Source organism: Peromyscus californicus, unplaced genomic scaffold (genome assembly GCF_007827085.1).
Source record: "Peromyscus californicus insignis strain IS unplaced genomic scaffold, ASM782708v3 Scaffold_8__1_contigs__length_139910024, whole genome shotgun sequence".
In the NCBI taxonomy this organism is placed as follows: Eukaryota; Metazoa; Chordata; class Mammalia; order Rodentia; family Cricetidae; genus Peromyscus; species Peromyscus californicus.
The window spans coordinates 9598876-9739123 of NW_026294606.1; the positions used below are offsets into that span (position 1 = coordinate 9598876).

Sequence of the window (140248 nt, forward strand, 5' to 3'; positions counted from 1 at the left end):
AAGTCAGCCTGGACAGCTAATGCCCACACAGCACAACTGCTGCAGCAAGACCCAGGCATACAGATGTGCCCAAGCCTCCAGAACCTAAGGAAGCCACCAGTGACAATGGGCCACAGCGTAGGTCCCTCTGCATGCAGGGTAGTGATGTCCCCATCTCTGTATATCTACAAAGGAGACAGGAGACACTGTTGTGGCGATGGCCTTTGGGTTAACTGTATGGCTTATGTACATTCTTCAGATGCAGATCTAGTAATGTGGGGTAGATGTCAGAGAGAAGCAGAAATGAGACCGTAGCTGGTCCTCGCCGGAATCACCTCTGCCATCAGCAAAGACTTAGGGCCACCTCTGTCCCCTGTCCCTTATCCTCCTACCCAGTGAGGTAGTACTTGCTCCAGGCATGGGCCCAGATGAGAAGGTTTGGCCACACCTCCCTCCAGACTAACCTGTGGAAAGAGGCCAGGCTGGAAGAGCCCAATGCTGCCATTTGCTGAGAGGCAAAGCCTGCAGACAAGCCACCAACGGCCTGCCACACACCATGTGGTGAGGGCTTGGGACAGAAAGCAGGTGGCAGTGAGTTGGGGACAGCGTCCTGGCGTTCATAACACATGGGGAGTGATATTACACATTCTCTATGGATGCATAAAATGAAAATTTTATGTGTGTGAAAGTTTAAACTGTGTGAAAGGTCCGGCAGAGCAACAGCTAGCCCTGTGCACCTGTACCCTTAGGTCCTGCATTCAAGGATTCAGCCAATCACAGGTGAAAATGCTGAAGGATGATTACTACCCTGCTGCCAACATGTGCTCCAAAATCAGGCCTGTGGTGGCTGGGTCTACCCTAAAGTCACTCTTCCCTCTTTTTAAAAATGTTTATTTATTCGGGTGGGAGAGGGGCCGTGTGCACTTGTGTGGAGGTCAGAGTACGATCTGCGGGAACCGATTTGCTCCATTCACCATGTGAGCTCCAGGAATTGAACTCAGGTCATCATTGAGCCATTTTGCATTTTTCCTTCTTACAATTCCCCAAGCAAAGCAACCATCTGCATAGCATCTGCATCTATTTTATATCATAAGAAATGTAGAGATGGTGGTTTAAAATGTAAGAGAGGAACTGGAGAGATGGCTCAGCTGTTAAGAGCACTTGCTGCTCTTGCAGAGGACCTAGGTTCAATTCCCAGCACCCACAGGGTAACTCCAGTTCCAGGGAATCCGGTACCCTCTTCTGGCCTCTATGGGCACTGCATGCACACAGTGCACATACATACATACATACATACATACATACATACATACATACAGGCAAAACACCAATACATATTTTTAAAAGTAAACAAATCATTTAAAAGAATGAAATTTAGACTATTTACCAATCTAGCAGGGGAAAAGAGAATGAAACCTTTTTGTTTGCAGCAACATGGGTGTTAAGTGAAATACGTTAGAATCAGAAAGACAAGCACCACACGATCTTACTCCTATGTGGAAATTTAAAAAGTCCATTTCCTGGGTGTTGAGAGTGGATAGGTGATTCCCAGAGCCTGGGAGAGTCAGAAGCAGATGATGGGAAAAGCTGCTCAATGGTGCTAAGTTACAGTTACATAGGAACAGGGAGTTCTCCCCAGCAAGGTCATAAGGCTGATGATGATGTACATTTCAAAAGCCTTAGTAGGAGCTGGAGAGACTGCTTAGTGGTTTAGAGTGCTTGCTGTTTATGCTGGTTAGGGTTTTTTGTTTGTTTGTTTTAAAGATTTATTTATTATGTATATATATACAGTGTTCCAGCATGTATGCCTACATGCCAGAAGAGGGCACCAAATCTCATCCTAGATGGTTGTGAGCCACCATGTGGTTACTGGGAATTAAACTCAGGACCTCTGGAACAGCAGCCGGTGTTCTTAACCTCTGAACCATGTCTCCAGCCCCACCAGTTAGTTTTTGTCATCTTGACACAACCTGAACATTCTTGGGAAGGAGGGAACCTCAACTGAGAAAATGCCTGCATTAGATTGGCCTATGGGCATATCTGTGGGGCATTTTCCTGATTACTGATTGATCTGGGAGGGCCCAACTCATTGTGGGGCATGACACCCCTGGACAGGTGGTCCTGGGCTGTATAATAAAATAAGCTATTGCCAGCACTTAGGAGGCAGAGCTCAGTGAGTTCAAAGCCAACCTGGTTTTCAGAGTGAGTTCCAGGACAGCCAGGGCTACACAGAGAAATCCTGTCCCTAAAAAAAACAGAAGAAGAAGAAGAAGAAGAAGAAGAAGAAGAAGAAGAAGAAGAAGAAGAAGAAGAAGAAGAAGAAGAAGAAGAAGAAGAAGAAAGGAAAGGAAAAGAACGGAAAGGAAAAGAAAAGAAGAGAAGAGAAAAGAAAAAAGAAAAGAAAAGAAAAGCTATCCCAGAACTCGGGAGGCAGAAGCCAGCCTGGTCTACAGAGCAAGTTCCAGGACAGCCAGGGCTACAAAGAGAAACCCTGTCTTAAAAAAGAAAGAAGGAAAGAAAAGGAATAAAGGAAGGAGGGAGGGAAAGGAAAGAGAAGAAAACAGGCTGAGCACTCCACAGCTATGAAACCAGGAAGTAGCGCTCCTCTGAGGTTGCTGCTTCAGTTCTGCCTCCAGGTTCCTGCCTTGAGTTCCTGCCCTGACTTCCCTCAGCGATGGACTGTAACCTGTAAGCCAAAGAAGCCTTTTCTTCCCCCAAGATGTTTTGTTCATAGTTTTATGTCAACAACAGAAACCTCACTAGGACTCTGCTCAGAGGACCTGAGTTCAGTTCCCAGTTTCTACTCTGGGTAGCTCACCACCTATAACTCCAACTTCACAGAATCTGCTACTCTCTTTTGGCCATTGTGGATACTCAGAGGCATGTGTGCACACACAAACACACACACACACACACACACACACACACACACACACATTAAAATAATAAATCTTTTTTAAACTTAGAAAAAGGGATTTTGAAATTTTCCATCATAAAGAAATGGCAAATACTTGAAGAAATAAGTATGTCAATCCTCAAACATTCAATGTAGTGTACACATGAATCAAAGCACTGTGGGTGTTGGAGAGATGGCTGGGTTAAGAGCACTTGTTGGTTTTGCAGAGGACCTGGGTTCAATTCATAGCACCCACACGGTGGCTCACAACCATCCATAACTCCAGTTCCTGGGGATCAAACACTCTTCTGACTGCCACAGGCACCAAGCACACACATGGTGTACATACATACACACAGGCAAAATACTCACACATAAAATTAGAAATCTAATAAAAATTTAAATATTACATAGCACTCCACTAATGTATGCAATTTTATGCCTTTACGTGTTAGTTAAAATAAACTGTGTTAGAGAGGTGGGTCAGCAGCTAAGAACAACTGGGTACTCTTGTAGGATACCTGGGTTCAATTCCCAACACTCATGTGGTGGCTCACAACCATCTGTAACTCCAGTCCCAGGGAAATCTTCTGGCCTCTGCAGGCACCAGGAATGCACATGGTACACATACATACACACACACACACACACACACATTTAAAAAGAAGAGAAAGCACTGGAGGACATGTGTAGGCTCTGTGCAGATACTGCCATATACAGGGCCTTGAGCACCGTAGATATTGCGCAGACACTGAGGGGTGACTGTACAGCCTCAGGGGGCTGGAGAACAGAGGGGACCTAAAGAGACTTTAGTTCCATCTGTTTGCTTGTTGTAGCTAAAATGAGTCCTGTTTTACCTGTGCAATCAAAAATACCTTAGAATTAAAAGTCTTTACTACACCTTGCCTTCACAGAGAGGCCCACTCTGACCACTCCATTTCTTTATCGGTGCTGGGGAGGGAACCCAAGGCCTCATGCATGCTGCACAATTGATTAATCACCAACCACACTCCCCCTGACACCCCATTCAACACTGAGGCTAGCCCCCCATACTTCCTGACACCCCATTCAACACTGAGGCTAGCCCCCCACACTCCCCCGACACCCCATTTGACACTGAGGCTAGCCCCCCCACACTCCCTCGACACCCCATTTGACACTAAGGCTAGCCCCGACACTCCCCCTGACACCCCATTCAACACTGAGGCTAGCCCCGACACTCCCACCCACCAGTTGCATCTGTAACCCCCACAGTTTGATTCTGGTGGTGATGCTTTGTCCCCGTCCTCGGACCAGGGAACAGAAAACTCCAGCCTGTGAGGCAAATCCAATCTGCAGCCTGTTTTAACCCAGCTCCAGAGCTAAAGATAAACTTTTCCATGTTTTAATGGCAGAGAAATCAAAAGGAAGCAAAGATTTATGACAGCTGAAAATTAGATCACATCTCAGCTTCTGCATCCGCAGATCATGTCCCTGGAACCCGGCCATGGATACTTGTTTACATCCTGTCTCGGGCTGCGTTCTGCCATGAAGGCAGAACTGAGTGGCTACGTGGCTATGTCGCTCTGGCTCAGAATATTTGGCTCCTTGCAGACCAAGTCCGCTGACCCCCGAGGTCTGGACATCTCCATGGGAGTGTAGGAGATCGCTTCCCTTTTGTATTCTAAGTACTGAGAACACTGGCAGCACACAGTAGGTGCTTAGCAAACCTACCTGAATGAATGGAGGTGCATGTGGAGCCTGTTGCTTCAGCTTCCTAAAGAATGTGAACAATGACCCCACCACCACCACCATTACCATCCCATTCTCCAACTCTGTCTGGTATATGGCACTACACAGTCTCCTTGAGCACCAGGAGAGGCATCCCTGGGGGTGTCACTTACTCAAAGTCCCTGGAGGAGATAATGAAGAGAGTGGCAAGACCTGAACTTGGCACCAGTAGGGTGGGCCTCTGTCTCTGGGACAGTGGCCTAGCTGGCTGATTCTAAGGGATCATTGTCACCTGCTGTTGGCCAGGGTTGACGGGCTGTGCTGTGTGGGTTACACTTTGCTGCTCTCTGGTGGTCATTTGGAGAGGCTGTCACCAAGAAACATGATTTAGTTCCCCAGGATGCCTTCCTTCAAATCCATCTGACCGACTTACCAGAAATGCAGGAACTTGTCAGCCTAGGCTGTCCCTCGCTGCCACTCCCCATGCGCATCCTCCCCTGGGGGAATAGGGAGTCACAGCAAGTCCTCTGGCTAATCTGAGATCCCAGCTACCTCTCCCAGGGCTCTGGCACTACCAGTGTGCACTCCGTCCTAACAGAGTTGGAAGGTGGCCTTGCTCCCTACTGACCGGGGCCCATCTAGAGGCATGCACAATGGGAGCCTTGTCTGTTCCTGTGTTTTCTGCATATCTGGAAAGGCCCCTCTGTGGGTGAGGACCACTTGGTACAGAGAACTGCTCCATGAACTGCTGTGGGAGTGGGGAGTGGGTCTCTAATCAACCCCAAAATGCACTGAGAAGTGGCTTATGCTTTGTATCTGAAATATCCTCCCAAAGGCATTGAAGGCTTGCATTTGAAGGCTTGGTTCTTACACAGCAGTGTATAGAGGCAAGACCTTTGGGAATGACAGGCTCATGAGAACTCCAGCTTCATTGATGGATTAACCCATTGATGGCTTCATAACTTGAGGAGAGGTGATAGGAGGGGCTAGCTGGAGGGAGGGGGGTCCTGGCGCATATCCTTGGGAGTTATGCCTTGTCCCAGGCCCCTCCCCTAGTGCTTTCTGGCTGTCCTGGGTGGAGCAGCTCTGTTCTACCATGCCCTCCCTAACACTATGTTCCACCTCACCACAGGCCCATAGGATGGGACCAAGCAACAATGGACCAGATTCTCTGAACCTGTGAGCCAAAAGAAACCGTTCTTCCTTTGCTTTTTCTGAGGCATCTTGTCAGAGCAAGAAGTTGACTCAGTGACAGTCACATGCTTCTCAGCACATCCTCACACCACCAGCGACTGCTCCCTGCCTGCCTCTGCCGCAGAAGCCCCAGTCTCTGGCTAGGGCCTCCTGTGTGGGTGATGGTGTGTTTAGGATAAGCAGTGGAGGGTGTATGGAAGGATGGATAGCCAGATGAGTGGATGGAGAACTGGAGACATTGTAACAGGATGAGCTCTGGAGAACTCTGGGTCTGGCCCAGGTCCCCACTCCTATACCATCTCGTCAGTTTGGTTGCCATACCCTGGCACCTTCGTTTCCTGTGCCTGTGTTCCTGCTCTTCACCCAGTCCCACCTCCTACCATCCCAGCCCCCTCACACCAAGCCCACCACGGCCTTATAGAAGCTGTCGCCAAAACCGAGATCACTGTTCCCCAGAGATGGCATCCTTCCCAACCCTCCACCCAGGCTCCCCAGCTGTCACTCATCTCCATAGCACACATTACCAACAAAAATGCTGCCTCCTCACCGTCTGTCTCCCCCATGAGGAGGCAGCACGGGGTAGGGACTTTGCCTCTCCCCCTCCTGTGCCACGAGTACCTAGGTAGATTCAGATCTCGCCTTTGGGGATAAAGATAACTTTACACCCTTCACTGGTTGCTAGTTCAGTGTACAAGTCTCACCAGACCCATCAAGAAGACACATGCAATGCCAAACTTCGGCACAAGGGGGCGGTAGGATCTGCGTGCCTTGTATGCTCTAGGCAGCCTCCCTCCCCTCTGAGTCTGTTTCCTCATCAGAAAAAGAAACTGCAATTCACAAGGGCGTTGCGAGCTTTGAGGGAGAAATGAAACCATCTGAAATGAGAAAAACAATGCTTTTTGAGCTGTATTTATTGCCGTGTACACACCACTATAGCCGGTGCCACCAAGAGCTCTGTGCAGCCCATGCCAGGGGACAAGGCAACCAGGGGCACACTGCCTGGTCAGCCTCCGTGGCTGCAGCTCCCAGCACCCTCACAGGGCTTAGTAGTCAGGGCCACTGTGCTTGATGCTGACACAGGAGCTGAGGCTGGGCTCCAGGATCTCAGTGATGCCTGCAGGTTTGAGTTAAAATCTGGCTATCTTAAAGAGCCGCAGATTCCCAGCTTCTCTGAGATTTCTGCTGTCAGCCCTACATTCCCACACCACAGCAATTTGCTACAACTGAACAGCAGTCAGCACCTGTGGGTGAGGACCTGTCTCGACACAGTGCCCACTGTATTCCCCTGTACTCCCAAGCAGGTCATTATCATCATCCAGATTGCACATAGATATTTCATCATCACAGAACCTCCGTCTCCCTCTGTCTGGTCTCCAGTGCTAATCAAGACCAAGGCAGATCAGATCCCACTACTCTGTTACACTCACTGTAACTCACCGAGGGAACAGAGGGCACCAGAGCTGCGACCTTTGAAACAGCACAGGGAAAGGGGAGAAAATGGTCATTTCACACATACTAGCCCTTTGGGCAGCCAGATCGCCTAAGCCTGAGCTGGTTTGCTTCTTTAGAAGTTTGCAAGCCACTCAGTGTAAGCAGGGTAGGTACTGAGGTGAGGGTGTGAGGAAAGCCAGATGCAGAGACTGTGGTGTTGATGTGCCCTCTGGTGGCCTCAAGGCACCACTGCAGGTCATGGAGAAGATTTTTAAACCAACAGCTGGTGGACCCCAAAATAGACTCACTTCACCCTCATAGATGCCAAGCTGTGGGCTTCCAGGCACTCCTTTTGCACGACCTTCTTGCCCTCCTCCCACTACTCAGCCACTCTTCTGGACCTTCTGCCACCCACCTCAGTGCCCAGCACAACTAGGAGCCACCAGGCTACACCCTCTCAGGGGTGAACTCCAGTACCCCACTCTTCAGATCCTTTTGCCTTTCTTGAGGCTGAAACACAGAAGCCCTGAGGTGTTTTCCAGGAGTAATCCACAGGGGTTGGAAAGGTCAACTCTCAGATGCTGGGGGTCAGGTACACAGAACAGGCCAGCTGAGGTGTCTCTATGTCCTGCTGTAGATGACGATGACACTGAGAAGCTGGTGTGGCCACACAGTCACTCTTCAGGAGAAGCAGGAGATGTGGGCTTTAAGGCAATACACCCACTTAAAAGGCTATCTCAGGTGCGTAAGTCACCCAGACCTGTGAGACCTTGTTAGGCGGTTGGGTGCAGGCCGGGGCCCTCACTGGAGAGCCCTGAGGCCGTGCTGCCAACAGAACCTTCGAAGATGGTGAGTATAAGCCACTGTTTTTCAAAGTGCTGTTTATTGAGTAGTTTGTAGCCATCACCATGGCTGATCCTGAGAGGCAAGGGAGAGAGAAAATTCTTGGACTCATTTCAGAGGCTGTGACATTGAGACCAAGGCGGGCTTCCTGGCAGGCTCAAGGTCACATCGACTAAGGGGAGGGTGGAAACAGCGGGCTCATAAGCCCACCCCACAGCCACACACAGATACACCCCACGGTAGACCAGGGGACAGAGGTACATTCCCTACCCGCCTACTACATCTTCCTGTAGAGCCCTGGAAGGGCCATTACCTCACAGCAGCAGGATGGCGACTCCGGGAGCACTTACGAGTATGCACGCGCACACACACATACACACACCCCACACACAGAGCTCTGTGGCAAACAGCCCCGTGGGCTCCCCAGTGGGCAACGCGCACCCTATCACAAAGCCTCGGGGCTCGGGTCATGGCAGATGCCCCACGGGCCTCGCCATTGTGAGCGAAGCAGAGCGTCCTAAGAGGCCCCCACCAGAGGCCCATCAGGCCAGATGTGTGGCCATCACCCCTGGCAGCCTCACCAGTTGGCCTTCACTGCCTTGATGTCACTCACGAGGTTCTGGGCCAAGCAGATGCCAAATATCTGTAAGACAGAGAGTGAGTAAGGAAGAGCAGAAGGCTCTGGGCAGGAGGAGGGCAAGCAAGCCAAGGCTGTACCTGGAGGAGGGCAATGCCCACCAAGACCCCGGCCACCACAATCAGGTTGTCTTGCAGCCACTTCTCAAACTGGCCCACACAGCCTTTGGTGTAGATGGAGCCCTGCTGTTCAAGCTCCTGAGGACACACAGGACCAAGACTCAGCCTTCCTGCTGCTGTGGGCCTCAGCTCAGATCTATACCTCTTCCCTCTTCCCTCTTCCCAAGCCCATCCCACTCCAGTGTCCTCCCCAACAATGTCTGTTCCCTGGAATTCTGCCACAGGGCCTTTGCACAGATGGCTGCTTCTCCTAGGGTCTTAGCCTGGCTCTCTGCTCTGAAGAGGCTTTCCCTGAGCACACAGACCCTGCCTTATCAACCTCCCAAGTTCTCATGACTGTCCATATTAATGTGTCTACACGTTTACTGTTTCCTCTCCTTTCCTTGAGTTCAGAGACAAGCCATTCGCACTGGATCACCAAGACAATCCATTCGCACTGGATCACCAAGACAAGCCATTAGCACTGGATCACCAAGACAAGCCATTAGCACTGGATCACCAAGACAATCCATTCGCACTAGATCACCAAGACAATCCATTCGCACTGGATCACCAAGACAAGCCATTAGCACTGGATCACCAAGACAAGCCATTAGCACTGGATCACCAAGACAAGCCATTAGCACTGGATCACCAAGACAAGCCATTAGCACTGGATCACCAAGACAAGCCATTAGCACTGGATCACCAAGACAATCCATTAGCACTGGATCACCAAGACAATCCATTAGCACTGGATCACCAAGACAATCCATTAGCACTGGCTGAGTGAGCAATGTCAACCACAGCAGGTGCACAGAGATGGGATGAACAATCCAAGACCTCAGACCCACCGGGGCCAGTTCTACCCCACAGAAGCCCTGAGACCTACCAAAAGAGCTTATGAGAGGCCCTCATGCCACCCCTGTATCCAAGGTACCCTCAACCCTGTCCCCGCCCCTCTTACCAGTTTGAGTCGGATGTCATAGCCACACTGGGTATTGAGGACATCTTCCTGAGGGGGAGACAGGCCATTAGCAATATGCTAAGGGAACACCCATGGTCTCGCTGGATCCTGAACTAAAATGCTCCTCTTTCACAGAAAAGCAAGTGGAAGCTTGGGTTGTGCCATGCCCACTCATCTGCAGCAACACTCCAGACTTCTTAGCTCTCCCATGGACACCAGAGCACACTGACATGCACCTCCTACTGCTTAGGGATCCTGCCTCCTCCCAGGGCCCCACTTACCGCAGGATCCCTAACACAGCAGGAAAAGGGCACCCCACAGCGCTCGCGGCTTGGGTTCAAGTCAGTGCAGTTGAAGTAGATATTGAGGTTCCAGTCATTGGGCCCTCGGGCACCACAGCAAGACCACTAGGGAGAGAGAAGAGCCTGCGGTTTAGGGGTACACAGCTGGCAACCAGGCCAAACTCGAGAGCCTCACCCTCCCTGTTTGGGCAAACCCAAAGGAGAGCGCGGGCTGGCTGGAAGGGGCAACTCCAGTCCCTCCCAGCAGACAGGCCTGAGGCCCCAGGAATCCGAGTGGGTAGGTGACTGAGAAGTGAGACACTGCTTGAAGGCTGTGGCCTCCTCGTGGACTGAGGGGCAGGAGCAAGACCAAACCCTGAGGGGACAGAGGCACCACAGATCCTCATATCTGCACGGGGTCTGCACACTTGCTCGGATTTTGCAAAACCTTCACTGCAGGGACAGGAGAGGAGCCCGGCCAGCTTTCCCATCCCAATCCACTCTGCAAATGCCTGCTGGCATCATGCTGAAGTCACAGCGCCCCTCCCCAGATGTTGCCATGGCAAGGCCAAGTTCGCAGTGCAGGGGCATAATGTGTGACAGTGCAGAGCCCTGGGCGGACTGTCCCAGCCCCGGAAAAGATGGCTGTGAGGGCTGGGGAAGCTCCAGGATGAGCGTGAGATGGCTCCGGTGTCAGACACAGGCCCTGTGACAGAGCCAGGGGCAGGACGCCTGGCCATGCGCTGTGTGCAGGTCTCAGACGACACCACTGAGCCAGCATCTGCCCATCACCTGCTAAGAGTCTGCTGTCCCTGCTGGGGACAGTCCTGTTCTTCACACCGCCCACTGATTCCTTCCCCTCCTCAGGGAGGTGTCAAGGTCACCGTGCAGGGGCTCCCCCTCACTAGTTCTCCATTTCAGCCCTGGCCACGGTGTGCTCTCTTCTCCCCGCTTACCCTGACTCTCCCCCCCCCCCCCCCCCCCGCCCCATAGCCCCATTTTGTATGTGCATCACCGTCCCCCACGACATTGCCATCACGAAGAGAACAGGCTGCACATTTTAAAAACACTGAATCTCCCCGCACCTGGCTCAGGGCCTGTCCCAGTTCCATACTGAATAGAGAAAGAAAGCACAGGGAACTTCAGGCTACATGACTGCTTCTGCCCTGGGCAGCTCCAAAGCACCGCAGAATCCCAGTGCCAAACCTTGATAAGGTGACTGGGTGTGACAGGGTGTGGCCCTAAGGAATTGTCAGGATTGGAATGTACAGGTGGGAAGGGTTTCATGGCTTTAAGTGCAGAGCTTTTAATTATAGACAGTGCACAATACTTGATGAAAATAAGCAACTATGCTCCAGCTGGAGAGGCAGATCAGTGGTTAAGAACACTGGCTGCTTTTTTTGAGGACCCAGGTTCAATTCCCAGCACCAATATGGTGGCTCACAACTATCTGTAACTTCAGATCTAAGGATCCAATGCCCTCTCCTGGCCTCTTCAGGTACCAGACACACATGTGTCCAGGCAAAACACCCATACACACAAAATAAATAAAATTGAAAAAAGAAACTAAGCAACTATGTTGCTAGATTTTGCTCTGATGTCTGCACAAGGACAAAGTCATCCAGCAATGCATTTCTCAAAGAGTGCCTGTCACCAAACCTAAGTGGCTGAGCTGGAAGCTGTACTATTGTGCAAAATTTGAGGCACAGTACTGGGGCATCAGCAACACAGCCCCTGCAGACACTCTGGGCCCAGACTGAGGAGAAAGAGAAATATGCTTTGTACATGCCATTTCCTCCTCTGGCCACAGCTTCACACACCTGGGTCCCTAAGAAGCTAGGCATGAGGAAGCCTGGGTAATAAGCAGGAGCTGGCTTCTCCTGGCACAGGGCTCTCCTAAGTGCCTTCCCTGGCATTTGCTGGCCTGGGTGAGTGAGGAAGTGATGCATGCACACAGAAAATTTGCTGTTTCTCTCGAGTGCTCATAGGGGATTGCTTGCATGGGGCCCACGATGGATATCACACTCACATATTCCTGAGCAAAGTCGATAAGGTTCTGAAGGTCAATATCATCCCGGTAGGCTTTGACATTACTGTTGATGAAGAGATTGAGTTGGTCTCGAATCCAGTCCTTGAAGACAAAGGCCAGGATCCCTGTCGCCAGCTCCAGGAAGAAGATGAGGCCGAGGAACACAGAGAACTGGGTTGGAGGCATACAGATAGTAGGCAATGGAGAGGCAGAGCTCTGGGGGCTCCACAGGCAAGAGCTTCCTTTTTGGCAGCTACCTCTGCCAAGACCCAAGGGAGTTGCAGTCTCCAGTATCTACCCACTATTATTTGAGTGCTGCCCCCTCCCAGCCCTGCAGTATGGAACCCAGAGCCCTGTGCGTGCTAGGCAAGTGCTCTACCACTGAGCTTGCTCCCTGCTCTTTAACGCTGTCTTGTGTTGACAAAAGACAGCATGGTTTTACCTATTCCCTATCTGGTCACCAGACCTAGGCAAGAACTGACTGGAAAGAGGTTAGGGGTCTCCAGTGTATCTGGGGTAGAGAGACACTTACAAACTTCAGCAGGAAGGTGTTTTCCCGGAGGGCACCAATGCAGCCAGCGAAGCCCAGCACCGACATTACACCCCCAACCACCACAAACAGCCACACAGGATCTAGACCTCCTAGATCTGTCAGCGCCGAGATGTTGGAGAGAACACCCTGCAACAGGGGAGTGGACAGCATGAGGGAGTGACTGTGCTCCCACCTCACCCTTGGGCGACACTCTCTTACCTTCTCGCCCCAAGCCCAGAAGCCGATGGCCAGGAACAGGGCTCCCAGAACCTGCAAAAGCAGCAAGAGTTCCGAGCTGGACACCAGCACAGGGACTCTTCCTCACACCCCTTCCCTGAAGACCATTAGGAAGCTGAGGGGAAAGGGCCCAGGCTGTGAATGGGACCTGGTGGAGCACCTACCTAGGATACCTTTCAGGGAGTCTTTCCCCTAGGCTAGCTAGAGGAACTGAAGCTACCTCATGCCTCAGACTGGACATCAGCCCCTTCCTGGACTCTCCAAGGACTCTCCATATAGAGCAGAATCCTGCTGAAAGGCCCCCCAGACTCAGAAAGCATCTGGCCTCAGGTATACTTGTGCCTTTGTTTTGTTTTGTTTTGGTTTGGTTTAATTAAGACAGGGTCTCAGTGTAGCCAAGGCTGGCTAGCCTCTAACTCATGATGTAGCTGAAGATGACCATGGGATCTTAGCCTTTTCTGGGTGCTCTACCCAGAACTCTTCTCTCCCTCTCATGCCTCCTTGCCACTCAAACCCCAGCTGAAGCCCACCACCCTCTCCAGCCATCTGGATATCTGTTCAGTTGCTCAGTATTTCCTCTATGTATGGATAAGCAATATGGGGCCAAGAGTAGGTCTGGCCTGTTCTCTGGTGTGCCTAGGACACTGAGGTGTCTGAAACTGGAGAGGAGATGTAATGGTCTGGAGCCAGGGAGATGCCAGTGTCCCAACAAGCTGAAAATGACTGTGGAAAGGAAGGAGGCTATTAGGTTAAGGCTGGAACCCAGGATGAAGGGCAAAGATGGGGGAGAGGGGTCCGAGCAGGAGGCTGGGAAAGCGAGAAAAGGAGGAGGAGGAGGAGGAGGAGGAGGAGGAGGAGGAGGAGGAGGAGGAGGAGGAAGAGGAGAGGAAGAGGAGGAGGTGGGGGAATGGGGTTTGGGAAAAATAAAACATTAGCTGGTCTCTTGTCCAAAGATGAGATAGATCAGATGGGATGGGGCTGGAGAAGTGATGTTTGGTTGCATGCCCCCACCCCCAGCACAGGGAAGGCATTTCCAGGGAGAACCCAGGACCAGGGAAGGAAAGGGTAGGTGGAGGTAAAAAGTGGATAGTGTCTCTCTACTCCAATGGTGTGTCCCTCAAAGACTGCATGTCTAAGGAGCTGCCCGGGGTCAGGGATGAGAGGGTGGTTGGCCTTGACAATCATGGCTCTCCAAGCAAGGAACCGAGGCAAGATAATGAGAAAGACTGAGGTGATTTAGGGAACACAGGCTGCCCAGATAAGGAGTCTGTAGCTGGTGTCCAGATGGCATGGGTAGAGCCAGGAAGAGTGGTACAGACCTATAATCCCCACACTTGGGGGTGGAACATCAGGAGTTCAAGGTCCCAGACCCCTCCCCACTTCCAGATCCTCTGTCACCCTTCCATATACCTGCAGTCAGCTAGAGCTGACCTAGTTCTGCTCTGAAGCCCTGACTGCTCCATGCTGCCCAAGCTCAGGACCTCAATGTTCTGCCCACCTTCACACCCCTGCCCAGACCCTGGAACAAAGCCAGGACTATAAGATAGATCTGCCTTCCCCAACCCCCCACACACACTGAGTTACCTCAGCTTGCTCCTCTGCCTTACCTCCAGCCACTGATAAGCATCTGTCACTCTCAGCAAATGACTTAATCTCTTGGTGTCTATTCATTCAGTCCCCTATCTGTAAACTATAGATAATAATAAGGTAGTTGGGAGAATGTGCCTCATTAGAACTCCTTTAATAGGAAACTCGGTGTGGTGGCTCACACCTGTAATCCCAGCACTCAGGACGCTCAGACAGCAACTTCCAAGCCAAGAGGGTCTACAGAGTAGCCCTGTCTCCACAACAAAAACCATTATTTAATCCAACAACCAGGAAGGACAAACTCCAATACCCCCACTCCTAGGCTGGCAAGCTGAGGCCCAGAGAGTAAAGGTGGCTGGCCCAAAAGCCTCCGGACAAGGCCGGCTACACTTCCAGGGCAGGGCTCCCTGCAGCTGCCCATACCCTCCAGGGCAGAGGGCTGCTGAGATCCAAGGGCACCCACCACAAGGCAACCCCGGCAGCACGTGGGTGGAGAACAGAGTCCTTGAATCCTGCTGAGAACAAGTTGGAAAGGCCTGGCATGAAAGGGAGCATGCGGAGCCCGCTTTGGCGATAGGATGGGGGAGGAAGAAAAGAAAGATGACTTGGCAGGGCCAGGACACAGACGCCACCCTGGGAGGGAAGCCTCTCTTCTGTCAGCTATGGAATGCTGAATTCTGTTCCCGAGGGACAGCTCCCTGCTCTCAACCCGAGCTCTTTCTCCCTCGGCCACAGAGGCCTAGGCTTTTGTCACTTCCTGCCCTCCTGGCTCACAAGCTTCTCTTCCTTGGGGTAGACTAGGGCTAGGACCCAACCGCAGGAACCTTACGCACCATGCCGGGAGCTGGCGTGGCCAGGAGGTGGGGCGGGGCTCATCCCGCAACTACCGCGCCCCTGCAGTCTTCCGACAAACGCCGCCCCCTTTTTCGCCCAAACTTGGGGCTGCAACGCAAGACTCCCAAACCTACCCTGCTGGGACTGGGTCCCGCCCCCCCAGTAATCCCAGTAGCTCCCTCAGAGTAGTTCTTAAGGACTGGGAATGGGGTGGAAGGAGTCAGGAACAGTCCCCGGTCGCAAGTTCCTGGGGAGGGACTCCCCCCGCCCAGAAACAGAGGCTGTCTCGCCCCCCTCCCCAGCGCAGGGCACGAAGCGGACCCCGCGCTCACCCAGAAGACAATGTTGAAGCCAAACAGGAAATATTTCCCGCAGCAGCCGACTTCGGGGTCCTGGAAATGCTGGTGCTTGCCTGGCATGGTGAGTGGCCACCCGCCGCCCCGGGAACCGGAGCCGGGGACCGGCCCAGCCCTCTGCGGGCCGCCCAGGCCTGGAGCCGCCCCGGGCCTAGCCCGGTGGCTGCGGCTTCATGGCCAAGGCCACACAGCGCGCCGGCCGCCCCGCCCGCCGTGGCGCCGCCCCCGGCGCTCGGACCGCCACACCCGGAGTGCGGTGCCCTCACCCGACCCCGCCTCCCCACCGCGTTCCGGGCCCGCCCACGGAGTCCGCCCACGCCCCGCCCCAGCACGGCTCGGTCTTCACGGAGCTCCGCCCACGCCCCCGTCCCAGCCAGGGTCTGTCCTCCCGGAGCCCCGCCCATGCCCACGACTCCGCCCCCACAGCCGGGCTTGCGCTCCCAGGCTCTGTCCAGGCCTAGCCACGGTCCTCCCGAAACCCCGCCCATGCCCCGCCCAAGACTGCCCCTAGCCAGCCGCTGCTCTCCGAGCCCCGCCTCTAAACCGGGCCCCGCCTCTGATCCGCCCAGACTCCGCCCCCAATCGACCTCGGTCCTTCTGGAGCTCCACCCTAGTCAGCCTCAGTTCTGAGCCACGCTCCTCCTCCTTGGAGCCACGCCCCAGACTTCGTCCCCTCCCCGGTCCCCTCACTCCTCCCCAAGACTTTCTGGGCCAAGCTCTGGCTACACCTTCAGCCAGACCAACCCCACCTCTGAGGAGCCCTCACTCTTCATCTCCCTCCGACCTGCCATTGCAGCAAGCGCCCCCATTCCTCCAGAGGCTCCAGATGAGCCAGCCATCAGCGCTGGTGAGCCAAGTGTGAAGACCCTGGACCTCCAGTCTAAGGCTCAGAACAGTGGAGTCCATCTCCAGGGATGAGCGGTTGGGGATGGTGGGACCAATGGACATTGCCAAACATCTAAAACTGTGGAGTTGAATATAATCACATCAAGACCTGGGGCTGGAATGCCATGCCTGTTCCATTTTGCCTATTTCTATCATAGCCCCTTCCCATAGCAAGTAGGGCTTTCCCCGGTTTCCTTGGTACCTGGGACTCACTGGAGTCCTTTTGAAGCAGGACAGGACAGATCCAGATTTAGGGAAGCCTAGATCTTAAATATTTAAACTCCACGTTTATTCCAAAGTATTTTAGAACAGATACAAAAAGGGCCTAAGTGTCATTAGCCTCAAGTAGACCCCCTTCTAACAAAATCATGGTGAGGCACAAACGTCAGTAATTTCTTCATGGTGCTATGGTGTATCCACTGATGTACTTCAGCCCGCCCTAAGGCAGGAGACACAGAACCCACTGGACCCTCATCCTGTCTTGATAGGACTGTGCAGGCGTTCTCGGTCCCCAGAGCTCAACTCACCTGTCTTTACAAATCTCAATGTTTTCCCTCTAACTTACTCCAGTACTTGGGGTATAGTGGGTAGGGAGGGCAGTCGATTCTAGGACCAAGTCACAGCTGGTCTAGGGAAGGGACAGGGTTTAGGATGGGCACCCAAACTACAAACCCATAAGTTTGTGCTTACAAAGAACTGAACTACTCTTAACATCTCCCAAGACAGAAGAGCCTGCCTCGGGCCACCCAGTCCTCTTCCCAGGCAGGCACAGAGAAGTGTTGGCCACGGGATTCTCCTGTCCTCATTTGGCGGGGTTGAGCCAGGACTTTGCTTCACCCTGCCTTTGCCAAATGGCCACACACAGAGCTAGGGATCGAGCGTGGTTTATAAGTATTGGCCAGCTGCCACAAGGACTGGGCCCAACAAATGTTGAAGAACACTATTATGAATCCAGAGACAATGGTGAGCTCCTGTAATCCCAGTTATTTAGTCTGGAGCAGGAGGATGTCTTAAGGTAAAAAATACGAAGTTAACCTGGGCAACATAGTGAGACCTTATCTAAGGGGTGAGGGTGCTTATGTGTGTTCCAGGACAGGTAGAGAGCCAAGTTGTGGCCCCAGGGCCCACAGTTTAGTCTTCCCTGTGCACCAAACAGCAGTAAGAGGGCATCCCATGAGTGGTGGCTGAAGTCTGCCTCACACCACAAACTTGTTCTTGGCTAAGGAATTGCTCTTAGCAGCAGTGTCTGTGTGGGCCTGGTACCCAATGATAGTCTTCGTAGAGAGGCCCAGACGCTCCTTGTACACATGCCTGGAGTAGGAGACAGGGGAAAGATGGCAGATGTAATCTAGCCCCAGCTCTTTCATTCAGATGCCACAGTCTCACCTGTTTTACATGTCTTACTCACAGATAAGACCAGCACCCACAGAACCCTCCCGTGAAAATGAAAACTTCTTTAAAGTGGTTTGAATCTCCATTCCAACTCCTTTTATCCAAGTGGGTAAGGAATAAGGGAGAGCCAGTACGGAGGGTTCCGGAGGTCTCCTTTGCAGGCCAGGCCACCACCCACCCAGCCCCCAAAACCCATGCAGAGAGGCTCACCCGATGTGCATCACTCCCGCCTGGTTCTCCGCCTCACTGGTCCACAGGGCGATCTTGTCTCCCTTGGCGCGGATGTTGACGACAGCCCCACACACCTCCTTGCTGTACTCCTCAAAACTCTCCCCGAGCAGACACAGCAGCTGGGACCAGAAGGAATGGTAGGTGGTCCAGCCTGGATGCAGGGTCCACCCCACCAGCTTTGAGACCACCCCCTCCTGAAGGCCCACACCTGCGCCCTTCCCGCCGCTCACCGTCTCCAGCCACAGACGGTCCAGTTCAATGTGGCGCTGTTGTTTGGCAAGACTGAGCAGCCAGCGGCCACCTCGCTTGTTCCTGTTGTCCTCCCACATGGGCTGGATGCCGTCCTGTGAGGAGTGGCAGATCCACGGCCTCCTTTGGTTTAAAAGAAAGTGCGCACCAAGCCCCCCTGCACACAGCCTTGTCTGCTCTGTACCCAGGCCTTAACTAGGCCTGCTTCTTACCTACATGCCCTCTGCACAAGCAGCGGCTGCCTCCAGGCACTCAGCCTCCAACATGGCCCTTCCCAAACCCCACAAGAAACTGAGCCTCACTGTTGCCACCTTTTGCAAACTTATCTGTGGGCTTCTCACCTTTACTGAACAGGGTGCCTCTGGGTCAGAATTTCTGTGGGCTAGGGTAGACACCCCAGGCTTGGCTGTGTGGTCCCCAAACCTTACTGGGCAGAAGACACCCAGAAACCTCTAAATGCTGATGGTAGTACCTCCAAGATGAGACTGCACATAAGGAATGCTCCCCACACCCCCGGCACACACAACTTTGATGTTCATGCTAGTTTAGAAGGCAGGCCAAAAGAGCCTGGGCTCCATCCTTGAGACCCTCTTCCCTCCAGACTCAAGCATCCATAGCTGCCCACAACCCAGCCATCCATGAGGGGAAAGCCCTGGAATCAGTCCCTTGAGCAGAGCCTACCTTGAACAGAGCGTAGTCGCAGCCAGAGGAGAGCTTACTGGCCAACTTGATGTGGCTGTACGTCCTGGAAAGACCCCACCCAGAGCTCAAGGCTTTGCAGCCCATGGTTCACCTGACCCTGATTTGCCAAATCCTCACCAGACTTACCTTCCCACCACCTGCTTCCTTTCTCCCAGGGCCTCCCCACCCGCTCCACACACCACCTGGGCCCTGCTGCCTGGAATCTCTTCTCTGAGAACCTGACCCAACTAAGAAAGTCTGATCAAGTCCACACCAGTAGGGCATTCCAGCTGGGCCTCTTCCTTGGGTTTGTGTGGCCTTTCTCAGCTCTCTCTAGCACATAAATGCTAAAGCAGCAGCCTAATCCTTACTGTGGTTGAGCCAGCTTTCCAGAGAGAAAGGAACCCGGTCAGGGTCACAAAGGCATGGAGTAGTGGGGTTCGCCCCTGCCTCTCCCTGGCCTGAGGAGCTTTGCGGGAGAGGAAGGGTTGGGGGGTGTGTGGCCAGAAACTACCAACCCCCAGCTCCCAGCAAATGTTGACAAACCCCTGAGAAGGTGGCAGGTTATGATGCCTTTGACCCAAAGCTCAGAGCCCCTGAGGGCAGACACTCACGCCCAGAAGTCCTCCACAGTGTTCAACTTGGTGACTAGCTGCAGGTTGTCCTGCCAGGCTCGGCTTCGGTCATTCCTGAAGAACCACAGAGCCCACCTGGGGAATGAGGAGAGAGGAGGGTCAAGACCCACATAACGGACACCTCTGCACACCTGGTTAACATGCTTGTAAAGTAGGGGGTGAGATTTGAGACATAGCCCCCAAAGTATGGAAGCCAGTTAGCCCTGCAGGCTGGGTGAGAGGGTATTTAAGTCCACCGAGAGCTGGAGAGGCGGCTCAGTAGTTAAGAGCACTGGCTGCCCTTCCAGAGGTCCTGAGCTCGAGTCCCAGCAACCACATGGTGGCTCACAACCGTCTATAATGGGATCTGATGCCCTCTTCTGTCATGCAGACATACAGGAAGATAGAGCACTCATATTCATGCATACATACATTTTTTAAAAGTCCACTGAGTAGGAGGCAGGATCCGAGGGTCTCAGGCAGCTCAAGGGGCACAGACACTGGCCTCACACAGGGCTGTGTCTCTGTGGCCTTCCTACCTGTACTGCAGGGGATGCTGCTCTCTCAGGACCTCGAGTGGGCATTCTCCGTCAGCCTTCCTCCTCTGAGTCTGAAGGGGTGCAGGAAGGTCTCTGGCTTCTCCTCCCGGCAGGACCGCCGCAGCCGCTTCTGGTGAGTTTTCTTCCTCCACCTCCTTCCTCCAGTACTCTGCACCCTCAGCTTTGACTGTCTGACCAGAGAAAAGAATAAGACTGAGCCAGAGCTGGGGCGGCGGTGGCGCACCCCTTTCATCCCAGCACTGGGGAGGCAGAGACAGGCGGATCTCTGTGAGTTCCAGGACAGCCTGGTCTACAGAGTGAGTTCCAGGACAGCCAGGGCTGCATGGAGAAACCCTGCCTGGAAAATTAAACAAAAACGAAAAACAAACTGTGATCTGTAAGCCCTGGTTCTAGCTGACCCCTGTCCCCATTTTCTTCACCCCAGCTAGTCAATGGCTCTGGGACAGGCAGGCAGGCAGGTAGACTCACAGCGTCCGCAGTGGCCATGACAAGGCTCCACCAACAACTAAGAGGAGAGGCCCCCAGGGCCTTGCTTTTAACCCCCCAGAGAACCCAGTCCCACCTGGGCCGACAGGTGGGTGGAAGAGTTTGTGGGGTGGGGGTGGGGTGGGATGGGATAGGGACTTACCAGACTCCTTCAGTTAGAAGGTAAGTGCTCATCACCCTGCACAGCTGTGACGAGAAAAGCCCATCCCCAGGCAGTGGGGGGACTCAGAGAATTGAAAGTAAGAGTCAGCATTTGGGGTTTGCTCTTAGGGTATTTGAGACCTACTGAGGGAAACCTGACTTTGAAGCAGGTTGTTCTACGGATGACAGAGGAAGCAACACCACACACACACACACACACACACACACACACACACACGGTAGTGGGTATTCGCTCCAGTGTGGGTTCTTTTATGAATGTGGAGCTGACTCCATTGTGAAAAGGCTTTTCCACACTGATTACATTCATAGGGTTTCTCTCCAGTATGGATTCTTTTATGAATGTAGAGATGACTCTGATGTGAAAAGGCTTTACCACATTGACTACATTCATAGGGTTTGCCTTCAGTATGACTTCTCTTATGCCTATAGTAGTAAGGTTACTGTAGGTCTCCCACGTCACATCTTTGTAGAGACTCTTCTGGGTAGGATCCAGCAAAGCCCACTCCTCACACGTGAAGTTGATATGCGCAGCATCAATCATAGGTCTTGTATCTATGACAAGGCTGCTGAGCTTGCCCATGCTCTCTCTACAGTGGAACCCATGGCACCGCACAGGGCCAACCATACCACACACACACACACACACACACACACACACACCCTTCCATGTACACCTTCAGTTTCATCCAGTGGCATTTATCTGACTCCAGAAGCAGCTGAGGTTTTTAAAGTAGTCAGTCACTGAAGGAGGTAGCACATGCCTGTAATCTTATCACCTGGGTGGTAGAAGCAGGGGGATCAGCAGTTCAAGGCCAGTCTCTCAAGCACTGAGGGAGTTTGATGCTGCCTGAGTTATAAGAGAGCCCACCTCAACAAAACAAAAGGGTAGCCATCTGCTAATGTTTAAAGACTGGTAGGCTTTTGTTAAAAGCCACACTCGTGGTGTGTCCTGAGAATTTGGAGGGCTTGGCACCCTGAGGCCCTCTGCCTTGTCAGGCCCCCATCCACTATGGGGCTGCACTCCTTGTCTCCTGCCAAGGACACTCATCTGAATGTTCTTCACCTGGACATCACTGGTAAGCACAGTGCCACAGTCACCCAGCATGTGTCTAAGTCCTTCCCTCCACCGATCCGAGTCCCTGAACCCACGGAGCCTCATTGCCCCCAGCTTGCAGATCAGGAGGTCAGCATACGACTCAGAACCCACACATGAGGTTCAGAGAACAAGGCCTGGCCCGCTGCTCGATGGACGCCAGGTGAAAGCTCCGCCTGGGCAGAGAAGAGGAAGAGACGAAGCTAAGCTTTGCAGCCTCCGTGTTCTCAAAAGGTTGCTCAACCTCCTCTCGCAAGGGGCAGGGAGGAATGATCAACCAGAGGCTGACAAGCCACCGTTCTCAACCCACATCTCTAACCACACCACGGTACTTGGGGCACAAGGCTTGGTAGTGGCATGCAATAATGGCACCAAATGGGTGGGTGGCGCTGAACAGCCCTGGGTTCCAACCCCAGCACCATTTTTCTGTTAATAGTGCTGCACCCTCTGTGCCAGGATCTGGTGGGAACAAGACTCATCCATGACCTTGAGCACAGACCCCAGTCTACACCAGCACAAGCTTCTGCCAGAAAGGAGCATGGGCTGGGAGGAGAAAGTCTAGGATCTGCCCTGGGTCTTAGAGTGCTGTAGGTCTTGTATACACAGATCAGAATTGGCTGCAGGGGGCTGACACCACGGCTCAGCAGGTAAAGGCACTTGCCTCCAATCTCCTGAGGACTGACAGTCCCTGCAGCCTACATGGAAGGAGAAAATCAGCTCCCTTGGGCTGTCTTGTGATCTCCACACGATGGTACACACATGCACACCCACGTGCACACATACGCACTTTAAAAACTCTTTTATTTAAAGACTATTGGGCCCTGCCCTCAAGTTTCTGGTTGCTTAGGTCTGAGTTCACCCTGAAGATTTGCGTTTCTGATCAGTTCATTCAGGCTCACAGGTCTCAGGTTCTGTCTTTGTGTCTGGGAAGGCATGGCCCACATTTTCATGGAAGCAGAGAGCAGGGAACATGGGTTCTCAGCTGTCTCTCTTTTTCCTTTTTCTCCAGTCTGTGACCCTAGGCTAACCCACAAAATGGTGCTACCCACAGCCAGTCAGCCGCCCCCTCTCAGCCAGGCCTCTCTGAAAATGACTTCACAGACACACCTGAAGGTATAACTAGCTAATGCTCTAGGCCTAAATGCTTTAAATGCTTTTTAATCAAAATTAACCACCACAAAGCTGGGTGTGGTGGCGCACACCTTTAGTCCCAGCACTGGACAGAGGAAGGAGGATCTCTGAGTTTGAGGCCAGTCTGGACTACAGAGTGAGTTCCAGGACAGCCAGGGCTACACAGAGAGACCCTGTCTGGTGTGTGTGTGGTGGTGGTGGGGGCATTAACCACCACAGCCAGGTTCTCAGACCACTGCCCGAGACTATAACCATAAAAATAATTGGGAGGACACCCACCAGGATGTTGAAGTGTGCCATTTGGCAGAGGCGGCAGAGAAGATGAAGAGGTGATATGTCTAGAAATATTGGAAGACCAGAGAAGGACAAAGGTCCACATCCATATTGCCTGTAACACAGCCGGTCTTAGTGACCTGCAACAGTGAGAATCTTTACACTGCTTGCAGATGCTCGGGGTACCTGTGGGGTCAGCTCAACTCTGCTCCAAAGCAAGATAAGCGAGGCTGGCTCACAGCTTGGGGCTGAGGGCATCTGTCACTCACATGAGGTAGCTAGTGCAGCTGTCAACAGGAACCTCAGCTCTGTGTGTCTTCTCTATGTGTGGCTGCTCAGCTTTCACAGTGTGGTGGCTGGTTCCCATGGGTTCCCAGGGCAAACATCCCCAAAGACAGGAAGCAGATGCTGCCAGAGCCTTCAGGTTCAGGTCTGAAACCTGGCTCACCCCCGGGCCTGCTGTGTTCCCCTCAACTGCAAGGATGAAAATTCAAGGCAGGGATGAGCACTGGCTACCCACTACACTTCAAGGGCACTGTGGAACCAGGCCCAGGCAGCCCTGGAGGAGGCCCAGGCTGGGACAGTGCTGTGGATCTGTATCTGATGGACTAAAGGATCAGCTCTCTCCAGGAGTTGGCATGGTCTCAGCTGTATCAGAGCCCTGACCCTTCCCTGGCACGGGGTGACTTCCAAGCATGACAGCACCTTCTACAGCTCCTGGAGTTCAGGGCTTGAGGTGTCGAGGGAAAGGCACTAAAAACAATCCCTGGGCCTGCTGGGAATCTGGCTCTTTGCCAAGGTCAGCCCATCTTTAGGGAGCAGCTAAGTGAGGTTGACAACCTGGAGTTCTTGAATCTCATCACTGCTCTGAAATCTTTCTTTTCTTTGTTTCTCTTTAAAACTTTTACTTTATTTGTATTTACACATTTGGTCAGTCAGTACCATACTATGGGGCTTTTTGTTTCTGCTTTTGTTTAGAAAGCTTGAGCCAGATGGGCTAGAAAGATGGCTCAGTGGTTAAGAGCACTGGTTGTTCTTCTAGAGGTCCTGAGTTCAATTCCCAGCAACCACATGGTGGCTCACAACCATCCTTAATGAGGTCTGGTGCCCTCTTCTGGCCTGCAGGCATACATGCAGGCAGAACACTGTATACATAATAAGTAAATAAATCTTTTTTTTAAAAAAAAAAAAAAAAAAGAAAGAAAAGAAAGCTTGAGCCATTTGGTAGTCTAGTCCCTCTGTGATAGCAGTTCTCAACCTGTGTGGGTCACAACCCCTTTGGGGTGTATATCAGATATTTACATTACCTTCATAACAACAGCAAAATTACAGCTATGAAGTAGCAACGAAATAATCTTATGGCTGGGGTCCCCACAACATGAGGAGCCATGTCAAAGGGTCACAGCATTAGAAAGGGTGAGAACCACTGCTCTATGGTAACCACCCCTCTCTCTTAGAGTTCCTTATCATCTGTCAGTTTGCCTTTGTCATGGTTTGTAAATAAGGACCTTGCAGGGTGGGACAGCATGTCCTAGAATCAAGAGTCTGTATGGCAGTGCACAGGGGTGGGACAGCATGTCCTAGAGTCAAGAGTCTGTATGGCAGTGCACAAGCCAGCAGGAAGAGACAGGTGAAACCCGACCTGGACCAAGATGCAGTCCTGTGTGTCTGGATGGGTAACTGACCCCTTGTCACGGTAAGAGCACTGGCTGTGCTTGCCGGAGGACCCAGGTTTGATACTCTGCGCCCACATAGCTAACAACCACCTGTAGCTCCAGTACCAAGGGATCCAGGGCCCTCCTCTGGCCTCCACAGGCACCACTGTGGTGCCCAGACAAACACGCAGGAGAAACATTCATACACATAAGATATAAATAAAGAAATCTTTTTATAAAGACATGTCGAGTATGTTTTTAAACATGTTTAACTGCTTTTTTTAATTAAAAAATTACATTACACCAGGGTGGGGGTGGGGGACACACCTTTAATCCCAGCACTTGGGAGGCAGAGGCAGGCAGATCTCTATGAGTTTGAGGGCAGCATGGTCTACAGAGGGAGTTCCAGAAAGCCAGGGCTACACAGAGAAACCCTGTGGTGATATATTGTGTACCCTAATAAAATTTACCTTAAGATAAAGAACAAGCCACTAGATTAAACATAGAGGTCAGGCAGTGGTGGCACACACCTTTAATCCCAGTACCAGGAAGGAAGTGATGTGGCTGGGTGGAGAAAGGTATATAAGGCGTGAGGAGACAGGAACTAGAGCCTTTTCAGCTGGAAGCTCTTTTCAGCTGAGGACTCAGAGGCACTAAGTCAGAGGATTCATGGAGTTGGTGAGGTGACATGTGGCAGTAGCTTGTTTCTTTGTCTCGTTGATCTTTTAGCATTTACCCCAATATCTGGCTCCGGGTTTTTTAGTAAAAGACCATTTAGCAATTCGTGTTACAAAACCCTGTCTCAAAAACAATCAAACAAACAAAAACATTGCATTACACGTACTTAAATTCTTTTACCATTTATAGATTGGTCTTTGTCGTTGTTGTTGTTGTTTTGTGTGTGTGTATGTTTTAGTTACTTTTAAATTGCTGAGAAGAGACACTATGACCAAGGCAACTTAGAGAAGGAAGCATTTAATGGGAGCTTATCCTTTCAGAGGGTGAGTCCATGGTAATCATAACAGGTAGCGGGGAGCAGGGCAGCATGGGTCTGGAGCAGTAGCTGAGAGCTTACACCTAATCCACAAGCATGAAGTGAGAGAGAGCTGACTGGAATGGCCTGGACTTTTCAAACCTCAAAGCCCACCCTCAGTGGCTCACCTCCTCCCATAAGGCCACACCCACTCCAACAAGGCCACACCTCCTAATCCTTTCCAAACAATTTCACCAATTCAAATATATAACCAAGCATTCAAATATATGAGCTGATGGAGGCCATTCTCGTTCAAACCACCACAGTGTGTGTGTGTGTGTGTGTACACATGTGCGTAGGTCAATCACAGAACAACTTGGTGGAATCAGTTCTCTTTCTACCATGTGGATTGCAGAGACTGAATTCAAGTTGTCAGGCAAGCAAGCACCTTTATCCTCTGAGCCATCTTACTGGCCCTACATTTTTTATTAATTTATTTACTTATGGTAGGGAGTAGTGTAAGTGGATGAGCACGCCACACACATGTGGAAGTCAGAGGAGAGCTTGTGGCTGTCAGCTCTCTCTTTCTACCATGTGGGTGCTAAGGATCCAACTCAAGTCATCAGGCTTGGCAGCAAGCACCTTTCCCTGCTGAACCATTCATGGTCCCTTTTTCAAGTTTTGAAGTATAAATAAGTTTTAAAATATCTGGCAAAGTTCACAAACTCCACAAAAATCAGCAAAGATGACCCTGAAGAACTCTCAAATACATTCTGACATCAAGGTCAGACAAGTCACTTGGAAGAGCTTTGCAATGAGCATGGATGGAATGTCTGCCATGATGCCCGAGTTGCCTCTGCACTGTGGGACTATTTTACCCTCACACAGAGGAGGACCTGGAGCCTGGAAACTTAGGAAAATCACTAGAACTGTTAAGACAGAGGGAAGAGTTTGCAAGCCTCCCACAGTTCCAAAGATGTCTGTGGTCCTGACGATACTGAATGCAGTTTCTGCCGGGTTGCTCTCAGATTCATCAGGAGGGGTTCCAAGGTGTCTCTGTTCCCAACACCAGGAGGCCAAGGAGGCCAGGAGGCTTTTTGTTTGGGTGTTGACATGTGCACCACGCTGAAGTAAGAAAGACTCCTCCTCTTTGCTTTCTTCCTCACACACTGTGTGGGGTGGTACTGCAGGAGCCCCAGTCCCCTCTCCCAGCCCAGCTCACAGACTGTGTCCGCTTTGGTTGCTCCCTGAAGAGGCCAGTGCTCATCTTCACCCCTAGCATTCATGTGAGTGGTCTTCTCAGAAGGTAGCCTCTGTCCTGCAGCCAGATAGTTTTTCCCAGTGGACCAAAGAAGTGACTTGTGGATCTTTCTCTGTGTTTTTTCCCTTGCAACTGATGCCAGTTCATTTTCTTCATCTTGTGCCTCATCCTCTTCAGAAAAGGCCAAAGAAGTCTCTGCATCTGGATTTCCATCACCACTTATTTTACGCTTTTCTGTTTTTACCGCTATTCTAAACAAAAAGCATGCCCGTTCTGGAATACAGTCTTTCTGGAGATGGGTCGTCCGCATTATTTTATTCATTCCGGTGTCACAGAGAGATGCTCTTCTGTGAACCCCACTTCCTGTTCTGAAGCTTTCCTGTCTGCTTCTCCTTCTCCCGCATGCTGTCCCCACCAGCTCTGCCCTGGTCACTGCCTGAGACTTTCCAAACACTCTTCCCCGCTTGCAATCCTGCCTCCTTACAGAACATTCTTTGTGTGTCTCAGAGAGGTCATCTGAAACGTTGACCTTATAGTTTAACTTCTTTGTTTAAGGCCTTCCTGGACAACCAGAACGTGATCCAAAGTTCAGGCTGGAGGCTGGCATGATCCAGCTTTGTAGTGTCGGGTGCACATGCTCCTCCAGCAGGTCAAGTTCACTCCTGCATCAGCCTTTGCGTTTGCAGTTACTAATCTCCCTCTCTCTCCCTCCCGGTCTCATAGCCCATGCTGGCCTCAGATTCAAACTTGATATGCCGCTGAGGCTATCCCAAATTCTGATCTTCCTGCTTCCACCCGAGTGCTGGGATGTTGGGTGTGTACCCCTAGTTTATAAGGTGCTGGAGACAAACCCCAGGACCCCATGTATGCTAAGCCAGCCCTCTATCCCCTGACTGACACCTCCAGCTCCCAGTCTCTCTGGATAATTGATTTTCTCTTTTTGTCCTTCAGAGCTGGGTTCAAATGTCACTTCCCACCCACCCTATCTAAAGAGGCTTGCTGTCCCCAGGTACTCTTAAACTCACCCCTCTTTTTATATCATTTATAGCACTGAGAACCACTCATTGAACTATTAATTCAACAAATAGAATACACACTTGTTCATCCCAAATAGAGCCTTCTGAGGGCCTTCTGAGTACTGCTCTGATTTTGAGATGGTAATGGTCTGGTCTTGCCAACAGAACTGTGCCCCACACCACAGTGTGACAGTTCTTCTGTGTTTACTGCTGTGCAGACTCTCTGGAAAGCACAGCCTCAAACCTCTCTTTGTTCTAGAAGGTTCCTTAGGCAGGCACTCTTTCCATGCTGATCTCCATTTATCCCTTCACAGCCTCCCCCAGGCCTGGGCACCAGTGCCACACAAACGGTGATATCTCTGACCCTGACCTAAAAATCCATATCCAACCGTCTGTGGGACAAAGCCTTGGGTGTCTACTGGTGACTCTGAACCAGACCCCAGCTGTCACCTATGTCCAAGAGCCGTGTTCTCCCAACACAACAATTATAAAATGGAAGCAAAGATTGACATAGCAGTACAGACCTGTGAGCCCAGAATTTGGAACAGATAGGAGGGAGGATTACTAGATTCAAGAAAGCATGGGCTATAGCAAGATCCCATCTCAAAACGGGAGGAGGAGAAAAGGACAGAAGAAGAGAGGAGAAAAAGAGCCCCTGTCTCCTGCGTTCATCACAGTGGTCCAGGCACCTTCTGGTCTCCCTCTTCTAGTTGGTCCTCTCTGGCTATGTGCCAGCCATGCTGGCCTGCAGCTGGTCCACCCACAGTCTGCCAGTCTCTCTACTGCCCAGGCTTCCCATCGCAGCCCCATCCCATTGCTTCCCAGGCTTGATCAGTCATGCCTCCCTGGGTGATACAAACTCCTCAGCCACCACAGTGTCCTGTCTCTTTCTCTTCACACACACACAAGCATTCGTACCCCCAATGCACTATCAGTTTTGTTCATTTAATTTTCTTAGTGCCTGCAATCTTCCAGTAGAAGAGTGCTTGGCTTCTAGGAAAATCTCCGAGATGGGAGCAGTTGACATGAGACTTAGCAAGGTGGCTGTCACCGCTGATGTTGACAAGAACAAGACAGTCACAGTCCCATGTGCAGCCCTGCTCACTTGCTGTGATCTCTTCTAGCATGCTAGGATGGAGGGTCTCCACTGATCTTATTCTCAGCTGAGGCTCCCGTACCTAGCTGATGGACACCCAGGACACACTGGGTAAAGGAAGAGAAGCCAGTGACATCTTTGTGGGCAATATTACCAACAATAGAGTCTGGAATGACCTAGGAGACAAACCTCCATGCGTGTCTGTGAGGGAGTTTCTAGACTTGGTTCATTGAGGTAGAAAGACATACCTTAAATATAGGCATCACCATTTGATGGGCTGGTGTCCTGGACTGGATAAAAAGAAGAGAGCTGAGCACCACCATTCATCTCTTTGCTGTGGACACAGTGTGACCAGCCGCCTCAAGCTCCCATCGCCATGCCTTCCCACCATGATGGACTGCACGCTTAAACTAACTTAAAAAGTAGAATTTCAGTCAGGCATGGTAGTGCATCCCTTTAATCCCAGCACTCATGAGGCAGAGGCAGGTGCATCTCTGCAAGTCTGATCCAGCCTAGCTATAAACAAATTGTTCCACATCTTCCTGTTTCCTGCAGTATAAGGTATAAACTGCTCATCTCTGTCTCCCTTCTTCTCCCTCTTGGCCCACCCTTTCTTACTCTTCATCTTACTGACATTCAGAATTCTGAGTGCAGGCCACAGAAATCCTGCAGCTCATCTGAGTAAGCATCTAAGTCACCTATGACCAAACACCAGGCAGCTCTGTCACTGGGAAGGTGACCGTGCAGCCTGGAGTGATGCTGAACCCACTACTGAGCAGGCTATAAGGGCTTTCCAGACACCAGAGTTCCGGACAAAGTCTTTCAAGCTAGGGAAAATAATCAAACAGCACACACACACACACACACACACACACACACACACACACACACAAAACAAAAGCCCCTGTCAACAACAACAACAACAACACACACACACACACACACACACACACACACACACACACGAAACAAAAGCCCCTGTCAACAACAACAACAACACACACACACACACACACACGAAACAAAAGCCCCTGTCCCTGAGCCTGCTCCCTTTGTACCCCCATTTCCCAGGGGCAATTCAGTTAGTAGTTTTGTGGCTGTCATCACAGAGTCCTATGTTTCTCTGGCTACGAATGTACACAAACAACGCTTGGTATCAGAGATTGATTCCAGGGCCCACTACAGGCACCGAAGTCAGTGGATGCTCAAGACCTCATATAAATGGTGTGGCGCTGCATCCAGCTTCATCCCACCTTTCACAGGCTTATCATCCTGGAGGACTTCTAAGACCTGATACAGTGCAGTGCTAGGTAACTATTGCTTAAAATATAATGGCAAGAAAATTGTATATGTTCAGCATAGATATCATTTGTTTTCACAAATTTTCTTCTTATTTAACATTTGATTTAAAAAAATATTATGCATATATGTGTGGGTTGCACACATAAGCACACTGCCTGTAGAGACCAGAAGATCCCCTGAAGCTGGAATTACAAATGAGGGTGAGTGGCCTTATGTGGGTGCTGGGAATTGAACTCTGGTCTTCTGGAAGAGCAATATACTCAATCACTGAGTCATCTCTCCAGCTGGTCTTCTTGATCAGTTGTTGGTTGATACTATGGATGCAGAACCCTTTGTAGGGAAGGTCAACTGTATGTGTATTATTTGTATGGAACATGTCTGTATTTAATACATATAGTATGTGATAAATACATATAATATGTACTATATACTTATATATTGATATATACTAATATTTATATATAATCAATACATGCTGAAATATAGAAAACTGTTCTTACATATAACTTATTAAATATGTAAGTATGTAATATAGTTTTCTATGTATCAAAATAAGCTTGTTCAACACCTACGAGTTTTGTACCCTGCTTCTCACTAACACCATGTCTTGTTTCATTAGTGTGTTGGTACATGGGGGTCTGGCTCACGGCTCCTAGCCACATCACAATGTGCCACTGGGCGGATGTGCTGTAAGGAAGAAACCAGACCTCTAAGAGGACCTTAGAACATTGTCAGCTGTGTTACACAATGACCATCCCTGCACACATGTCAATGAGCACACACATGAGTAGGGATCCATGGAGTGAGTTCCTGAAAGGGGAGCTGTTGATCCAAAAGAAGTGTGCGTTCATACTGCTGAGAAACACTGCCAAACCGGCCTCCAATCAGCCTTTGCCAACTTACAGCCCTGCCACGCCGTGAGCGTTTCTTGCCCATGCCTTGCTGTCTGCTGCTGGCACACCTTACCTCACCATTCTTCTCCAACACCCCCTGCTTCTGTCCCCACTGCCTTTGCCCGTGTTATATCCACAGCTTAAAAACACCCTTCCGAGCTTGTTCCCAAGGGAAAATCTCACCCACATTAAGTGCCACCTCCTCTTTACTTCTTTCCCCGACTCCCTGAAGTGGCAGGGTCCTTTTCATCTGCGGCTGCACACCTACATGGGTACAATTCTATCCTAGAACTGACGGAGGTCCTGTGGTGCATCTGGAATCTCCACCTATATTCAAAGGTCTCTGCCCTCTTCTCTTCGGTTCCCTCATGTCGCAGGGCCTTCTGACAGCCCCTCGGTGTGGTAGTGCCTCTGGCCTCCGGCCTTTGCACGTGAAGGTCCGGCTCTGCGGCTCTTACCCTCACCTGTCTCGGTCTACCTTGCTGCTTCCCCTGAATCTCCACTGCACGGAGGCCTTCGCTGTCCACTGACCCTGCCTCAAGCCCTGTCTCTTACATCAGCATTTCACTGAAATAACCCTGCTTGGTTTAAGTGTGGATACATTGATTTTGTTTCCTACCTCTCATCTCTGCGTGGGCATGAGCGCGTACACACAGCATCTCCCTGAGGTCAGGACGGCCGTTTTCTTTCCCTTCACCCTCGAACCTGCACTACACACCTAAGCTCTGCCTAGAGGCATTGACTCCCTCCTTGGTTCTACAGAAGAGGGAACCGGCATTTCAAAGGCAGAGCTAAGTAGTTCAAGATCCCACAGTTATTAACAAACGCCGCTAGGATTCGACTCTATCTGAACTCCCAAGCCAACCACATCATTTCTTCCCCACTCCTCTCGCCGCATAGCCCCCTCCCACACTCCCCAAAGACTACGAGTCTCCAGTACCAGGGTCCCCGGCTGCACGTCAGAGGCCCTCCCCTGGAGGCTCGGCTGCTCTGGGGAGATGTCACCCTCCCCGCCCCCTGTCAGTCAGGCGGAAGGGGCGGCGCGGCCACCAGGGGGGGTGCTGAGCTCAGAGCTGCCGCAGCGCCTGAGCAGGAGCCGGAGCGGAGCCGGAGCGCGGGAGTAGCATCCTTGGTGGCAGCGCACCTAAGGCCGAAGCTTTGCTGCGCTTCCTGCTCAGGGCCGGTGACCCGAGCGCCTGATCACAGCCGGACCTCATTGGCCCCAAGCCTAACCTTGCCCGGCATAGCCCAGCCCCGGCGTCTGCTCGCCGCTGCCGCCACCACAGCTCCATCCCCAGCCCGGCCCCGAAACCCAGGTGAGGCTCAGGGAAGGGGATCGAACTGGGGTCCAGAAGGACCAAGGGTGAGGTGAGGAAGGTAATGGAGACTGCACTGGGGAGAAACGTGGGCTCAGAGACGGAAAGCGCTGGGCAGGCGCGGGCAGGTGCACTGCAGGATGCGCGCCTGTCCCCTCTGGTTGCTACAGTCTGGATGAATGTGCGGACGTGCGGCTGTGCCCGTGTGTCAGTGTCCATGCGCTTCTGAACGCCCCATGTCCTGTATGTGCACGTGAGCATGTTCATGGTGTGTGTTTGTGTGCTGATCGTGTGACTGTCGTGTATACAGACAGGCCCGGGTGTTCGCGCCGAGCCTGGCTTCCGGTTCTGCGGGCCTGCAGGTTGCAGATCTCCGGATAACCGAGGTGGTGGCCCCTCCCGCGTCCCGGGGTTTCAAGGACGCTAGGACTCACCGCAGCTTGGCCCTGAGGCCTAGAGCTGGGGAGTGGAGTGGGTAGGAGGGGGCTCTGGGGCCAGAAGCGCGCCAATTCTCAAGGATGGAGGGAGGGGGCACCAGGTCCCCGGGAGAGAAGGTGTGGAGCCAGCGCCTGGCACTTGTGTGTTTGCCCTCCCCAGGCCGCCAGGATGGACGTGTTCATGAAGGGCCTGTCCATGGCCAAGGAGGGCGTTGTGGCTGCAGCTGAGAAAACCAAGCAGGGGGTCACCGAGGCAGCAGAGAAGACCAAAGAGGGCGTCCTCTATGTCGGTGGGCAAGGGGCTGCCGGGCTGGGTGTCTTCCGGGGGCACCAGGAAGGGTCCTCAGAGAGACTGAGGGGTCTGGGCATGAGAATATGAGTCAGCAGATGGGCGAGGTCAGTAGGGGTCACTGGGGACACAGCCAGCTATGGAATTGTCCAGAGGAAGGTGGGAACAGGGTGGGAGCTATTGAAGGTGGTGTTCAAAGCAGAGACTAGGGACCAGTGTAGTGAGCTCATCAAAGCTCCCCCTTTCTTACCTGTCATCACTATTAATAGTGACCTGATGGGGAACCTTTACTTGAGGCCAAGCGCTGGGAAATGCCACAGCATCTAATGCTCCTGGCCCTTTTTCTGCAGATCAGGGACACTGGGGCCCTCTGTTAACCACTCTGCCCAAGGTCACACAGCCTGAAGCTGGGGTATGAATCCAGCTGGGAAGCCCCACCTTCCCTGGGTATTGGGGAGCTCTCTCCAGCTATCACCTCCCCTCCCCCCCCCCCACACACACACTCCTGTGGGTTTACCAGGCTGTCCCTCCAGTTCATCCTCCCCTCAGCTGCCAGCTGGTGTCAGGACAAAGGCCAGGGGGTTAATGTCTCTTACCCAAAATGTGAAAGGACTTTGTAGGGTTATTTGCATAACGAGAGGAAAGGCTGGAAATGGAAGCTAGCCGACTTGTTTTGGAGCTCACATGGTGGGCCAAGGCGTGCTCTTGTAGAAAAGATACGAAAGCGCTGCATGGTTTGCCCAAGGTCACAGCGAATTCGGATCATGTTCATTGAAAACATACTGTGTGCCAAGCATTGTGTGACTGCTGAGCTGTGACAATGAAAGGGACAGAATTGAGTTCCTCATGGCGAGGCACAGCATTTCCCGTGATGGATCTGACGTCAAGTAGCAAGTGTGGGACTCATTTGGAGGAAGAGAGCTAAAGGGGAGGAGCCACCTGCAGAGGTGATGTGTGGGATCAGTCCTGAATACCTGGGGAGGCAGAAAGGCCCGATACAAGGACCATAGAATGGTCTGAAAAGCAGAGGGCTGGAGTCAAGGATGAGCTCAGGTTGGTAGGCAAGAGCCAGTTCACAAGACCTTGTGTGCCAGGCTGGAGCATCTTTGTAATGACTATTAGAGGCTTGAGTGAGAGATTGGCATGATCTGACCATGGCAGAATGGTCCCTCCAACCTTCAGAGGCAGGGCAGGTTGCAGGGAGGCCAGGGGGCCTTGCCACCTGAGACCAGAGCAGCGGTAATTAAGCCCGGCCTCGAGCCCGCATCTGCCTAGCTAGGCTCTGGCCTCCCTTCTCTACTCCTCCCTCCTCTCTTCCACCTCTTAAACCGCTGGCACCCCAGTGTTGTCTCTCTGCTGATAGGCTCTGCCTCTCCACCATGGCGCCTTTTTCCTTGGCAGGCGCTTCCTAGCTCAGGAACCTTTGTGTTAAGGCCTCTGCTCCTGTAGCCTAGCATGCAGTACCCATGATGACCCCACCGCAGCCTACATTTCCCAGCACTGTTTTTCACCATACCCAATGTTCCTGGTACTCAGGTGGTGTTTCGCCTGCCTGGTTCCACACTTTCAGTTCCTTCTCCCTCTCTCCCTTTAGAATATCCGTGTGTTCCCCGTTTCTCAAGTCCAGGCAGTGTCCCCACCTCTTGCGGTCCCTCGAGTCTAAATATTCTTTCCTGACAGTGAGCACACGAAGTGTGCAAACGATTTGCTGATGAGTGAACAAATAGCACGCAACGTGACTCCTGTCCCCTTGGCCTCCAAGTTCTGGCTGGCCTTGATGTTGAGCACACTTCACCCCAGCCTGGCCTCACCCTTGACTCTAGCTAACCTAGCCTCATCTTCTCTGTATCGGCCTTAGCCCAGATTTACCAGCCTTTGCCTGGTGGCTCCGTCGTCACATGACAGATTCCCCAGGCCCAGGAGGATACACACCCTATGGTCAGAGCTTCTTGCCTCTGCCAGTGCTGCTCTACTATCCTGACGAAGACCCAGCCAGTGTCACGAGTGCCCTCTACAATCCGAACATCACCTTCAGACTCACCTGCACCTCACACTCTCCACTTTGGTCAAAAGGAGGAGGAGACACTCTTGAGAGACATTCACGAGGGACTCGTGCATGGGGCACCAAGAGCATCTTCCAAACGCATGGCTCTGTTCCTCCCAGTACCACTGCCTCCCATGTTGGGCTGCACATCCATGCAGTGTCTGGGAGCAGGACTTTCAGGTCGGCCTTGAATGCTCACTCAGCTACTAACTGACTGCAAGGTCCTTACAGAGCTTCTGCCTTCCAACTATGAAGAAAGAACCACCCCCCCACACACACACACACTGCCCAAGTTGTAGACCAGGGGAAGCTAAGAGTCTAGCACTGGCACTCAGCCAGCCTCCACTGGGGGTGTGGGTGTTGGGGCAGGGGGGCAGAGGCCTGAGGAAGTACGCGTGGGGACTGAGTGTCATTAGCATGGGGGTAAGAACTGTGGAATGTGGGGGTCCAGGGAGGCAGTTCAGGGGACCCGTTGCTAACTGGGTCCTCTGCTCACCATGTGACCCCTGCATTGGGCTGGAATCTCTGGTCACGGTGCTTAGACTCCTTAAATATGCTCCTCTTTCTTCCCATAGGAAGCAAGACCAAAGAGGGAGTGGTACAAGGTGTGGCCTCAGGTACCAGACCAGCCCTAGTGCTCTAGCGGGGTGAGGGGTATGGGGACTCCTGAAGCTTCTGTGTGGGGTTGCCCCTGGGGAAGGAAGGCTCTGGGACACTATGTGGGGACCCCTGGCACTGAACCCTTCTCCCACTCCCGCTCCAGTGGCTGAGAAAACCAAGGAGCAGGCGTCACACCTGGGAGGAGCTGTGTTCTCCGGGGCTGGAAACATTGCAGCAGCAACAGGACTGGTGAAGAAGGAGGAGTTCCCCACAGACCTGAAGGCAAGTGACCCCGGCCCGCCACATGCCATGCACACCACACGTGCCTGCCACCATCCACTCCACTGCTACTCCCCTTGCCTGGGGCGCAAGCTTGCTTGCCTCCTTTCCTACAAGTCTGTGCTACACTCGGCTCAGAATGAAGCTGAGGGAGGTGTGTATAGATGCTCCCTGTGAAGGGGCCTAGAAGGGGCTGTCAGTGCATAGTTCACTTAGCAGCACGATTCTAGGTATTCCTGGGCACGTCTGCACATGCCATGGCTGGTTCATTTGTTTCCTTTCGCCGAATGGATGTCCGCACCAGTGGAGATGCAGTGGTTCCACAGTGGGTGGGCCCCTGCATTCAGGCTACCGAGGTAGTGAGAGAACACGGTGCAGAGCCAGCGAGTGTGCCTGATGGTGTCGGACAGGGTGTGCATGTGCAGTGAAGAAGGGCACACTGTGACCGGACTCCCGGAGCCAGGAGAGCTTCGTGGGGAGGTGCCGTTTGAGCAGACATCCGAAGGAACAAGGAGAGGCAGCCCTGAGAAAATGTGCGGGAACTGTAATTCAAGCAGTTTTGAACAGGAAATACAAAGGTCCTGAGGCAGAAGTGAGGAGCTGAAAGTACACAGGCAACTTTAATGCTGCGGTTCTAGAGACCACACCTTGAGAGCTACCAAGATAGAAAACCTGGCCCGCTAACAGTGAACGCTCCATGACCAGGTCTGCGGGGAACATGCGGCCTGTCGGGGCTATATAAGACTCTTGCTTATGGGACTGGAGAGATGGCCCAGCAGTTAAAAGCACTTGTTGCTCTTGCAGAGGACCTGAGTTAGGTTCCCAGCATCCACAGAGTAGCTCACAGCCATCTGTAACTCTAGTTCCAAAGGATTCAGTGTCCTCTTCTGGCCTCTTTAGGGCCTGCTGCCTAAGGTCCCTTATCCTAGCCAGGCCTGCAGGAGGCCGTGGAATATGCCTGGTTCATGGAGGGAGTGCCTCCCAAACACCTGCATCCCACGTCCTCACTCAGCTCCCTTTAGTGCAGGCCCTGCCTACTCTCCTTCAAGGGCACCTGCTTCCTGACTTCCATCACTGCAAACGGTCAGGTGCTTTTAATCTCATGTGCATGTCATCGTGAAGAGTGCATGCTCTTCTGTATTCTGCTTTTCCTAACCCGCAGTGTGACTGCTAAGCCTGCCACTGTTTGTGCCACCCTTCTCCATCCACACTGTGCCACCCTTCTCTGTCCGCAGTGGTCCATGTTCCACTGTGGTTAGACCACATGCCCAGAGCCATTCTACAGTCCTGCTGTATTCACTTCCAAACAAAGGGCTCAAGCTGGGATTTATTTGGGGTGAGGGTTGCTGCAGATTGAGCCAAGGCCTTTAGCACACTAGACACATGGTCTAGCATGAAGCTATACCCTGAAGGCCTCAAGCTGGGGCTTTGAACCGTGTCTTTCCTGGGTTCTGGTCATAGGTGGGTAACTTGGGCAAATAACATTTCTCATTTCTTTGGTCTTCTCCACAAAGACAGGAATGAGCCACCATCCTCATTTACAGGAGATGTAAAACCTTGTACCCAAAGGGGTGCAGGCAGACAATGCTCCAAGGAGCAGAAGCTACCCGTGGGGCTAAGGCAACTGGAAGCACCAGCTTCTCGGTACCACAGCTCCAGGGTCCTAGGCATGTGCCAGCCCACTGTGGTCTTCTACAGCCATGCATACACCCCAAGTTATGTGTTTACATATATGTGCTCATTTGCAGGTGGCCAGCCATGTGTCTAGCAGACCTCTACATGCATGCTCATTGGTCTGTGCCCATCTGGGCAGCAGATGCAGGGGGGAGGGGAGAGTCTTAGCTCACACATCCAAGCAACACCATGAGCTGTTGCTTCCAGCTTATCTTAAAATAGCTACAGTGAAGAAATCAGGCCAAGCTCAGCCCTGGGGGAGGGATGGGTGGAAGGCAGTGGAGGGAATGGTAAGAGCCCATCTCCAGCCCCATACCTGAGCCTGTAGCTCCCTTCTGCCTGGGAGGGGGAGCTTCCAGAGTTCTCTCCTGGGTCCTATAGTCAGTCCTGCAGTTTGACTGTGCCTAAACAGAAGACCAATCTATCCAGTCTCAGTGATGGCCGTAGAGGCTGCCAGGTTCTGAGCTGAGCTCAGCACTTTCTCCACACTCCCTGACGATTGGGTGGGAATTCACCACTCACACCTATATCTCACTTCTCACTTTTAAGACCTCAAATAAACAACTTACCTAAACATCTCTTGCACTGCCAAGCCACCCTAGTCTACCTCACAAGCAACCCATAGCATACTAGTGTGGGATTTTAAGGAGTGTCTGTCTGGTCACCCACACAGCCCTGCTCTTCTCTTGTTCACAGCCAGAGGAGGTGGCCCAAGAAGCCGCTGAGGAGCCACTGATTGAACCCCTGATGGAACCTGAAGGGGAAAGTTATGAGGAAACACCCCAGGTGAGGGGGGGAACAGGGCTGGGTGAGGGGCATCCCTGAAGACTGAGGTCACCCCTAGCTGGGTAGGAGGTCCCCAGCATAATAGAGTTGGGCTGGGGGTCTTCAGTAACTCAGGCTCTAGGGGGTGGAAGTCGGGAGGATAGAACAGATGGCAGATGGTGCCTAATGCGAGGCCCCAGGCACAACTGCCTTGGACTCTCTCAGCTGAACTCAACCCCAGATTTCTCCCCATCCAGGGGGTGGGACAAACATTGTTCCTCCTTGATGGGGAGGGATCTGGCAGGCTGCATTTGACCACTCACTCTCCAACACTTCCTTTATGCTCTTCTTTATTTCACCCCCTCCCTCTGATGCAGGAGGAATATCAGGAATATGAGCCAGAGGCGTAAGGGTCCAGGAGGGCCCCACACCAGCAGCACAATTCCTTCCCTGTCCCTGCCCCATCCCTCACCCCCAGAGCCAGGGCTGTCCTTCTACCTTCTCCCCCAAACACGAGATCTTCCTTCGGCTCCGAGGCACCTCCTCCGGGCCTGTGTTAGTGTCTGCCCTGCCCTTCTGTCTGTCTTACCTGCCCGCGTTCATCCCTGAGGCGTGGACTGGAGTCGGGCAGAGACCCGGCTGGGAGCTCCGCCCCACCAGTGTTACCCTCACCCTCCATCTGGTCCAGTGTCTGCTCGGATGTAGCATGTTCTATGTATTTTTAAACCAAGATGGGAAAGCTATGGCTCCTTCCCCATCCCAACAGAGGTTCTCCGAGGGGCCCCCGGGCAGCCCCACTTTGACTCCTAAAATGTTTTTTTTTAACCCAAACCAGGAGCCAGGTCGTGCCATGCCCCCTCCCTCAGCCCGCTCGGTCCGAGCGTCGTGTGTTGTGATTGTGGCATGGAGAGTCCCCCACCCACTGTGTGAGCGTGTCCCGGGTGGGCCGGCCCAGCCGCCCCCCAGAGTGTCCATGAATAAAGCCAATCTGTCTGTAGCTGGCGCCACCTGGGCAGGGCGGGGCTTCCGGGCCCCGGACCGCCCCTCCGCTCTTTGGGCTCTGGCACACTCAACACAGGTACACCGCTGGCTATCTGAGACCTCAGTTTATCCATCTCCTACTCCAAGTCGGCCCACGATGTGGAGGGTGATGGCCTCCACCTCCACCCGCGCTGGGACTGAAGTTTACTGGGAGGCGGGAAGTTAGCATCGGGCGCCACCTCCTGGCAGGGAAAGGGGTGCAGGGCCAAGAGCGCAAAAGGACCGCACGGGCAACGTGAATACGCATGCACACGCGTGCACGCGCGCCAGTCTCTATGCGCAAGCCCCGCGTGTCAGCACCAGAGCCAGGGCGCACGTGCAGACCTGCGCTCTCTGTCGCGGTTGCAGCTGCGCCGCGGAAAGACGTCGCTAACCGTTAGCAGACCCCTCCCACTCCAGTCCTGTACACACACATCTATGCACACCTGCCCAACGCAAACAAACAAAACCATTGGAGACATTGGCCCAGGGAGGGCACAGCGCCCAACAGGCGGTACTCTCCCCTCCCAGAAGCACCACTGAAAGTTTGAGATTTCAGCTGGAGTGGGAGAGGGTCTGCAGGAAACTGGGAAGCCAGACCAGAAACCTGGAGCAAACCAGGATCAGCACTAGGGGGCCCCCGCCGACTCAGAGTAAGAAGGGAACCTCGAAAAGACCCGCATTGGAGGCTCCGCCTCTGCAACCACGCAGCCTTTAAAGGCACAGAGTGCCTGGCTCGAGGCTCCGCCCCATCTGTGCGGCGTTCCCATTTGCAGTAGAAACCTGTTCCTGTCTGCATCTGCCCGGCGGACGCCTGATTTACTGCAGAGAAACCCCCTCAGCCTCGCCTTGACCTCCCGCTTCACAGCTGGAGGGAGAGGAGACTGCAAGTCTGCGGAGGCCACTAACCCTGTGGGAGATCAGTGTGTTCTCCTCACCCGGGCCTTCTTGTCTGGAAGCAGGAAGCCGCTACCAGATGACCCTGTGAAACAAACTGGTGGCCATGAATGAGTGAGAGTGATAGGGGTTGGAAACCCCTTGCGGCTCAGTTACACTTCTGAGAACCCGCTAGTTTCTTGAACAGTGGTTCTCAGCCTTCCTGATGCTGTGGTGACCCCCAACCATAAAGTTACCTTCGTTGCTCCCTCTTAACTGTAATTTTGCTACTGTTGTGAATCAGTAATGTAAATACTTTTGGAGATAGACGTTTGTCAACGGGTTGAGACCCGCAGATTGAGAATCACTGTTCTAGACACTACAAATGCATGGCCTTCTGGCTGAATTTTGACCTCTAGATAGGGTTAATTTACCAGCACACTATATTTTTCTAAGTCTGACTACCTTTGGTTTGTGTACACCTTTTCCAGCCCTACCTGTCCTGATTTTATTAAACCCAGTCTGCAGGCAGTGTGTGTGTGTGTGTGTGTGTGTGTGTGTGTGTGTGTGAGAGAGAGAGAGAGAGAGAGAGAGAGAGAGAGAGAGACAGAGAGAGAGACAGAGAGAGAGACAGAGAGAGATCTGTTATCTGTAACCCAGCACCTGAACTCCTTATTTATTTATTGGCTCTACCTGTTATTTTCAGCCCCTGATCCCCATTTTTAGATGGCAAAACCAGGTTTACCATCTGGCCTGTGAAGAGATTTATTTCCTCCTTCCCAAGTGCCAAATCCTACACCTGGCCCCACTGAGAACGATTCTGCTCAGAGACCAACATTCTCACCTGCCAGGGTCACTTTAAATGCATTCCAGGTACAAATCCAGAAGCAGAAGATGCCAACCCATGTCTGATGACTCTGTGTATGTGTGTATGTCCATGTATGTGTCCAGCTCATGGGGTCTGAGCCATTTCCCAAGCTCCCAGTATGTGCCAAGCATGTGGTACTTACCTTCATTAATTTCACTTGAAATCTCTCTCTCTACTCCATTGCTACAACCTCAACCTACAAAGGAGGGAGAAGAAGCATTAGAGAGGCAATGCTACCTGCCCAGGGCTGATTGCTGAAAAATGTCAAAAGCCAGATTGAGCCCGAGTCCTGACTCCAAAGGCCAAGACTTTTAGAATTTCCAAAACCTGTATTCTCTGGCTTTGAAGAGAGACAAATGAAAAAAATATGGATAACAGGCAAATGTGGCAGACACTTGTGCAGTGTCATAGAGACCGTAGTGACACTACATGCACGTGGATATGTGTGTGGTGATTGCACCAGTGGTGTGGATGCACATATGTGCTATGCTTGCATCTGTGCTCATGTGTGCTCGTGGTGTTGACAGCATGTGTTGTGTGCACCATGCTCCAGTCTCACATGTGAGGGCTTTCAGGAAACCCTGATGTTCTGACAGCTCAAAGTCCAGGAATCACAAAGTGATCAACAATGCCAGGTGTGGGTTGAACCAGGAGGATCATGAGTCTGAGGCTAGGCTCTGCTACCTAGCAAGACCCCGACCTTCTCAAAAGGAAAAGAAAGAGATAAGGATAATTTCAAGCTTCAAGAGAAACATAAAAAGATGTGACAGGGAGTCTGAAAGGCATGGGTGATGAGCAACATTAAAAGGTGGCCATCGAGCAGTGAGATAGCTCAGCAGAAAGGGTGCTTACTGCCAAGATTGATGACCCAAGTTCGATCCCTGGAACTCACATGGTAGAAGGAGAAAACTAACTTCAGAAAACAGTTCTCTAGCCGGGCGGTGGTGGCGCACGCCTTTAATCCCAGCACTCAGGAGGCAGAGGCAGGCCGATCTCTGTGAGTTTGAGGCCAGCCTGGTCTCCAAAGCGAGTTCCAGGAAAGGCGCAAAGCTACACAGAGAAACCCTCTCTCAAAAAACAAAAAAGAAAGAAAGAAAGAGAGAGAGAGAGAGAGAGAGAAAGAAAGAAAGAAAGAAAGAAAGAAAGAAAGAAAGAAAGAAAGAAAGAAAGAAAGAAAGAAAGAAGAAAGAAAAGAAAAAAGAAAACGGTTCTCTGGCCTCCAGGAATGTGCTTCCCTACCCCCAAAAATGAATAAATGTAAAAAAAAAAAAAAGTCATAGAATTTAACAATAAGTTGGTGAGGTCAAGCTCCTCTGAGGTGAGGCGGAGCTGACACTTGAAGAGGATGCCAGGAGGCGTTCTGGAAAACGTGGATGTTAGAGGCTGAGACCTGCCAGGCCTCCCAAGATCCCCGGGAATATCCAGCCTCACCCCCGCCGGCCGATCTTGGCTTTCTCTCTTTTTGACTGCATTTCTTCCTCCTAGGCATCTGCTCCCAACTCCACTTTGTTCAAATGAAACCCTTTCTTCTCTGAGATTTCCTATAGCTCTGGAGCCATTTCTTCCCACTGCCTCACCGTGCTCGTCCACATCAGCACTCTGGAGACTCCTGCTGAGCAGCGCTAGCTGCAAAACTGCCTAGCTCCCCTAATGAAGGGTTAGGGGCTGTCCCCATATCCTTATCGTGTCATTTGTCTGTCTCCCCACCCCCAGCCCCAGTAACGTGGCTTCAGGGATTTCTCTGGAACTTTATTTTTGTTTTCTCTCTTCCCTATTTATAGCTCTCTCCCATCCGAGCCATCTCTGCATCCATCTGGTTGCCTAGAAACAGGCTCCTGGGCTGAGGGTGGGGGAAGGCCAGAGAGAGCCTAGGCAGGGGGAAGGAAGAGATGCTACCCACTTCCTGTTCAGCACCACCCCCAAGCTTCCAAAAGCCCACTCTGCCCTCTGCCCAGCACCCATAGATGTTAAATGTTAAGTGTGAAAAGCAGCTGCGGGCCTTTGTGGAGTCCTTCACAGCTTTGAAAGGGCAGAGTGGTGATTTCACTGGAGTCTCTTAACAGCTTACCTTAATAGAGGCCTGGACTCTTTTTTTTTCATATAAGAAAACTGAAGTTTCCAGAAGCAGTGTCCAAAACCAAGGCATTTTCCAGGGAAACTCCATGTCTGGGTTTGTCAGCCTTTGAATATTGATCTGTGACAACAAAAGATTTGAAGTCACAGATAATTCCATAATCCATTAATTACAGGGAAGTAAAAAGACTTTAATAATCCTCCATATACCATTCTCTAGACATCCCTCTCACTACCCTAGCCCTGGCCCAACTATGCCACACCACAGTACTCTTTTGATGCCCCATCATGCCCTCTGGTGCCCCACACACATCTTTCCCATGGCTACACATCACCTGACATGTGCCACCCCCCATGTTTCCACCAGGTCCTCTGCTCAGTGCTCACCTCCACAGGCTGGACGAAGGAGGCCTGAGCTTTTGTCCTGGGTCTATCATCTCACTGTGCGACACTGGCCAGCTCACAGGGGCTCTCAGAGCTTTGGTTCCCTCAGCTCCAAAAGTGAGGGTGTTCATTTCCACCCCCAGATGAAAAGGCGCTTTATAAACTGCAGAGTGAGAGCAGTTAATTGGGAGTGATCAACTAGAACACTTTATGTTGTCAGCGTTATTCTATTAGGGCTATCAGATCGGGGAAGGGAGCCAAGATGAGTTTAGGGACTGAACGGGAGCTCCTGGCCCATTTCCAAACAAAGGGGTCTCCATTCCTGGTGCAATAAGGAGTATGGCTTGCTGAGAGGCCCTTTTGCATTGTGTCTGCTTCTTAAGTACTCTATCCCTTACTGCCCCGCCCTCCCTGTTCCCCGAAACACCAAGGCCCACCCCTGCCCTCCAAATAGGCTCTCTGGGCAGAAGGGGGAGGGGCTGTCAAGAAGCAGCTGGGCCATGATTCAGCCTGAGTCACCCATCCAAATCCTGGGCCACCCCAGTCTTCAGCTGCTAGGGGTGGAGAGTTGCAGGAGGGTAGGGAAGGGGTCTGTGTGGGCATCAGACTGTGAGCTCCTTACTTTCTTTTTCAGTACTGGGGATTGAACCCAGAGCCTTGCGTGTGCTAGGCAAGTATCCTGCTGCGCTGCAACCACAGCCCATTTTTATATTTACTTCTGGACAGCCAGGTTCTTGCTCAATTGCCCAGACTAGTCTAGAACTATTATAGTCGAGGCTAGCCTGGAGCTCTCAATCCTCCTGCCTCCTGAATAGCTGGGATTACATTCCTGTGCCACCATACCCAGCTTGTTTCATTCAGGCCAAGCAAGAACTCTTGGGGCAGCATGGTGAGGGCCTAGGAACAGTACATGTGGGGAGGTCAGGAAGGCCTTGTCAGGTGTTAGTTATCTGGGCTAAGTGGGGGGAGGGGAGTGCACATACATGGGTGCTGCATGTGTACGTGTGTATGGCCACACACAACTCCTGGCTTTGTCCCATTCTAACTCTGGGGCCCTAGTGAGTTAACTTTTCTCATCTGTCCAGTGGAACTAATAATTATCCGTCTCAGTTGGCTTTCTTTAAGAATTAAATAAGGAAGCCGGGCGGTGGTGGCGCACGCCTTTAATCCCAGCACTCAGGAGGCAGAGACAGGCGGATCTCAGTGAGTTCAAGGCCAGCCTGGTCTACAGAGTTCCAGGACAGGCTCCAAAGCTACAGAGAAATCCTGTCTCAAAAAAAAAAAAAAAAAAAAAAAAAGAATTAAATAAGGAGCTGGAGAGATGGCTCAGAGGTTAAGAGCACTGGCTGCTCCAGAGGTTCCGAGTTCAATTCCCAGCACCTACATGGTGGCTCACAACCATCTGTAATGAGATCTGGTGCCCTCTTCTGTTGTGCAGGCAAACACGCAGACAGAACACTGTATATATATAATAAATAAATCTAAAAAAAGAAATAAGATGCGGCGACAACTATGGAAAACCTGGGGAACACTACCGTCGTCACCTGGGATGGGCACAGTGCACAGGAGAGGCATGGAGCCTGAAGAAGTGTGCGGTCTGGTGCTTCTTGATGAGCACATAAACATGGACTGCACATGTCTCCTTGAAGCACATGAACTGTGTTCAAGAATGGTGCCCAAAGATGGGTCTGCATGCTCCTGCCAACCATAATCCTAACACACACACACACACACACACACACACACACACACACACACACACCATCCCTGGAGGTTTTGATTGGTAAAAGCTGAAGTTCAGCCTAGATCAGACCCAGTGTACTGGTGAAGGGGACAGGAACTATGGATGTTACTAACTGGCCATCTCAAAGCTTTCCCAAAGCCTTTAGCTTCAAGCAAAACTGGAATGAGGTTATCTGGCTAGAGCCCAGGAGTGGGCAGTCCTGGGTGTGAAACATGATAGTGTTTGAAATAGACATGAACATGATATGGACACGACAGAGAGAGAGGGAGAACATGAGACACACATTGTGCTTCTTGTGAGCATGTGCATACAGGCACTCCGAGTGGCATGGGGGCTGGTTGCTGTCTCTGCTCTGATACAGTCTGCTTGTCTCCATGGTGCCTGTTGCCACACACGCTGGCTCTCTTTTCAGAAAGTCACTGGGATTGTTTATTCCACCCCCGGCCTGGGCACCCGCCAAGGAGCTGCAGGCACTTGTTTATCTTCTGGTGCATACGAATGTGTATGGCTCCCCAGCGGCAGTCCAACCTGAGGTACAAGCACATGTACGAATACACATACACACATACCACATGGTGTGGGTGACCATGTAGGTTTATTATAAGGTGAGCCTAAGTTCCAGCCCTTGGTAGAGTCTCCATAAAGGGACACATATAACTCTCCAGAAAGCTCCAAGTAGGCATGTCATCAATCTGGCAACACTTAAAATTACAGAAAAGTAAGAGAGTCACTTGCCCTGGGTTTGGTCCCCTGCTTCACCCTATCCCCAGAATGAATTACTGGATAGTGGCTGGCCAGATCTGGGTCACTACCTACTCAACAGCTGGGTCCAGAAGTAGCCCCCTAGGGAAATGGGGGTACCACAATGAGAAAGGACATCTGTGCGAGACTTTCCATCAACAGTGGTGTTCTCCACAAAGGCTATACTATGCCGGCACTTGCGGACCTCTGGAAGCCTAGTGTTACATGTGGTGGCATGAGGTTCAGAGACCTTGAAGCTCGGGACGGGCAATGCTAACGATGAGCACACATGGGCTTTCTTGCCCATTTCCTGTTCCTCATTTGCTCTAGCAAGTGTTTGGTTGTCCAGAAATTTTAAAATATGATTTTATTAACAAGTCTTGTTGGAACAAAAGCAGTTCTAAGGCATGGCTGAGGACACACACAAAGAGGCCTTGACCGTGACCTCATAGACACAGACAGATTTCTGACCTTACCCTTCAGATGCGCCCACCAAGAGGACTCTCAACAATTCACTGCCTGAGTCTTTGATATCAAAGAGAAGTACTCAGACTGCTGGAACCATTTTGCGTAGGATACCTAGGAAGAAACCACAGCACCATGAATAACCCAGGGACAGTCCCTAACCAAACATCTGTCAAGTGTTGTTATATGTGTACCCCAGACCCCTTGCCCTTGGCCAGGGGAATTCTGAAGTGTACACTTACTCCATTTTCTAGGACTTTGCTGCAGATCTGCTCCACTCATCCACTGTGGCAGCTCTTAGTAACCTTGTATTGGCTGCCTCTGCTTCCCGGGTCACCTTCTCACTCCCCTGATGGTGTCCCATCACCTCACAAATGAGCCACATGCCTTTCATATTCACCTCAGGCTCTTGGAGGCATCCCCAGGATCTGCATTTCACTTCTCCCTCCAGACTCCTGCCCCCGCCCCCTGCTGGTATCCTTCCCTTCCCTTCTGCTCCGGCCCCTCCCATCTCCACCTCATCTGCCTCTGTGGAAGCTGTCACAATCATTTTTCTTCCTTCTTCTTTTCTTTTTCCCCTTTTTATGACAGGATCTTAGGGATCCCAAGCTGACCATGAGCTCCTGGTCCCCCCTTCCATCCCCGGAGTGCTGGAATTACAGATATGTGCCATCATACCTCTTCTCTTTCTCAGGGTGCAGACTTACTGGGAAAGATGTCTCCTTGCTCACTGCCCTTCCTCCCTCCCATTTTCACAACAGCCCGGTGTTCCTTGGGAGGTGCTAGGGTTCTGGTGCTTGCCTGCTTGTTTAATGCCCTTCCTCCATATGCTGACTCCCTCCCCACCCCCACAACTGCCAGCTCTCAGTCGGTGTGCCTCCAACTGTGGCAGCCTTAGAGTTCAACTCTGGACTCATATCTTAGGGTGGTCATCCCACAAGCACTCCCTTTCCCCAACATGCATGCAGTATGTGTCCTCCATCCACAAGGTGGAACCTCAGAGGACCAGCAGGAGCCTCTCTCAACATTCACCTCATGACTAAGGCCAGTCGATTGCCTTCAGTAGGTAAGAGTTGCCTACTATCCATACGAACAAAGGCTTCCGGGTCCATTTATCATCAGTCCTCACCTGAAACACTGCCACAGCCCTCTCAATATACTTGGTTCTGCTCCAGCGTCATTTTGCCCGTGGGGAGAATGCTGTAAATCAAAGCTGGTTCTTGCCACTTTCGGTGTCTCATGGACCTCCTAAGTCTCGGTTGCTTCCTCTGTGTCACAGAGCCAATAATGATCACCTTGAAGGCAAGGCCGGTGAGGAATGAAATGATGAATGTGGAGCAGGGGTTGTAAATTCTGAAGCTAATTAAGTACCCTCTTGAGCAGTCGGAGAACCATTTTTCAGCACCAATAATATGAGAGAGCGACTCTGTGTGTGCTGTCCGTGGTCCTGAAAACGGGCCCGCGCTCCGTATTTCGATGAAAAAGTCTGTATCGTGAATTTCATTGTTTTGAGACTTTTGGAAAGAGAGTCTCGCTGTTTTACTAGATCAGTCTTGCCCAGGCTGATCTGGTACTCACATTGTAGCCCAGACTGGTTCGGAACTCAGGGTTATCGACCTGCCTAAACTCCTGAGTGCTGGGTTAGACGCAGTGTCCCTCTACCCCTAGTTTTTTCCTATGGATTTTAAGTCCTCACTTGCCATCTAGATTTTCTTATTATTTTAAGTTAAAGTGATCAGTTAATTAGTGGTTTCTAAGACATAAGCCCAAGTGTGAGGCTGCAAGAAGTGACCTGTATAAATTTGCAATCCCAATTCGACCTACTAAGAAACGGTTGTGGCCACAACAAGAAACTTAGCTGTATTTGAAAAACGTGGATAGAATATTTCCTTGGGCCAGGCAGCGGTGGCTCACCCCTTTAATCCCAGCACTCGGGAGGCAGAGCCAGGCGGATCTCTGTGAGTTCAAAGCCAGCCTGGTCTACAGAGCGAGATCTAGGACAGGCACCAAAACTACACAGAGAAACCCTGTCTCGAAAAACAAAACAAAAACAAAAAACAAACAAACAAAAAGAATATTCCCTTGCTCCTGAGTGACTGGTCATGAAAGTCATCTATAAATCAAATTTTAGCTCTGTGTCCCTGCCCAAGAGTTTCATTTGCCTTCGTTATTATTTTAGCAGGTGGCTTTCACAGTTCAGGCACAAGGATCTCTTATCACTTACAAGACAATCAGAGCTCTCATCTGAGAGATGGAAGTGGAAGGGTCCCACTTCTCTGCTCAAATGTAGAGGGAAATGGGCAGTGAGTCCTCACGCCTTCCGCAGTTGACCCAAGTGGAAGCCCTGGACATCGACTCCAGGCACTTTCTTTTCTAGGACCGCTCTGAGATTCAATGCTAGTCCCAGTTTACAGACCTAGAAACTGAGGCTCAAAGAGGTGAGGTGAATTGTTGGAGGGTTTCCAGGAGGAGGACCGGGCTTACCCTGACCAGAGAGTGGGAGGATACTGCCGGGAGGATTCAGGGAGCCTCCCAGCCCAGGGCGGCCACTCGCCGGAGCGTGGGCAGCAGCGAGACAAAGGGCCGGGGGCGGGGCGGAGGGGGCAGAGGCCGGAAGTGCGGCCGAGGGGGAAGCGGGAAATTTCCTCGCCTAGGCAGTTGGCAGATCGGGACGACCCGGGTGCTGGTGCCGCCGCCGCCCGTGCATCCGCGTTGCTCCCAGTTGAGCAGCGGGCGGGCGCGCGCCCCCCGGGCCCGGGCGGCGTCTGCCGGCCCTCGCGCGCCCCCGCGGCGCCCCCTCCCGGCTCTCGAGTGCGCCCAGCGCGCATGCCCGGGGCGGGGCGCCCAGCCGACCAGGGACAGCGCGGAGTCGGGTCCGCCCGCCAGCGGGGCCGGGAGCACCGGGGTGGTCTGCGCGACGGGAATGGGAACTACGAGGAGCCGGCGCCGGTAAGCGGTGGGCGCGCGTCGGGAGGCTGGGCGCTCGGGCTGGGGTCGCTGTCCAGGGTCCTGGACCGCGAGGGGCTCGGGCTGCGGGGCGGGGGCGGCGGGGCGGGGCGCGGTGGGGCGGGGCCCCGGTGCATTGCCCCGGCTCGAGGTGCGGAGAGGCCGCCCCGCGTCCAGCCCCGCTGCCCACCGCTTTGTTCCGCACCGCGGTGCAGGAGGGGGCGATTCCCGCCACCGGGGGGAGGGGCTGCTCTCATTGATTCATCCCACCCGGCACACACCCAGCGTGGGACACACTCCTGGACGTGGTCACACACCGCGATCATGCCTGGAAACCTCATTTTTGGACGAGGCCACAGGTACACACACACAACCGTGGCCCTTGGTCATTCCATCAGACACACATCCGGCCACCTGTACACCCACCCAATGCACCCAGTGGGGGCTGCGCACTCACAGCACCCATCCTGAATCAAGTCAGCAATACTCTAATCGACACCCAGCCACCCTGCTCTGGCCACCTTATGCTTATGCCCCTTCTGTACCCTACACCCTGGAGTAGGCTGTGACCCTTTTGCACACACTTGCTTTGTCTGTTAGCTTGCTGCTCTTCTTCAACCCACACTAGCACAAGTCTGCACACCCTTGAACGTCCATTCTTGCCCTTCTATGGATTAGCAGGTGGACAAATGGACAAATGGTTTCTCAAAGAAGGTCTTTTGTTATAGACTCCTTCACCTGTGGTAGCAGGCAGGGGGCTTGTTGCTGTGAGGGCACTAGATGAGGGGACAAGTGGCAGAAGACTGGGGTTTTCAGTCACACTCACAGGCATACACGAGCCTTTGTCAGTCTTGTTACCATAGCAGGAGATGTTTGCAGGTGCCTGGCAGCTCTGGCCCTGACTGGGGGTGTAGAAAAGACTCCAGACTGGGAAGAAATCCTAGAGGGAAAGAAAAAGCCAGGCTAGCCATGTATCTCTGAATTCACAGGATTGCCCTGCCTGTGAGCCAAACACAAGAGCCTATGCACACACTTAGGCTAGCTCTCCCAAGGTGAAACTGTAAGGCCATGTGATGTCAGATGCACACACCCACAGGGTCCCAATGGCACCCACAAGGCATAAATGCACAGACCATTCTATGTACACAGGGTATACAAATGCACACCAGGCTTTTCTTGACTAGGACACAGGAGCCAGGTCCTGGGCCCAGACTGGCCTGAGCTGGTGCAGTCCCCCACAAACAGTCCACTTACTCATTTGCATACCAAATGAGTTGACCCATTCACTTACATGGTCATTTCGGCCTACTGCCTATACTGGATCACACACACCTCCTTATGTCCAAGTATGCAGCCATGTGTCCATAGGGTGTGCATGTTGCCGAAGGTATGTGTGTGGATGCAGGGACATTGGCTTCCTCTACGCCTACTTTCTGGTACTATTGCCTGTGAGGCCCTCAGGATTTGAAGGATCTTTGGCCTAGACCAAAAAGAAAGGCGCTTTAAGAGCCAGTGTTTGGACCTGAGTTCAGCTCTCCAGAACCCATTTAAAGCCAAACACAGTAGCATGTGCACCTGTAATCCCAGTGTCCAACTGTGAGAGGGGAGAGAGGAGAATCCCTAGAAGCTGAAGGGCCTGTTAGCCTGGTGTACAAGAAGAAGACCTTAGAAGTGAAAGACTGATACCTGAGGCTGTCCTCTGACTTCCACATGTGCATGAGAATGCCCACATTCCCACATACACACAAAGAAAAAAGCCTAGCTTTAGTGTCTAGATGTTGATTGATAAACTGGGAAGAATCCAGGCTTTGAGCTCAGACACAACTAATTTTGAATCCGGCCTTGCTCCCTTCAGCCTTTCCTCCTGACTTCAGTGTCTTCTTCATCTATGGCACGGAACGATAAGGGTCCCCATTGTGAAATTGTTGCAGAGTCTACATGATAAAATGAGCCTGAGGGTGCTGAGTCCAGGGCTGATCATGCAGTGGGATGGTAATGGAGGTGTTCTCTAGTGGTAGGGTGTAGGGAGGGGGTGTGGGGCTCCAGGCCTAGGCTACCTTAGAGTAGTGGCTGGAAGCTACTGAGACTTCCTCTCAAGCCAAGAAGGATCCCCCAGACCTGTGAGCAACAGACCCTTTGGAATTTGTCTCTGGGCCATTGGATTGGGAGATTGAGACTCCCAGAGTGGAAAAACCCACACAAAGTCACAGAACAAGTTAATGACTAAGTTGGAGCTTGACCCACATCTAGCCAAGCTGTCCATCCCCTGTACTGGGCCCAATCCCATCTGAGAAGCTGAGAACCTGGAGCTGGGAACTGAGATGCCAACCTCTTCCTGGGAGGCTTTGCAGAAGGGGCATACTAACATCTGGTCGTGCCTGCCTGTCAGATTTGCCGTTTCATTCTTGGAGAATAGGAAGGAGCCTGTCACCTGCTCCATGAGCACCTAGGCAAAGTCACGTCCTGCTTTTATTGGCATGTGAGCAAAGTGTCAAAACTCAGATGCAACAGGGCAGGAAGGCAACATACATGAGGATCTGATGATAAGAAAAAATCTGAAGGGGTTGGGGATTTAGCTCAGTGGTAGAGTGCTTGCCTAGCAAGCGCAAAGCCCTGGGTTCGGTCCTCAGCTCTGGGGGGGGGATTAAAAAATAAAATAAAGCCGGGCGGTGGTGGCGCACGCCTTTAATCCCAGCACTTGGGAGGCAGAGCCAGGCGGATCTCTGTGAGTTCGAGGCCAGCCTGGACTACCAAGTGAGTCCCAGGAAAGGCGCAAAGCTACACAGAGAAACCCTGTCTCAAAAAACCAAAAAAAAAAAAAAAAAAAAAAAAAAATAAAATAAAATAAAAATATTTTTAAAAAAATCTGAACTCAGTGATGAGTAGCCATGGACAGTTAGCCTTAGTGTCCAGGACACCACAGGGAGGAGTGGGGATTGTGGCTACCTGCCTCCTTCAGGCCACTCTTCTCAGCTCCAGCTGGCTGTTGCTCTGCAGGAAGCATGCTCAGCTTACCAAATTTTAGTTTGCCAGAATAACCTGGACATCTGATTTCCACATGAACTCTATCAATGTTTAGATGTTGACGACTTTGCTTCTTTATTTAAACTTGACTTAAGGGGCTAGAGAGGCTTCATCCCCTCCACCCACATAAAAGAGTCCTGGAGAGCCAGAAGCAGGAAGGTCCCTGAGCCTCACTGGCCAGCCAGCCTAGCCTAATGCGTGAGTCCCAGGTTCCAGTGAGAGATTCTATCCCAAAAAACAAGGTGGACAGCACCTGAGACATAAGATCCAAGGTTGACCTTTGGTACACACACACACACACACACACACACACACACACACACACACACACACACACATTGACTTAAAAAAAATAATTTGTTAGCATTGTAGGCCAAACAAACATGTCCTAAAGCCAGATTTTTGCTGAATTTTGTCTCTGCTGCAACCATTTCAGACTCAGCCCCCCACCCCCGCCCCCTCCTGGGAGCACAGCTGGGCTCTGACAGGCTGAGTAGATAAAAACAGGCTTTCCATGTACACAGCCTGGCCCTAACGTGAGCAGAACCATGCACACCCCTCATCTACTCTAATTCTCACAACAGGCCTGGTGGGGAGGGAGGCAGTGAGTCGGTCTGGGGGAGGGGTTAGTGAGAAGGGCCCTGCTTGAAGCCTCAGAGCTGCTGAATGGTGAGCGGTCTGCACTCTCTGTCCAGGCCACACACAGGAGGCAGGAGCTGGTGTGGGGAGGCCCCTAGGGTGGGCTGTGTTACCAGTGTGAAATAAGAGGTGGTGGGGGCCAGGACACCCCTCCTTTAGCCTTTTCTGACCCTTGCGGGCTGCGCTTCCCTCCCTGTGTAATTGCTGGGCAGTTGTTGAATTCCTATGTTCCAAAGGAGGAAACAGGGAAGCCTGGCAAACAGACCTTGGTTCTCACTGGAATCCGGGTACTTTCTCCTGCCCATCTGCCCAGTCATTTGCTTCCCACAGCCCCAAGGACAAGATAGGTCACAAAATCGACCTGTACAATTGTTTGTTTGTTTTTTCTTTTTTTGGGGGGAGGGGAGCCTTCATGGCATGCAAAAAATGAGCCAATATTTAAAATATAAAAAAAAAATCCATATGTGTGACTTTGCTCAGTGAATTAAGGACCTGGCCACAGAACAGTCACACATACTTCCTGTTTAAAACACAGCAGTGTTTGCTCAGTACCCTTAGGATAAGTCTCCACCACTCCCCCAAGGCTCTACATGGTTGGCCGCCACTGACTCTCCCTCCCACCCCCTCCCTCTCTGACTCCAGCTCTACTCCAGCCTCCTGGCCTTTTCATGGCTGCCTCAGATGTTGACCTCCTCAGAGGGGCCTCTCTTGACCACGTGTCCAGACCAGCTGCCCACTCCTTTGTCCTCACAGCATCTCATGTCAGAAATGACATCATTTCTTTACTACCGGCTTATGACTCTCCTCACTCTTTTCTGTATTGGAGGTCAGGGACCATATTCTACATTTCTTGTCCCCAACACATGGAATTTGTAAGTGTTGTGTTAGTGGGTGCCTTCTCATGTGCCACAGTGGCTGGAACTGGGTGCTGTTACTTATGTCTAGGGCCCAGTAGTCTCTATTTCTGTCTCAATCCCCACTGTGATTCCTTCCAGTCTCCTTCACCTGAGGGTATGGGGTCTCTGGCTTTGGGGTTTGATCATCTCCCTTGCTCTATTCCAATATCACTATCAGTGGGCAAAGTAGAAGACAGACCCATCCATGCCATAAATGTCTGATGCCTGTCTGATCCCTGCAGACTGGTGTTCTTCCACACCCTCACTTTTTATGCTGATGAAAACCAGATCCAAGAATTCAACCAGACCCCTGTCCCACTTGACTCTTGCACACCCCCATAAATCAAAAAGGCACCCAGTCCAGCAGTTTAAAACCGAGAGCCCTACAGTCCTCTGCAAGACTGCCCTCCTGTGTGTCCATCCTTGTGACTGACTACCATCACCCCAAGCCTCGGACTTGAGATTTAGGGAATCCAGCGGTGAACAGTAACAGTTGAGACCCAGCAGGAACCTGAAGTCCAGTCAGGGACTCAGGTTAAACACACATGCAGAGTGACAGAAAGCTGCCTAGGGGAACAGGAAGGGGCCATGAGACTCCAAAGGAAGCTTGTAGAAAAAGAAGGCTTCCTGGAGGAGGGAACATTTAAGCTGAGAACTAAAACTTCAATAAGACACAGTCTGTCTAGGAGGGAAAGAGTCCCACAGCAGAGGGTGTGTGGAGGCTGAGACAGGAGGGAATGCCAAGCCACGGCTGTGCACAAAACAGTCACACGTACGTGTGTGTGTGTGTGTGTGTGTGTGTGTGTGTGTGTTGCTTTGGTATGAGGAAGAAAATATATAGGGCTTAGATGTGCAAGGAGATGGGCACCCTCACACAGAACCAGTGAAGGTTTCTTTTACTTTCCTGTTTTTCAAAAAGATGCAGCCATTCAAAACGGAGTGACAGCCCCACCGCCTTCTAAAGTTCAGCACAAGGTGTTCCTCGCCTGTTTGTGGTGATGCTAGGATTGAGCGACCTACTGTGCCGCCGGTCCTATAGACGCAGAAAGCGTGCAATTGACCGCGATGACAGACAATAAATGTCTGGGTCGCTGGTTGGGGGGGGGTCTACATATGAAGCTGTTATTGTGTTTTTTTTTAATGTATATATATATATATTTTTTAAAGATTTATTTAATTATTATGTACACAATTCTGCCTGCATGTAAGTCTGCACACCAGAAGAGGGCACCAGATTTCATCATAGATGGTTGTGAGCCACCATGTGGGTGCTGGGAATTGAACTCAGGACCTTTGGAAGAGCAGCCAGTGCTCTTAACCTCTGAGCCATCTCTCCAGCCCTGTTATTGTGTTTTTATCTTGTGGTGCTGGGGATGGAACCCAGGGCCCTGCACATGCTAGGCAATCACTCTACCACGGAAGTTGATACAGGGCTGGAGAGCTGGCTCACCAGTTAAGAATACTTACTGCCCTATTCATTTCCCAGCACCCATGCTACAAAAACCTGAAATTCCAGCTCCAGGGGGATCTGAGGCCTCTGGCCTCCTCTGGCATCTGCACACATGTGCACATACCTATATGCAGACCAACTCCTGCCTGTAATTTAAAATAAGCATTTTAATTGACTATAGACAATATGCAATATCACCAGTAGCATCTTGGATTTGCTGAGTCTCCTGGCTGCATCAAGAGGCCTCGGGGAGTGACTGACCCGTACTATTTAGGACTGTGCTAAGTACACATCATGATATTTAAGCAACCACAAGATCAACAGCACATGTGTCTCAGAACACACATCCACTGCTACTGCCCACGTGCTGTGTTCACCTGCAACCCAGATTCAGACACCACAAAGAGACATACAAAAAAAGGAAAAAAAAAAAAAAAAGATTCCAGCTCTTACTTTAAAGAGGCCATCACAATGAAAGTTTCATGAGATTTTATCCTGGAATTTTCTACCTATAAATAATCCCATGACACGTACATGGTTTCCCTTGGCCACACGCTTAGAATCCTGGCACTTAGGCTGTCCCTGTCCCTACGTGCCTTTGCTCGCTCAGTCTCTCTTGGGCGTCTCTCCTCATCACTCTACATCACTCGTCTGGGTGGTGGTCCATGTGGATGTCTCACACATCCTCACTTCTGACTTTCTCCCCTCCAGGTGTTCTCATGTGCCCTGATGTGCCGTCCTGTGTCTGCAGGAACATCCCCGGAAGGGGACCTGCTGGCTAAAACACTGTGTGTCTTGTAAACATATGTAGAGATTGACAGATACTCTTCCTAATAGATTACAACTGATTTCACTTCCTAACAAGACTAAGGAGAGTGCCAGGCAGTGGTGGCACACACCTTTAATCCCAGTACGAGGGAGGCAGAGGCAGGCGGTTCTCTGTGAGTTCAAGGTCAGCCTGGACTACAGAGTGAGTTCCAGGAAAGGTGCCAAAGCTACACAGAGAAACCCTGTCTCGAAAAAAAAACAACAGAAACAACAACAAAAGACTAAGGAGAGTCTGGGTCTAGGAGGAGCATCACTGGATGTCAGAAGGACCACTGGGTCTTTCACATGACTAATATGTATGGGAGGAGCATCACTGGATGTCAGAAGGACCACTGGGTCTTTCACATGACTAATATGTATGGGAGGAGCATCACTGGATGTCAGAAGGACCACTGGGTCTTTCACATGACTAATATGTATGGGAGGAGCATCACTGGATGTCAGAAGGACCACTGGGTCTTTCACATGACTAATATGTATGGGAGGAGCATCACTGGATGTCAGAAGGACCACTGGGTCTTTCACATGACTAATATGTATGGGAGGAGCATCACTGGATGTCAGAAGGACCACTGGGTCTTTCACATGACTAATATGGACCCAGAATTTACTTCCCATGTGCATGCCAGTTGTTCTGAACTCTGATGTGTGGATGAGAACAACGAAGTCCCCATGGCTATAGAAGTGCGTGTGTGTGTGTGTGTGTGTGTGTGTGTGTGTGTGTTTTATGATTTGTTTTGAGACCAGGTCTTGCTATGTAGCCCAGGCCAACCTCAAATTCAAGCTCCTGCTTTTGTTGCCAAACACTGGGATTACAGATGTGCCGCACCATGGAGCTAGCATTCAGTGAACACATATCTATGACACATCAGACAGTAACAAGTATTCTGGATTTTAAAAATTCAGTAAAACAAAGTTGTGTGTGGTGCCTTTAATCCCAGCACTGAGGAGGGAAAGGCAGGCAGATTTCTGAGAATTTAAGGCCAGCCTGGTCTACATAGAGCATTCCAAGTCAGCCACACACAGTCTACACTGTGAGACTGTCTATATGGAGAATGACAGTCCGCACTGGAGATGGCTGGTTTATACAGGATAGACCAGGAAAGATCTCAGAGGCACCTGGAGGGAAATGGCCAGTGGAAAGGTCCTGAGGGCATTGGGTGGGTATTTAAGGAATCATGAGGTAGCCCACAGACGCTAAGACCACACACAGAGAGGGGAGGAGAGGAGGAGGAAGGACCAAAGGAGACAACAGAACCGGCAAATGCAGGGTCTCGTGAGTTACTGTATTTACTGTGTGTTTGCATCAGCTAGGGAGATGCTGAGAGGTTCTGAGCAGAAGGATGGGATCCGCTTGGGGGCTTAAGATTCCTCCGGCAGCTTTTAAGAATAAACTGGATGGGGAAGGAAAAGCAAGGGTAATCCAGGTGCTGCGGAGTGGTGAAGCGTGGGGCCCAGGGTGGAAGCCAGATTCTGCCTGTGTTTTGAAGGTGGATTCATTACATTTTGCTGATAGGTGGTTCATGGCATATGGAAGCCAAGGGAGACTCTAGTACAGTGGTTCTCAGCCTTCCTAATTCTGCGATCCTTTAATACAGCTCCTCATGTTGTGAGACCCCCAACCATAAAATTATTTTATTGCTGCTTCATAACTGTAATTTTGCTACTGTTATGAATCGTAATGTAAATATCTGATATACAGGATAGCGGATATGTGACCTGAAGGGGTCGTGACTCCCTAGCTGAGAACCACTGCTCTAGAGATTCTGGCCTGATCATGGGTAAGATGGTCTGAGGACAAGTAAGAAGCAATCACCAGCTTTGCTCATTCTGGCTGCTACATGAGTAATGGCAGTTTCTCCCAGGTCCATCTTCCTGCTGTACCCTCTTCCCAAATGCTCCCCAGGCATCACAGCTGCCTCTCTCCTCCGATCTCCAGCCCAGCAATCCCCACACTACCCAGGATTCTGCAGACCACTCCCACCACCACTCACTACAACCAGTTGCCTCCAACCAGTTCTTCAGATCTCACTTCTGCCTCAAGGACCTTCAGGGTGCCCTCCTTGTAGCTGCCCAGGGCCCGTTGCATAGAAGGGCTATGAGAACAAGTGAAGATCACTTGAAGGAGAGGCTGACTGGCTTCATCATGGGTCTTGGCCAGCTCGTCTCTCCTTTCAGCCCAACCGCCACACCACCTCAGAGCAGTCTTTGAAAGCACATGACTGTGTCCTTTCCTTGATGGACCATTCACAGTCCCCTGCACAGACGTCAACTGGTGGCCTACAGACATGTTTTCTTTGGCCCACATAGTGTTTGGGGTTTTTATTTAAATCCTGAATTAGTTAGCATATTTTATATCAAAGTCTGGATTTCTCATTTCCCTAAGGCACTAGAGCTTGAGTTCCCAGGTTTCGTTTCTCCAGGACACCATTTGGCCCCTCTTTGAGAAGCCATGTACTCTACAATTTGTCATGGTTACACTTCCCCCCTTGTTTTGAACACAACTTGCTTCCCTCATTTAAATGACTCATCTGGCCCAGTGACATTGAAGTTTTCAGCCACTGGCCTTGAAGACCCATGCATCCCTTTTGGAAGCCTGCTGCATGAGGTGAGGCTGGCACAGGAGAGGAAATGGTAGTGAAGCTGAAAGAGATCAGATTGGAGCCAAGCTGTGAGGGGTCAGTTTGTCTGTCTGTCTGTCTGTCTGTTGAGGCTTAGTCTTACTGTGTAGCCCAGTTTGGCCTCAAACTAGAAATTCTCCTGCCTCAGTATCCCAAGTGCTGAGAGTACTGGCTTCTTAGATAGCTATTGGGTGTGATGATGCAGGAAGTGACAGGACTGGGTTTATGGTTTTAGCTGAGACCTTCTTGACAAGAGGACCAGACAGGGACAGAGAATCTGGGGAGGAGCCTGGATATGGCTGAGTGGTTCCCCATGGAGTGAGGTCTCTTAAGCCTGAGTCTGTTCTCTCTGTTTCAGAAGCAGACAGCTGTCTTGAGCTCAAACATGGCTGTGAGGGTAGATGATCAGTACTGAAGATCCAGCCTGGCTCCAGCTGCTTCAGAAGGACTCCAGCCCCCCAAGACCCTTCTGCTCCCCCACAGGATGGGAGCCTGGGCACTGGGGGCCCGGTCATGAGGGACTGCTGCTCTTCCCCAAAGGCTATCCCTGCATCCCCAAGGCATACCCTTGACCAAAGCCTAGACATGGACTCCAGACACAGCAGTGCCAGTCGGGCTGGGGAAGGGGCCTCCTGCTCTGAGAGCCCTGCTGGGAGCTTAGCCTGCCCCTCTCCTACCTGCAACCCTCTCCCAGAGACAGTGAGAGTACATGGAACCTTGATCTCAGGAGCCTCCGAAACGACTTTGTTTGGAAAGCCAGAAGCCGTGTCCACAGCAGAAGCTGTTCCTACAACCCTGGAGAACAGAAATCTTGTGGTCTTGGAAAAGATGGATTCTAACTCCTTGAAGCAGGCAGATTCTACTTCCACCGGAAAAGAAGAGGCTGGGGCCTTGAGGAAGGAAGAGTCCATGTTGACGGGAAAGGCAGAGCCTACAATTTGTGGAAAGGGGGAGCCTGGGACTGTTGGATGGATGGATTGTACAACTCCAAGGAAGGAGGATTCTGGGTCCTTGGGAAGAGTAGATCCAATGTGCTCCAGCAAGGTGGATACAGCATCTCCAGGAGGGGAAGATCCTGGGTCTTTAAGAAAAGGAGAGCCTGTATCCTCAGGCAAAGTGGATCCCAGAAAGGAGGACCCCACGCATTCCAGAAGAGAGCAGCCTGGATCTACAGGAAAGGGAGATCTTGTGTCTTTGGGGAAAAAAGATATGGAAGCCCCAGAAAAAACAGATCCTGCACCCACAAAACAGACAGATCCTGGGTTCTCGGGAAAGCTACCTCCAGGATCATCAAGCAAGACGGAACTTGTGTCCTCAGGAACAGTGGCTCCTGGGACCAAAAAGGTGAATCCTGTGTGCCTGGGGACGGTGGACCCTGCAGCTGTGGGAAATACAGAAACTTTGTCCTCAGCAAAAGAGGACCCTTCTCGGTTTCTTGGAAAGACAGACCCGCCGTCCTCAGGAGAGGGTGGGCCTGTGTCTGTGAGAATGACAGAAACAGCATCCGCTGGACAGCCAGCAAAGACAGGTCCCACATCTGTGAACAGCACAGGACCTTCAGGCAGTGTGGACCCAGTTTCCTTAGGAAATGTGGAACTTGTCTCCCCAGTGAAACCAGAACTCCTGTCTTCTGGGCAGGCAGAACGTGTGTCATTGATAAAGACAGAAACCCTATCCTCAGGAAGAGAAGACCTAAAGTCCTCTAGAAGAGTGGATCACACATCTGTCACAGGAAACATGAAAACATCTCAAAAAGGGAATCCCAAGTCTTCAGGAAAGACAGACCCCCCATCTTCAAGTTCAGGAGATGCCAAGTCTCTGGGGACATGGGGGTCCCTGTCTGCCGAGAAAGCTGAGGCAGTGACGGAGGGAAAAGGAAGCCCACGGTCCTTGGAAAAGGCAAGTCCCACAGCCTCAGAGAAGGCTGATCCCCTCGCTTTCAGCAAGGTGGGCTCTGCAAGCCAGGGAAAGGCAGAGACTGTTCCCTCTGAAGAAGTGGGCGCCACGACTTTAGGAAAAGTGGTCCCAGCGGCTTCAGGAAAACTAGCTTTGGTGTCCCCAGGGAAGGTGGATCTCATGGCCTCGGAAAGAGCAGAAGATATTCCAGAGGTGAAGGCTCCGGAAAAGAGGAATCCTGTGAACTCCACCAGGGACTCAGGGAATGCTGAGCCCAAGTCTGGGGTCAAGGTGGTAACCCAGCTTCCGGATGCCACATCCCCGGGAAAGGTGGAGGCTCCATCTTTGCAAAAAGAGCAGCCACAGGTGTCTGGGAAGATGGATCCCTCAGGAAAAGTCGACCCCACTGCGTCTGTGGAGCCTGTGTCCCTGGGGAAGACTGACTCCGCATCTCCATCTCCTAGAAAAGCAGAGTCTCAAACCTCGGCAGAGACTACCCCTCTGTCTCTGGAGAAGGCCAAGTCCTCTTTCAGGCAATCAGATGGTACAGCCTGCAGCTCAGCCCAGCCTCTGGGAGATGCCAGGAGCAGCGGGGCCCTGCCAGAGCCACAGCCCTCTGCCAGCACCAGCCAGAAAGACCTAGCGGCAGCTGCGGCTCAGAAGAGCCCCCGCGCGGAGGGCACAGCGCCCCCGCCAGGGCCACGGACTCGCGACAACTTCACCAAGGCGCCGTCGTGGGACGCGGGAGCGCCACCGCCCCGCGAGGACGCGGGCACGCAGGCCGGCGCCCAGGCCTGCGTCTCGGTGGCGGTGAGCCCCATGTCTCCGCAGGACGGCGCGGGCGGCCCGGCCTTCAGCTTCCAGGCGGCACCGCGCGCGCCCAGCCCCTCGGCCAGGCCGCCGTCGCGCCGGGACGCGGGCCTGCAGGTGTCGCTGGGAGCCGCCGAGACGCGCTCGGTGGCCACCGGCCCCATGACTCCGCAGGCCGCAGCGCCGCCCGCCGCGCCGCCCGTCTTCCCCGAGGTGCGGGTCCGGCCGGGCTCGGTGTTGGCGGCCGCCATGGCACCCCAGGAGGCGGCCGAGCCGGTGCGCGAAGTGAGCTGGGACGAGAAGGGCATGACGTGGGAGGTGTACGGTGCCTCCATGGAAGTGGAGGTGCTAGGCATGGCCATCCAGAAGCATCTGGAGCGCCAGATCGAGGAGCACGGCCGCCAAGGGGCGCCGGCGCCGCCGCCCGCCGTCCGCGCGGGCCCAGGCCGTGCAGGCTCCGTGCGCACCGCTCCTGCCGAGGGCGCCGCCAAGCGTCCGCCCGGCCTCTTCCGCGCGCTGCTGCAGAGTGTGCGGCGGCCGCGGTGCTGCTCGCGGGCGGGTCCCACCGCCGAGTGATCCCACCGCCGAGTGACCGGTCCACATTTTGCAGGCCCGGGTTTCCAACCTTCTCAGGCTCCCTTCTTGATATCAAGCCCTTGAAAGCCACGCCCCACCCCCAGCCCCGCGTGCGTCAGGCCTCCGAGGAGTGGGCTGCTTTTAGGGGCTTCATCCCAGTCCCCCCCTTCCCGAACACTGACGAAACCCCCTTACCCAGTCCCTTTGTGGCCATGAGCCCACACATCCAGCCCTGACAACCCCACCCCGGTACCCTCACATCGTTCCACTCCACTCCCTCAGGTAGTACTGGGAGAGTGCAGGTGCCTGCTCCCATCCCTCCACCCTAGAGCTGAGGCAGGCTCCTGAGATGGCCGAACTGGTGCTTAGAGGCCTCCCCAGGTCCCCACAACCGGGAAAGATTGCATGCAGATCTCTAGGTGTTCTTCCATGTGTGCCAGGATTGATGTGAGGCCACTAGAAAGGCAGACTCTGAATGGGAGGCTGGGGTGGGGGTGGGGCAGGGAGTCTCTGAGCAGTGAGGGGTCTCCACATGGTGCTGGCCCCATGGCCAGGGTGTCTCTTGCATGCTGTTGGTAGTCCTACCCCCATTCCCGTCTCCCCCCACCTAGCCCAGTGCCCTAACCCTATTTCCTGTCCTACCCGATCACTATGCACAGTTCCCACAGAGGCCAAAGGGTGCCCTGGGGCTCAGCTGAGAATGGAGAGTCATGGAAAGGTCAGAGGGTCTTAGACAGGACTGAAGGTCACAGCAAGGCTCCTAGAAGGTCTCAGGCCACTGGCTGTCTGGGTGGCAACTGGTCTTGGGTATTGAGAACAGGATGGAGAGCTCATTTGACATCCACAGTTGTCTTTTAAAGGTCCCCCTCCTCCCCCACCTTTCCCCCCACAATGCTGTGAGCCCCAACAAGTTCCTTGTAACCACTCAGCGCCCTGGTCCCTCTCCCTCTAGCCTCAGTTTTTGGCTACTGTCACAGTGTACATTGGTAATAAAACCTTTCCCCAACTCTTGTCTATGATTGAAAGTTGGGGGTAAAGCAAGACCATATATTATATTTAGGGGAAGGCAGGCAGTACAGATTGTGCTTGAAGAAGGTCTCTGTCACAGATCTGTGGTGTCCAGGCTAGGGTTGGTGAAGGACAGATCCTTCTGCTGATGTCCGCTTGTGCCCACCTGCCTTCCGGAGAGCACTACACTCAGGGGCTCTGGGTCCAGTTCAGGCGAGTTGTATGGAAGCGGCTTCTGGAGAGACAAGGAGGGAAGTGTGAAGATGGGGTTCTCTCCCCAGACCCCAGGACAACGGCAGGCCTTCACACTCATCACCAGATAGCTCCTTGGCTGGAGTTTCTCACCCTCACTTCTGAGGCTCACTCCTGTTGGGGCCCCTGTCTCCTGGCTATATCCCAGAGACAGCCATGGCCAGGGGTGGTATAGGTGGGGGAAGCCTAGGGAGTCATCTTTGGCCTTTGACTAACCCCAACAGAGCAGTGTTCTAGCATTCTGCCCAGTCCTAGGCCAAAGACCATCTTCGTCACAGTTCCTGCCACCTGTACCCCAGAGCAGGCCATGTGTTGGGCAAGGTCCACCAATTCCATGGCAGAACCATAGACACCCTGCTGAAGGAGGTAGAAGTGAGGATCGCCCCAGCTAAGAGACAGAGCAGGAGCTGGCCAACCATTCCTGTGGATGGTACAACACAAGATTCTTCTTGAATCTGCCGTCACCTGTCTTTTTCAGAAATGTCACCCAGGAGTATGCCCGTACTTTGTCATGGCACTCCCACATCGCTGCTGTCCTTCCTCTTACCCTCCCCACGTGACATCACACACGCCGCCCATCACCCCCACATTCTTCCTCACACGTACACCTTCCTACAGGAGGGTCCAGCCCCCGAGCTAGGTTACTCTGCCGCAACACCCACCTCCCTTCCTCCACAAAGCCAGAGCCCCAAGTCTCCCCTGCCTTTCCCTGAATACTAACTATACAGGCTTTTTCCTGTCTGGGGATGTTACCATCCCTGGTAAACAGTGGAGCATCCAAGAGCCCAGAGGAGTTAGTCAGTCAGTGTTTACAGACTCTGAGCCCATAACATTAGATAATGTAACCTGGCACCTAAGCCTGGAGACTTGACTTCTGAGCTGATTTGCCCTGCAGGATGCCTGGCCTTAAGCCAGCCAGCACTCCCTGAGCATCTGCGTCCGTGCTACCTGATTGGCAAGGGGGATTGGTGGTCTCCAGGTTGCTCACACCTTGTACAGTGTTTACAGAGCCTTTATAGGTCAGGGCACTCAGAGATTGCTAGGAAAAAAAAAAAAAAAACCTCTGTCCCCAAGACAGTCACCCCCTCGATCTAGACTCTGCTCTCGGAAGTCCTGTTCTTTCCCAGCCCACAGATCAGTCAGGAGCCCCTAACTCCATCTTGGAGGGGAGTTCACAATGCCCTCCTCAGGGCCTTGAACTTTTTTGTCTCCATTCTGTCAGAGAAGTTCACTAGAGTTTTTACCTCAAACCACCTTCACAGAGAAAGGGGCCACACTGGCTTGCTGTCCATGATCCCCACTCTTGGGAGCCCATCTACAAGTCTTTATGCCAGACTTTTCATCATGATACATTTGGACCCCTGTACAAGCCCAAGAGAAGCTTTGGTTGACCCAATCTATCCAAGAAATTAGTCCTCTACCTGGCAGTGGTGGCACACGCCTTTAATCCCAGCACTCAGGAGGCAGAGGCAGGCAAAACTATGAGTTTAAGGCCAGCCTGGTCTATAGAGTGAGTTCTAGGCCAGCCAGGGATAGACAGAGAAACCCTGTCTTGAAAAGAGAGAGAGAGAGAGAGAGAGAGAGAGAGAGAGAGAGAGAGAGAGAGAGAGAGAGAGAGAAGAGTCCTCAGGGAGGGTAAGGACTGCAGCGTGGGTAGGCTGGGGCCATAGGGGAAGGGCCCAAGGAGCTGGGTGGTGTGACATGCAAACACTGCTTCTTTCCAAGAAATGAGCTACTGCCACTAATGGGCCCCAAAGACCTTCTGCTCCAGTGCGGAGAGGGGGCTCCGCTACAGAGCCCTCCTGACCTCACTGACCAGTTCCAATGCTTCTCCATTCTACCCAGATGTCGGAATTGCCTGATGAGTCAGGCAAGGCAACAGGTACCTGTAATCCCACCACTCAAGGGACTGGAGCAGGAGGATGGAAAGTTTCAGCTTGGCCTAGGCTACCCAGGAAGACTCTGTCGCAAAACAAGGCTCAGTCAATAAACTAGAATCCCCTGGGGAGCTTTGGCAGTGTGTCCTTGCCCTGTCCCGCCCTGTCCCACCCTGGGCCATCAGGATCAGGATCTGAACGCGACCTGAGCATCAGTTCTATTAGAATCCCCTAGGTGATTCCAAATAAGAGCCCAAACTGTGAGTTCTTGATCTCATCTACTAACCAACTAACCATCTAACTAACTAACCTAGTTAACAAGAAGTGGTGTTGTCACTCAGTCATTTACTGAGCTTGCTCCTTTGCTCATGTCCACATTTCTCCCTCACCTCCTAGCATTTGTGTAGAGATCAAAACTGGGCAGGACCAGTTTCCGACTCCATGCTTTGTGCCAGCTTTCTTCCTTCTCTTTTTTGTTGGTTTGGGTTTTGCTGTTTTGTTTTCTTTTATGAGTGGTGCTGGAGACTGAACCCGGAGCCTCAGCAAGTGCTCCGCCTTTACACTACATGCTTGTTCTGACTTAATCCCCACATCAGCCTTGCAGAGTTGTTTTGATTGCCATTTACAGATGAAAAGAACTGAGAGCCAAAAGCAAGAAGCAGTTCACCCAAGAGCTCTGTTAGGGAAGAACAGGGATTGGGCCTCATTCATCCTGAATTCCACCCCTTCAGAGAAGAGCCTCAAGTCAGAAGCCCCAGGTACCAACTCCTCCCACATCTTACCTTGATTTCCTTACTGTCCGTGTCCAAGTCCACAGCGTTTTTATCTAGGGAGTTGAGGCTATGGGAGAAGTGGTAGAACTTAGATTGTTACCTAACTGACTCACCTTCCCAATCTGTGGCCTCGTCACCACCATCAGCATCACCCCAACATTTTAACCATCACCATACCACCAACATTACCATCAGCATCACCACCAACATTTTAACCATCACCCCACCATTACCATCAGCATCACCCCAACATTACCATCAGCATCACCACCAACATTTTAACCATCACCCCAACATTACCATCAGCATCACCACCTACACCACTGCTCTCACTGCCATTATCACCAGCATCAGCATCAGCACCAACACCATCACCATTACCATCACCACCTTTGCCATCGCCACCATTAACTCTATCACCATTGCCATTATCACTATGACTACCAACCATCACCATTATCCTCATCACCACTTACTTCCCACTCTCAACAACTAGTGTGGTAGTGAGAGATGCTGTTCACCTGACATAGTCCAGGTCACTGGAGGGGAGACTCTCCAATCCCAGATCATTGGTGGGGAGGTCCAGCATGGGGTTGGCTCTGGGGAGACAGTTTGGTCAAGCAGCTACGGCCTTCAGTCACCTTACAAAGTCTCTTGTTCCCCTCTGACCGCCTGCTCACCGCTCAGTGTTGTACATGTTAGTCCCAGGGATAGCAACAGTTGAAGTCATTGCTTCTACTGGCGTCTTCCGGGCCTCCTTGCCAGCCTTCATAGCTCGAAGCTTCCGGTGGTAGCTGTTGAACCAGGAGGAAGTCACACTTGCAACATCCTCACCTAGTATGAAGCCCTTCAACTGTGGCCTCACAAGGATCCTGGCTGGTGATGGCTTTAGCTGCATTATGTAGGGGGTAGAACCACGAGCCAAGAGAATGTGTTGTCAAAGGGCCACATAGGCAGCCAGCGGTGATACCTAGAGTAAAACTCAGGGGAAGCTACCAGTTGTGTTCTGGGGAGGGGAAATGGCAACACTCTGAAGTGCTCAACATTTCTACCCCAAATGGAGGAATCTCGAGCCAAACTCATCTGCAGGCAAGGAGACAGACTCGGGACAGGAAGGTGACTCACCGGCAGTCTTACACATGTACCTGATGCCTGACCCCAAGTTCTTTCTACCCACCCCACACACATTGGGTATCTGGGCGAGAAGAGAGCTGGAGACCAAGGGAGGGATGCGAACCACACCTCTTCCGCACACACACGAGCGCCGTGGTCAGAATCACGAGGACCAGCAGCAAGGCCACTACCAGTCCTATGATGACACTGGTGAGTAGTTTCGGCTGGTCAGACTCCTGGCCCTCCTGGGAGCTCTGGAGAAGAGGGAGGGTGAGGAGGCTGTGGGATCCACACCCCTCCCCCACCTGTGCTGTCCGTCTGTCCAGCCACACTCACCACCACCACCAGCCCCAGTTGCAGCAGCTGCCTCAGTGCATCCTGGTCTTTCCGGATCATCCTGCCACAGAGCCCTGCTTAGACCCAACGGTCACTGACCTCCCCTGGGGGTGCCTTCTACTCCCCTGCCCCCTCCCAGACAGCCCCACTCACGTATTCAGCTCGTTAAGGATCAGGGCTGACCCATTGGGGAAGACAAAGTAGGCATCCAGGTAGGACTGGACCTGGGCTCTGGAAGAGACACATGAACAGCCCAGGAACACCACAAGCCTCTCCAACAACTGTTGCTCTCCTCAGCCCGGCCACTATGCCTGGGGACACTCACCGAGCCGTGGAGTCTATGTTCTGTATCGTCACAACATAGACAGTGGTCCTGGTCGCCTGGCCAAGAGCCCTACAAAAGATGCAGGTATCACAGATACATGGAGTGGGGCTGTGGCCAGGGCTGTGGCCAGGGCTGTGCCAGTGGAATCAGGAGTCGTGTGGAGGGAAGGGTGTGTCACTAAAGAACTGATACCCCTCTGCACACACTAGAGATGGAAATCCTTTCTCCTGGGACCCTTGTTCTTCTCCAGTGCATGACTTTCACAACTGGACATGGTAGTTCTGTCATGCCCCATCCCGCCTTTGACTGCACATGGGCTTGGTGGGGTGGGTACAGGCACAGGATCGAAGACAGGGACAAGTTCAAGTATGGGTCAGGGACGGGTAGTTCTCCAGGACTAGCCCCTTAGGCCTTCTTCCCACAGCCCCTTCTTGTGCTTCCCAGACCTACGCCTTAATCTCCTCCACGTTGGCACCCACATCCTCCTTGTTGGTGGAGAACTGTAACCTCACACGGTAACTCTGGTCCACAGTGAAGAGCTAGGGTAGAAGGGGGTGTGGAGAGGAGACATCAGAAACATAGGACAACTACAAGATCATTGACAGCACATGTCTCAGAACACACATCCACTGCTACTGCCCACGTGCTGTGTTCACCTGCAACCCAGATTCAGACACCACAAAGAGACATACAAAAAAAGGAAAAAAAAAAAAAAAAAAGATTCCAGCTCTTACTTTAAAGAGGCCATCACAATGAAAGTTTCATGAGATTTTATCCTGGAATTTTCTACCTATAAATAATCCCATGACACGTACATGGTTTCCCTTGGCCACACGCTTAGAATCCTGGCACTTAGGCTGTCCCTGTCCCTACGTGCCTTTGCTCGCTCAGTCTCTCTTGGGCATCTCTCCTCATCACTCTACATCACTCGTCTGGGTGGTGGTCCATGTGGATGTCTCACACATCCTCACTTCTGACTTTCTCCCCTCCAGGTGTTCTCATGTGCCCTGATGTGCCGTCCTGTGTCTGCAGGAACATCCCCGGAAGGGGACCTGCTGGCTAAAACACTGTGTGTCTTGTAAACATATGTAGAGATTGACAGATACTCTTCCTAATAGATTACAACTGATTTCACTTCCTAACAAGACTAAGGAGAGTCTGGGTCTAGGAGGAGCATCACTGGATGTCAGAAGGACCACTGGGTCTTTCACATGACTAATATGTATGGGAGGAGCATCACTGGATGTCAGAAGGACCACTGGGTCTTTCACATGACTAATATGTATGGGAGGAGCATCACTGGATGTCAGAAGGACCACTGGGTCTTTCACATGACTAATATGGACCCAGAATTTACTTCCCATGTGCATGCCAGTTGTTCTGGACTCTGATGTGTGGACAAGAACAATGAAGTCCCCATCATTTAGAAGTGAGGTCAGGCCGGGTGGTGGTGGCGCACGCCTTTAATCCCAGCACTTGGGAGGCAGAGCCAGGCGGATCTCTGTGAGTTCGAGGCCAGCCTGGACTACCAAGTGAGTTCCAGGAAAGGTGCAAAGCTACACAGAGAAACCCTGTCTCGAAAAACCAAAAAAAAAAAAAAAAAAAAAAAGTGAGGTCAGGGAGAATGTGTGTGTGGTTTATGTTTTTGTTTTTTTTTTTTAGATCAGGTCTTGCTATATAGCTCAAGCTGGCCTCAAATTCAAGTGATAGAATTACAGATCCATCTCACAGAGACAGGTATTCTGGATAAAAATTCAATAAAACATGCCTTTAATCTCAGAACTTAGGAGACAGAGGCAAGTGGATCTCTGTGAATTCAAGGCCAGCCTTGTCTATATAGTGGCTCCAATCCATCCAGAGCTATATAGTAAGACCCTGTCTTAAAATAACAAAATATAGGCTGGGCAGTGGTGGCGCATGCCTTTAATCCCAGAATTCAGGAGGCAGAGGTAGTGGGATCTCTGAGTTCAAGGCCAACATTGTCTACAAAGTGAGTTCCAGGACAGCAAGTACTAAACAGAGAAACCCTGTCTTGAAAAACCAATATATGTAAATATATAAACAAAAAAGAAAAGAAGAACACTGGGCTGGCTGAGGACACCAGGGCAGGAGGCAGGGAATGGCACTCACATTCAGAGTGATCTGGGTTTCCAGTGCAGGACCCACGATTGGCTGGTCCTGAGCCTGAACTGTTACCTGGTATGTGCCTTGGAGGGTGGAATCAAGGTTGGTCACCAGCCTGTGAGAGATGGCAAGACACAGCTTGATTCTGTGCCCAATCTGGGTCCTTCTAGCCCTCTGGAAACCTACCCATACACCTTCCAGGATAGAGACCCTGCCCGAGCTGTACCCCACCCCACCCAACCCGTCCAGGTATCCTTCACCACATTACACGATGTTGCCAGTGTACAGGTCAGCTTCTACTGAGCGGGTAATCCGGAAGACCTGGACAGGGTTGGAGGCCCCATTGTTGGAGACAAAATCGGATTTCAGGATGGAGAACTGGATGATCCCATTGTGCTGTGAGTCCTCATCTCTGGCCTGTTAGCAAGAGTGGATGTCTGGAGTAAGACTAGGAAAGGCCTCTCCATTCCCACCATGATCAGAAGCCACAGCCGCCACCCAAAACTTTTATTTTTATGTTTTTTTAAATAGGGTCTCACTATGTAGTCCTGGCCATCCTGGAGCTCACTATTTAAGCCAGAATGGCCTTGAACTTTCTGTGACCCTCCTGCCTCTGTCTCAGAAGTGCCAGGACTACAGAAGTCTACACCACACCTAGCTAGATTTTTAAAACACGAAGTTCACTGTACATCCACATTTGTCCAGGTGCCTTCTCCTGCACCCCAATATAACAGATCACCACCCATAGTCTTCCTATAGTGAAACCTGCCTCACTCTCCTCTACCCAACTGCCAAGCACATACACACCCACTCACACGCAGCCACACTCAGCTCTAGAGTACCTGTAGTGTGCATCCTCCCTTTAAAGCCCTCATTTCTGGCTGATTAATGTGAGCCTACATTCCCTAGTGGACCAAAGTGAACAAGAAGGAGGGACAAACATTCTAATGCCTTTAAAAAGAATGTAACAGAGAGCTGGGCATGGTGGCACACACCTTTAATCCCAGCACTTGGAAGGCAGAGGCAGACAAGTCCCTGTGAGTTCGAGAGCAGCCTGACCTACAAAGTGAGTTCCAGGACAGCAAGGCTGTTACACAGAGGAACCTTGTCTCAAAAGAAACACACACACACACACACACACACACACACACACACACACACACACACTACCCATACCGCATACATGCATATGTGCATATACACCGATATGTACACATATATACACACATGCATACACACACATTCACCATACACACACAGGAGCATGTGCACCCACCCACACATATGTACCTGCACATACACACACACATACAAAAGAAAACAATTCAAAACCATGACTAAATTGGGACATTGGCATACAGTAGGCTGAGGATTGGAAATTAACTGTGTTAAGTCTTGAAAGAACCTAGAAAGGAAAAATTGCTGTCCCCAGGAGAGGTTCTGTCCTGAGGACACCCTCAACTCTGCATGGAAAAGGCCAGGCCTCTCCAAGCCTGGGGCTTACCATACATGTAGTGCTAGCCAAGAGCCACCAGCCTCCTATCAAAGAGGAAAACTGAGCTGGGCATGGTGGCTCATGCCTTTAATCTCAGCACCACAGAAGCAGAGGTAGGCAGATTTGAGGAAAGCCTGGTCTACACAGTGAGTTCCAGAATAGCCAAGGCTACAAAGTCAGACCCTGTCTCAAAACATGCACAAAGGAAACTTAATCCCAGAGAAGCAAGACAGCTTCCGGCCCCAGGGCCTCACCCCACAGGGCCTAGCCACCCTCCAGTCACACACCCACATTCATCACCATAACAAATTGAAAGCATTGCTATCATTGTGCTCAGGAAGCTATTTAAGTAGAAGAAACCCTTTTAATTTACAATTGGCTATGGGTTCTTGATCACACTCAAGTATTCTGGCATCATCAGGAGATCTAGCCTACAAGTGGTATTTCTGGTCATTAAATTTTTATGAACACTAAATTGAACAATTAGCAGAATGGGAGCACATCGACTGGGCAAGCGCTGCTACAGTCCCGGCTTGTGTTAGTGGGTTCTGAGCCATCATATCTAAGGTTAAAACATCTTAGGGGCAGGTGAAAGGCCGGAAGGCCTTAGTTCTGTCCTCTGGAGTTGCTGGGACTCACCTGGACAGAAGCCACCGGCTGGTTGGGTAACACAAGCTCTGGAATGATCACTACAAATACAAGCAGGAAGACATCAGCTCAGCTGGGGCAGTGTGGCCTGGCCCAGCACGGCCCATGAGCCAAGTCCACACCACAAGGCCATGCCCAATCCCTCTGCAAAAGTGACCCCCCAGCAGCTGTTCCTGAGGATGCAGTTGTCAAGGCATCCATCCTCACGGTACATATGGGGAAATCAAGGCTCGTAGAGGAAAGGCCTGCCTTAAAGCCAGCAGGCAGCTGATCCAGAGCTGGAATGAAAACTAGGTGTCCCTTCTAGCTACAAGCTGGGGCGGAGGTGGGCTGGACCCCTCTGTGGCCTAGAGAGGGTTTACAGGGGTGGGAGACGGAGGGTATCTAAGGGTAATCCTGTGTTACGAGGTGTGTGATACACCGGGGTGAAGATGGGTTGCTTTACTCATTCACCAAAGGTCTGGTTGTCAGGCAGAAAATAGGGAGCATTGTCGTTCTTGTCCTCGATGATGATGGGGAGGTTTCCTGAGGAGATTAAATCACGTGGGTCAAAGCTCTGAGCAAACTCCTCACCGAAAGAGCCTGGGCCTCATCAGGCCTTCAGCAGTTCCCGCCCCTGCTTTTCCTGCCCTGTGCTCAGCTCTGCTCCTCACCCACGTGTCCCCACAGCCTCCTCTAGATTTCCTGTCTGTTGGTGTTGTCCCCACCCTACGGATGATGAACAGCTGGTCAGAGCCATGCAAGAGTGGCAATCCAGGAGTGGGCCCCAGTCTGCCCCAGTTGACCAGGGCATTTTATGCATGGATGGGTGTCATCCAGTAGCAGCACACTTGGCTGGCATAAGGGCTCCATTCTCAACACAGCTAAAAGTGCGTGTATAAATATTATGTATGTCTGTCTATATTGATATATGTGTGATGTATACTTTTATGTCAACTGGTCTTTTTAAACACTCACTCTGAGCCAGAAGTAGTCACACACAACTATAAATCTCAGCACTTGGGAGACTGAGACAGGAGGATTATAAATTTGAGGCCAGCCTGGGCTACAGAGTGAGACCCTCCCCGCTCTGTTCCTTGGCTTTCTCATCTTTAGATCGGCTGGGCATCACTAGCTCATGAGTTGTGCAGGAATAAAATGAGCAAATGCCTTAAGGTGCCTAGCACATTTCTGTGCTGTGCTCACTGTTAGCACGGCCCTTGTGCCTGTGTGGAGGTGGATGAGGACTCAGCTAACTCTGGGGTCTGTCTCCTTTGTCTAGGTGCTTCTAGGCACCCCACTAGACCCTGTATGCATGCTCTCACACTCTCCACGGCCGGCCCCTTGGCCAATCCCCACTGGACAGACGGAGCAAAGAAGCTTCGCAAGGACATGGCCAGTGACATAGTTGACAAGGTCTGATGTCTGCAGCCCTGAAGGCCCTCTCACCATTGCTGCTGTACGCCTCAAAGCGGGAATCGGTGGCGAGGTCATGTGCCCGCACAACCAGCGTCACCAGGTGGCAAGCCTCATAGTCGATGGCCTCACTCTGATTGATGTACACCGAGCCGTTGGCAAGCACAGAGAACCAGCCGTGGCACACGCTGCCCACATCAACGTTGTCCTTGGTGCAGATGACATTCACCAGTTCTACTGTCAGCACGGCATCAGTATCCACATCCTGGGCGATCACCTGGGCCACCAGGCCATGCTGGGAACCATTCTCAGTCACAGCGATGCTCTGGAGTGAGGTTGCATCCAGGGTAGGTGGCTCATCATTCACATCCACCACAACTACAGTGACATTGGCTGTGGAATTGAGGCCCTGGGGGCCTGGGTTCTCAGCAGTCACTGTCAGATTGAAGAATTTCTGTGCTTCATAATCCAGGCTCACATCAGGGAGCAGCCAGAGGGACCCCTCGGCCCACCCTTGACCCAGCACGTTGCCCTGGATCATAAAGTTGTTGACACCAGTCCCGGACAGGCTGAAGCTGATGCGGTTGTTGGCTTCTGTCTGGTCAGCATCCCAGGCCTTCACTGTGCCCACAAACTCTCCTATGTACAAAGGACAGAGCTTGGAGGACCAGCTGTGCCAGCCACAGGCACTCCAGGCTGGTCCTACAATGGAGCCGTTAGCATGGGCCTTACTATTTGGTGTCAGAGATGGGATGTAAACAGTCTCTGCTTCAGTATACCCTTCTCCAAGTGCTGCCTTGCCAAAGGATAACACCAGCAGGATTATCCTGCATGTACCCAAGGTGCTAGGATACATATTCCCCTGTCATCTGCACAGCGAGCCCATGGCCCAGCTCCCTGGGCCCACACAAGCCCAGAGGGCACATACCTGGCTTCCTCTCCATCACCAAGAATTCATAGGAGGACTGGTTGAATACAGGTAGGTTGTCATTGATGTCCTAAAGGGAGAGGCAGGTCTAAGTCCTAGGGACCTAGTAGCCCCAGGTTCACATTTATCCCAAGAGCCATCAGAGAAGCCAATAATATCTCTACACAGATAGAGCCATCAAGTCTGCGTCCCTCAGACAGCACTGACAGATTTCCAGATGTGCAGACAGCCTTCCAGAGAGGGCCAGGAAGTAGTGCTGCTTCTGTTTGTCTGACCTCAGCCCAGAACTACTCTAGTTCCACTTTCCAGAACGGTTACAGGGCCCTGTCTGTGACCCCATCTGGCTTAGCCTGAGGTCCCATTTCTCAGACCTGTGACACCAGCTCTGGGTTCAGTCTGAACTGGAATCTGGTGCCCTGGACACCTGCTGCTTTCTGACCTTGCCTACCATGCACAGCTGGAGCCCTGTCTTCCCTGGTCTCCCCAGGGTTGTCATGGGAGACACCCTGAATGCTCCAGCCCCTCCCAGTCTGCTGGCATACATGCGCCCCTTGGCGGTCAGTTTTCTCTGTAGAAACACAGAATGGAGACTTGGGAACAGAACTCTAGCCCTTCAATAAGGTGTGTCTTCCCTCTCTTCCTTCTCCCACCCTCCCCTTCCTTTCCTCTACGCCTCCTCCTCCTTCTCTCCTTCTCTCCTTCCTTTTCCTTTGTCTTTTGCTAAGATAGAACTCTCATCATGTAACCCATCTCCTGAGCTCGTGAAATCCTCCTCAGAAGTGCTTGTTGAGGCACATGGTCTGAGGGGATTCCTCAGACATGCATCACTGGCTTCTCGCCCAAGGCTGCTGAATTCTCGTGGTCATCCTGACTCACACAGGAGTGGCTAAGACATCAGCTCTGAGTCCATTCCTGCTCTGCCTCTCCTGTGGCTCTGGCTTCTTTGGGCTTCAGTGTCCTCATCTGAAAACAGGGTAACCTCTGACACAGCCAGAGTGTGAAGCTCACAGGGGCCAAGGGTCCCCTCTAATCCAGTAAGTGTAATTCTTCATTTTTCCTTTAGTGTTCTACCTTGTTCCCAGGATGCTGACAAGTCCTAAGTCTATTCAGTGTCTCCCTTATCTCTGAGGTCACAAGGTCTGCTGTGTAGCCCAGGATAGACTAAAACCCTCAATTACCCTGCCCGAGTCTCTCAGGTATTGAGGTTATAGGTGTGCACCACATGCTTGGCCCCCCCCCGCTTTCTTAATAAAATGGTTGTTACCGTCCGTCCCTATCTCTTGGTGTACAGGAGACACAATTGGAGCCTGCTTCACTTGCCCTTGGCCTTCGCTTGGTGTCCGTTAGGAGGGTTCCCCTGAGCGCCTTCCCTGGGCAACACCCTCTTCAGAATACCTCCATTCATTCATGCTGATTTCATCCCTAGTCTTTCTGACATAAGGACTAGGATTGCCAAGGTCTGCCCGGCTGAATTCTCAACCTCTCATCGACGATGCTGTACAAGGCAGGACGTGTGACCTGCACTAGAGCCAGGGAGCCAGGCTGTGTGTGTGACAGCACCTTGCCTTACCTCCACAGTGATGGTGACATTGACATCAGTGCTGAGGGGAGGCATGCCGCAGTCAGCCACACGCACACTTAGTACAATGTGGCCCTCCAACGCAGGGTCAATGGCCTCACGGTCCAGGGGCTCCAGATTCCTGAGGAGCCCGGTGTTGGGGTCTATGGAGAAGTTGTGGCTATAGGGCCCAGGCAGCAGGCTGAAGAGCAGGCGGCTATTGTTAGTGTCTGGCTGGTCATCATCATAAGCCTGTGAACACAGTTGGCCTCAGAGATACGGCCTCAGGCCCAACCCCTCTCTCCAGCACTGGTCTCAGCAGCCATTGGCTGGAACCAGGAGGAGACAGGCCATGGCTCCCTGCTGAGATGTGGGGCACAGTCAGCAGGAGCTCTCAGTCTCAGCCTTGAGCTTGTCCATCCCCCAGATAACTGCTTCATGCATCCTGCAAATCTAGGCCTGAGCTAGACTCTGGAAAGAGACCTGAAGTGGAGGTTCCCGTAAGCTGAGGCTACAGAGAGGGCTGTAGGGGAGTATATGCAGGGAATCTCGTGATTCTCCCATGTTGCTACAGCATGCTCTCTTTCTGTTTCTCTGTCTCTGTTTGTCTTTCTGTTCACACACACACACACACACACACACACACACACACACACATGGTGGGCTGTTCGTTTTTGTTTGTTTGTTTATTAAAGACATGGTCTTATGTAGCCTAAGCTGGCCTCAAACTCACTATGTGGCTAAGGATGACTTCAATCTTCTGGTCCTCCTGCCTCTACCTCCAGGGGCCTAGGCTCTCAAACATACACCAAAGCACCCTGTTTATGTGGTTTTGGTAACAGAACCCAATGCTTTTTGTGCATGCCAGGCAAGCCCTCTGCCAACTGGATTACATCCCTAGCCCAATACTATATTTTTTTCATTTTTAAAGTTTAAAAGATTTTTTATTTTATATGTTTGAGTGTTTTGCCTGGGTGTATATAAGTATTGCATTTGTGTACAGTGTCTACAGAAGCCAAAAGAGGACATCAGATCCCCTGGAATTGGAGTTATAGACAGCTGTAAGCCATCGTGTGGGTGCTGAGAATCAAGTCTGGGTCCTCTCCAAAAGCAGACAGTGATCTTAACTGCTGAGCCATCCCTCCAGCTCCCCACTCAACTTTTTTTTGAAACAGGATCTCACTATGTCGCCCTGGCCAGCCTGGAATTCACAGGGATTTGCCTGCCTCTGCCTTTCAAAGGTGAAATCAAAGGTGTGCATCACCACATCTGGCTACACTTTTTAACATCTAGCTGTACTTTTTAACAGCTCATTCTTCATATAAAGGGTGTATACGTGTGCACAAATGCATTCTTGTCTTGCCAGGGCCCCAAACATGCTGGATCACACTGGAATGAGCCTGCACAAAAAATGCGTGTTCTTCTGCGCCCCAGCCTTGACCTGGGGCCTTCCACCTGACTGCCAGTCATGCTGTCACCCCTGCAGCTCCCTACAGCCCTGCTACCTTTGACAGCACAGAAAACACTATCAGTAAAGGTCTGCGACTTGCTTAGTGGGAACCCCAGGAACAGGAGTCAGAGCAGGTTCGCCTCTGAGCACTGGGGTTCAACAGAGGACTCAGTAGGTGTTGAGATAGAGGCGATTCCTTGTCTGTCCGCCCTGCTCACCCCACATCATTGCCTTTGCTTTAGTTCTGTTGGATCTTTCTCAGTAAATGGGCCCTTCATAAGCAGCCAGAGACGGCTCTTCCAAAGGCACGACCCACCTGTCTCCACAAAGGGCTTCGGTACTTAGCCTATTAATTCGCCAAGCACTCCTCTGTATCCCTAAGGGTGCTGTAGTTCTGACAAATCAGAAATGTTTCTCCCATGAGGCTCTTAAAGACCAGAGTCAGAAGGAGTCCAGTGAGATCTGGACTATAGCCCGACCATTGCTGTTGACACAGAAAGGCTTGACCTTGGAACATCTGCAGGGACCTCAGCCCCTGAACAATGGAGGGATTGGTGCCAAGAGATGGCCTTCTGAGCATCTGCAGGCCTCTTCTCACAAGGTGACCATCTGGGTCATCCTAAAGGAGAGTTCTCAGTCTCATACCATGTAGGGCAGAGGGCTTCCCATGCGTCTCTGGAGCCGTGAGTGGGTTTTTACCATGTAATCCTGGGAGCTTGGCCACTGAGCTCGTCTATTTCAGCTTTGGCTGTTCGGCCGCTCAGAACCGAACCTTAGCCCACTCCCAGGGCTGCTTTCCAACTGTGTTCTTTGGGTTCTGGGTGTCAATGCTACCTTTGGACCCTTTAATAATACCACCCACTCTTTGTTATTTGTTCTCTGTTTGGATATTCCGTTTTTCTCAAAACAGGCTTTGTCTATATAGCCCTGTCTATCTTAGAACTTGCTCTGTAGACCAGGCTGGCCTCAAACTCAGAGATCCCTCTGCCTTTGCCTCCTTGGGTGCTGGGGTATGCACCATCATGCCTTGCTTGGATCTTAATTTTTATGTAAGCCACATCAAACCTTTTTGGATTGAGTTGGGAATGTATGATTTGTTTGTGAGGTCTATTCCACACCAGGCCTCTGCAGAGTACCTTAGACCCATTATCTCATGCCCTGCTGACCCTGTGAATAAGGACAACGACTCTTAATTTTCTAAGAGGAAATAGACACCCAGAGAGACTGAGTAACTTCCTCAGAGACACACAGTAGAGCTCAGGCTTCATACAGGGCCAGCATGGTCCCCTCCCTCACCTCCCCACCAGATCCAAGGTGGCTCTCACCTGGATGGTCACGGAGACATTGCCACCCTCCTCTGGCACAAAGACCGTGTAGGAGCCTCGGACCACAGGTGCGTTGTCATTAATATCCAGCAGAGTGATCTGTAGTGTGGTAGTGGTAGACTGGTTCCCACCGTCGGTGGCCTGCAGTGTGAGGTAGTACACAGCCTGCTTCTCCCGGTCCAGCAGTGTGCCATTTTTCACCGTCACATTTCCTGAGTTTGGATCTACCTCAAACAGGTCTTCTCTGCTCGGAGTGACCAGATTTAGCCAGTAAAATGACAGGATATGCACTTACAATTGAATTTCAGACAAATGATAACACAGACTTGAGTGACTCTTGTGCAGTATTTCCAACATACTTATGGCTGTGGATTGGTCGTGCTGTGAGTGCCCTCAAGCCTACAGGTGTTGGACACTTGGTCTGCAGTGTTAGGAGGTGCAGGTGCCTCTGAGAGGTGGGGCCTTTGGGAAAGATGTCCCTGGCCTCTTCCCTTCTGGTTTCCTATCTTGTCATGTGATCTCTCCATCTCATACGGGGTACAACCATGTGATTCAATAGACTATGAAGTCCTCACATGGTCCAGTGCATGGAACCCCATGCTTCTGAGCCTCCAGAATGAAATAAACCTTTCTCTATATAAAATACCCTGCCTTGAGTATTTTACTATAGTCACAGAAAACCAATCATTTTTAAAATTGTTTTTCTGGAATGGACGCAACTGAGCACTTTGTACTTCTGCAGACTACACTTCTCTACCACTCTAGCCCCATGGGGAGGTAGAGAAGAGCTCCCCTGCGCACCGTAGGAGCTTACCCATTTCCTGAAAGCAGACTGTAGGTGATACGACCCCATTCGCCCTCATCTTCGTCTGTAGCCTGTGAGGTGAAGAGGGCAGGACACTGGGGACAGGGCCATCTGTGGTACGGCACAACTCACTTGACAAGGCTGGTGTGCATCCTGCCTCCAAAGGCTCACCACACATCTGCATTCACACATCCACACTCCACACACTTGGATACAGTCATCCATGCAGGCATGGTTGCAAGGATCCAGTGACATGGAAAGAAACAAAGTCTGGGACAGTCTCAGATTGGCCCTTTCCAGCATCTGCCTCCCAGCGTGGTCCCTCCAGTATCACTCACCTTGATACTGCTGGTGACCACAAAACCTGTTGGACTGTGCTCTGGCACAGTGAGCTCATACAAGCTCTGAGAAAACGTGGGCCTGTGGTCATTAATGTCTCTAAGGTGGATGGTCACATTGGCAACAGAGTAATTCTTGCTGACTGAGTCAGTGGCCACAACCTAAGGACAGAAGAACAAGTGGCGATACAGAGGCCTGGTTACCCATGACCTCTGTATCCCACAGTATCTTGGCAAACCATACCTGCACCAACATCACCGTCTTCTTCTCGTAGTCCACCATCTCCGAGTTTCTCACCACCACCTGCACACTGACGTACCCTGCCGCTCGCTCTGGGGACACGTTGAAGGCTTCAGCATCTGAGCCCTCCAAGGACAGCAGGAAGGTACCATTGTCGCCCTGTAAAGGAGGGCGGTATAGTAGGGATTGACCCCCTGCAACTGCCTGCCCAATCTCCAAGCTCAGGCCTGCAGAAGCCCTGTCCAGCGAGACCCACAGAGGGAGGCAGAAAAGACCAAGACAACAATCCGGGCTCAGCAAGTTGGGCTGGCTGTCCAGCTCTGCAAATGCAGCCTCGGCAGTTGAGGACTGCCCTCGGCACTGTGAGTCTCCAGGGCTGAGGAGATAAGCCACACTCAGCCACTCCCATAATACTGTCATTAGCCTTCCTTCCCAGGCGTCACTCACCACCCACGCCCATCCCAGCCTGTTCCCTCAAAGCTGCCCTTCAGCACTAGCACCCAGCTGAGCACATCCACCCGCCTCGTGTCACCACCTGGCACCCTCCACTCAACTCCGTGTCACCCAATCCCATCAAACCATGACCTCACCCATCACTCAGTACCACCTCTGTGGTGGTTCCTTCCCAGGTGATCACTCAGACCACTCTGAACATACCAGCCACCTTTCCCTGATGCTCCCTACTTCCCCAAACTACAGGCTACCCAGAGCCAACAGCACTAACATCACAACCACTCACTGTTGCCTAGCACCTGATATCAGCCTCCATTGCACACTGCTTCTGCTCAGCACCACCCAGTCTTCCCCTGAACATTGCCAAACAGCACACAACAACCTCCACTTTACATGACTCACAGATTGGCGCCACCATCGTTACCATCATATTTCTACCTTTATTCCCCATGGACTCCACTCATCATCCGGCCATGTGCTCTGTAATCCACCGCCCATCTCAACTTCAATCATCACCCACTCTCTTTGCCTGCTCGCCCTCCCCTTCACTACTCCCTCCTCCCATCTGTGACCTTCCCCTCCTCAGCCTGGACCTCCTCTCCATCAGCGTCCCTCCCTCCTCGCCTGCACCTGCCTGGTCTGGGTCATAGGCCACCATGGTCAGGTCATCGATGGGGATTCGGGCAGAGGTATGCTCATCCACGTAGCCTGTGAAGGTGACTTGGGCCTCTTGGGGGCTAAAGGTGCAGGTTGGGAGGCTGCAGTTGTAAAATTCTGGCTTGTGGTCATTCACATCCGTCACTCTTATTGTGACCCACATGCTCGCCTTGGCCTCTTGCCCGTAGATGTTAGGCTTCTCCTCAGTGGCCTGAGGCACAAAACAGAAGCCAGAGGGCAGAGACCGGTTCTCAGAGAGTGAGCTCTAAGGTCAAGGGTTAGAGAAGAGGAGTCACACTCACCGTCACCTGTATCTGCACTTCTTCATTATCGTCAAGCAGCTGCTCTCTGTCCAGGGGGGCGCTGACTGTGATGACCCCATCTTCCCCGATGCTGAACCAGCCGGACCTTGTGGAGTCTGATGGGGAGACACTTGCAGCAGCTATTCCAGGGGCTCTGACCACCCCACCCTTACCCCAGCCCTCTCGGGGGACACCCCCGGATCTCACTGGAGATGCTGTAGGTCACATTGTCATCGATGCCTTTGTCGCCATCCACCGCCTCCACCTTCAGCACCGAGGTCCCCTGGGAGGAGGCTTGATGAGTGCATTTGACCCTTTGCTCAGACGCTCACCACTACCCAGCACCCCCACCACCCCCAGCACATACCAAGGCCGCGTCCTCAGCCACGGAGGCTGAGTAAAACTCCCTGACAAACTGGGGGTCCAGGTCTGGCTCATCAACCACTGAGATGGACAGGAAGACTGGCTGGGAGCATTGGACGGTTATGGTGTTATTCCACCAGTCACCTGAATCCTGTGGGTGAGAGGCCTTCTGTGAGCCAGTGCCCCAACTCTGAGCCCCCAGCTCTGCCTACACCCCCACTCACACAGGCCTTCAGCTCCAGCTGGTAGAAGGCACTCTTATTGTTGTAGCTGAGGCTGTCACTCAACACAATGGAGCCATTGTCCAAGATGTGAAAAAGATTCTTGCTGTCATCGGTGCTGGGGATGACCTACGACAGAGGATACTTGGGTGAGGCCCGCTCTGGACACCACCGCCCCTCACTCTTCACAAACCCTACTCTGAGAGACATAGGGTCAAATCTTGACTCTACTGCTGGCCAGAAATGCAAATGTTCCCAAGCCACGTAATCTCTGAGCCCTGGTTTCTCCCCTTGGCTGCTATAATTGCTTCAGTGGGTTGAAAGTCAGTTTTTAGTTGGTGTTCAAGAAGTGGTGGGATCACTAGCAAATCTGCTGTCACAAAACACATGTGCTTTGATTGTCTGGGTGAGCTCGGGCAAGACCCAGGCCCTCTCTGAGTTTTGATCTATCCTGGAGGCTGTGAGTGCTTTAGTTTGCAAGAGGCCTTGACCGTGCTGGTGAAGGGGGTGGGAGCAAGGACTGGCAGCCTGGCAAAGTAGGCTTCCCTGTTGTGGGCAGGGGGAGGGGAAGGGGTGGGTAGGGAAGAAAGCAGAGTGTGGTCGGAGAAAGGCTGGGGAAACAGAGCTATGATTGCCTGTGGAGATGCTGCCCCCTGGTGGACATGAGGCACAGTGAGGCCGGCTCCCACCCGGGTCCCCGGGTCCCCGTCCCCCCCCCCCCCCCCCCCCCCCCCCCCGGGACTCTCACACTCACCTTCTCTATGTAGTACTTCACTAAACCTCCTAGCCCGGTGTCCCGGTCCGTAGCCAGCACGGAGAACACCACAGAGCCGACTGGCAGGGTCTGTAAAAAGGGACTTTTCATCTGTGTGTCCATCCCATCCCAACCCTGGGCTAAGCCCTCAGGGGAGGCATCAGACAAGTTAAGATGGGACGGGCAGTCGGGCGGCTGGTGGTGCATGCCTCTAAGCCCAGCACTTAAGAGGCAGAGGCAGGTGAATCGCAAGAGGCAGGTGGAGTTCTGGTCTACAGAGTGAGTTCCAAGACAGCCAGGGATACACAGAGAAACCCTGTCTCCAAAAACAAAAACAAACAAACAAAAAGGACAGGCACCAGGACCCCTTCCCCCAAATAACCCTGCCTGGAAACTCCTTCCCTTACACAGCCTCATACCCCAGAGCTGGTTTATACTCTCTCAAGACCATAAGTGAAAGAACATTCAAGAATCCAGCCTGACTGAGCCATTCCACTGCTCAGCATCCCAAGGGCTCCCTATAGCCCACTCCCTGAGTCAGACTTTCTCACTCTTGGCTTCTGAAACTTCCTCATTCTTCCCAGAATATGGTCCAAACAATTTTGGTGGCCCTCAGAGGTCAGGCAGCTGCCCGTCTCTGCCCCTCCCTCCCCAGCCCCTCCCTCCCCAGCCTCTGACGCTAGCCACATCACTGTATGAGGACCTTTGCACGTGCTGTTCCTCAACCTGGAACACCCCTTCCCTGGAGATCCCTGGCAGGCCCCTTGCTCTCCAGGTCTCTGGTGGGAGGTCACCTACTCAGAGAAGCCAGAAGCAGCCCTTGCATAGGTCCTTCCTTCCACGCTTCCCATCTTGTCATATTTACAGTCTCTCATCTCTGAACCATCCCTTGCAGTTTATTTTTCTGGTTATATCACTTGTGCTCTAGACTGTGAGACCTGGAGCATCACACCCAGAGGAGTCTTGGTCACCAGGTAGTGTGAGGACCCAGGACAGTGGGTGCCGGGTAGGGCCTGTCCGGCGGACCTTATGCCTGATCCCACTTCAAAGGTTTCCCAACCACGTGGTCTTGGTGATTCGGAGACCACACTTCGTTAGTCAAGTGCAGCACTAGGGGACCTCCAGTTAAAACAGTTAAAGTGAGGTGCCTCTGGCTGAGGAAAGAGCCACCGCACAGACCAGCCATTTCAGACACAGGATGAACACATGGCCCAAAGTGAGTGGATGAAAGCCAGGTCCGTGCATGCTGGAAAGAGAGAAATGGCCAGTCTTTCCGCTGGAGCCAGAGAAGTGGAGAGATGTCAGTTTGGAGCCAGAGCTGACGGCTCTGCACCTCAGGATGGAGGCAGCAAGTGAAGTAGAGATGACAGGCAGAGGGTGACATCAGCTGGCTCCAGCTGTGCCTAAGTCAGAGTACCTCCAGCTTTTCAGACGCAGGAGAAGAGCAGCTCCCTCTGCTTCCTGTTCCTACCGAAACAACCCTAATCCGAGGTCCTTGCTTGTAGACTGTGGCCCTGTCATTCACGGCCTCACACCTCCCCAGACATGCTCCCCATGCCCTGTCCCACAAAGACTGGAGATACCTCGCTGATGCTGGTGGAGAACACAGAATTCTGGAAAATGGGTGCGTTGTCATTCCTGTCAGCCACAAACACCTGCATTTCCTTCCGCACCTGCAGATGAGAGAGCCTGGGTGAGGCCAGAAAACGTGCTTTAAGAAGCCAGAGCCCAGGTGAGGCCAGAAAAACGTGCTTTAAGATGCCAGAGCCCGGGTGAGGCCAGAAAACGTGCTTTAAGATGCCAGAAGAGTTTCGGGGACACTACGCAGAACTCTGCCACCTTTCTTCTAGATGATTCCCCTTTCTCCATCCTCCCCTCCCTCTTTCATGTACACACACACATGTGCACTTGTGCATACGTGTGTGTGTTCTACATTAGTTGAATGTGAAGGTGCAGGCATTCAATTTTTAAAATCTAAATTGTCCTTGTTCTGTAACAGGGGCACCACATGGTGTAGTTGTTTTTTTGTTTTGGTTTGGTTTTTTGCATAGCATGAACTGTGAACAACCCAAGTTCCCATTGGAGGGGATCAGCTAAAGTATCCTGAGGCATCCCTATGCGGGAAACAGACATTACGGATGGATGGAGGTCTCTGCCTCATGCATGTGATGTTCTGTGAAACCTTGTGACTGCCAGCAAGATGTCCATCACAAGATGCAGCCCTTGGCACTGAGCCAGAACTGAGCCAACACAGCTCTCCTCTCTTCACTGACCTTTACTTAGACACAGCCTCACCTAGCCTAGGCTGGCCTTAGACACACTATGTAGCCAAAATGGATTTGAACTCTGGATCCTCCTGCCTCCACCTCCCAAGTACTAAGATTACAGACATGTACAAGAAGAAGAAGAGGGAGGAAGAGGAGGGCTGGGGGTGCCACTCAGTGAAGGAAAGAGGAAGAGGGCATATAGAGGTTTGGAGAGAACATCATGCTAGTCATTGAGTAGACGCAGTGGCTTTAAGACAATAGAAACAGAGGCTGGAAAGAAAGCTCAGTGGTTAAGACCACTCTGTTGCTCTTCTACAGAGCTGGCGTCAGTTCCCAGCACCCTCATGGCGGTGCTCCAGTTCCAGAGGATCCAGTGCCCTCTTCTGGCCTCTGCAGGCTTCAGGCATGCACGTGGTGGGTGCATAGGCATACATGCAAACAAAGCATTCAATCACATAGCATAAAAATAAATCACTTTTAAATCAGTATTTATATTAATGTAGTCCAACACTGTAATTTTATGTACAAAATCCTTATATAGTTAATAAATATCAAACTCTTGGTCATATTGTATGACAAGGTAAACACATAATTTTGAAAGCAATCAGCACTGAAGTATTATCAGCTGGGGCACTCTCTGCTTGCCTAAAATAGACACATGATCAGAAGTGGACACTTGGGACCCTGTTTGTCCCACCCCCAATCACCCTCCCCTCTCTCCTTTCAACTCACTGGACTGTTGTGCTGGTCATACACGGAGATGTTGATCTTGAAGGAATAGAGTGTCTGAAGCAGCAGGGAGAAGAGGCCCCTGTCAGTGTGAGATCCCAGCCATGCTCCCAGGACTCGGGCTCCAAGAGCCACCCTGCCCACTCCCTCTCTCTGGGCTTTCCCAACCCCACCACTCTTTACCTCGTAGTCCAAAGGGCTGTCCAGCTTCACTTCCCCCGTGTCTGGGGTGACAGAGAAGAAGTATGCATAGGAACCAGTAATCCCATAGGTCAGAGTATCATTATCACTGTCTGTAGCCACCAACCAGAAGGCCACGTCACCTGCAGATGAACAGGACTGTCCCAGGTCCATGGCCACCTCTGTTAGGGTGGTCTGGTCCAGCTGCCCACAGGGCAGAGATGCAAATGGGACTTGAAATCTGGGATTCTGATCCCCTAATCACCATCCAGCCTCTCTTCCTGCCTCTGGGCACTAGACTTCAGTGAGACTAGAAATGCCTGTGCAGTGTTCTGTGGAGGAAACACTCTTGATTGTAAAGGCACACATCCCATTTAATGACTGTTTTTTTGTTTTTTGTTTTTAAGATTTATTATGTATACAATGTTCTGCCTGCATGCCAGAAGAGGGTGCCAGATCTCGTTACAGATGGTTGTGAGCCACCATGTGGTTGCTGGGAATTGAACTCAGGACCTCTGGAAGAACAGCCAGTGCTCTTATCCGCTGAGCCATTTCTCCAGGCCTGTTTTTTAATTTTTGTTTCTTTTTGAGAAAAAAAAAAAGAACTGTGTTAAATGGCCCTCTCCATGATAAGAAAGACATTTCCCGATTAGGAGATGCTAAGATGCAGAAAGACATGGTTCTGCTGCCTGAGGAAGCACGGGAGGCAAGCCAGTGAGTGGGAACCTTGTCTGAGGTGCTCTGTCCTCAAGCTGGTGAGGAGTCATGACTGAGGTCCTCTGTCCTTCACAGCCTCGGAATCAACCAATCACAAATGGGCTAGGACCCTCCTCAGCCACTCAAATCAGTGAGTACTCAGGTCTCGTGTAAAGTGATGGAGCATTTGGGTAGAATCCAAGCCTGCCTCCCCTGACTTCAATCCCCTCTAGATAATGGTAACACCAAGTATGGTGGGAGGGGTTAGTTTATAAAGTAAGGCCAAGAACAAAAGCTACTGCAACTTTTTTTCCCCAAGTATTTTAGCCCATGGAGGCTGAACCCGCAACGTGAAACTGCAGATGCGGAGAGCTGACTATACATACGGTCATTCGGGGGCTGTTCCTCAGACATGAGCGGGGAGCCTGAGCCTATGTGACAACCTTGGGTAAATGCTCTGCTGTGGGATGTCTTTCTGTATGCTGGGAATATGTGTTGCTATGATGGGTTAATAAAAAAGCTGCTCTGGCCTGTGGCAAGTCAGGTTATAGGAAATTCAAAGAGTGAGACAGGAAGGAGAAAGGGAGAGGCAGAGCAGACGCCACCACCAGGAGAAGCGAGATGTGAAAGTACCGGTAAGCCATGGCCACGTGGCCACTTATAGATGAACAGAAATGGGTCAAGTTAGAAGAGCTAGCTAGAGAGAAGCCTGCCGTAGGCCATGCAATTGGTAATGAATATGTGCCTCCGAATGATTATTTTATAAGCAGCTGCAGGCCGTGGGGCCAGGCGGGACTGGAGAAACCATCAGGCTACAAAGCTCTGCTCTGTCCCAGCACAGGGACCATTACTCACCCAATGGTAAGTCCTCTGGCAGAGTCGCAATTGACATATTGTTCCCAAACACTGGTGGCCTGTTGGCTGTCACTGTAGGGACACACAGCAGGGGAGATCTGTATACCCTGAAGCCCACCATCAGTTGGTCCTTTGGATGCCTACCCTTATCCTTACAGCCAACTTTCAGCCCAGCCCACCCACCTAGACCAAGACTCCCTATAGCCCTCCTAGGGCCTGTCTAGGGTGAGCCATTCAAGCTGGGCATTTACTAGTGAGGACTGGTCCCCACAAGGTCCTGCTAGGGGTCCCCAGTTTAACACTGCTCTTGTAGGGGAGGGAGGCACTCACCAGACAGCATGGAAGCAGAAAGCAGTGCACAGAGCAGCCACAGCCAGGCCATCGTGGAGGGACCTAAGAAAAGTGGTGTCAGGGAAAGGCGCCTGGGCCCAGCCCTCCCTACTGCTACAGTCCCCAAGCTTCAATGGCCTTCACTCTTTAACTCTGCCATGGCCTCTACCACCTTCTATTCATCTCCCACAGGGAACTCGCGGGTAGGAAAGATGCTTGAACCTACACGTAAGCCCAGAATTCAGCACCCACTGAGTATTGGGCACTGTTCTAAGTGCCTTGGGTATGTGATAGCCTTGTTTCTGTAATCATGGGGCAGCTGTTAATTACTGGGCTGAGTTGGGCAGTGGTGGCGCACACCTTTAATCCCAGCACTTGGGAGGCAGAGGCAGGTGGATCTCTGTGAGTTCAAGGCCAGCCTGGTCTACAGAGTGAGTTCCAGGAAAGGCTCAAAGATACAGAGAAACGCTGTCTCGAAACAGAACAAAACAAAAACATTACTGGGCTGAGTCAGTGGCATGCCTAAGGCTACACAGGAAGCAGTGACCAGACTTGATCTGAACACAGATCTTTTGACTCTGGAATTCACCTCAACCACCACTCTGCTTCTCCTGTCTCACACACAATGGCACCGTCCAGAATCAAGGGTTCAGAGGGCCAGGTGGGTGGAGAGAGAGGGAGGCAGGAGAGAGAAAGGCCGAGTTGGCCATGAATCACGTAGCTGAGGTCCTCTATCACACACTCAGGGCAACACCCCTTCATATCTCTGCTCTAGAACTGTCACATCCAATTGTTCCTGCTCCGTTCCACTCCACTGCGTCACATGGGCCGCCCTCCCCTCCCATGTTCAGCGTCATCAGCCTCCTGAGGATCCCCTCCAACGAAAGCCCACCCCCTGCTCTCAAGCAGTCTCACCGTCCTCTCGTCCTTTGCTTACAGCCCTGTGATGGTTCCTGGTTATCAGAGTACAAACTCTATATCAGAGCTTCCAAGATTCCCAGTGACCCCCCCCCCCCCAGCCTCATGGCTAACATTCCCACATGCCATGCTGCCCTTCCAGCCCTTTCCAACCATGTCTCCATCACTCTTGCATACCACCCTGCCCTCTGCATATGAAGCTCCTGCTTTCCCAGCCACTCACTTGCCTGCTGATCTACAGGGTGTTTTCTATCCACACACCTCAGTGCTTTCCAGAAGGAAATGACTCCCTTCCCATCCTTATTGAAACGAATGAATGAGTCCACGGATTCCAAGCTACCTAAGGCTAATATGGGACACTAGAGACTCAACAGGGTGGTTGGTGCACCCCAGACTCTGTGTACAGTCCCCCGGCTTCCTTGGGCAGAAGGTACACTGGCCTGTACACTGTAGTGCCAGCTCCCAGTAAGTACAGAATAAATGTTAGTGATTACTATTATGGAAGAAACTCAACTCTTGCCCCTTCGAGACTGATATCCCCACTCCTGGTGCCTTTCTTCCCCAAACTCTGCCATGGCTGGCTCCCTTGCACTCAATGTCCCCTCAACAGTCAAGTCTGGTTTCCACCTCCTTGTTGTCCATGGGCTCTGAAGGCCCAACATGAGCCTTCTGTTTGATTCAGTTCGATCTTGCCTCAGTGTAGTGGTTTGAATAAGAACAGCCCCCATAGCCAGGTGGTGGTGGCACACGCCTTTAATCCCAGCATTTAGGAGGCAGAGGCAGGCAGATCTCTGTGAGTTTGAGGCCAGTCTAGTCTACAGAGTGAGTTCCAGGACAGTCAGGGCTACACAGAGAAATTCTGTCTCAAAAAACAAACACAAAACAATAATAATAATAATAGCCTCCATAGGTTCAGATATTTGAATGCTTAGTCACCAGAGAGTAGAACCCTTTAAAAGGATTGTAAAGATTAGGAGTAGGTGTGGCATTGTTGGAGGAAGTGTGTCATTGGGAGTGAGCTTTGGTCTTACAAAAGCCCAAGCCAGGCCCAGGATCTTTCTTTTTCTGGGGACTGCAAATCAGGATGTAGAATTCTCAGTTGCTTCTCCGGCACCACGTCTGCCTGCACACCGCCATGCTCCCCACCATGATGATAATGGACTCAACCTCCAAAACTGTAAGCTAGCCCCAATTAAATGCTTTTTATAAGAGCTGCTGTAGTCATGGCGTCTACAGCAATAGAACACTGACTAAGACACGCAGTTTTGCCCAAACTGATAGAAGACACTGAGTGTGAAGAAGTGTCGGGGGTTGAGGTACTGGCCATTTTAAATGTCTGCTGGCATGTTCTGAGTGCCTGCTACATGATGAGTGCCCCTACTTGCTCCCTCAACAGGTACTGGCTGCCATCTACATCTACCAGCAGGGGCCAGCCTTGCTCAGCTGATGGCTGCCCAAATGTCTGCTGATTACCCATCATGAAGGAAGCAAGCATGGGGAGGAGGCAGGTCAAGGACATAAAGAAGATAAATTATTTTATGTGGTATGGCAGATAATTAATCTTATTCATTTTTTTTGACATTTCTCTGCAAGGAAAGGAAACTGTATCTGCATCCTTATCACCCTGACTGGCCTGGAACTTCATCTGTAGAGCAGGCTGGCTTTGAACTTGTGGCATTCCCCCTGCCTCTGCCTCCTGAGTACTGGCTGAATCAGGCTTGCTAATTATGGCTTTTTATTTTCTGTAGTTTATGATCTTCTGACGTGTTTGGGGTGTGGCTGGCTGGAAAAGACTAGAGCTAATTCCAGAGACAGCAAACAAGGCCTTCAGACACACCTTCCTGTACAATTTAGAGCCAGAGTTCCAACCACGCTTCAATGTCTCACTCTCACACCAAATCCAGAACCGTGTAATAAACAGCTAGGTGATTATTCCTGCATCCCAGAGCACCCAGAGATTACCACACACCCAGTCCTGACTGGTTGCACTCTGACTTCCTGTCTACCTTTCTTCCCATGAAAACTCAAGAAAGGCCCTGCCATGCCTTCCTTCTCTCCCTCCCTCTGCTTTCTGGCCCATCTGGGCTTCCTTATGTAGCACTATGGCAAGCTCCTTCCTCTTGGAGCAGTGAGTGACCACATTTGCTTTCAATGTTCTTAGTGTCTGTGTCATAACTCAGTCACCTCTTTACTGAGCCATTAACATCCTGTGCTGCATACTGTTATGTCAACTTGACACAGGCTGAAGTCATCTGAGGAGGGAACCTCAAGTGAGAAAATGCCTCCTAAGATTGGACTGTAGGGCATTTTCTTAATTAGTGATTGATAGAGGAGGGCCTAGCCCATGGTGGGTGGTGCTATCCCTGAGCTGGTGGTCCTGTTTCTATAAGAAAACAGGCTGAGCAAGCCATGATAAGCCAGTCAGTAAGCTGCACTCTTCCACTCTCACTCAATGGTAAGGGCCTCTTGCCGTTGAGTTCTTGTCCTGACTTCCTTCAATGATGAACAATGATTTGGAAGCATAAGCCAGATGAAATCTTTCCTCCCCAACTTGATTTTGGTCATGGTGTCTCATCACAGCAACAGTAACCCTGACTAGGACACACCCCATGAGAACATCAGAAAGAGCGATCATCATCAGAACACGGCACCAGAGATGCCTTCTGCCAAGGCTGCAAGACTGGCAGAATCTCCTTGCCTTTTGAGCCAGGAATGAACAGCTGTGCTGGAAAGCAGCCTGAGCTACCTTTGAATGGACTGTCACAGAGGGGAGCAAGCCGCCAGTGGCACTCCTGTGGGCACAGAGAGGGACTGGCCATTCAGAGCTCCTGTTTGATAGTCAGTCCCCAGTGGACAGAAGGAAACCACACTGAGACAAAGCCTATGCCTGGGGATACGTACCCACGCAGAGTCCTGCCCAGACGCAAGCTTTCTAAGCAGGATGGTGGTGGTTGGGGTTTTGTTGTTATTTGTTTGTTTGTTTTGATAGGCTCTGTGTCTGCAGCTCTGACTGGCTTGGAACTCGCTTTGTAGACCAGACTAGCCTTGAACTCAGACCTACTTTCTTTTGCCTCCAAAGTGCTGGGATTGAAGATTGGGGTTTTTTTTTGTTTGTTTGTTTGTTTGTTTTTGGTGTGGGGCTTTTTTGTTTGTTTGTTTGGGGTTTTGTTGTTTTTGAGACAGGGTCTCTATGCAGCTCTGGCTCTCCTGGAACTCTCTGTGTAGACCAGGATCACTTTGCAGTGTGGCCTTCAGGTAACGAGTGTCACTCTCAACCCAAGGCCACCAACTAGGGTTACCTAGATTCAGCCATAGTCACAGAGGCAGGGAAGTGGGCAAGCACAATAAAACTGAGCTCCTCTCCCCCAGACTCCACAGCCACACACAGAACTGCAAATTCAAGCCAACAAGAGTGTGGAAAGATCAACTCTGAGGACACATAAAATGCAAGAGACCCAGGAAAAATTGTAATAATTGGTACCCCCAGAGTGATACAAGAGGCTCCATGAAGACCAACATCCAAGAACAGAAATGTCTCAAAATTTGGGGCTTGCTACGGGCATTTAGTATATAGAGACTCTACCATACAGGCCTGCCCCCACCCAGAATTACCCAGTCCCAATTCAATAGTGCTGGGGCCATGAGTCCCTGAGGCTGCCAAACTGTGAGAAAGATGCCCACTCCGTCCCACTACTACAGCCTTGCACAAAATCCTAGCTGAAGCCCCAGTTACCATGAGCAGAGTTGAGCAAGTCTTGCTATACCTAATCTAAATTCCTACAGAATCATAAATATTAATAATAATAGACTGTTGTTTAAGCCACTGTGCTCTGGAATATTTTATTATACAGCAGTGAGTGGCCAGAACACTATTTCTGCAAAACGCTGAAAACAAATTATTTCCAACCTAGAATTCTATCTATACCCACTAAAATCATTGGTCACACAGTCTTAGACTCGGCCCAGATTTTTACCTCTCAGGAATCAAGTGTAGGAGTCAGCCAGAGTCAGGAAACAGGGTGCCAGCCCCGAAGTGGGGAGGTAGCTGATCACCAGTGGACCCTGAAGACTAGGGGTTCCCACATCCTGCGGGAGGTTTGCATCGCTGGCAGAGTGAGGGGATGGATTTGTGAACTATGCAGAAAACCAAGCAAACAAGGCCAGTGAAGGCAGGAGTGGGCGTCAGTCCTGGTGGGTGACTCAGACAAGGTCAGTGAAGGCAGGAGTGGGGGTCAATCCTGGTGGGCGTCAGTCCTGGCGGGGGTCAGTCCTGGCGGGGGTCAGTCCTGGTGGGGGTCAGTCCTGGCGAGGGTCAGTCCTGGTGGGTGACTCGCTGCCCTTCCTGAGCCCGGCTCTGCTCGGCTCTGCCCTGGGGCTGCTGTGGTGCCAGCCCACGGTCTGTAGCTCTCAGGTGCTCCACAGATTTGAGTCTCTTCCTTTTGTGCAGGAACCTGCACCTTCACCTTGCCTTTGCACTCTCACTGAAGTCACTAGGAAGCTTGCTCCATGCCCCATGTTCTGAGATTGAAATGCAGAGGGCAGAGCACAGCAGCCAGGGCAAAGCTTGCTACAAATGGAGGCAGGGTCTGTGTCTGGGGCAACGGTGCAGGGTGGAGATGGCAGTGAGAGGATGAGAGTGGGGTCTAGGTGGAACTGATGGAGGTGATGGTGTGATCGTGGGAGTGGGGACGGTGGCAGGTGGATGAGAGTCGGGGGCAGCAGAGTGCTGATGCATGTGCCATGTGAAGAAGGTCCTGGGCTTTCTTGCTGGCTGGGCATGTGAAGATCTGACATCTCCATGGGGTCATAACCTTGAGCCTAACTCCTTTGTCCTTTCTTCAATCCTTTTCCTTCTATTGGAAGTAAAGAAACCAGCACAGGCTGATCAGTCACTGATGTGTGTACAACTCATCCCTGTCACAAAGTTCATCTCGGCCAGTCTCCCAAGAAGGAAGTTTCTCCACCCAGCTCATCATGGGAAAGGGAGCTGGCAATGAAGGGCAGTGTCGGGCTGGCCCCTTGGCACCTGCTGTCATTTCCTTAGCAAAGAAGCTTAGAAGGAACCCACCACAGTCATTGACAGGACCCCAATCTAGTGGGGTATGGTGGTGCCTGTAACCCCAGCTAGTTGGAGGGTGAGACAGGAGGGTTGAAAGTCCAAAGCTAGCCTAGAAACCTGGGAAGGCTGTACCTCAAAATAAAATTTAAAAGCACTGGGCTGCCATGCTCAGGGCCCTGGGTCCCATGCTCAGCAGGGGACACACCTTTGTTCTCCCGTTTCAGGGCTTTGCTTCTCCTCTCTTCCTCCTCCTCTTCCTTCTCCTTTCTCCCTTCTAGCTCCTCCCTCTCCCTCTCTCTCTTTCTGATGTGCCATGTTTCCCCCCAGGCTCCACAGCACCGCCAGAGATGAGGCTGAGGAAAAAGGAACTGAACTGGGGCCTTCATTCTCCACGGCCACCAAGGCCTCCAATGACAGCCCCCTTCCTGCTCACCATCCAGGCAAGCTCCGCCCACTTTCCCTCCTGTTTGCGTAGTGTAACTCAGATGATGGTGATCCACATCTGCACGCTCACGTGCCATCTCCCCTGACTCGTCACCATCTCCTGGCGGGGAGAGACGGCTTAGATGCTCCTCTTTGCCTCTTGGGAACCTTAAACCTCTGGGGAACTGGCTCTCCTGCCCAGCACTCCACAGCAGTCGCAGGGGCCATGCCCAGGGCTCCTTTTGGTCCTCTCCCCAGACTGCATGAGCTGATCCCGGGTCTCACTCTCTTGTCGCCTTTATCACTGTGACCTTTCACAAACATACTCATTGATCATAATGAGGCCAAAGTTCTGCAGTCTGCACCACCGTCTCCTGGATTCTATCACTTAAGAAAAATGTGTTGAGACAGGAAAGCATCAGGTGACCTGCGTCACTTAGATGGGCAGAGCCACTCCCAACATCATGCCTGTCCAAAGCTCATACTGGCTGTAGGACACACTTCCCACCCTTGGCAAGCCAAGTCCTTGGGGGACCTGGGTCTCTTCCACAAGCGGTGCTCTTCTTCCCTGCGGCGTCCTGTCCGTGGCCCACACCCTGCAGTCTCGCCCTGCATTTGCATGTGTCTCCCTACAGGCTCAGGTCACAAATGGAGCCTCTGAGCCCCAGTCAGGGGACATTTGTTCCAGGACATAAGGGAGAAGAAAGTGAGGGGAGGTGCCCAAGGACTTGGGCTAGGGAAACTCACCCCTTTTCTCCTATGGAGAACCTCAAGTCAAGTTGGGTGTGAAGTGAGACCCTGTTGACGTCAGCCACCGACCACTGTGCACCTGATACAGTTTGCTTCTCTAGGAGATGGGAGGCTGGGCCTGGAGCACGGCCAGTATCCCATTAGTCAGGAGGCAGGAGGCTCTCCAGTTCTATGCTAGCCTGAGCTATGAAGAACGAGCTTGTAAAGCACAGAGAAGCAGGGAGGGAGGGAGAAGAAGGGGTGATGGAGGTAAGGAGGGGAAGAAAGAGAACAGAGGTAGGGAGAGGAAGAAAGAGAAATCTAGACCCCAGAAATCCCAGGTCCTTGCTCCCAAGCTCCGATCCCATTCATTTGGGGCTGAACAGGAAGCTCTCTACCACAGCAGGGGAGCTGTGAGGGACAAGTTAACTGGAAGTTTCAGAGTATTTAGTGGAGAGGAGTTTGCTCACTCCCAACACAAAGACATGAGACCTGTCGGGGTGAGAGAGAGGCCAATACTCTGCTCTAATCATAAATGAATATGGATGTGGAGATGCTATGCTGTACTTTACCAATATGTTCAATTACTTTGTGTCAGTTAAAAATAAAAATTTACATCTACTCATGCTGTAAAGTGTCTGAGGAAAGGTCAGGAGCGTTAGGGACTCCCAATCATTCTATGAACCCCCATGCCCAGGCCATCCTCTGCTGGGCCTGACCCAGCAAGGGCTCCTTCCCCTCAGCTCAGAGGATGCTTTGGCCACACCTCACAAGACTCCAGGAAACCAAACACCTCTAGAATTCGATCCACTGGTAGTGAGGACCTCATACCTACCCAGGACTTCTGGGAGGACCCCAGGGGAAGGGACCTCTTCCTCTGCTAAAGGCCCGGCCATGGGCCCCCCACCCCACAGCCACCCACTCATCCTCATCCCCACCGCAGCTCCCTGAGTCCTGTCTTTCACTTCCGCTTTCTTTTACTCCTTCCCACAGCTGCTCCCCAGGAAGCGGCTGTTGTACAGTTATTTTTCATCACCCTAAAAAACGGCAGTGCAGAGGGACAGCCAAGAACAAGGGGGAGAGGGTGAAATCCCAGCTACAAACAAGGCTGGACCCAGGTGCCCCTCTGCGGACCCCACAGGGGCTGCTCCTGATCCCACCAGCCCAGCTAAGTGGTCCAGATACAAAGACAGGGACTCAGGTACATTTTAGCTTCCTTCCTCAGGGACACCGGGCTTCCTGTAGCCAAAGGCAATGCCCCTCCTCCCCAGCCAACTGCTTCTTCTGGGAGACAGGTATGGATCAGGCCCCAGTTCTGGATTCCAGCATTTCACATACTGGCTGTCCAGCACCAAGCAAGCCTCCCTCTCCCTCAGCTTCGTTCCCCTGCTGAGGAACAAGGTGGGATCAGGCTATGGCCTGTGCTGACCAGGAGAACATCAATGTTCTCTGAAATCAAGCCAACAGGCAAGTGAGTCCTGTCTGAACAAGGGCTGGCCTGCCAGAGCCTTCACCCTATGACCAGGACAAGGACTGAGCTAGGGTTGGGGTTAGCATGGTTAGTACTCTCTGAGGTGACCCAGCACTTGATGTCTGAGTCTGTGACAGACAGCCTCCATACCCCTGCCCTGCCTGCTTTATGAGCCCTCCAGGGGCTACTGGTAACACCATGCTCACTCTACAGATGCAGAAACTGAGGCCCAAAGGCACTCAGCAACCCACTCAAAGTATGAATGGAACTGAAAGAAGATCTGAGCCCAGCAGAGTGGAGCCAGCCTTTCCCCCTCAGGCCCAGGGCCAGACTCAGCAATCTTCCTCACCTCTTTCTGGATAGCAAATGAGGTGGTTAATTCACTTCCTAGGGGGTCCTCCCCCTCAGTCTTGAAGGATCCCTTCGGCTGCTCCAAATACCCCCAGGGTCTTGGGAAGGCAGAACCCCGGCTGCCTCAGCCTGGAGAGGAGGTCTTAGCCCTACATTCTAGAAGAAACAGGCTTCACAGGTGTCCTCACCAATTCAAGCCTAGTTCTGCCCAACCCAGTAAAGTGGCTAGTGTCACAGCTAGCTCTGCCTTCTGGTGCCCGCGCCACCACCACCCCCCCGCCCCCCGCCCCGCAAGATGTCAGCGAATGAGTCTGAAAGACCCAAAGTTTGCCTCAATCCCAAGGACCCCAGCTTACCCCCGGCTAAGAGCCCCCGAAGCAGCTGAGCCGGATGTGCCCCGGAAGGGGCACAGAGGCAGTGATGTGCACCAGGCACAGGTGGGCACCGTCTGGAGCCAGCAGCCCGCAGACTTTGGCACCATCTCCACCTCCCCTGAGCAATCATTAACCCTGCAGAGACCACACCTCCTCCCTCCGAAGGCACCGGCTGCAGCTGGAGCAGGCAAGGCCCCAGGGCTGCAGTACTGCAGGGACAGGCAAGCCCACTGCCAGAGAAGGGGACAGGCAGACGCCCAGCCCAGGGACCTGCTGCAGGCTGGAGATGGTGCTAGTCAGAGGGCACGTCAGGACCTCCTGTCCTCTCCTGGCCGCTCTTCGGTGGCGGGGACCTGTGGAGAAGCGGGGTAGGGAGAACAGGTGAGATGAAGGAACTTGTAATAATACAACTGTCAAGCCCTGAGCCTCCAGCCCAACCCCTGAGGCTGGCATGAAGGGACACCCTGCGGCTGGAACAAGGCCCTCCCAGTCCATATCTGTCCCCGCTAAGCAGGCAGGCCCTCACAGGGCAGAGCTAATACGGGGTTGTTGGTTTATGATCTTTTTTCCCTTTCTTTCTTTCTTTCTTTCTTTTTTTTTTTTTTTTTTTTTTTTTTTTTGTGTGTGTGTGTGTGTGTGTGTGTATGTGTGTGTGTTTTGAGACAGGGTTTCTCTGCATAATTTTGGTGGCTATCCTGGATCTCACTCTGTAGACCAGGCTGGCCTCGTATTCACAGAGATCCACCTGGCTCTGCCTCCCGAGTGCTGGGATTAAAGGCGTGCGCCACCACTGCCTGGCTTTTTTCTTTTTCTTTTTTTAATTTAAGAAATTTTTTTATTCATTTTACATACCAACCACAGATCCCCCTCTCATCCCTCCTCCCGCTCCCACCAGCCTTCTCCCCACTCCCCAACCCCTTCTCCATGGGGAGTCAGCAAAGTCTGGTACATTCAGCTGAGGCAGGACCAAGGTTCTCCCCCCGCATCAAGGCTCAGCAAGGTGTCTGACCATAGGTAATCAGCTCCAGAAAGCCAGCTCATGCACCAGGGATAGATCCTGATCCCACTGCCAGAGGCCCTCAAACAGACCAAGCTACACAACTGTCTCCCATATGCAGAGGGCCTAGTCTGGTTCCATGCAGGTTCCACAGCTGTTGGTCTAAAGTTTGTGAGTTCCTACCGAGCTTGGTTCCGTTGTCGCTGAAGATTTCCCCATTATGATCTCGACCCCCCCACCCCACTCCACCCCCACCCCACCCCTCGCCTTGCTCATATAATTCTTCTTTCCATGCCTTATGTTCTTAATCCTAGCACTCAGAAGACAGAGGCAGGTGGATCCCTGTGAGTTCCAGGCCAGGCTGGTCTATATAACAAGTTCCAGATCAGATACAGTAAGATGTTCTCTCAAAGAAACAAAAACAAAGAAAAGAAAATCGAAGGACAGGGACACTTTTCCAGGGGCCCCACCCACTCACAATGGTGGCCTCCGATCGAGGAGTAGGTCCCCAGATCACCAACCTGTTCAGATCACAGTGCCTCTTCCTACCTGGAGAAGGAGCTGCTCCCTCGGGATCCTGCTGTGTCCCTTTGAGGTTCTAGTCTTCGAGTGTAAACCCTCAGAGAGCACCAGATCCACCAAAAGGCTCATGGTTCTTCAAAGTCCTGGTGAAGGCTGTCCACATGTCTCTGGGGAGAAGCTAGAATCTGCATTTATTGAGCACCTACTGTGTGCTTTACATTGTGTCTCACAGATGCTGGGTGCCACAAGAATTAAGGAGCATGTTTGTGGTGCCCATCCGCCAGAAGGGAGCCTGAAGCCATGCCTCAGAGCCTTGACTGCTAGAGGCTGAGGGGAGCCACCTGATTCACAGAACAGAAGTGCTGCCCTGACCCTCCCCATTACTCCCCTTGGGGGGGGGGGTCCTCCTCTATGCTTCTCCCTACCCACAAAGCATTCCTCATCTCCCAGTCATGAACACCAGTCTCCAAATAGCCCAAGAACCCTTGCTCAGGTATTGGTCCTCTAGTTTCCTTTAGAAAACCCCACACATGGCTCCTCCACTCCATGCTGGGCATGTGGCTAAGGCCTAGGCAGCCAGGCTTAGGACCACAGACAGCAAATGGACAGGTTTGCTTATACGAATCAATGCGAAACCCAGCATGGAGGCCTGTGCTTATAATCCCAACACAGAGGAGGCACAGGCCAGAGGATGATGAGTTCAAGGTCAGCCTGGGTTACATAAAAAAATTAAAAATAAATAAAAAATAAAAACAAAGCCGGGCGGTGGTGGCGCACGCCTTTAATCCCAGCACTCGGGAGGCAGAGCCAGGTGGATCTCTGTGAGTTCAAAGCCAGCCTGGGCTACCAAGTGAGTTCCAGGAAAGGCGCAAAGCTACATAGAGAAACCCTGTCTCGAAAAACCAAAAATAAAATAAAAATAAAAAATAAAAACAAACAAACCTAATGATTGGTCTCAAATAAAAGGCTTCAATTGGAATGGTTGAAAGGATAGATTTCTCCCTCTGTATTTGGAGTCTAAACTACTGTGGATATTGCTTTGTATAAATAAAATGCTGATTGGCCAGTAGCCAGGCAGGAAGTACAGGCGGGACAAGCAGAGAAGAGAATTCTGGGAAGTGGAAGGCTGAGTCAGGGAGACACTGCCAGTCGCCATAGCAAGAAACATGTAAAGATGCCGGTAAGCCATGAGCCATGTGGCAAGGTATAGATTTATAGAAATGGGTTAATTTAAGATATAAGAACAGTTAACAAGAAGCCTGAGCCATTAGGCCAAACAGTTTAAACAATATAAGCGTCTGTGTGTTTATTTTATAAGTGGGCTGTCGGACTGCTGGGGCTTGGAGGGACCTGGAGAGAAAAACTCTAGCTACACTAAACTGTAAGAAAGTGACTGGGGCACCACACAGCTGTTTTAATGCCATGAGAGCAAGTAACCAAGAGAGCCCAAGACTAAGGAAAGCAGAGGTAAGAAACAAAAACACAGGTATGGGGTTACAAGCCTTTAATCCCATTGCTCCCGAGACAGACCCTTTCTTGAAAACAAACAAACAAACAAGAAACAGAAACAATGTATTTCTTGTGACTTTGTGTTAGCTCCTGAAGTCCTCCACTACAGGGTCCTTCACCTAAACCAATAGATTGCCTTTTTTCTTTGATTTTGATTATTTCATTCTGCTCTGACTACATTCCTCTTAGACATTCGAAGTCCTCTGTCCTTCCAACTCTCCACCAGATGCAAGGGAAGGGGTAAGAGGCCAGAACTTGACTGTGGCTTGGCCATCTCCCAACGGCTAATCCTCTGGGGAAATTCCTCCTGAGGCCTACATGAAAGTGGGAGAAAAATCACACTGCCTACTTTATAGGATGTTTTGTTGTTTTTTGAGACAGGTGTTTTCTATGTAGTCCTGGCTGTCCTGGAACTCATCTGTGGACCAGGCTGGCGTCGAACTCACAGAGATTCACCTGCCTCTGCCTCCCAAGTGCTGGGGTTAAAGGTGTGTGCCACCACTGCCCGGCACTTTTTTATAGGATTCTTTGGTGCTATAGGAGGAAGCACCGAAGAAATGGAGACAGGGATGTGGCTGCCACCAAGCCTGACAACCTGAAACCGATCCCTAGAGTCACACGAAGGAAGACAGTCCATTCCTGCTGGTTGTCCTCGACCTCCATAGATGAGCTGTGGCACATGCGTGCCCCCCACAGATGCAAATAAAAGTGTTTAAAAAGAACAAAGAGCTAAGACAGTACAAGTGGTGAGGGGCCTGGGGACTTTACAGACCCCCCCACTGCCGCCACTCACTTGGGCTCTGGAGACTGAGCCAGAGCATTCCTGTCTTGTTACTACTATTGAGTAGCCTGCAACTCATAGGCAGAACCATGTCTGGTTCACAGTCAATGGATGTGTGTCATGTACTCAATGTCGGTGGAAGTTTTGACAGAACAGTTTGATTCCCCAAACCCTCCCAAATGTAAAACGAATTATTAAGATATATGTAGCTGGTTGTGCTAGCACACAACCTTTAATCTCAGAATTTAGAAGGAAGAAGCAGGCAGATCTCTGAGTTCAAGGCTAGCCTGGTCTACATAGTGAGTTCCAGGATAGCCAGGTTGACACAGAGAAACCCTATCTCAAAAAACAAACAAAAAGATACATATGTTATATATCTGGATGAGGGAAGGAGAACCTATAATTAAGCCTTGTCTACAACATGTATCTTGAGGTTCTGGGTAAAAGAAGTAGTCCATGAAAGAGGTTTCTGAGAGTCTTGGTAGGCAAGACAAAAAAAACCAGGATCTATCTATTTAAAAACATATCTAAGGCCAGGAGTGATGTCACACACCTTCAATCCCAGCATTAGGGAAGGAGAGCAGAGGCAGGTAGATCTCTACAAGTCCTGGGTCAGCCTGGTCTACGTACAGAGTTCTAAGCCAGCCAAGGCTACATAGTGAGACCATCTCAAACTACCAAACAGAAACATGTCTAAGTCAGTAGTGATGCAATCCTAGAATTCAAATAGACAGACAGGAGGAGCTGGAGGTTATCCAAGGTTATTCAAGGTTATCCTGACTACAGTCTGGTCTATACAATGCGAATCTACAGACCACCTCTGGAACTATGCTGTGACTACAAGATTCAGTGCCTAGGAGTTTTCTCTCTGAAGTGTTCCTGAGGAACCCATGCAGGGCTGCACTCCCCTGACAGGATCACTCCATGTGACAGTCTAGACATCAGACACCAGACTATAGGGTCCATTTGGGTGGGGCTGCTAACTAACCTGGTCTGAACTGTGGTTATATATGACCCCTGCCTAGGCAGGAGGCAAGAACGACGGGAAAGTCACACATTTAGTCTGGAGCACCATACATCAGTGTCAAGGTCTCAACGAACATTGGCTTTTGTTGTGGTGTGCAGCTGATGATTTTGTTGATGTTACAAGTGTAATCTCTTTTCCACAACTCTAGGATAGCCTTTTCTTTTATTATAGATGGAAAAACTGAGATCCAAGGCCAGATTATCAGTCGAGGGTCACATGTGCACAGTAACACTATCAGGGTAACTAATCTTGCCTGATTTTCTGACCACAACTGGTGAATTCTGCTCTGGGAATGAAAGGGACTAGTCGTGGGCTGGTGGCTTGGGTGGTGGGAGGAAAGGTAGGTGGCCTCACCAGAGGATCCAGCTGTGCCTTAGACCTTGGGTCCAAGTACACCAGACTGGTCTGTGCCCAACCCAACTGGATGGACTCAGGACTCCTTCGTCGCTCTATGGCAGGGTCAGCAGCTCTGAGTCACTACTTTGACTGCCAGAAAGTGGACAAAGGCTAGACCTTTGCATAACATCTACATAACCCTGATATGCTAACGACATCCTTCCCTTATGCCACCAAGGCAGCCTGAGAATTTCACTGGGCTCTGGGCTGTGATAACCTAGGTCTAAATAACAGATTCATGTCCAATGTCAGTTTCAGGGAAAGGGAAGTAGAAAGTGGGGCTAAGAGCCAACAATGAAGCTAAGGCCTTCCTGAAACTTACCACCTTAGGTTCTCAGGTCCTCCCTCAAGCCCTCGCATGTAAACTGCACATAAGGACGGGCTCCAATTCGTGGAAATGTTGTAGGGACTAATCTTGTAATGTTTGAAAGCACCACACAGCAAGCCACAGAGCAATGTTTGCATGGGTAACGAGTATAAACCAAGGTCCTCTGGAGCCACGGCGTTAGTGTTCGCTTAAAAAAAAAATCATTGGGCATCATGGAGTATGCTTTTAATCCCAGCACTAGGGAGACAAAGGCAGACGTATATCTGTCAGTACTAGGCCAACCTGGTCTACACTATGAGTTCCAGGACAGACAAGGCTATATAGAGACCCTGTATCAAAACAGACAAAACAAAATGAGAAAAGCTTCCTATGGTCTCTATTCTGTTGCACCCTCTGTGCCCAGAAACTGGTCAAAGTGAAATCTAGAGACAGCTTGTCCCTGACCAACCAGCTATATGACACTGGGTACAGCCATTCTTCCTCTCAGTACTGCCTTAGGGGTGACCCACGGAGCCACAGCCTACAGAGGCTCCTCGGTGGAATGTGCTCACGCCTCCAAGCCCAATCCTCCCAGATCGTTGCACTTTGCAAGTACAAAGTCCCTTCGGTGCCTGTATAGTGAGGGTACCAGCCCAGGAACAGGTCAGCCCAAGAATCAACTTTCCAATCCATTCCTGGCCTCAGACCCTGGGCCCCTTCCAGGGAACACATTCCCTTTAAAGAGCTCTTGTCAGGAGGAAGCCAAAAAAGGAGGCCCAGTTAACCCCGAGGACAACGAACTGCATAGAGGAGTCAACCAAGACTTAAACTGAGATCCTGGCGCCTGTCCCCGCAATCCCCAGGGCGTGGTCTGCAAGAACTACAACTTCCAGCATGCTCGGCCGCACGGCACGCTGGGAGTTGTAGTCCTCACCAACGCGCTTCCCGTGCGGCTTAAAAACGGACCGGGCAGGCTCTACCCAGTCCTGTCGTATCTGGTGTCTGTGTCCTTTGAAGTGTCCTTGAAAGACCATAGAGTCGTATTTAACGTATTTTACAAAAGAGGAAATAGAGGCGGCTCTCATGCCGGGTCACAGGGGCACTGAGGGCGAGGGCTCCCAAGTGCTTCGCCCGCGCCTCTCCGGCCGCACGCCCCGCCTCCCCACCCCCACCCCCGGTCCGCGATGGTGCGGCCGGATAGGCCCATTGTGCGCCGCAGGGGGAGCAGACGTTCAGCTTGGGCATTTCGCCGGCGCCGAGGGGGCGTGTCCAGATTCGTCCTTCCCCGCTCCGCGTTGGTGAGGCCCGACCAGCCCATTGCGCACACCAAGCAGGGAGTTCAGCGAGGGGGCGTGTCCGGACGCCCCGCCCAATTCCTCTCCCTAACCGCGATGGTATGGCCCGACGGGCCCATTGCATGCAAGTGAGGCGGGGCGTGACATACAGCTCGGGCGCGTTGCACCTGCGATCCCAGGAAAGAAGCGTGCAGACGCCCCGCCCCTATACCCCCTGTCCGCGATGGTGCGGCCCGACAAGCCCATCGCCAGCTTTAGGGAGGGGGAGGTACGGAGCAGGGTCCACTGCGGGAGCAGGGGGAGGGCCGCGGCCGGCGGCTTCCGAGCCGCAGCCGGAGCGGGACCGGGCTTCTCTGGGAGCAGCGCCACCGCCTAGTGGGGGTGGAGCCCAGCGGTGGCCCCAGGTAACTACCGGGCGCGGGCTGCTGTGGACGCGGCGGGAGGTGCGGGCGCTTCGGTGAGGCCTCGCCGGCCCCAGTCGTCGCTGCGGCCGTCCGCTCGGTCCAAGTGCTAGGGCGCCCGGCTGGACGAGTTTCTGCGAGCTCTGCGCTCGGCTGGTGGAGCTCCAGCGAGGATCCTGTGGCCCCGTGTGGGTCCCTAACATTTCACCCTTCAGCAGCAAGAGTGGCTGGAGGTCCTGGTAACAGCACTAACCCGGGGCCATCACTGCATTCGTGATGTTCGAACCCCGAGGGATCGATAGTCGGTTTGCATCTTGCCCAGTAGAAAAGCGTTTCCTGTCGGCGCCCCACTAGGCTTGAGTGGAGTTGGTGCTGGGGGCCAGGGAGGAAACAAATTGGCGAGTGGGTGGTCGAAACTGCACTCCTGTAACCCCGAGTTCTCTTCTCAGTGGTGTAATGCTCTCCTATCCTACCGCAGACTGAGCGATTGCAGTGGTGAGGTGCATGCAGTGTAGGGAGGGGTGAATGAGAAAAAAGCCCCCCAGCATACACCCAAGGTTCACACACCCCACTGCAGACATAACCAGGGAATCACACCGCCAGTTGCATATCCATTGAGAGCCACCTAGGGAGGTAAGTACTGGTACTCTCCTGCAATGTTAACCTCTGGACAAATAGCCTCAGGGAGGATAGGGAAGCCCTCAAGGTCACAGAGCCCCTGACAGCCAAAGTAGCCTGCATTAGTGTAGTCCTGTCTTAGTTACATTCAGCAGGTGAACAGTGCCTCAGTTATTAGTGTTGTCATTGACCCCATTTTACAGATGAGAGCCTAAGATGAAGACAACTCACCCAGTGTCAGAGCTGGACCCAGAGTGATGCTCTCAGGAGCACAAGACCCAGAACAAGCTACACGGACCCACACTCTGCTCCTTGCTCATCTGCACAAATGATCAGTTATTTGGAGAGGCAAAGCTGGGATTCATCCTTGCCCAAAGCAGATGTAGAACAGGGCCTGTCCACTCTGCCTGGTGTACTAGGCTCTGGGCTCTAGTCTGATGCTTGGTGGTATTTTGAGAGGTCCAGGTCCCAAGCTGGCCAAGGTGTACTGTGTCCCAAGGTCCCAATTGCATGTTTCCTTAGTTCTGGGAAGGTTGTTGTGTCCTGCCTCTATGGAGGAAGATTTGAGGCGCCAAGGAAGAAAGGAATGGAATACTTCCTCACTCAGGAGAAGGGAGGCAACCCATCTTCAGGCTCTGATAATAGGTGGGAACCCTGACTTAGGAAAGAGTGCTGGCACCTTCTTCCTGCTGCTGCTGGCCAGAGCTCTGCTCGTGTGCAGAAGAGGCCAGAGGAGGAAGCTGGAACGCAGCAGCAAGTGCTCTCCAGCTCTCATCTGCCACCTCAAGCCATCTGCTAGGTCCTGAGCCTCTCTGTGGTCTTCTTATGCCCCAGGAACATCTATGCTTTGGATCATTTCGAAGTCTCGGGGATGTGTAAGGGCCATCTTTCACCTCAATCACCTCTTCTGTGAAGTTGAGTGAACACTGGCATCTAGCTCTTAGCTCACTGTGAGACAGTCAGGGTGAGCCACCTGAGGACTGGATACAGAGCCTTTCAGTGCTTATTGGAACTGAGGCAGCTTTCTGCAACCCACTGGGCCACCCTTCTGGGTTCTGTGGTGAGGGCAATTACTTCCTCTCTCTGAGTAAACAGTACCTGACTGCTGGGGGATAGGCTGTCATAAAAGGCACACAATAGGTATGAGGGCCACACCCCACAGGGGATGAGCTGTGATGAGGGAGAGGCACAGAGGGATCCCAGAGGTTTTGAAGAATAGTCCAGATTGCTGGCTTCTGTTGAAAACTTAGGAAACTTGGTAAAATTCTCCTCTCCTCTGCTCATACAGTTTTGCATGTGGCCAGGAAAGAGCTTCAGGTTTGGAGGTATTTGGGGCATCTGTTCCTGGGGAAAGACTGACTGTGGGATTCCAGGGCCAGGCCCAGACTGAGTAGATCAGCGACAGGATCCTGTATGGGAAAGGGTGGAAAAGGGATTTCCTGGCCAAGTAGGGACAACCCAGAGTATCTTTGGGCATTTGGCCCAGTGGGAGCCAGGTCCCAGATGAGTCTGGTCCCTGCCACAAACTGCAAGATGGCCACATGGAGATAGTCCCACCTGCAGCATGGCCATGGTTCTGTTGGGTCCAGGAAGCCAGAACAAACCTGACAGGCTAGGAAAGGCACAAGGAATGTCTGGCTATGTCTAGAGCTTGACAGAGAATCTGCCGAATGTGGGAAGGTGATGTTGAAGACATTAGGCAGATAAAATGATACATGGGCCAGACATGGGTTTAAAAGCCTATAACTGGATTGTGAATGGAAGGTAGGTTTTTGTTTCTGTGTGTGTGTGCGAGCCCATGCTGTCTGTTTTGTGAGTGCACATGAGTGCTGATGTGTGAAGGCATGAGTTCAACCCAGGTTGTCATTCCTTAGGCCCTGTCCATCCTTTTGAAAGTCAGGGTTTGGAGCTAACCAACTAGTCTTGACTGGCTGGCTGGGAGACAGGGACCCACCTGTCTCCGTGTATCTTTTTATGTGTTGTGGGGATTGAACTCAGGTCCTCAAACTTGCCTGGCAGGCACTTTAGTGACAGCTATCTCTGTAAGTCTCTGGGGGGGTGGTTTTCTGAGGGAAGAAAGTAGAAGTCTGTGCTTGGGCAAGTCACTTCACTGCTGTGGCTCTCAGATCCTCACACGTACATTGAGGCCACATTTGTAGTAAAGGCTGGATTTCGGTGCACTCAAAACGATGAACCCCTTCAGCCAGGAGGGGATATTGAGTGAGACAGTGACTGTGACAGGGTTTTATGGATTAGTGGCACAAAGTGAAGGTCAGGGTCAGCTCATCCCCCTGTAAGAGAGGAGTGGGAGTGGAGCCTTGAAGAGCAGGAAGGAGGAATTGATTTATAGAAAGAGAAGGCGCCTCCAACGAGGAGGGCCAGGCACAGCTGGCCAGAGGACATCATTGTGGTGCAGGAAGGGCTTAGAAGATGTGAGCCCGAAGAGTGATGTGGTGAGCTTACTAAGTGCACCTCCAAGGCCAGTGTACACTCGGTGGCAGTAAGGAGCCACTGCAGGCTCCTCCTGTAGAAGTGGGCAAGGGTTTGGATGTAGGTATCTTTGAACATGGGCAGGATTTTCTAGTTGCTTGTGATTAATAGAGACAAGGAAGAATTGATAAGGAGCAAACAAAGATCATTGGTCATGTCCACATCTAAGTTCACACACATTTGTAGAGTGGAATTCCAAGTTACATCTATACCACTGCATCATTAACTTGATCTCTTGTTGCTTAGAAATCTGCAAATTGCCCCCAGGTACCATCTTGTCACCTTGTTACTGGCTATACATCCATAGTGCAATTAGTTGGTCTAAAGGACATTCTGAGCCAAAAATTGTTCCCCCAGTTTCCTTCTGGATTCTTTCCATTAGCTACCTTTCCTGAAGACATATTTTCATTCTAAGAGAATGAAAGTTTTAATGCCTTAAGATCGGGCTTATAGCCAGGCGGTGGTGGTGCACGCCTTTAATCCCAGCACTCGGGAGGCAGAGCCAGGAGGATCTCTGTGAGTTTGAGGCCAGCCTGGGCTACCAAGTGAGTTCCAGAAAAGGCACAAAGCTACACAGAGAAACCCTGTCTCGAAAAACCAAAAAAAAAAAAAGATCGGGCTTATAAAGTACTGGAGCGGTAGCTCAGCAGTTAAGAGCACTTGCTGCCCTTCCAGAGGACCAGGGTTCAATTCCCAGCACCTACATCAGTTGACTCATAACTACCTGTAACTCCAGTTCCAAGGGGCCCAATATCTCTTCCGGACTCTACAGGCAGTGAGTGCACAGGGTGTACAAACTCAGACATACACTCACACATATACATGAAATCTTTTAAAAATAGACCTAAGAGCCAGGCAGTGGTGGCACACGCCTTTAATCCCAGCACTTGGGAGGCAGAGGCAGGCGGATCTCTGTGAGTTCGAGGCCAGTCTGGTGTACAGAGTGAGTTCCAGGACAGGCTCCAAAACTACAGAGAAACCATGTCCCCCCCCCCCCCCCCCAAAAAAGGCTATGTCCTTAGCACTCAGGGGTCAGAGCCTGGTGGATCTCTGCGAGTTCAAGGTCAGCCTGTTCTACAGAGCAAGATCCAGGACAGGCATCAAAACATTGTCTTGAAAAAAATTTTTTAAAAAAATAGACCTAAGATATATTCTTTTATGGTTTTCAGCAGGTTGTACTGTCTAGAATTTGTTTGTTTGTATTTTGAGACAGGATTTCTCTATGTAGTCCTGGCTATCCTGGAATCCAATCCATGGACCAGGCTGGCTTTGAACTCAGAGATCTGCCTGCCTCTGCCTCCCAAGTGCTGGGATTAAAGGCGTTCGCCACCACCGCCCCAACTCTGTCTAGAATCTTTTAAAGCACATATACAGTTATCAAAATTTAAAAATCTAAACCAGGAGAAGTGGTGTATGCTTGCTTGTATTCCCAGCACTTGGGAGGTAGAGGCAAGAGGATCAGGAGTTTGAGGGTAGGCTGAGATATATGAGACTGTGTCTAAAAACAAATAATAGAAACTTAAAATCTGCCTTCCTGAGCAGGTGCACCTTGATAATTTCTGTATCCTTTCAGAAATACTATGTGCAGCTACAATATTCAGTTGAAATTGATAATACTGTTACTTCTTGTTCAGCAAATTGGTTTCATTTTTTTTTTTTTAAATATTTGAGAGTATGGGATATATCCACTAAGTACACAGTGTACCGGATCCTGTAGCCTGCACATAGGTTTAACAGATGTTGCCATTTTGTTCTGACATCTTGTTCTGGGTTGGTGGGTGTTGGAGGAGTCCAGTTACTACAGACTATCCTAGTAGACATAGTGCTTTAGATAATTCTGATGATCTGTTCATGTAGTCGATGCACCCCACTTTGTTGGTCTGGGAGACATCCTAAGGAGACCGAGGCTCTGCTTCAGCTTGGGTTTACATCTCTGTTCCCTCTCTCGCTTCAGCTGTTAATTGGGTGTGTGACACTTTTGTTGTTTTTTGAAGACAGGGTGTTAGTGGCCTTGGCTGTCCTGGAACTCGGTATGTAGAACAGGCTGGCCTCGAACTCACGGAGATCCTCCAGTCCTGTGTGTGTGGTTCTCCTGTCTGGTACTGCTTGTCATACTCCTAGACTCACAGGGGTTGGAAGGCGTAGAAAACTAAAGTGTCTAAAATGCAGAAACTTCCCTGGGCTTGGTACAGCCAGTTCTTCCGACATCAGCTGAACTAGGGCTTCCCCTTCCCCCCCCACCCCCCCCCACCCCCCTGCCTCGCTGGGGGCGGGGTGGCGAAATGTTTCTGTGACGTCAACATACGCAGGACCAATCCCCCTGCCCAGGAGACGTTAAGTCGTTTGCATGGGGTGTCGGTCATTGGTCTCTCGGGCCACCTGGGCTGTCGCCGCTTTTTAAAGGCGCCGCGTAACGGAACAGAAAACAGGAGAGACGAGAGGCGCGGTGGGCTATGAGGTCATCGCGGGCCTGCAGGGCTTGGGGTGACGTCACCTCCGGGAAGCGTGCCGGCCGGGGCTGAGGGCGGTCCTCTCACCTCGGCTGCATGCGAGGCTGCGGTCCCCGCGGCCCTAAGAAGGTAACCGTGCCATCTTAATGCGCGCCGTGGTCCCACACTCGGGGGTGCCCCGTCCTTCACCTGCCACCCGGCTCTGGGGGCCTTGAAGTATGAGGTGGGGGCGAGGAGGCTTTTTTAACCGGGCTTCCAAGATGGCGGCCCGCTAGTCACGTGCCGCCCGCAGAGCGCGATTGGCCGGCGCGGCGTCGAGGGGCGGGGCCCGAGGGGCGGGGCGGGCGCCGGCTCTTGCGGCTGCTGTTTGCTTTGAGCGTCCTGGCGCGCCCCCGCGAGCCGCCTCCCGCGCTGCGCGTTCCCGCCGCTCCGAATGTTGTGAATCAAACGTGGGGCTGGTTCCATCCGGCCGCCGCGGACAGTTCTTAAAGGGCCAGCCCGCCGGATCGCACAGCTGCGTCCTGCGCCGCCCTTCTCTCGTGTCCGTGCCGGGGAGGCGGAAGACAGAGCAGGCTCGGGAAGGAGCCGGCGCTCCACCATCCGCACCCCGCATCGCGAACAAAGGAGCCCGCGTGTTGTCGGACGGCTGCCGGTGAGTCGGGCCAGGCCCCTAACTTCGGACCCGCACCCCGGAACGGTGGTTCCCTCGGGGACTCGCTGTGGTTTGCCGGCTTCGTGGGCATAGATCCTGGGCTGCCGGGGTGGGGGCGACGGCGGTGAGGCCCCCGGGCCAGGTGCTGCCTGGGGCTACCTAGACTCGGCCAGGCCACCCCTCTGCGGAGCTGAGCGCTGCGGTGGAGGGGAAGGAGCCACCCCCTCCCCCTGCAGCCGCCACTTCCTTTGTTGTTGCTTTTGTCTCACGCCGAGCACATGGTCCGGGATCCTCGGTTCTTAAAGTCACAGCGCTCTAGTCCTTGCGCTGCTGCCTGGCCCCGTCCCTCAGTGTTCCTCCGAGTGCGGCACTAAGGAGTAAGAGGGGGTCAACGGAGTCTCTCCTGGGACAGGTGTGCGAGCTTCGGCCCCGTCCCCAGGGAGGGGTGGCTTTGGAAGATTGCTGGAACCCCACTGCCTGCGTCTGGCCTGCTTTAGGGAGGAGCCTGATCCTGGAGGACTTTGTTTTCCTCCCCCACTAATGTGAACACCTGGTTTCTTGTCTCTGGCATTTTAGGGGTGCCCTGGGGAGATTTCACCCCCGTTTTAATTTGTTACAACTGAGGCTTAGCGAAAACTAAAGGAGTTCTTTAACCAAGGTCACCCAGGGAGTCTAAGCTGGCCAAGGTGTGGTGGTCCCACCCTCAACTCCCTCAGCGGTCTTAATACAAGTTGGGAAGCTCCTCTTTAGAGTGGGAGTTGGGCGAGCAAGTAGGGAGGGGGGGAGGTTTTCTTCCCGCCTGAGCCTGTTCTTGGTCTTGGAGTCTCACTTTGCTGGTCTGCTACAAGGGAGCATCTTTTTTTTTTTGCAAACAGACTCTATGCCAGGGTCAGATACGTGCTTGGAACACTGTACTGACAGGGTTGTGGACTCATGGGGGCAAGATAGGACTTAGGGCAGCTTACACAAACTTCTTAGTTCTTAGTACAGTGAAAGAGGTGTGCAAAAAGCATTGTTACTGGTTGACCTTGAGTGTGTCGCTAGATCCAGCTCAGTCTCTTGCACGTCTCCAGGACAGCTACTCACAGATACTAAGAGACTCACCATGTCCTGTGTGACTCTAGAAGTTGTCTGTGGTTTTTTTCCTCTGACCACTGTTATCATTGAGAGGGGACTAGGACTTGTGGAGCCTGGGTCTAGGGAACCAGCCAGGACCAATTCTGTCCTCCGTGGTCTAGAGCAACTCCTCTTGGGGCTTCAGTAACTGAAATGGGTGTGTCCCCCTTTACCACTTTTGTTCCTAGTAGGAGTTACAGAATCACCTTTCCCTTCTGGGGTACGCAGCTAGGGCAGCATGCTTCTCTGACCTTCAACACTTACTGTACCTCATGTCTGCCTAGTGTTGGAGTGCAGGATAGCGGGTCTTTATTTTCTAGTAATGGTCATTCACACTACCTCTGGCATTCACTTTAAGGACTGATTCTTCTGTTAGCTTTAGAGTGGCCATTGATGGTTCCCTGGGAGATCATTCTTAGGTTGTTCCCATTTTTACAGAGGAGGAATCTGAGGTTCAGGGACCGGAAGCCATGGACCTAAGACCCTGACAAGAATTTGGGGGTGTTGTTTGTTAGGGGTGATGCTGTTCCCTTGGGCACTATCACCCACTAAATGTCCTCTGTCTGCTGGTTTGGGGTGGGTTACTCCTGGCCCTTGTTTGTAGCTAGCGTGGAATCCGGAAGTGTGTCAGGATATCTATAGTTGGCCCAGCCAGGGGTCACAAAGCCAGTCACCAGTGACAGCCAGATGCAGAGTGTGGACAGGGTCTGGGGAAAGGAGGACACGTGCTCCCTCCCCTTCTAGCCTTCCTTGGAGACCAGGATTTGTGGGTAGGAATTTATAATCTCCCAGTGTTCCCTCACTAGCAACAGCCTGTCATCACTACCACACTGTGTGCTTTACACACTTCTGTGGTGGGCTTTCTTCAGTGAATCCCACCCTTGTTGAGTACCAGGCTTGTGGCCTTGGCCAGGCACCCCTTGGGTAATGTGGAGAGGGCATTCTGTGCAGCCTTGAAGCGTCTTGGGTAAAGGAAATGGTTCTTCTGATGTTAGCTGGAATGATTGAGGTGCTTAACTGACCTTCTTCCCTTGCTGTGTTAGCAGGTAGCAACATTTGGAACTGGACATGAGGCACACATAGGTTTGTTGGTTGAGAAAGAGTAGAAAGGCCTCCTTACGGCAGTGATGGCAGAGAACTGGCCCAGACTCTTCAGTGTGTCAGGGCCTGATGGGGTTTCAGAGTGGTCCTTTCCAGGACTTCATCCTGACTCTGAGTTAGGAGATGAGAGCACCCTCCCCACTTAACCCTAAAGAGGAGACCTGCCCTGACCCATTCCTGCCCATCTTCCTCTCAGATTCATCCTTCTTCAAAGAGCTCTGCTTCCTACATTGGGGTCTACATGGGGTCCCAGAGCAAAGACACTGATGCATGCCAGGCCCAGCATGCTACCAGTGGCAAGTTTCTTTCCTAGGCCCTGTGAAGCCTTGAGGTGGCCTTCACTATAGCAGCAGGATGTGTAGATAGGCTTGAAGTTGCCCTATTTCCTAGCTGAACACGTATGTGGGACCTAGAGCAGTGAGTCTCTTCTGCCGAGCCTACTAACACCTTTCCTTAATTAATGGGTGGCGTCACAGCTGAGTGTGCACCAAGGTGAAGGGCTGGGGAGAGAGAATGGTGTCTGACCTTAGACCAAAAGTTTCCAAGGATGGAAATGGGTCAGACCATCTTACCTAGCCCTTGAGAGTGAGCCCCAGGTCTTTTTGAAGTTCCTCTTTCCAACTACATAAAAGGGGAACCTGGAGCTCCCAAGAGCCCCATCTGCCTAGAGGCCAAGATGTAGCCAGGGGTGAGGCAAAGGAAGCTTCTTCCAGCCTGAGCCTCTCTGGAGCCAGCTGGCCCTTAAGCACACTGGTCTGGTCTCTGAATTTATGGTGTCCTAAGATTTGATCCCACTTCACAGAGCAGAAGGCTCAGTCTAGTCTGTTAACCCTGGACCCCAGCTCCAGAGGAGGACCTCTCTGGGTTTTTCTATCCCTCTATGTCTTTCTCTACTTGCCTCCTAGGGTTGTGAGCCCCGGCCCAGCCCCTCCACCTCCCTGCTCCCCTGATGAGACCATGGACTCTGGCAGTGACTAAGTGGCCACCCTCTGCCCCTGTGCATCACTGGCAATTCTCTACAAGACCTAGCAGCAGTCCAGGCCAGCTCTGGGGAAGGTAGGAAGAAGTCTCCATCCCTAGTTCAAGGGTAGCCATCTTGACTGGGTTCAGGGACAGAGGAGTGGGCCCCAGGGCCCTGAGCTATCTATCTTGGCTTCCTAGTGTGGGTTATGACCCTGGCTTCCCTCCCTGCATTATAAATGAGTGGTGCTCCTCTGTCCTGTTGGGGCTCCTCTGTGTGGTACAGCCTTGGCCACGCGGGGCCCCTGGCCAGCCCACCTGCCCAGGATGAGCACTTACCCTCCCAGCAGCTGCTGCCCCAGTCATCACCCCTCTCTGTAGAGGAGCACCGGGCCTCAGCTCCTGCCGGCAGGAGCCCACGAATGCTGCACCCAGGCACCCAGCAGAGCCCGTTCATGGTTGATCTCCACGAACAGGTAGGTAGGACAACTCTTAGACCACCCTGCCCCCCAGCTTCTGTCAAACGGGTCTAAGAAGCAGAGGCAGCAAAGCTGATTGTCTGTTGCTGTACTTAGCGTGTTAGTCCCTTGATACGGGTAAAGGGAGGGTCTTCTCTGAGGGGCCTACTGTCAAGGATTCATTAGGACACCAGTTCTGCCCAACAGGACTTTTTTGTATTTTGAGACAGGGTCTCACTATGTAACCCTGGCTGACCTGGAACTTCTGTGTAGACCAGGCTGGCTTCATGTCCCAGAGACCTTCCTGGCCTCCCACAGGACTCTTTCTCTGAAGATTGCTCTTATAGCCAGGCTTCCTCCCTAGAGTTCCCTGGTGCTCTCTCCACAGGTGCACCAGGGACCTGTCCCTCTGTCCTACACAGTCACCACAGTGACCACCCAAGGCTTCCCCTTGCCTACAAGCCAACACATCCCTGGCTGCAGTGCCCAGCAGCTCCCAGCATGCTCCGTGATGTTCAGTGGGCAGCACTACCCCCTCTGCTGCCTCCCACCTCCGGTGAGTGAATGCTTTCTTCTCGCACCCCAGGTGCATGCCACACTCTCCATCCCAGCAGGTATGAGCACAGGCACCCTTGGGAACTGAGCTAGATGCCTGTGCAGGCTGTCAGTGTACTACTAACTTGGCCTTCTGGCCACGGCCCAGAGCAGCATGTTTGTGTTCCCACAGAGGTGTGAGGCAGCTTAGAGGTCAGGGACCTTTCCGTAACAAAGCTCCTGCCGCATGCATTGGCAGAGGCCCTGCAGTGGAGGCTGTGGGGTGGCATCCTACCTTGGCAGCCTAGGACAAGAATGGGACTTGGAGCTGCTGTAGCTCCTGGGTTTGTGTGTACAGTGAGAACCTTTAGCTGGGTGCTGTTCCCTGGCCTCGTGGCACATAGGCCAGCTTCTTTGCCCTCTCTCAGCAGCTGATCCAGGCGTGTGCCATGCAACAACTCCCTGTGCCCTACCACACCTACCCCCACCTCATCTCCAGTGACCACTACATTCTTCACCCCCCGCCACCGGCCCCACCGCCCCAACCTACCCACATGGCTCCTCTTGGTCAGTTTGTATCCCTGCAGACCCAGCACCCACGTATGGTGAGTTTGGGGAGTTGAGGGGGGGTGCGGAGTGGAAAGGCAGGGATGTGGTTGTCAGCCGCTGGCTGACTTGTCCCTTCCCCTTCCAGCCCCTGCAGCGACTGGATAATGAGATGGACCTTCGAGGGGACCAGCACCCCATAGGTAGCTTCACTTACTCCACCTCTGCCACTGGCCCGGCCTTGTCACCCTCGGTGCCCCTTCACTACCTGCCCCATGAACCATTGCACCAGGAGCTGTCCTTCGGTGTGGTAAGTGCCAACCCTGTCCCTCTAGCCAGGCTTAGGGCAGTGAGCAGTCAGGCCTGCTAGCTCACCTACTACATCTGTTTCTCTGCCCACAGCCGTATTCCCACATGATGCCACGAAGACTGAGCACACAAAGATACCGTCTACAGCAGCCGCTGCCGCCGCCGCCACCGCCACCGCCGCCACCACCACCACCGTCTTATTACCCAAGCTTCCTACCCTACTTCCTGTAAGTGCCAGCACAGAGCCATTAGGCCTTGTTTTCTCGGGCCCCCCACAGCTCTAGTGGCCCACACCACACATAGCAGTCGTCCCTGCCTCTCTTCTGGTGTGCTTGAACAAACCCCAGGATCCTGATGTGAGCCATGCAGAGCTCTGCAGACAGGGGGGGGGGGGGGGGGGGGGGGGGGGGGGGGCTGGTGCTTTGCACCATCTCCCTCTGCTGACCTGCACTCTGGGGCTCCTCTCTAGTTCAATGCTGCCAATGTCGCCGACCACCATGGGCCCCACCATCAGCCTGGATCTGGATGTGGATGACGTGGAGATGGAGAACTATGAGGTCTGTGGTACCTGTGCTGGGAGGTGGGGTTTGGGAGACCTCCAGCTGAGGTGCTGCTGACCTCCCTTGCCTGGCTCTAGGCCCTCCTGAACCTGGCTGAGCGGCTGGGAGATGCCAAGCCCCGAGGCCTCACCAAAGCAGACATAGAGCAGCTGCCGTCATACCGCTTTAACCCTGACAACCATCAGTCGGAGCAGACCCTGTGAGTGTCCTACCCAGACCCCCGGGAGGGGGCTCTGCCGTCAGGGTGGGGGTGACACTGTGCTCCTCCTCCTCAGGTGTGTGGTCTGCTTCAGTGACTTTGAGGTGCGGCAGCTGCTCCGAGTCCTTCCCTGCAACCATGAGTTCCATGCCAAGTGTGTCGACAAGTGGTTGAAGGTGAGGTGGCCCTCACTCCAGGGAGCCCCGTCTGCGGGCGTGGAGAGTTTATCCCAGTCAAATAGGTGGGGGGCGGGAGGTCAGAGTGAGGTCTGATGTATGGCTGTTCCTCCCAGGCTAACCGGACCTGTCCCATTTGCCGGGCCGATGCCTCCGAGGTGCCCAGGGAGGCTGAGTGAGGCTCCTTCAGCCACCCACAAGAACCCTGCCCAGAGCTCCGGAAATGGGTGGGGGGAGGCAGGGAGTGGCCCAGGGAGACCTGTAAGGGAGGCCCAGGCCTGTCTCAGCGTTCTCACCTGCAACTCCAGAGCTGGTGCCAGGGTCAGCCCTGGAGAAGCCCCTGCAATAAGCCCCTGCGTTTGCCAAGCTCCAAAGACTCCTTCCCCAAACTGCCTGCCTGCCTGCCCGTCCGTCCGTCCGTCCGTCCTTCAGCCCGCCTGCCCGCCATGGAGCTGCCTGAGTGTCCCCAACTCAGTCTGCCTCTTATTTGCCCTTGGGTCCTTCTTCCTGCTGGCTCTGGGAGGCAGGAGTCCATTCCCCAAGTGTGGTGGCTGGTGTGATTCCCCACCCCCCAAAATGGGCAAAGGAGTAGCCACCCTGGGTCAACCAGTCTCTTGTACGGAAGTGAAGTAGTCCCTGCACAGGTGGTAGGTACTACCACGTCTGTGGGCAGATAGTAGCCGGAGACCATTTCCTAAGTCCCAGATCTGAGTCCTGTTTGATTCCAGACAGACTTGGGCAGTCGGCTCTTCTCCACTGCTGCGCAGTGTGGGTCCGACTCCTCCGGACCCTCACCCCAGGCGCAGCGTTCCAGCCCACCCCCAGGCTGGAAGGTGTACCCAGCCAGGCTCTTGGAGCAGTGGGATGGGGCTCCAAGCTGGACACATTAGGTTCTGCAGGAGCCAAGCCACGATCTGGGCATGTCCTGTGTTTCTGGTGGCTGCCCCTCCACCAGTGACAATGTCAGACCAGTGCTCGGACTTCTCCCCTCTGTCGTTTTGCATGAATGTGAGGAACAGCAGTTTTTTGTTTATTCATTTGGCCCAAAAATTGCGTGGAGGGGGTGTGGATATTTAGAGGTGTTTGGTGGGTTTTTCGTTTTGTTTGGTGGGGGGTTTTTTTGTTTTTGTTTTTTTGGGGGGGTCTTTTTGGTTTTTTTTTTGCTTTTTTTTGTTTGTTTTTTGGTTGGTTGGTTGATTTTGGGGGTTTTGTTTTGTTTTTTTTTGTTTTAATTTTTCTTCTTTGGTTTAAAGGAGTAGGGTGAGGGCATAGGGACCAACCGGGACCAAACGCCCAGGGGGCAGAGAAAGGTCGGGTTGTGCCGCACCAGGCCTCCAAATGACTGTGCGGCTAGAAGTCACAGGGCAGGGTTGGGGGTCTGTGCTCAGCTGATAACTGCCACGCACTGTACTGCACATGTCCCTAGAGCCTACCGGGACCATTTGCTTTTCAGGGCATTCCTCCAGCCAGGGGCTGTCGCCCACCTGCCTGGTTGAGTCTCCTCCTAGGAATCCCATGAGGACAGAGATCAGGGAGGGCGTGAACCTCCACCTGGGGGCCCTCCCAGCCTGATCCCTGCCCTCCAAGGTCTAGAGGAGGCCGAGCTCCCTACTCCCCTTTCAAGTCCCATTCCTTTCCTTCCCCCACCAGGGGTTGCTGCCCTGAGTGAACGAACCGCGTGTGGGGCCGGCACATCCTAGCAGGCAGCCATTGGCGCCTGCTGCCTCAGGGATGCTCCAACCACCCTCGTTCTCATGCGGCAGCCCTGGCTCCCTGCCTCCCACCCCAGCCTGCCAGGGGCCCATTGGCCTGGTCCCACCCCACAAGAACCCAAAGTCTTACTGTATATAACTCCAGGTGATGTTTCTATATTTATAGCAGTGTTGAAAATCCACGTTTTACACAGAGAACCACCTTATCCAGCCCCGTCCCTTCCTCACCCCAACAAAAGGTTTCCAAACCCTTGTGGTTCCTGGGGCAACAGAATTGACTCGTGGGTTGTGTCGGCTGCAGTGATGATTCCAGCAAGCAGCTGCTGGGGGGAACACACCTTTTTTAAATCATTTAAGGAAGATTTATCAAACAATTACTTCGGATGTTTGTGATTTGCCGACCTTGCTGTAGATGCCATGTTACCAATGATTTCCTGTGGTGGGGGCTTGGCATTGTTTACTCTTTATTTACCAACTTCTGGCCTAGGCATGACAGTGGGCACCTTCCCCCAGCATTGCTGGGCCCAGCGCCTGTGTTCTGTTAGAAAGGTTTTTATATATATATCTCTATATATATATAATTACACACATATATATAAACACATGTGATTTGGGGGCCCTGTTCCTTGCACATCTTACAGTTACCTCATTTTTCCCATGTATGTATTTGAAAAAATGCTAATATATAGAGAAAATGGTTCTTAAAGCTTAAATGTGTGGTTTTTTCCATCCCATTGGACTCACATTGGTTTGTAGCATTTAACATAACTAGTATGTTGTATTATATATGTGTATACGGATTGAAATTTTTAACAGATTTGTACTTTTTTTAAAATGAAAGTTGCTAGTTCTGCTTGACCAAGTAGTGCAATCATTATTTTTTTTAATATTGTTGCTGATTTCAGAGGGATATTCACTAATAAATGTATGATGTATACAAGTGCTGCCCAAGCCACCTCTGGCTGCTCGTGTGTTCTTCCCGTGAGAAGTGAAAATTGAGAGTGCCTGGGGGGCTGCTGCTGCAGCCAGTCACAGAAGACATAGTTCCCTGCTCTGCAACCATGAAGTTCGTCAACACTGACCAGAAACAACTGTCTCACGGGAAATTAGATGCTATTGGCAGTTTACAAGAGTCCATCTAACTAGTGGAGGAGAGATCGTTAGTGGTCCTGACTTGTGACTCACATAGCCCATGCTAGCCTCAGATGGCTGTGGAGTGAACTGGAGCCCCTTGCTCCCGTCTCCCACGTGCTTGGTGTTTTTGAGACAGTCTTGCTGTCTGGCCCTGGGTGGGCTCAGATTTGTGACAGTTGTGCTTCAGCCGCTCCAGGTGCTGGGATTGTAGGTGTGTCGTCACACAGGTCCTGACATTGAGATTCTGAGGTAGTGGGCATGTAGTTTAGTGATAGAGTGTGTTAGCTACCCTAGTATGTGCCAAGCTCTGGGCCTCATCCCCAGCACAGTGGAAAAACTAAATTCTGAGGTAAGTTGTTACGACTGGATTGGGATTCAGCCCTGCCTTCCAATTCTGGCATTTCTCCAGAGGAAAACCACTATTGCTCAGGTACTCCTTTTAGTCATTGGACGGCTCTGGTTAGAGATCAGACCTGAGCAGTTCAGTTCTTCAGCAGCATGATTGGCCAGGCCACACCCCCAGAGAGACCTGTGCACCCCTTGCCTTTGCCCCCTGCCCCAAAGGGGCTTCATTTCCATGCTGACAGTGGATGTAGGGGTGAGCATGTCAGAAAACATGCTCTGCAGGGCGGTAGGCTGGTACCTGGGGGCCTTGTGTGGTGCCACTGACCAGAGAGCTCTGGTCAGGTCCTTCTCATGTGATCTTGGGGTCATTTCCAAGTTGGGGGACAGGATCAGCTGAGGTGTTCCTGTAATCTATTTCAGAAGTCCATTGGAAGCATTACAGTTTATAAAGGATAAGGGTTCTGATAATGTAAGTTCAATCAGCTCCCATTCAAGGGCACAGCAATCTGGATTGCATGGTTTAACTGGGCCTTGTGCCGACATGCTGTAAATCTCTAGGAGCTGATTCTTAGCTGATTCTACATGTCCTGTATTTGCTTTGGCTTTGACTGCACACTGTGAGGCACACTGGGACATGGTAGCTTCTTTGTTGGCAGCAGCTGCGTTCCCATGGCCCTAGAGCCATGAAAATTGAAAGTGGAAGTTTGTGAGCTCTTCAGGACTGCAGAAAGCCCAAAGAAAAATCATAAATTATATCAAAACAGTTCACCTCTCATTCACAAAAACTGAAGCTCAATGAGCTGGGAAGAAATGTCATCAGAAGGCTCAGACAGCTGAATCCACCTAGCTGAAAGCCTGCATGCTTCAAGAACCTGTCACACTGCTGAGCAGCAGCAGGAAGTCCCAGGGAAACAGACAAGAAAGGGGAACATCTGGATTTGTAGCCAAGCTAATGAAAACCAGTGAAGAAAACGCATCTGAAAGACTTCTGACAGTTCAACAGGCCACGGGGTACAAGGTCAGCACAATTGTGTAAGCTGAGTGGTGGTTTGTGCCCACCAGCCACTCTAGAAAGAGAATGACTCCTTGAGCCCAGCAATTGGGGCAAATAAGACCATTTAGCAATTCGAGTTACAATTTAATGCAACTTAATCAAAATTTCAGGAAATTTTTGGCTTTTTCTGAAATATGAAAATAACAAAGACCTAGAGAGCAGCTGAAACAGCTTTGCAAAATAAGAATAAAGTGGGAAGAGTCTGCCCGACGGTGATGTTCCAGACCGTAGCTGCATCCACAGGACCATGTGATTGGTCCAACAAGATGGCTGGCTCCACAGGTGAAACTTGATGACTTGTGCTTGATCCTCAGGACTCACACAGTGGAAAGAAAGAACTCTTCAAGTTGTCCTCTGACCTCCACATTGTGCCATGGTTCCCTCCCTCTCTCTCTCTCTCTCTCTCTCTCTCTCTCTCTCTCTCTCCTCTCTCTCTCTCTCTCTCTCTCTCTCTCTCACACACACACACACACACACACACAGGAATGTAAAAAGGCAACACGGGCTGGGCGATGGTGACACACGCCTTTAATCCCAGCACTCGGGAGGCAGAGCCAGGTGGATCTCTGTGAGTTCGAGGCCAGCCTGGTCTACAGAGCGAGATCCAGGACAGAGGGTGCCTGGACTGGTCTACTCTGGTGACCAGTCTAGCTAATAACCTAGCTGTCATCATAGAGCCTTTGTCCAGTGACTGATGGAGGCAGATGCAGAGATCCACGGCCAGGCACTAGGCTGAGCTCCAGGAATCCAATTGATGAGAGAGAGGAGAGATACCACAGGTGAGGGACATGGAGATCATGATGGGAGGACGTGCAGAGATGACCGGCCACACTAGTGGAAGCCCGTGAACTGTGGACTGGTGGCTGTGGAGTCCCCATGGGACTGGACTAGGCCCTTTGGATATGGAAGACAGTTGTTTGGCTCAAACTGTTTGGGGGGCACCCAGGCAGGGGGATCAGGATCTGTCCCTGGTGCATGGGCAGGCTTCTGGGAATCCGGTGCCTGTGGTGTGACGCCTTGCACAGCCTTGGTGCAGTGGGAAGGGGCTTGTACCTGCCTAGGCTCAGTGTGCTGGGCTCTGCTGACTTCCCATGGAGACCTTGATTTGGGGGATGTGGGAATGCGCAGGGGCTTGGGAGAGAGGGCTGGGGGGGGGAGGATGGGGGATCTGTGGGTGGTATGTGAAGTGAGTAGAAAATTTCTTAATAAAGAAAAATGAAGAAAAGAAAAAGAAACACACACACAAAGGCAACACGACAGATTATTATAGATTATGGAACAAAAGAATCCGAAAGTTGTGGCTGGAGAGATGGCTCAGTCTTTTAGAGTATAGGCTGCTCTTACAAAGGACCCAAATTTGATTCCCAGCACCCACATGGAGACTCAATGAAATGTCTCTCTCCAGTCCCAGGAGTGTCCTCTTCTGGCCTCTGCAGGTGCCAGATGTCCACATGCATGGTGCACAGACATACCCACAGTCAAAACCAAAAAGTTTTGTGTGTTTTTAGACAGTCTCACTGTGTCACCCTGGTGGCCTGTTACTGTTTAGATCAGGCTGGCCTCAAACTCACAGAGATCCGCTTGTCTCTGCCTCTGGAGTGCTGGGATTAAAGGAGGCATGAAAACAACAACAACAAAACCACCCAAAAGTCAGTCTATACAATTACAGTTGGCTTTACTAAGAGCTACATTTCACAGTTTATACAACAACAGTAAACACAGAGTGGATTTAAGGGTAAAGATAAAACTTGAAAACTAGAAAAATTTGTAGAAACTGCCAGATCTAGGGCTAGGCAAAGTAGTTTTGACTGTTACATAAAAATCATTTCATAGCCCAGCCTGGGCTACCAAGTGAGTTCCAGGAAAGGCGCAAAGCTACACAGAGAAACCCTGTCTCGAAAAAAAAAAAAAAAAAAAAAAAAAAAAAAAAAAAAAAAAAATCATTTCATAATATCAGCCAGTAATTGGATACTGTCAAAATGGAAAAAAAAAAAAGCAACAACCTGCAAACCACATATCTGACAAAGGGTTCATTTCTCATATAAAAGCAGAAGTTTGCCAGGCAGTGGTGGCTTAATCCCAGCACTCAGGAGGCAGAGGTAGGCGGATCTCTGAGTTCAGCCAGCCTTGTCTACAGAGTGAGTTCTAGGACAGCCAGGGCTACAGAGAAACCTTGTCTTTTTGTTTGTTTGTTTTTGTTTTTGTTTTTGTTTTGTTTTCTCTGTGTAGTTTTGGAGCCTGTCCTGGATCTCACTCTGTAGACCAGGCTGGCCTCGAACTCACAGAGATCTACCTGCCTCTGCCTCCCAAGTGCTGGGATTAAAGGCGTACACCACCACTGCCTGGCTTTTTTTTTTTTTTTGGTGTTTCAAGTCAGGGTTTCAGCCGGTCGGTTGTGGCGCATGCCTTTATTCCCAGCACTCGGGAAGTAGAGGCAGTCGAATCTCTGAAGAGTTCAAGGCCCATTTGGTCTACAGAGTGAGTTCTAAGACAGCCAGTACTCTTATGCAGAGAAATCCTGTCTTGAAAAAACAAACAAACAAAACTTTTGAAAGTTATAGATTGTACCAATGTTGATTTTCTGGGTGGTTTGGTTTTGGTTTTAGTGTAGGGATGCAAACATAGGGCTTCTTGCATTTTAATGCTCTCCCAGCAAGCTGCAGAGCATCCTTAACCTCCCAGCCTACCAGGTTCCATCAGAGAGGAACTAGGTACACACCAGATCCTTTTGAACTATTTTTGCAATCCCTATAGTCCTAAGGTTATTTTGACATAAAAAGTTGAGGAGGCCGAGTGGTGGCGGCCCACACCTTTAATCCCAGCACTTGGGAGGCAGAGCCGGGTGGATCTCTGTGAGTTTGAGGCCAGCCTGGGCTACAGAGCGAGATCCAGGACAGGCACCAAAACCACACAGAGAATCCCTGTCTTGAAAAACAAAAAACAAACAAACAAACAAAAAAAAAGTTGAGATCTGGCATGGTGGCTACCCTTGCAGTCACCCATTTGGAAAGGTAGCGAGGGAGACTGAAGCGACTTTGAGGCCAGGCTGGGCGGCATAATGAGCTGGTTTTCAAAAGCAAATAGCCTGTGGGAAACTGTAAAGACCTTCGGCAACAGGGCAAACTGGAACTACCGCTTTACGCTTTACGGTATGACATGGGCTTTTGGTTACTTCCTCTCAGAAGCTCTGCCTGCTTGCTCCTGTTGTATCTGGTCCGTGGTGAGAGCATCCACTGTCCTGTGAGTTCAACCTGTACCTTGGCAGGAAAAACATTTGAAGTTCTTGGGCCACAAAGATCATATAAAAGCCTAGGCATTCTATGAGGGAAATTTGATTACCCTAACTCCTGGGGCTGTCTACTGAGTGCTTGGCATATCATTTGTGTCAAATTTATTCAACAGAACTAGCTGACTTCTGCTTCAAGCCAACCCAGGCACAAAATTCTTTCTTCCAGAAGCCGGGTTCTGAATCAGAGGTTAAAATAAACAGGCAACAGCTGTTCCGAATGAAGGACGGGCACCTGTATGAGGAGGGAGGCGCTTCGGACGGGTATTATTAGTCTCCCTGTTGCATCTGTTCCTCCACAGCCTAAGAAATGTCTTATTTCCACCCGGAGAAACTGGGGACCAGACAGCCTGGTTCTGTGACTGACCAAGAACGAGGACAGACCTATGCCCCAGGCTTGTCCTAAGAGTGAATCGAGGCCCTGATCTGGTTAGCCTACTCTCGCTGTCCCAAGACTCCTCCACACAGGAAGCAAAAAGCCTCGGCCCTTTGAGGAGCCTGGGGTAGGTCAGTCTTTTATTTTTCTTGAATGGGGAGACGACGGTTTCCACTCATTTCAGAGGAAGGCAGAGGGGCCCAGTGTGGTGGTGCCCGGGAGCCTTCCTGCAGCTCCTCACGGGTGCAGGCAGTATCGGGACAGCACCCCGACCCCCTCTTCCTTTTCTCAGTCCCTGCCTCTCCTCTCTTCCTACCCCACTCCCAAATCCTTCCGATTTCCCCTGTGCTCCGCCGAGGACGCCGCACACCTGTGAGCGTCTGTGGCCCTGCCAGGGGACCCATCATTGGACCTTCTGTTCAGGATTTGTTCTCGGAAACAAGGTCTTGCTGTGTACTCCTGGCTGGCTTGATGCTGGCTGTGTTGCCCAGGCTGTTCTCCATTCTCAGCAATCCTGCCTCGGCCTCCAGAGTGCTGGAATCACAGACATGTGCCACCAAGTCCATCCTTTCTCTTCTTGACTGTAAACCAGCCTTCCTTAATTCCCACACAGGAAAAGGAGCTCAATTTGCCTAAGATCACAACCAACCAGAGGCGTAGGAGGGATTCCGCCCCAGGTATTTCTCACAGCTCTCTTACACAGATTTAACACTTTGATGCCTTTCCTACTAGTGCGCATGTGCCTCTCCCAAGCCTGGTTCCAATGGCGTCTCCCTCCAACCAAGTCTGCTGGCTCCCACAACACACCTGCAGAGGGCGCTCCTGTCACCATGGCTCCTGCTGAAAAGTACCTGTGTTCGACCTAGAGCCATCACATGCACCATAATCCCAGACCCCTAGTAAAAAAGGACAATGCAGACATTTTCAGAATACACATATTGAATAAGCAAGCATCTTTAAATGAGTGAGCTGCTCAGAGAGAAAGCACTTGGGAAGTTGACCAAATTCCGGGACCCCAACAATCCCTTTAACACAGGTTCTGGCCTCCTCAGTGGCCCAGGTGAAATGAGCAGTTATTTACCCAATGACAATTATCACTATTGTTTTATTTGGGGTATGATAATGTGGCAAGCTGAGATAAATCTCAGGTCTCTGCTGTTTCTGTCCGAGATAAGGGCTCTGATAAAGAAGTGCATTTTGGGAAAGCCCCTCAAAACAAGACAGCTTGTGCCTGGACAGCTTTCAGTACAATGACAGCACCCACATGCAGGTTGCCTGCATGTTAGCTGCATCTGCTGAACAAACACACATTTACTTTTGCACAGGTATAAATGCTTTCTGTGATATTTAACCGCAGCATATCCACAGGAAAAAAAGTTGAAAGTTAACTAGGGATGTAACTCAGAAAGCTTCCTGATATGTAGAGAGTCTTGAGTTCAATTCACATACGATGCTTTGTTTTGTTTTGTTTTTTGTTTTTTGAATTTTTTATTACGTATACAGTGTTCTGTCCGCATGTATTCCTACTTGCCAGAGGAGGGCACCAGATCTCATTATTAGATGGTTGTGAGCTACCATGTGGTTGCTGAGAATTGAACTCAGGACCTCAGGAAGAGCAGCCAGTGCTCTTAACCTCTGAGCCATCTCTGTAGCTAGAGTTTTCCTGCCTAGCCCACAGTCAGGACAAATCTCTCTCACCCGCCAGTCCCACAGCCTCTCAAACCCAACCAAGTAAACACAGAGACTTATATTGGTTACAAACTGTATGGCCGTGGCAGGCTTCTTGCTAACTGTTCTTACAGCTTAAATTAATCCATTTCCATTAATCTATACCTTGCCACGTGGCTCGTGGCTTACCGGCATCTTCACATGCTGTTTCTCATCATGGCGGCTGGCAGTGTCTCTCTGACTCAGCCTTCCACTTCCCAGCTTTATTCTTCTCCTTGTCCCACCTACACTTCCTGCCTGGCCACTGGCCAATCAGTGATTTATTTATTGACCAATCAGCAACACACTTGACATACAGACCATCCCACAGCACATCTCTCCAGCGCCCCCCTTTTTTTAAATTTTATTTATTTATATTTTATGGGCATTGGTGTTTTGCCCTCATGTATATCTGTGTGAGGGTGTCAGATTCCCTGCAACAGGAATTACAGTTGTAAGCTGCCATGTGGTTGCTGGGAATTGAATCCGGGTCCCCTGGAAGAGCAGCCAGTGCTCTTAACCACTGAGCCATCTCTCCAGCCCCTCACATAGGATGTTTAAAAAAAAAAAAAGGCAGGATGGCACACATCTAGTCCTAGTGAGACCAGCCTGCAGCCTGAGAGAAGCTTGTAGCTGGTTGTGGAAACTATATGTTAAGGAGTGAGTCTATGTGGGAACTTTTGAGAAGGCAAGGTTGAAGCATTGTGAGGAAGAAAACACCAAACATTTCTAGAGAGAAGAAAGTCAGTTGGTTCAAAAGATGTCCTGGTTAGTTTTCATGTCAACTTCACATATCCTAGAGCTGGGTGGAAAGAGGGAACCTCCACTGAAGAATTCCCTCTATCTGGTTGGCCTACGACCATATCTGTGAGAGACTGTTTTGATGATTGATGTAGGAGGATCCAGCCTACTGTGGATAGCACTATCCCTAGTCAGGTGAACTGGAACAGTATAAGAAAAATAGCTGGCCAGGCGGTGGTGGCGAATGCTTTTAATCCAGCACTCGGGAGGCAGATCTCTGAGTTTGAGGCCAACCTCGTCTACAAAGGGAGTTCCAGGACATCCAGGGATACACAGAGAAACGCTGAATCAAAAAAGAAACACCAAAAAAAGAAAAATAGCTGATCATGAGCCTGGAAGCAAGCCAGTAAGCAGCCTTCCTCCAAGGCCTCGGCTTGAGTTCCTGCCCTGACTTCTCTCAATGAAGTCACCTGGAATCCTAAGCTGAAATAAACCTTTAACTAGAGTTGCTTTTTTTTTTTTTTTTTTTTTTTTTGATGTTTGAGACAGGGTTTCCCTATGTAGCTTTGGCTGTCCTGGAACTTGCTCTGTAGACCAGGCTAGTCTCAAACAACAGAGATCCATCCTAACCTCCCTACCCCTGAGTACTGAGTTAAAGGTGTGTACCACCATCACGCCTGGCATTCCTAAAAGGCTTTTGACCACAGTGTTATCACAGCAACAGAAATCAAACTAGCTGGGTGGTGGTGGCGGTGGCGCCACGGCGGCGGCGGCGGCAGCGGCGGCGGCGGCCTTTAATCTCAGCACTCAGCACTCTCGGGAGGCAGATCCAGGCGGATCTCTGTGAGTTCGAGGCCAGCCTGGGCTACAGAGTGAGTTCCAGGAAAGGCACAAAGCTACACAGAGAAACCCTGTCTCAGAAAAAAAAAAAAAAGAAAAAAAAAAAAAGAAATCAAACTAGAACAAAGGGGAATAATGGAGTAAGGTTCTAGAGATGGTGATGACAGATGGGAGATTGAGCACACACTCACACACTGCTGCTAAGAACACAACTTTCTGGGCTGTAATTCGAAGACAACACAAGCATTTCCTTTTTGTTTGCTGTGTGATTATGTGTTTGGACACATGGGAGTCAGAGGACAGTTTTGTGGAGTTGGCACACTCTCACAGCTTTACCCAGGTTACAGGGCTTGAACTCAGATCACACTTTCACAGAAAGTGCCTTGACCTTGCCAGCCCCTAACACAAACTCTTTTTTAAAGTAAAACTTTCTGTCCTTTTACAACCCAGGAACTCTTGTGGTCTGTTGGGTTTTGCTACTACTGCTGCTGCTGTTGTTTGTTTGCTGGTTTCTCGGTGCTAGGCATCGAACCCAGGACCACATGCATGGTGGGCACACACTCTCTCACTTAGCTACACCCTCAATCCCTGAATTTCCTTTTTTCTTCTCCTAAGGAAACGAGCATGGATATATACATTTAGTTACAGGAATATTTATCAATCTGCTACTTTAAAAAGAAATAAAGGCTTAACAATATAAAAGAATATTTTTTATCAATTTATAATGTATCTAGTGAAGAGTTTAGTCATTTAAAAAGGTATCAAAGAGGGCTGGGGAGATGGCTCAGCAGTTAAGAGCACTTGCTGCTCTTCCAGAGAGGACCGGGGTTCAGCTCCTAGCACCCACCTCAGGAGAGATCCAATGACTTCTGGTCTCTTAGGGTGTCACCTGCACTCATGTCATACACACACACATGCACACACACATATACACATATGTACTCATAAAGTTTTTAAAGGCTTTTAAAGGGGGGGCTAGGTATGGTGGCACATACCTTTAATCCTAGCACTGGGGAGACAAAGGCAGGCTCTGGGAGTTTAAGAACATCCAGGGCTACATAGTGAGGCCCTATTTCAAGAAAGAAAAAGAAAAAAGAAAAGAATGTGTGAAATGGAAGCATACCATTAGTCCCAGCACTCGGGAGGCAGAGGCAGGCAGCTGAGTTCCAGGCCAGCCTGGTCTATAGAGTGAGTTACAGGGCAGCCAGGGCTACACAGAGAAACCCTGCCTCAAAACACCACCCCCACAAAATTTAAATAACACAGTTACCATGTTACGTCATTTCCATAGAAAAGTTCTGGAGCAAGAGCACACGGAAAACCGAGTCCTGAAAGTTCTTCTCTCCTTTTGTGTGTGCACTTTGGCACAAGCATGTACACACACACACACACACACACACACACACACACACACACACACACACACACCACAATACAAATAAATAAAGGCTGGGACTGGGTCTCAGTGGTGAAAAGCACTTACTGATCTTACGGAGGATCCAGGTTCAATTCCCAGCACCTACATGGTGGCTCACAACCATCTGTAGCTCCAGTTCCAGGGGATCTGACTCCTTCGGACCTCCACAGGCACCAGACATGAATGTAGTGCACAGACACACATGCAGACAAAACACTCATACACTTAAAATAATAAATCCTTAAAAACTTAAAAATAAATGTAGTAAGAAAGTTTTGTTTCATTGTATAGCACTGGCTGTCCTGGAACTAGGAATCTATCTATCTATCTATCTATCTGTCTGTCTGTCTGTCTGTCTATCTATCTATCTATCTATCTATCTATCTATCTATCTATCTATTTGAGACATAGTTTCTCTGTATAGCTCTTGGAGCCTGTCCTGGTACTCACTTTGTAGACCAGGCTAGCCTCGAACTGACAGAGATTCACCTGCCTCTGCCTCCCGAGTACTGGGATTAAAGGTGTGTGCCACCACTGCCCAGCCAGGAATATTTTTTTTTCTTTTTTTTTTGAGATTCTTATTTATTTTATTTATTTTATTTTTATTTTTGAGTAAAACCAAAATTTATTATAAGCCACAGTCGTCCTGGGGTCCTCCATTATATATATATATATATATCTTCCATGGTTCTGTGGGTTGTAGTCTGATTGTTCTTTATTTTATATCTAGAATCCACTTATAAGTGAGTACATACCATGTTTGTCTTTCTGGGTTTGGGTTACCTCACTCAGGATGATTTTTTCTAGTTCCATCCATTTGCCTGCAAATTTCATGCTTTCATTGTTTTTCTCTGCTGAGTAGTACTCCATTGTGTATATGTACCACATTTTCTTAATCCATTCTTCAGTTGACGGGCATCTAGGGTGTTTCCAGGTTCTGGCTATTACAAATAGTGCTGCTATGAACATAGTTGAGCATGTATCTTTGTGGTATGAATCAGAAAATTTCCTAATTTTCTGAGAAACCGCCATACTGATTTCCACAATGGTTGTACAAGCTTGCATTCCCACCAACAGTGGAGGAGTGTTCCCTTTGCTCCACATCCTCTCCAACATTGACTGTCATTAATGTTTTTGATCATAGCCATTCTGACAGGTGTAAGGTGGTATCTCAGAGTCGTTTTGATTTGCATTTCTCTGATGATTAAGGATGTTGAGCATTTCTTTAAATGTCTTTCAGCCATTTGAGATTCTTGTTTTGAGAATTCTCTGTTTAGCTCTATAGCCCCTTTTTTTAATTGGATTGTTTAGTATTTTGACGTCTAGTTTCTTGAGTTCTTTATATACTGTGGAGATCAATCCTCTGTCAGATGTGGGGTTGTTGAAGATCTTTTCCCATTCTGTTGGCTGTCTTTTTGTCTTATTGACCGTGTCTTTCGCCCTGCAAAAGCTTCTCAGTTTCAAGAAGTCCCATTTATTAATTGTTGTGCTCAGTGTCTGTGCTGTTGGTGTTATATTTAGGAAGTGGTCTCCGGTGCCAATGCAGTCAAGAGTACTTCCTACTTACTTTTTTTTTTTTTTTTTTTTTTTTTTTAAAGATTTATTTATTTTGTATACAGTGTTCTGCCTGCATGCCAGAAGAGGGCACCAGTTCTCATTTACAGATGGTTGTGAGCCACCATGTGGTTGCTGGGAATTGAACTCAGGACCCCTGGAAGAGCAGCCAGTGCTCTTAACCTCTGAGCCATCTCTCCAGCCCCCCTACTTTCTCTTCTATCAAGTTCAGTGTAACTGGATTTATGTTGAGGTCTGACCCACTTGGACTTGAGTTTTGTGCACGGTGACAGATATGGATCTATTTGTAATCTTTTACATATTGACATCCAGTTATGCCAGCACCATTTGTTGAAGATACTTTCTTTTTTCCATTGTATAGTTTTGGCTTCTTTGTCAAAAATCAGCTGTTGATATGTGTGTGGATTAATGTCAGTGTCTTCAATTCGATTCCATTGGTCCCTATGTTGGTTTTTATGCCAGTACCAAGCTGTTTTTATTACTATAGCTCTACAGTAGAGCTTGAGGTCAGGGATGGTGATGCCTCCAGAGGTTGCTTTATCATATAGGATTCTTTTAGCCATCCTGGGTCTTTTGTTTTTCCATATGAAGTTGAGTATTTTTCTTTCCAAGTCTGTGAAGAATTGTGTTGGGATTTTGATGGGGATTGTGTTGAGTCTGTAGATTGCTTTTCGTAAGATTGCCATTTTTACTATGTTAATCCTACCTATCCATGAGCATGGGAGATCTTTCCATTTTCTGATATCTTCTTCAATTTCTTTCTTTAGAGATTTAAAGTTCTTATCAAAAAGGTCCTTCACTTGTTTAGTTAGTGTTATCCTAAGGTATTTTATATTATTTGTGGCTATTGTGAAGGGTGATGTTTCTCTGATTTCTTTCTCAGCCCTTTTATCATTTGTGTATAGGAGGACTACTGATTTTTTTGAGTTGATCTTGTATCCTGCCACTTTACTAAAGGAGTTTATCAGCTGTAGGAGTTCCCTGGTAGAATTTTTGGGGTCACTTATGTATACTATCATATCATCTGCAAATAGTGAAAGTTTGACTTCTTCCTTTCCAATTTGTATCCCTTTGATCTCCTTTTGTTGTCTTATTGCTCTAGCTAGAACTTCTAGTACTATATTGAATAGATATGGGGAGAGTGGACAGCCTTGTCTTGTTCCTGATTTTAGTGGTATTGCTTTGAGTTTCTCTCCGTTTAATTTGATGGTGGCTGTTGGTTTGCTATAAATTGCCTTTATTATGTTTAGAAATGTTCCTTGTATTCCTGATCTCTCCAAGACCTTCATCATGAAGGGGTGTTGGATTTTGTCAAAGGCTTTTTCAGCATCTAATGAAATGATCATGTGGTTTTTTTCTTTCAGTTTGTTTATATGGTGTATTACATTGACAGATTTTCGTATATTGAACCATCCTTGCATCCCTGGGATGAATCCTACTTGGTCATGATGGATAGTTTTTTTGATGTATTCTTGGATTCGGTTTGCCAATATTTTGTTGAGTATTTTTGCATCAATGTTCATGAGGGAGATTGGTCTGTAATTCTCTTTCTTTGTTGCATCTTTGTGTGGTTTGGGTATCAGGGTAATTGTAGCCTCATAAAAAGAGTTTGGTAGTGTTCCTTCTGTTTCTATTGTGTGGAACAGTTTGAAGAGTATTGGTATTAGTTCTTCTTTGAAAGTCTTGTAGAATTCTGCACTGAAACCATCTGGTCCTGGTTGGGAGACTTTTGATGACTGTTTCTATTTTTTAGGGGTTATTGGTCTATTTAAATGGTTTATCTGGTCTTGATTTAATTTTGGTATGTGGTATCTATCCAGAAAATTGTCCATTTCTTCCAGATTTTCCATTTTTGTGGAGTACAGGTTTTTGAAGTATGATCTGATGATTCTCTGGATTTCCTCGTTGTCTGTTGTTATATGTCTCCCTTTTCATTTCTGATTTTGCTAATTTGGGTGCTCTCTCTTTGCCTCTTGGTTAATTTGGCTAGGGGTTTGTCTATCTTGTTGATTTTTTCAAAGAACCAACTCTTTGTTTCGTTGATTTTTTTGTATTGTTCTCTTGTTTTCTATTTCGTTAATTTCAGCCCTCAATTTGATTATTTCCTGTCATCTATTTCTCCTGGGTGAGTTTTTTTCTTTTTGTTCTAGAGCTTTCAGTTGTGCTGTTAATTCATTGGTATGGGATTGCTCCATCTTCTTTATGTGTGCATTTAGAGCAATGAATTTTCCTTTTAGCGCTGCTTTCATAGTGTCCCATAAGTTTGGGTATGTTGTACTTTCATTTTCATTGAATTCTAGGAAATCTTTAATTTCTTTCTTTATTTCTTCCTTGACCCATTGATGTTTCAGGTGGGCATTATTCAGTTTCCATGAGATTGTAGGCTTTCTATAATTTTTGTTGTTGAATTCTAACTTTAAGGCATGGTGGTCTGATAAGATACAGGAGGTTATTCCAATTTTTTTGTATCTGTTGAGATTTGTTTTGTGGCCAAGCATGTGGTCAATTTTTGAGAAGGTTCCATGAGGTGCTGAGAAGAAGGTATATTCTTTTGTGTTAGGGTGGAATGTTCTGTAGATATCTATTAAGTCCATTTGAGTCATAACATCTGTTAGGTCCTTTATTTCTTTGTTAAGTTTCAGTCTGGTAGATCTGTCTTTTGGTGAGAGTGGTGTGTTGAAATCTCCCACTACTAATGTGTGGGGTTTGATGTGCTTTTTAAGCTTTAGTAGTGTTTCTTTTATGAATGTGGATGCTTTTGTATTTGGGGCATAAATGTTCAAAATCGAGACTTCATCTTGGTGGATTTTTCCTGTGATAAATATGTAATGTCCATCCTGATCTCTTTCAATTGATTTTAGTTTGAAGTCTATTTTATTAGATATTAGGATAGCTACACCAGCTTGTTTCTTAGGTCCATTTGCTTGGAAAGCCTTTTCCCAGCCCTTTACTCTGAGGTAGTGTCTGTCTTTGAAGTTAAGGTGTGTTTCTTCTATGCAGCAGAAGGATGGATCCTGTTTTCTTATCCATTCTGTTAGCCTGTGTGTTTTTATAGGTGAGTTGAGACCGTTGATATTGATGGATATTACTGACCAGTGGTTGCTAATTCCCGTTATTTTTTGTGGTTGTGTTGTGTTGTCCTTCTTTGGTGTATGTTGGTGTGGGATTATCTATTGCCTGAGTTTTCATGGATGTATTTAGCTTCTTTGGGTTGGATTTTCCCTTCTAGTGCTTTCTGTAGGTCTGGGTTTGTGGACAGGTATTGATTAAATCTGGTTTTATCATGGAATATTCTGTTTACTCCACCTATGGTGATTGAGAGTTTTGCTGGGTATAATAGTCTGGGTTGGCATCCATGGTCTCTTAGTGTCTGCATAACATTTGTCCAGGACCTTCTAGCTTTCAAGTCTCTATTGAGAAATCTGGTGTTATTCTGATGGGTTTGCCTTTATATGTTACTTGGCCTATTTCCTTTGTGGCTCTTAATATTTTTTCTTTGTTCTGTGTGTTTAGTGTTTTTGATTATTATGTGGCGAGGGGACTTTTTTTTTGGATCCAGCCTATTTGGTGTTCTGTAAGCTTCTTGTATCTTCATAGGTATTTCTTTCTTTAGGTTGAGAAAGTTTTCTTCTGTGATTTTGTTGAATATATTTTCTGTGCCTTTGTGTTGGTATTCTTCTCCTTCTTCTATCCCTATTATTCTTAGGTTTGGTCTTTTCATGGTGTCCGAAATTTCTTGGATATTTTGTGTTACTATGGTGATATTTTATTTGTATTAAAATGTTATTTGTATGTTAATAAATAAAGTTGCCCGGGGGTCAGAGCTATTAGCAAGCCATAGGAAAGCAGGGCAGTGGTAGCGTACGCTTGTAATTCCAGCACTTAGTAGGCAGAGCTGGGTAAGTCTCTGTGTGTTCAGGGATACAGCCATTATTGGATACACATGCCTTTAATCTTAATACCAATCATGGAAAACCTGGAGGCCTATACAGACAGGCTGTGAGGAGGCGGTCATGTGGTTGGGTTTACAACCAATGAGAAGGCAGGACAGGAACTCTATATAAAGACTTTAACACAGGGGTAGCTCTGGTTCGGAGAGGTAGGACCACTGCAGGAGGAAGGGTAAGGTTTTGGCTCTTGGCTCTGACCTCTTGGCTTTCTTCTTTGCATTGGTTTTGTGTTTATTGTTTGATGGGAAGGTTGGATACATCTACATGTTACCACTTTTTTGTCTTTAGTGTTTTCTTTGACTGACGAATCTATTTTCTCTATTGTGTCTTCAGTGTCAGAGATTCCCTGTTCCATCTCTTGCATTAGGTTGGTTATGCTTCTTTCTGTAGTTCCTGTTCGTTTAGTCAGGATTTCTATTTCCAGCATTCCCTCAGCTTGTGTTTTCTTTATGGTCTCAAATTCATTTTTCAGATCTTGGAATGTTTCTTTCATGTGTTTAATTTCTTTTTCTTGGCTTTCTTTGATTTCTTCCAATTTTTTTTTTGTTTTTTCTTCCATTTCTTTAAGGGAATTTTTTATTTCCTCTTTAATGGAGTTTTTCATTGCCTCTTTAAGGGAATTTTTTATTTCTTCTTTAAGGGCCTCTATCATCTTCTTAAAGTCATTTTTAGGATTGATTTCTTCTGATTCTTCTGTCTTGGTATGTTCAGGTCTTGCTGGTGTGGAATCACTAGGTTCTGATGTTGTCATATAGGTCTTTATGTTGTTGCCTGTATTTTTGCACTGGCGTCTACTCATCTCTTCCTCCACTCGGTGCAGGTGGTGTCTGTGTCTGAAAGAGCCTCTCTTGTTCTAATTGTTAGTCTTGGTTCACTAGGAGTTCTTGGTTTAATTGTTGCTGTTGGGCTTTTTCTTCGGGAGCATCTTAGTCAAATCAGTGTTAGTGGGTTCTGTCTCAGGGAGCAGTTGTTCCCAGTTGGTGCAGGGTGTGCTTATGGTTCCGGTGGTTGTTAGGCTCATAGGGGTTAGTTTTTTTTGTTTGTTTGGTTGGTGTTTTTTTTTTTTTTTTTTTGTGGTGGGGGAGCAGGGAAAGTTAGCTGTCTGGTCTCTGGGACTCCGATGGGTAGGGCCTAGGGGCTAGAGACCTGATCTGTCGGTCAGGAGATTGGAGCTTACCTGTTCTCAGTGGGTGAAGTGTATACTTACGATTCTGGTGATCTGGTTCGGTGGCGCCTTCTTCTGTGTTCTCAGGTCACGTTTTGCTCATTCATCAACTCCTCAGCTGATCTTGTTTCCTCAGACTTCAAACTGTAGGGTTCTGAATCCTCTCCCGGATGGATTTCAGCTGAGCAGGGTAATCTCACCAACACCTCCAAGTTGTTGGGTTTCGCAGGATGAGCAGCTGGGCCCTGGGTTGGCCTCAGACAGAGTGTTCAGATCCGTTCTGGTTCTGACCCACGGAGATAGCTCCTTCCCTGGGTGTTGGGATTAAAGGCGTCCCTGTTCCATGCTCTTGATTAAGAGCTTGTTTTCACTAACTCTTCAGCGGGTAATGGCTGTTTCTGGTCTCTATTGCAACTGTGTTTCAGCCTCGGGCTGCCGCCACGCCTGCCTCCTAGGAATATTTTTTTAAGTTCTAGTTTTATATATATGTTTCTGGTACTTGGGATGGAACACAAGACCTTGTACATACCACCATCCAAGCACTCTACCACTCAGCTCTTACCTCAGACTGAAAAAAAATTTTGCCGGGCGGTGGTGACGCACGCCTTTAATCCCAGCACTCAGGAGGCAGAGGCAGGCGGATCTCTGTGAGTTCAAGGCCAGCCTGGTCTACAAAGCGAGTTCCAGGAAAGGCGCAAAGCTACAGAGAAACGCTGTCTCGAAAAACCAAAAAAAAAAAAAAGGTTTTATGAGCAACAAACAGTTCCCACAAATTATCTTCTGACCTTCACCCACATAATGTGGCACATTCCTTTCCATACACTAATTAATAAATAATATGTAATAAAATTGACTAGAATATTAACAGGCATCTCTGGTCAGTGTGGTATTTTTAATTTTTATTTCACATGCATTAATTAGTATTTTGCCTGCATGTAGAGTGTGGGTTTTTGTTTTTATTTTTTTTCGTTTTTTTGAGACAGAGTTTCTCTGTGTGGCCCTGGCTCTCCTGGAACTTACTCTGTAGACTAGGCTGGCTTCAAACTCAGAGATCTGCCTGCCTCTGCCTCCTGAGTGCTGGGACTAAAGGCGTGTGCCACCACCTCTGGGCTTTATTAATTTTTTTTTTTTTTTGAGACAGGTTCTATGTAGCCCAGACTGGTTTCAAACTTGAGTTCCTCCTGCCTCAGTCTTCCTAGTGGTATGGTTACACATGTGTACCATTATGCCTGATTCTCTTGTGTTTGTGCATTTCCTGAATTTTCTTACCATTAAAAAAAGAACTAGGGGGGCTGGAGAGATGGCTCAGAGGTTAAGAGCACTGGCTGCTCTTCCAGAGGTCCTGAGTTCAATTCCCAGCAACCACATGGTGGCTCACAACCATCTGTAACGAGATCTGGTGCCCTCTTCTGGCCTGCAGACATACATGCAGGCAGAACATTGTATACATAATAAATAAATAAAATCTTAAAAAAAAAAAAAAAAAAGAACTAAACGGTCGGGTGGTGGTGGTGCACGCCTTTAATCCCAGCACTCGGGAGGCAGAGGCAGGCAGATCTCTGTGAGTTCAAGGCCAGCCTGGTCTACAGAGAGAGATCCAGGACAGGCACCAAAGCTACACGGAGAAACCCTGTCTTGAAAAACCAAAACAAACAAACAAAACCAAACAAAAACAAAAAACTAAACCATAGTTAACAAAACAATAATTTCTCCCTTCCCCACCTCCCCAGCAGAGGCAGATGTTAACTGATAATTGTGGTGAAGGCTGAGGATGTAGCTCGATGGTACCTACCGTCATATCACAAAGTTCCAAATTAAAACCTCAACAACAACAACAACACATATACAACACTCAAAAGCAAACAAAAACCCACACCACTGCCTACAGTGAAAGACAGAGGATGATCCTCCTTTGGTGAAAGGCAGAGGGTGATCCTCCCTCCTATGGTGAAAGGCAGAGGGTGATCCTCCTCTGGTGAAAAGCAGAGAGCGGTCCTCCCTCCTATGGTGAAAAGCAGAGAGCGGTCCTCCCTTCTATGGTGAAAAGCAGAGGGTGATCATCCCTCCTATGGTGAAAGGTAGAGGATGGTCCTTCCTATGGTAAAAGGCAGAGGGTGATCCTCCCTCCTATGGTGAAGGCAGAGGGTGATCCTCTTATGGTGAAAGGTAGAGGGTGGTCCTCCTCTGGTGAAAAGCAGAGAGCTGTCCTCCCTCCTATGGTGAAAGGCAGAGGGTGGTCCTCTCCTAAGAGGCTATTAAGGAGCTGCATTCAAGGGAACTTTCTGAGGTAACTGAAGTCCTCTAAATCTCCATTTTTGGTGTATGCATCAACTTTTGTAGACTTAAAAATCTGGGTACTTATGCAAAGTGTATCTCATTAAAAAAAATTACCAAGGGCTAGATATTGCTCGACAGTTAAGGAGTGTTTACTGCTCTTGTGTAGGACCGGAGTTTGAATCCCAGCACCCACATGGTGGCTCACAACTGCCTATAATGCATATAATTCCAGTTCCAGATGATCTGATGCCCTCTTCTGATGTCCATAGGCTCCTGCATAAATTGGTACACACACATACATTCATACACACACACACATAATACATAAAAAATAAAATTATTAAAAATAATAGCAGCTGGGCATGGTGGCACACACCTTCAATCCCAGAACTTGGGAGACTGAGGCAGGCAGATCTCTGTGAGTGTGAGGTCAGCCTGATCTACAGAATGAGTTCCAGGACAGCCTGAGCTACACAATAGAAAGACCTTGTCTCAAACAAAACAAAACAATTAAAACCAAACAACAAAAATCCCATATCGACAAGGCCTAGGATGCTTGCTTAGGTTTAACCCCCTGCACCACAAGAAAAAAGAAAAACGTTATGGAGCTGAAAGGACGGTTGGCTCAGTGGTAAGAGCACTGGCTGCTCTAGGAGAGGACCCAGGTTTGGCTCCTAGAACCACCCACATGGTGGCTCCTAACTGTTCATAACTTCAGTTCCAGGGCATCCAACTCCCTCCTGCCCCTGACGATATCAGGCACAGAAGTGGTGTACACACCAACATGCAGGCAAACACACACAAACTCTTAAAAATCTTAAAAAAAAAAAAGGAGCAAGAGCAAAATTTTAGGGAATCCTCGTTGTGTATGTGGGAGTCCTGGGTTGTCAATATCTGGAGACTGGCTGGTAGCAGTCACATGGGGACAACGTGGTCCAAGCGGGTAGCATGTGCCTCAGCATTGTACTTCAGGGCCACCCACAGGAGTGACAGAACAGACCCTGCTTCCTGTTGGCAAGTCATAGGAAACCAAGTGGCTTCTACTGACAGGCTGTTTGAATTTATGTAGCCCGGGGTGGGTTTAACTAAACCTTCCTGCCTCAGCCTTCAAAGTGCTGGTACTGGAGAAATGGCCATGCCCAGCTTTCCACTCACAGGCTTTACCTTACAAGGAAAGCCTCAATTTTTGGGGGGGGTGCGGGGGTGAGTTGTGAGACAGGGTCTCTCTGTGTAGCCTCAGCTGTCCTGCAACTCTCTGTAGCCCAGGCTGGCCTTGAACTCAATAGATCCACCTGCCTCTGCCTCCCAAGTTCTGAA

General features: G+C 50.9%; 6 protein-coding genes across 15 annotated transcripts; 3 read left to right on the forward strand and 3 right to left on the reverse strand.

The window, feature by feature from the left end:
- Positions 1–6672: 6672 nt before the first annotated feature.
- Tspan17 (tetraspanin 17) lies at positions 6673–16601 on the reverse strand. 2 transcript variants are annotated; one of them, XM_052729207.1, is made up of 9 exons: positions 15588–16601; positions 12817–12867; positions 12598–12744; positions 12066–12200; positions 10037–10162; positions 9756–9803; positions 8771–8887; positions 8635–8696; positions 6673–8128 (listed from the first exon to the last, which is right to left on the reverse strand). In XM_052729207.1, exons 1-9 carry the CDS (start codon positions 15672–15674, stop codon positions 7984–7986), a joined length of 918 nt encoding a protein of 305 aa, XP_052585167.1. In that variant the 5' UTR covers positions 15675–16601; the 3' UTR covers positions 6673–7983. The 2 variants fall into 2 exon arrangements, with proteins under 2 accessions (XP_052585167.1, XP_052585166.1); XM_052729206.1 differs by having other exon boundaries at positions 12066–12236; positions 15588–15844.
- Positions 16602–17460: 859 nt separating this feature from the next.
- On the reverse strand, positions 17461–49839 carry Eif4e1b (eukaryotic translation initiation factor 4E family member 1B). Of its 3 annotated transcripts, XM_052729209.1 has the most exons (12): positions 49364–49839; positions 48269–48434; positions 47151–47253; positions 44193–44352; positions 43801–43926; positions 41875–41928; positions 20203–20393; positions 19664–19759; positions 19050–19113; positions 18350–18463; positions 18099–18238; positions 17461–17807 (listed from the first exon to the last, which is right to left on the reverse strand). In XM_052729209.1, the coding sequence occupies exons 6-12, from the start codon at positions 41878–41880 to the stop codon at positions 17693–17695; spliced, it is 726 nt and encodes a 241-aa protein (XP_052585169.1). In that variant the 5' UTR covers positions 41881–41928; positions 43801–43926; positions 44193–44352; positions 47151–47253; positions 48269–48434; positions 49364–49839; the 3' UTR covers positions 17461–17692. The 3 variants fall into 3 exon arrangements, with proteins under 3 accessions (XP_052585169.1, XP_052585170.1, XP_052585168.1); XM_052729210.1 differs by lacking the exon at positions 44193–44352; XM_052729208.1 differs by lacking the exon at positions 49364–49839 and having other exon boundaries at positions 43801–44352; positions 48269–49314.
- On the forward strand, positions 32618–39965 carry Sncb (synuclein beta). Its single transcript, XM_052729211.1, has 6 exons — positions 32618–32880; positions 33478–33607; positions 36226–36267; positions 36414–36536; positions 38904–38989; positions 39346–39965. The coding sequence occupies exons 2-6, from the start codon at positions 33487–33489 to the stop codon at positions 39376–39378; spliced, it is 405 nt and encodes a 134-aa protein (XP_052585171.1). The 5' UTR covers positions 32618–32880; positions 33478–33486; the 3' UTR covers positions 39379–39965.
- Positions 49840–49964: 125 nt separating the features above from the next.
- Positions 49965–63831, forward strand: Gprin1 (G protein regulated inducer of neurite outgrowth 1). Its single transcript, XM_052729205.1, is given in 3 exon segments — positions 49965–50088; positions 59902–60016; positions 60018–63831. Coding segments are annotated over 2 exon segments (2880 nt in total). The 5' UTR covers positions 49965–50088; positions 59902–59944; the 3' UTR covers positions 62826–63831.
- Positions 63832–63858: 27 nt separating this feature from the next.
- Cdhr2 (cadherin related family member 2) lies at positions 63859–83773 on the reverse strand. The gene is made up of 25 exons (XM_052728374.1): positions 83567–83773; positions 82596–82799; positions 82436–82511; positions 82229–82344; positions 81904–82137; positions 80820–80975; positions 80576–80737; positions 80247–80308; positions 79433–79676; positions 76670–76909; positions 75100–75169; positions 74205–74810; positions 73230–73301; positions 72768–72817; positions 70902–71050; positions 70640–70748; positions 68960–69048; positions 68510–68578; positions 68338–68415; positions 68185–68245; positions 67978–68102; positions 67416–67529; positions 67257–67334; positions 66745–66802; positions 63859–64068 (listed from the first exon to the last, which is right to left on the reverse strand). The coding sequence occupies exons 1-25, from the start codon at positions 83771–83773 to the stop codon at positions 63928–63930; spliced, it is 3570 nt and encodes a 1189-aa protein (XP_052584334.1). The 3' UTR covers positions 63859–63927.
- Positions 83774–105054: 21281 nt separating this feature from the next.
- On the forward strand, positions 105055–120019 carry Rnf44 (ring finger protein 44). Of its 7 annotated transcripts, none has more exons than XM_052727926.1 (11): positions 105055–105186; positions 114516–114666; positions 114857–115046; positions 115417–115584; positions 115991–116167; positions 116257–116418; positions 116511–116644; positions 116887–116974; positions 117055–117176; positions 117253–117352; positions 117469–120019. In XM_052727926.1, exons 2-11 carry the CDS (start codon positions 114560–114562, stop codon positions 117529–117531), a joined length of 1311 nt encoding a protein of 436 aa, XP_052583886.1. In that variant the 5' UTR covers positions 105055–105186; positions 114516–114559; the 3' UTR covers positions 117532–120019. The 7 variants fall into 7 exon arrangements, with proteins under 7 accessions (XP_052583886.1, XP_052583889.1, XP_052583888.1 ...); XM_052727929.1 differs by having other exon boundaries at positions 115994–116167; XM_052727928.1 differs by lacking the exon at positions 105055–105186 and adding an exon at positions 110576–110870.
- Positions 120020–140248: the final 20229 nt, after the last annotated feature.

Bases quoted from the DNA above. Each gene is read 5' to 3' on its own strand.
- Cdhr2 (XM_052728374.1), bottom strand. From the start codon at position 83,773: ATGCACCACCAGCCGCCCGACTGCCCGTCCCATCTTAACTTGTCTGAT. The intron at 76,910-79,432 runs GTGAGAGCCACC...CTGTGTTCACAG, and splicing joins ATGTCTCCGTGACCATCCAG to GCTTATGATGATGACCAGCC. The intron at 69,049-70,639 runs GTGAGTGCCATT...CTTCTACCCTAG, and splicing joins AAACCCAGATCACTCTGAAT to CTCTTCACTGTGGACCAGAG.
- Tspan17 (XM_052729206.1), bottom strand. From the start codon at position 15,674: ATGCCAGGCAAGCACCAGCATTTCCAGGACCCCGAAGTCGGCTGCTGC. The intron at 9,804-10,036 runs GTAAGTGGGGCC...TCTCCCCCTCAG, and splicing joins GCTGTGTTAGGGATCCTGCG to GAAGATGTCCTCAATACCCA. The intron at 8,888-9,755 runs GTAAGAGGGGCG...GTGTGTCCTCAG, and splicing joins ATGACATCCGACTCAAACTG to GAGCTTGAACAGCAGGGCTC.
- Rnf44 (XM_052727926.1), top strand. From the start codon at position 114,560: ATGAGACCATGGACTCTGGCAGTGACTAAGTGGCCACCCTCTGCCCCT. The intron at 116,419-116,510 runs GTAAGTGCCAAC...CTCTGCCCACAG, and splicing joins AGGAGCTGTCCTTCGGTGTG to CCGTATTCCCACATGATGCC. The intron at 117,177-117,252 runs GTGAGTGTCCTA...CCTCCTCCTCAG, and splicing joins CATCAGTCGGAGCAGACCCT to GTGTGTGGTCTGCTTCAGTG.
- Sncb (XM_052729211.1), top strand. From the start codon at position 33,487: ATGGACGTGTTCATGAAGGGCCTGTCCATGGCCAAGGAGGGCGTTGTG. The intron at 33,608-36,225 runs GTGGGCAAGGGG...TTCTTCCCATAG, and splicing joins AGAGGGCGTCCTCTATGTCG to GAAGCAAGACCAAAGAGGGA. The intron at 36,537-38,903 runs GTGACCCCGGCC...GTTCACAGCCAG, and splicing joins CCCCACAGACCTGAAGGCAA to AGGAGGTGGCCCAAGAAGCC.
- Eif4e1b (XM_052729210.1), bottom strand. The intron at 18,464-19,049 runs GTAGGCTCTGCT...CACTCCTCACAG, and splicing joins GCGACTACGCTCTGTTCAAG to GACGGCATCCAGCCCATGTG. The intron at 18,239-18,349 runs GTGAGCGGCGGG...TTCTGGTCCCAG, and splicing joins ACCGTCTGTGGCTGGAGACG to CTGCTGTGTCTGCTCGGGGA.